We start from the raw sequence: 138730 nt of genomic DNA on the forward strand, positions 1-138730 counted from the left end.
TGACAAGCAGAGCATGCAGAGGTTTGAAATAAAAGAGGACCTCACAGAGGTTTGAGTGTTTGTTTACTCTCTTGCTATCATGATAAACACTGCTAAGATGGCTACTGTTTCATCCGCGTGCAGAGACTTGTCTTTCCACCGCAACTAATGCAGAGTGTGTCAGAGGGCGCACTGGTAGGATAGGTTAAGTTGTCAGACAATAATAAAACGAGAAAATCAAAACATCATGTGACGGCTTGACTGCACCTTTAACGTCAGTGATGACTCCGTGGTTACGGGACCTGGTGAATCTTCTGGTTTTTCCAACATCCGCGTTAACGACACGAAGATTTAGTCCAATTAACGTAAATCGGACTCAATCCTCTAAACACAAAGTTGCTAAGGCTGCTTTGAACCAGCAGCTCTGAGGTGGAGAAAACTTTGAGCCAGAGTTTTTTTTGTGTTCGTGTGTGTGTGTGTGTGTGTGTCGGATCAGAAAGGCTGGGGCTTTCCGGTGAGCAGTACTCCACTGTTCCCATTCACGGCCAGAATGGTGCCCATGTGTATCAGAGGGCCGCCACATCACAGCCAACCTCCTGCCAAAGTCTTTGTGATCTTCGCCGCAGCGTGCGAGCTCGCCTGTGCTTCTGCACGCGCTTTTTCCTTCCTCTGAAACCCCCCCTCCACCAACCCCCTTAACCACATAGATGACAGGAGAAGCGGGAAGAGAGATGATTATTTCATATGGAGCAGGAGGGGAATCCCACATCCTGCAATTTTATCTTCTTGTCTCTCTGAGGGACCTCAGAAAAATATGATAAGACCACTACAAACAAAAAGAAAAGAGAAAAAAAAAAACAAGGGGGGCGGGGGACGACCAAGAAGCCATAAGTGACAACACTGCTTCTTTGACGCTGGGCACATGCGGCTAAATGTGAAGGATGAAAGCGAAAAAGCTGCTAAACTGTTGATCAGACTACGGCACACTTGTGCACACTTCCTTTACTCTAGACTGTATGTCAAAAGTCACTTCCTAGAGTTGAGTCACTCGTTTAGGATGACAGCTGCTGGTAGACCGCTGCGACCGCGTCCACTGCCCTTTCTTTTGCATCGCCAAATCTCTTGCTATCGCTCTTCCTCAGCACTGCAGTTCCTCTGCGCACACTGCTCGGTTAAAGCAGGCGTGACGCACATCATTGACAATTTCAAAAGCTTCTGTGCAAGTAGTAGCTGCACAGCAATCTCTCCACTTAATTCATCCAGGACATTTATGTGTACAGTGAATATGTCTCTTGGAAACAGCCCTGGAGGAGCAGGGCTTTTGTATCCCACATCACTGATGGAAATGATTAAGCATATTGGAGTGTAATTCCACCCCCCTTGGTCTGGCTCTTAAAATAGTGGAATAGAGGGGAGGGCGGCTGGCCTGCACACATGTTTGAATTCCTCTGATTGGAGCAGAGAAGCAATTTCTTATTAGGCTGCTGATGTTGGCTCGTGACTCCAGCAGCAGGCCTTCCTTGTGGGGGAGAGAGAAGCATGGCATCGTTGACTCAAGAGGCCCCTCGGTTTAAAACCCTCTTTGCTACTTGTGCTGCCAGCCTGTGATTTCTCAGCACATGAATGATTTCAAAAGCAGTCCTTGCTCTGAAATTTAAACGTAAACATGTGAAAATGTGCCTGCAAACTCTAAATTCAAGCTAAATTCAAGCTCTATGTTTTGATCGGCTCAGCGTCTCTGAAGTTTACGCTTCGAGTTTATATAAAATATACAACAATGCTGCAACTAGTGTGATTATTTATCACGCTAATAAGCCACACATGTCTGGAACACTGCAGCAGCCCCGGATGTTATCCCTGAAGGCTGGCAGGAAATGATGCATGAACAGGTGAAAAACTTTAAGAGAAGCAGGGGTTACGCACAGAACATATACACCAGCACACTATGACTTCCAGCCCTGTAATTAGGACTTCTGCAGGAAGACGAGGTTAAAGCAAATGACAGAAAAGGCTATAATAAAAACAAATGCTCCTCTGCCATTTTTTGACTGTGGAAGCTGCTAACAAACAGAGATGCAGAGAGCTTTTCAACACGAGAAACTAATCTGTCCCCCTGAGGTTAACCTGACAAGACAAAATTGGCCACAACCACACTGCAAATGTTGAAACTCTTATTTTTTTCACTTCCAAGCAAATAAGAATGAATTGAGAACTGAGTAAAGGTGCAGAAAACCTAAAAAACTATATCTAATACCTTTAAAAATAAATAAATAAATTACACCAGCAGATAAAACTAGATCATCACAGGGCTCTGAGTTTTTGATGCTGCCTCTAATTCTACGTTTCAGCAGATCCACATAACCACAAAAGCTGTTTGTTTCTGAAGTGGCCTGGATCTGCCCTTGAGATCCATGAAGATGAGCAATAATTCTCGCAGCCCTGTTCTTACCAAGACTGTGTCACCGATTTCAAAAGACTCGACCTGTGTTGCAACTATAAAATGACGACAGCTTATATTCTATAACTTCCGATCAGAGGATACAGCTGCTGCTGAAATAAGGCGCATCCTGAATATTTACAAAATCATGTGACAGGGGGATAAATAAACTGCAGAAAGGCTTGTTAACAGATTGCAAAAAAGAAAAAAAAGCACACCGGCTACCATGTCATCTGATTTAAGAGTCCTGTGATGATCTTTGGGGCCTCGCAGCTGTGAAATGTCAAGACTAGCTGCATGTCACAAGTTCAAGACCAGCTATGCTCCATAAACTACTCCGAGAGAGACCAAATCGGCTGCACTGTCATTAGGATTTAATCACATGCTTTAACAGCAAACAAGTGACTGCCTTTGACTGAGGTCACACTCCAAATTGGTAACTCTTAAATTTGCCAGGAAAATAATAGTAAGAACTATCTTTTGCTGCATGCACACACATTAAAAAAAAAAAAACTGAGTCCAACAGATGTGCTCATAGATAAGGAGGAAAATGACTCATTTGCTGAAACTAATAACGCATGAAACAGTGTTATCTGATGTGATTCATATGTTTTGTAACTAATGAAAAATCCTCACAAGTTCATTAGTGCATGGGAGCGCATCTTGTATTGCATCAGTTGAAGTCCTCTTTAGCCAAAACTTTTAACTTTATTAGACTTTCTTTTTTTTAATGAATTTGCTTAACCAAATGAATGTATCTGGACAGAAGGGTTGTGTTAATGCTGGCTGCCATCAGGGATTTCTTTATCCTCGTGCCACGTGCATATTTGAATAACGGGTAAAGTTTTCATCAACTGTGAAAAGAGAAACAGAATGCAAATCCAGATTTGAGCCAAGTCTCTGTAATAAAAGTTAGAGCTGTCAAACACAGTTTCAGAAATGGGTGATGAACTCAATTTGACCAGGTGCACTTTTGGAGGGATGGTCTGATGAGAATGTAACACCAAGTGTGTCTGACCTCTGTGCTGAGCAGAGCAGCACCGCTGCCAAACTTGAATTACAATTAAACTGAGTCCAGAGTTGCCCCCCCCCCCCAAAGTTCAGAATAAGCTCGCCGCTGTGTGACAGATGTTTTTGATAGCTTTCTTTTGCAAACCGCAGCCTTAACGTACCCCAGATGAACACCTCTCCCCCACTCTCTTCTCCAACATATTGCAAATCCCAGTTCCAAAAGTGCTAAATTTAAAAAACGAATGGATTTCGCTCACACTATGTATGTATGTACACTAGGATTTGCTCCCAGCTCTGGATGAGCACCAGTCTGCCTGCAGTCTTCGCCCTGCCAACGGCTGATCCCAGAGAACAGCCGTTAATCTGAGAGGCAACATCGAGAACGTCTCCTTTTAATTATCAGAAAACTCCAGCCGGGTTGGATAATGGATTCCAAATGGTGAGCTAAGGCAGAAGTGGGTGAAGCATTGGAGGAGGTGGCCACGGATGGAGAAGTGGATCAGAAGGAAAGGGGGGTGACTCCTTCTCAGGTTCTGACCTTTGGCTGGCCCCCCTCCTGCTCGTGTGCTCTGCTACAGATTGAGACCAGATTGACTGTGTTAGGCCAGGAGATGACTGAGTGACAGAGCCCAGCACACAGTCCAGTGCAGCTATCTTCCTCCCGGGGGATATCTTTCAGGCCTGCTGATACCTTATACGCTCCAGAGATTTCTAACTCACGCTGATATTATGCAGCGCCATCAAAAGAAAGTGTAGCATGAGTAGCAGCGCTGGAACTAGCAATTCTCTGTGTCCCCTAACTGACAAAAGCTTCCCTCAGGATCCGCACCCCTTCAGCATTTATCTTCATAGAAATAGCTGAATGAATTAGAAGCATAATCTCTTGTGTGCTGTTCCTCCTCGCTATTCCCAGGACACGCTGGGGGGTTTGACAAAGACAGAGAGAGATCTTACGGCCTGAGAGCTTAAAACCAAAGCAAAAAATAACAGAATCACACAAAAACAAAACACAAGCTAATCATCGTGGCTCCAAACACATCGCACATACATTCGCACGCATGGACTACAAGACCACCCCTGAGAGCTGACCTGGCCTTGCCCCCAACCGCTCAGCGCTGGCGTGTGTCCAGAACAAACTGGGCCTCTCCGTAGGGAACAGTGGAGGCCTGAGGCCGCGCTGCTTAGCAGGCGCCGAGGGGGCGGCAGGCTGCCAGTGGTCAGTCCCTGGCGGAGCTTCTGGGAACCGTGTCACAGACGCACCACCTCACGGCGTCGTTGCCGGGTGAGGAGGTCAAGGAAGAACAGCGCTCCTACGACCAAGCAGCTGGAAGCACTGTCATGGATGAGCTCATTTTGGCCGGCGTCCAAACAAGAGGCGAGCCAGACCCCTGAAGTTTGAGCTGTCTCCATGAAGTCACTCTTCAAGAGCACAGAGCGTCAGCAGGACAACCTCTGAAGACATGCTCACAAACACAGAGAATAACTGAGGTTCATTCAAGGCCAGAACGATAACAGGAAGAGGAGTTACATCTGAACTGGAGCGGGGCTGAAACTGCTTGCTTCAAGACCAAGAACCACATGGAAAGTACTGGCAAAGGGAACCCCCAAAACAAAACAAAAAAACCCAGCTTCAACAGATGTGATCAGAATAAAGAGCAGAGACAGGGTTAAGATTTGTGGCAGAGCTTTACCAACTTCCATGTTGCAGGAAGACGATAAGATCTCAACAAGTTAAAGCTCTAGCAGCACATGCAGTATATATAACAACTTCAGTGCCCTACCAGTGCACTTCAGCTTGCGGCCAGGAACAATGACCGACTCTAAACCGCAAGATCAAAGCCCATCCTTGTTAGTGCGTCAATGACCAATGTGCATGTTGGTCTTTGTGATTGTCTGTTTTGCATTGTTTCAGCCCTGTAATTATCCTACTTAAAATGCTGCCTGTAATATGTTTTATGACTATGAAGAAGGCCATAAGCTGAAACTTTTAGGCCAGCCATTAAAACTGTTGTATGCACTAAATGTGTTAATGGGTCTTCAGCTTCAATAAAGAGTGAGAGCTTTTCTTTCAAGGCTAAATTGAGTCTTATCATCATACTCATAACCAAGCAACTATGAATACACAACAAATCTTATCGGACAGAAAAACCTTGACAATTCTAAGTGAAGTTAAGTAAGCAAGCCTGAACTTCTTTCATCAAACAAACAGTGGATGGAGGACATCGCTCAGAAGGCAACAAGAAACTCTCAGCAGTCATTTGATATCATTTTAACCCAAACAACATATGTGACTTACAAGCTCCTGACCTGCACTTTTAGCCAATAAGAGAAGAATAGTAACCGTCCTTCACTGCTCACAGGTCAGATAAGTACAGTTGAACAATAAACACAGTTCTTTGTGAGGATGCAAGTGCACAGAAATGCTGCACACGCACTATGAATAGTGAATGGGGAATCTGGGAGGTGCTGGAGCCGATAACAGCTGTCAGCCTCCTCCAGGTCAGCAGCGATAAGGAAGGAAGGCTAATTGGATGGCGCATGCTCTAACAAGGGCGGTCAGTATTCAGAAGACACGAGCCTAGGGAACTCTTTCACATGCTACTGAATAAGCTGGTCACACTTTTAAAAAAAAACAAGAGTCTATTATACAAGCAAATAAATGAAAATTTTATGGAAAAAATCTATAAGATAATGTTTTCTAACTAACAACTGAGGAAATTAAAAATACCACCTTTCCGTTCCATTAGCCAAATTATCTACAAGCACATGTGAGCATTGTCGATATAAAAACACACCACCCATTAACCTGTGGTCTACAAAAAGGACACAGGCTTAGCAATTAAGCCACATTCCCAAACGTATCCAACTGCCTCCATGTCCAAATGACTATAATTCCAAACAACGTGGTAATTTCCTCGGCAGAGAGCGCATGCCTGGTGTGCTGCTGATTATGGCTTTTTGAAAACGTATAAAGACGGTGGTTTCCTGGAGGGAGACCGCATCAGCTGTCATATTCATAATTATAGCATTTCTGCTATTTCTATCAATCTTATGATTATCGTATATCTGCTATTTCTATCAGTCATATAATTAGGTCTTCTGTCATTTCTACCTAAACTTTACTTCTGCAGTTTCCTAAACCTTTCTTAAAGTTCACGATCCGTGACTTTTATGACATTTGGGACAGCGTTTCTCCTTTTTTTTCCCACAAGCAACACAGAATTTTTCTGATTGTGGAGGACGGCGTGGCTAAGCACACAGTTTGGAGGATATTGCTGAACAGAAAGCAAAAATAAAGGAAGAAAAGCCTTTTTGTTTTTTAGACTACAATTTAGACTTGAGCACATGGGGGGATTGTGGATACACCGGACAAAGGACGTTGACTACGGAGTTGCCAGGCAGGAGGAAAATAAGAAGTCCACAGAGGAGGTTCATGGATGAGGTGAAAGAAGACATGCAGTGGGTTGGGTTGATAGAAAAGGATGTTAGGGATAAGATAATCCAATGTGGCAACCCTTTAAGGAAGCAAGCGAAACAAGAAGAAGCAGCTTAGAAAATAAAAGAACTATCACTTCTAGTTAAGCAAATTCCATCTCAATGTATGCATTTATAATATATTAAAGGTTGTTCTGGAGGCTTGAACTTTAAGGAACACTACTTGTGACAGTGGCTTGATGAGGCCCTTTACAGCCTGTGCTTCACTAATGAAGCTGACTAACAAGCAGGAGGAGGGTTGTTGCTCCCTCACCAGGTGTTAAGGTCATATACACAAGGACCCAGCAGGAAAAACACCTGGGAATAATAAACTTTAGCACCATCTCAGGGCTGGGACACACTGAAAGCACAGTAAAAGCTTTATCCATAGAACATATAATATAATAGATAGTTAAATGCCAAAATTAGAGCCATGAATCTCCAGATTAAATGGCTTCTGCCTCGTGGTGGTTATGTGGTTATTAGGCCACTGATGGCAATAGTATAAATCAACAAGCAGAACTGCTTTATGGGACTACTGGATTTACAATATTTTTTTTAAAACCATTAAATATGACATTTAATATTCTGTGTATTGTACTGCAGTAGTAATATAAAATCAATTACCCGTACTATGACGTCAGGTTCAATCCACGCAAGTGCATGCTTGTACTGAAAGACATTTATATGCCGTGCAGTTCCTTTTACCCCAGAAAAGTACTGAGCAGGTCAAGAAACCAAATGAATAAACAAAAGGTTATCCAGAGGGCAATTAGCGTAACACTCGCCTCTGTGTTCACCACAGTTGAGTCATTGATTGTGAGTGGGGAAGTGAATTTTGATTATACATGCTTCTGTGATGTTGATAGCAATCACTGGATCATGAGGTAAATTAGAAACACACTGTTTTCTTTAAGCCATAACAAGTGTTCAAACAGAGCCTGACATTACTGATGAGAAAGAAAAAAAAAGCGCACAACGCCCTCACACTGTCCTCCTGCAGGGAACAGCGACATGACACACAGAAAAAGAAAAGAAAAAAGGGGGCTGAGGAGCGATCTAAATCTTATCTACGTTAGGAAAATTCTGCAATGATCTGGTGATGTTTATATGTAACCATTTATGAGTAACTCTTTCAGGCAGACTAACAAGCCACGTTACATGCAGACACACCTAAAAATCGCTTCATAATCGTTAATCTAAGCAAACTGCATTGGATAAAATGTCTAATAATAACCTGAACAGGAGCTCTTTCTTAATGTCGCACCAAACTGAATCGACGAGGAAGACGCCTCCCTCCCCTCTTCCACTCCTCTAAAAAAAGGCCACCATTGTATGTGAAGAATTACCATGGATACTGCCGGCGCACTGTAAGCCTTTTAGAATTATTAGCATTCCTCTCTACCCTGAGCACTGTAGCAAAGCCGCTCTCTTTACGGTCAATCCGCCTTGAGAGAAACAACATTTCTTTCATTAGCAACTACAGGAATTTCCATCTGGCTGGGAATTAATTAAAGTCGAATTATGGGCCGTGGCAATATTGGCCTACTCAGACAAACTCAACAACGCCCGTGGAGGGTAAGAATGAATGCGGCCTTGTTAATGAGCAGGATAGGAGGCACGGCCACTTGTCAGAGACACTAATTCAGAAGTTATTACTCACTCGTGATGAGACAAATCATGTCATATTTAATAGACCTATTTATAAATGAGCTGAAGTGACTGAACGGCTTTGGCACCATTATTGCTGATTCAAGAAACATATAAAGCTAATGGAAACAGCTGAAGCATGGCTTTCATATAAAATAACCTCAAACTTCATGTTATATTTCCTGATTTTGTCATGTTGATTTTCGATTACATAAACCACCACGAGGGGATTTTTTTTTCCAGTCATGGTTTTGTGCCGTGGAACTGCTGTTTAGAATATCATAGAGTTCATCTGTGAAAGAATAACTGGAAAAAATATGTCACTAATGATCTGGCAGCACACGTAGCCTTGCTGAAATACACGGAGCCAAGCAAATCATAAAAAAAACTTTTTTCTCTATCCATTTTAAACAGGTCAAAATACAGATCAGTTTCCACGAGAAAGGATAAATCTAGTTACATTAATCATATTATACACAGCACAAAAAAATGTAATGCAATATAGTGATTACCAGCTTAGGGAGTTTCTACACTGTGTGACTCGCAATCAGAACCACGTAATTTGAAAATAACGCAACAATTCTATCTTTGTGAAGGAAGGTGTCGGACACAATGTGGCTACTATCAGCCTCTGATGACAAAGGCTCTGTACCACAGAGCACCAGGGAGTCTCTGCTATCAGGCCCCGAGACTCCTCTAGCCCTTGGCACTTCCACCGATGCAGAAAAAGTAGGTCTGCGTAGGCCTCAGTGAGATTCCACAGTGTGTGCCAACATGGCTAAATGAAAACATCCCCCTGGAGTGTACGCAAACTACAGTATAAGTTTCATCTATCTGTGTCATTCCAGGTGCAGATTACAAGTAAACAGCTCTACTGAAACCAAAGTGACATTAGGCTGTAACCAGAACGCACACAAAGTGATAGAGATATAACCTTTATGCAGGTGTGTCTTAGTAATAACAACACAACAAATCAAGTAATTTCTTTTATACATTTATTGTATTTCGACTGTTTTCATGTGTTTTATTGGCAGATGGAAGAGCTACCTGACACGGGGTGTTCTTCATTTCCTGTGAGTGATCAGGAAACCTGGACAGGGCCCTGCTGATTAAAGACAGCAGTTAGGATCAACTCAATTCAATTTGTTTGCCTTGTGCTCTAAACTCTCAATAATTACGCTAAATGGTTACCTTTGTAACTGGTTGTGGCCTGGGGACTCCTAACCAGTCGCAAAGCTGATTCCTATGTGGCCGAACTGTGGCGAGGTCGCTTTCCCTGGAAAGGAGCATGGCAACGTTTTACATACTGCTTATAGTCAGTTTGTTTAACAGCTGCCTCCAGTATGACTACTTACCAGTTAGTGTCACTTAGCAAAGTCATGGCATCATCCAACACCTCTGGATCAACAACATCATCGTAGGTCAGAAGCATCTCATACATCTGGCTGGCTGTGGTCTTTCTTATCTACAGTTGTGAGAAATACAAATTAGAATGTGTGTGTCCAAAGCCACATGCATATCAATTCATCCATTCATTAAAAGCGAACACGTTATGCTCACATTTATTTTTATTCTTGGACTCTACTTGAGTAGCTTTGCATGATTCACAGTTCAAAAGGATTCATATATCTAATACTGGCTTCAGCGCAGCTCTGTTGATACACTGTCTGGAGAAAAAAAAGCTGTTTTAGCTCCTCTTGCTTTGAGGCCCCTTCCTTCTGATAGGTTGCCTCTCACAAACAAAAGCTTTGATCAGCAGGTGGGCGGGGCTTATGTGCTCACTGCCAGGGCTTTTCAGAGCAGAAGAAACTAGAAACTGTGTTTAGAGAAGTCTGAAAGCCAATTGTGCACTCTGTAACAGCGTAACAAAATAAGGAAAAGCACAATAGGTCCCCTTTAGTCCACTCAAAAATACAACGTGATGGGGCTCTAGTTTTCCTTAGAGCTGGCTATAAATATACAAAAAATATAAACAAAGCTGAATGTACAGTAATTAGGTGTTGAGATCTTTCCACCTGGATGAAACTGTTGATCAAAAAAACCCAACAATCCTGCTTCAAGGATAGCGGTGCACTCTCCAAGTAAACCTACCACAGGAAATGAATGGCAGAGCAGCAGCAGCAGCTGGGACAAAACCTTCTTTCTCACCTCACCTTGGAACTGGATCAGCCCACATAAACTGGGAAACACAAACCGGCATAGTCAACATACATTTAGCTTTAGCGATTTGCATCATGTGTGCATTTATCAGTGAGACAGAGACTTACACTGATATACATGCTCGCAGCTTGGAAATGTCTTTGGACTTCTTGAATTCTTTGCAAAGGGCCAAAAGGTCCACACAGAACGGATGACTAAGAAAACACAGGCAGAAAAAGTTTAGCTCTGACAAACATCCACATTTAGTTTAATACAAAGAAAGAAAAACAAATGACAGCACTCACTTCTCTTGCGTGGTGAATATTTCGAAGCAGCTGTTAGCAAGAATCTGATTGAGCATCTTAAGAAAGGAAACGGACACTCTAAAAGGAAAACAAAAGAGAATATATGCAGCTTTTACAAGTGTAATGTACTGAAAACAGGACAGATAGAAAAAAACCTCACGTCATACGTACCTGTCATTGTGAAGATTGTCTCTGAAGATCCTCAGCAACGTTTCTCCAAATTGTCCCAGAGCAGCACTATCGCTCTGAATCAATTTCAGATGGTCAAACAGAGACTGGGAGGAGAAATGCACCTAAACAGAAACAGAAAAAAATAGTAAATATATATAAAAAATAAATAAAGTGTTATTGTAAAACAGCATGATATCATAGTGAAGATGAAGTCTGAGCTTTTTGTATATAAAACTACATCATTTTAACTGATCATACATAATAACACCTACGTTTTGGCCACTGTAAGGTCCGTGTCTATAGTTTAATGCTTGCTCCAAATGGAAAAAAGTGTCTCACGGTGTTTAAGAGACAATAAATTCAATAAGACAGGACAGATTGACAACCCAAGAGTACGTGTACATGCAGTACAAAAACACTGCCGTGTTACGACTCTTTTACTGTCATTCAAAGGCAAAGGTAGGAAATGTAAATAGAAAAAAAACTGAGAAAAAACAGAAACCTGGACTGTAACATTAAAATTACTGTGAAGTTATTGCTGAGCGAGTACAAACTTGAGGAGCCTGGGAAAGAAAAGCATCAGATATTATCAGACCACAGCGAAGAAAGTGTCAAATCTTGACATTTGCAAGATAGCAACATAATATAGTTGCACAATGCCCTATAAACAGAGTTACTAAGAAACTCTTGGCAGAAAATCTCATCCACATTAATGCACATATATACATATAATAATAACAGTTTTTATGTTTCAGTGGTTAATTTTCTGTTTTACGCCTCCAACTTTTTCTGTTGTGTGGCTGCTCTTTTTCAGGGTCATGTGGGCCATCTACGTCCACACAATTCCTGGAAAGTTGGTAGATGCTTCATGTCTCTCTGGCCTGTGTGAATATGTGCCTGTGGTGTGAGAACAGTATTCTTGGCCCATGGATTGATGCAGTCTTGGCACAGTTTCCTAAATGCAACCCTGTGCAAACATATCACTACTTCTCATCTCTGAGGATGTATCTGCAGTAAAAACCACTGGAAGACCAGGACGAGAGCTTGATTGTCTCTTGGGGAATATATTTAGGCCACCACTGGAAGACAAGTTTGACTTTACTGGCCTCACTGCTGCTATTACAAGCATTAAACTTATTTTCTTTAGTACATCTATAAACACTAAAAGCTAAGAAATAACCTAACTGGCTCCAATTTTTGTGTGCAAGTTCTCCTCCGAGTGATTGGTTTTAACAGGTTAGGTCATAACAGATGAAGGGGGGAAACTTGATCAACCCCAGCTGAGCCTCCCGACTGATGTTGAGTAAAATATTGGGACAGGAAATTAGCTAAACTCCAGATACAACCTATGGGATGTTCCCATTTGGAATCTGTAGGTAAGTCTGACTCACGCTTGGCCATAAAAAAGACAAGATGTAATCAGGTGGAGATGAGTAACACAGCTGGTATCTATGACTCGATGGACTGCCGTAAAGGCAGGTGTTATAAGTCAGACACGAGATCAGAGTGCATCAGACACATAGCTCCCCCTGCTGGTCTAAACTCAACCTGAGTATCAATACACAAATCTTATTGTGTGTTGATCTTATTGTGGGATGTTTAATACTGAAAAGTACATTTCTATAATAAGCCACTGCTTTATTCTACGCACAGATATCATTAAACATCTACTGGACTTCATTAAAAACACAAAAGCCCACAATAAGAGGTGCTAAATTTGTCCCTCTTTTCTGAGACGACTGAGTTCTTTAACATCTACCGGATGATGTCTTTCGAGTCTGTGTTAGCCAGTGCGATCCCCTTTGCTGTGGGAGCAGACTCAGGGTAGTGGACAGCCACAAAAGCAGGAAATCATTCCTACCGGTGATCAAACTTTACAGCTCAATAGGTAAAAAACTCCACAACCCTAAATCACTCACTGCCAACCTTTTAGACGTTTACAGATTAAAGCTATCACCCATCTGCACATAATAATGTAAAGATTTGACAATATTCAACTTCTCCACCTACTGTGGACTCTGTGATTCCTCCCACAGACACGGTGAGCCCCAGCAGAGTGTGGTACTGATACTCCAACAATCCCAGCAGCTGGGCGATATACTTGAAAGCGTGAGATGGAGCATTCCAGTTCAGAGTGGTTGTGGTCTCACTGAAACACAGAGCAAATGGGTCACAGATCAGCATATAAAGCTGTCATCTATGAAACACTGTTAAACTGCATGTGCATGTGCCAAAACCGACCAAACACAAAAGGCTGGTTAAAATTATAGCAATTATTAAAGCTCCTGGTTAACTGCGGTAGTGACTCACATGGGGAAAATGCCCAACAGCTCCTCTCGGTGGGGAATGTGAGGTACTACAGGATCTGTGCTGTGAAGGAGGTGAAGGAAGATGGTGCCAGCGTGGGCTCTGTAGCGATCAATCTTCTCTGCAGATTGCTGGGCCAGGCAGCACATCATACATTTCACCCTACATACATTAGTGTGAAATAAAGACAATGAGCACTATCACTATTCTCTCACAGTTGTGTTTATACAAGTTTTGCTGCCATCAAGATTTAAGAAAAAAGATCTTGAACTACAAAAGCTCAAAGGCAATATTGGATATAATTTATATGACAACAATAAACATTAAAAGTAAAGTTGTGGAGCCTAGAACATACAGAAAAAAACAGAACATATTTAAATAATTAAAGATTCGTACTCACATGTCTGCTGAAAGGATTTCTGGAGCACTGCTAGCCACCAGCATAGTCACATCTTTCAGACTAGTCATTGCCGCCTCTCTGACCCTGAGCAGGTGACACACACAGTATATTTAAATGGCATGGGCTTGAATAAACCCCACCACTTTCTATTAAATCTATCAATCTATTACTTTTTTTTAAGGTAATCTAAATGGACTGGAACTTATATAGTCGTTTTCTACTCAGATCTGGGCACTCAAAGCGCTTTATACTACATGCCTGATTCACTCTTACTCATTCAATCACTTTTTTTCTATGCTTAAGTGCTTTCTATCTAATGTTACACACATTCATCCTCTGATGGATTCATCAGAGAGCAATTTGGGGTTAGTATCTTGTCCAAGGGATCAAACTAGGGGATCAAACCACCAACCTTCCAGTCAGTATTTGAACTGCTCTACCTCCTGAGCTACAGCCACATAAACAACAGAAGACCATTGCAGTTTTACAGGATTCGGCAGTTTTACAGTCAAATCAGTTTCATGGCTAAAGGGCACAATTTGTTTATGTGAAATGCTGATCAGGGTGTTTATTCAAAACTTCTTGATTATATATGATGAAAATAAGGGAAGGACTGTCTTCATTCAGTGTTATTACAAAAGAAAAAAAAAGATTGCAGGTAAACAAGGAAGAAAAGCGATTCAAGAGAAAGAAAGAAGGAAATAACAAGATTACTAGACAGTGTAAAAGCAAGCAGCCCATCCCATGTTGGAGACAAGCGACAAGCCTGGTGACATTCCAGGCGTGTTGGTAACCGTGGCCTGGAGCTACCTGTGAGATGGGCACGTCCCTTTGTGGAGGGACAGAAGAAGACCAAACGTCTCAATGGGGAAGAATTCTCCCTCCCCGAGGCGGTTAAAAGAACATATGTGCCTTTGAGGAGCAATTTCACTCACCAGGCCCCGACATCCCCTCTGCTGTCGGTTGTGTAATCAACCATACTGGAGAGGAGAGTGCCATACACCTCATCTACATTCGCAGAGCACAGGGTAGAGTCCGGAGAGCCTTCAGCGCAAGCGCCTGCTTTCACACTCACTCTGGTGGAGAAAATGAAAAACAGTTTGCAAATCAAAACATCATTTAAAAGGACAACGAGAAATATACATGAACCACAGCAAAGAAATTAAATTTGAATTTTGAGGAAAGATGCTATCAGAGAAATGGCCTGACATGCCCTTCAGGTCCTGCAGGTATAGTCGGCCAATTGTTTATTTTAGCACCACTGTCTACATATCCACGTGTTTAAACTAGCAGGCAAAGAGCCGAGGACAGACAAGCAAACATAACAGTGCACAAATACACACCAAAGAAACAACAGGGTAGAAAAAAATGTAGATAGAAGATGAGAAGTCAATAAGCGTGTGCATATGAATACTCACTGAGCTATTGATGTGATTGCATCTCTCCTCGCCTCAGTAAAAGTCCCTTCCTTCTGGGTTTCAGCGCACATCTGCCGAAGGCCTTCAATGATCTATCACAAACACACAAACCAATTTATACCTAAAATGCAGAGACAGCTAGATGGAAAACAGCTTGAAAATGAAAGTGTGGACACACTTCAAACACACCTGCTTCAATTTGCCATGGATCATAAATTTTGGCAGACAGCCGAGCGCCAGGGCAGATCCGCAACGAGTGAGCATCTGTGGATTGTTAAGCCCTTCAGTGTACTGAGACACCAGAGCATCTAAACATGTAAGGACACGGACATGTTACAGACATTAACCAAATCATACAGATGAAATCCATATTTGGTTATAGAAAAATGAGAAAACAATAGCTAAGCTACCTTGCATTTGTGGGTCAGCCTGGCCTGGACTGGCCTGGTAGTACTCCTCACACGAGGCAGACAAGGCTGATACAAGTGCAGCCTGCAGACACAGGAAAGGGAAGGCCAGAGAGTAGAAAACAGAAAATAGTCCACAAATAAACAAATGGTGACAGTATTTGATTCCACAGCTTTGAAAATGACCAAACTAGTACACACTGTGGTGGAGCAGCCACTTTACCTTATACTACAGATACCTGTGTTTTGCTCTATTGATTGGTTACAATAAACAGATATAACTGACGTATAAAAATGAGCATCCTCATTCTCACTGGTTCCTGAAATGACCTCAACATTAGAGAAGAATGAAAGGCATTAAGCTTACCATAATGCCATCCTTTGCTCCACTAGAAACAAGATGAAGAGTCTTTATGGTGTCGTCTATAATCCACTGCCAGCCAGCTGTAACATAATACATACTGTTAGCTGTGATGCTGGAAAAAAAAAGAAAAGCAAAACCTCAGTGCTGTAAAGAACTGCCTTACTGATGATGGGGTCGTTCTTGAAAGGCATTTTGGACAGGGACAGCTTTTCTATAAGACTACAAACTGTGAAAAAATAATAAAAAAAAAACAATCAGGAATCGTCAGCATGTCATGCAACTATTTTTTTTGAAATTCCAACTTTGCATGTAAACTTACTTGCTGGTCTCATCAGCTCTCCACCAAAGCCCCTATGTAACAAAATAAACATAATTGTAATACGAGTAATATATTACTGATCTGCCATACTGCAATGTTAAACAGATTATTTCAGCATACCTGTACTGTTTTCGGTCGTGTAGCTGAAAGTGGGCCAACAAATTTAAATGAGCAAGAAGAGCAAAGTTTGTTTAATTTGAAGTTAATCTTGAAACTATTTTTAAGTTCATGCACTTACCATTTGGTGAATGTTCTTTAAAGCATCCACACATTCTGGAGAAATCATGTCCACCACAGTCCTATGGGACAAATACAAGCCCGATTTTAATAGTGCCATCATTTAATGTGCCAAAGGCTTACAGGGCACTGTCAAAGCACGCTGCTAAAACAATTACATGGACACTTTGAAAACACATCAAATCGTTATGGTTATCTATATTGATAAGGACTCAGTAATGTGTTAGTAACAAAAAGATGCCACATTCAGGGAGTCCATTTTACTGAAATTTGTATGCCTGACAACATCAGGGCATGCTTCTAATGAGATGATAGATAGAGTCCTGGGGGAATCTGGTCCCTGATTTGAATCAGGGCATCACTGAGATCTTGTACTACCTGGTGGCATCAGATTGACCAAAATATAATGTGCCAAAGGTGCTCTACTGGATTTAGGTCAGGTGATTGTGGGGGCCAGTCAAGGGTATCATCGTGCTCCGGGAACTGCCTGGACACATGAAGTCGGACATTCTTGTCCACCAGGAGAATGCCAGGACCCAAAGCGCCAGTATAGGGTCTGGCAATGAGTCCAAGAATTTCATCCTGATACTTAATGGCAGTCAGTGTGCTGTTGGCTAGCCTGTAGAGGTCTGTGCATCCCTCCATAGATATGTCTCCCCAAACCATCAATGACACACCACCATATGCTGAATGATGTCACAGGAATCAATATTTTCCTTGGCTTCTCCAGAACCATTCACGTTTGTCATGTGTGCTCAGGGTGAACCTGCTCTAATCTGTGAAAAGCACACAGTCCTGCCAAATCTGGTATTTTATAGCAAATGCTAATTGGGCTACGAGCACGGGGTGCTACAGGCTGTAAGGCCCTTAGGCCAGCCTCATGAAGTCTTTATTTGATTGTTTTGTCAGAGATATTCACACTAGTGGCCTGCTGGAGGTCATTTTATAGGGCTCTGGTAGTGCTCATTTTCTTCCTTCTTACACAAGCAGATAGGAGGAGCAGATATCAGTCCTGTTAAGGGGTTAACGACCTTCTACGACCCTGTCCAGCTCTCTTACAGTAACTGTTAACTGTGTAACTGAGACTGTGCTGGGTGATATAGTAAATCCTTCGCCAGTGGCACATATTGATGCGCCATCCTGGAGGACTACCAGTGAAACCTCTGCAAGGTCCAGTGAGATATGGCCTCATGCTAGCAGTAGTGACACTAAAACTAGCAAAATGTAGAAGTGGCCTGTAAAACCTTTCCTGTGTTGGGGGTTGTGTCATTGTTTCCCCTCTAGTGCACCTGTTGTTAATTTAATTAACACCAAAGCATGAGAATCAAACCAACAACCCCCTCTGCTACTTAAACGACCACTTTAATATGCCAGAGGTTTAACTGACTTAATGCTTTACTCTGATTAAAAAGTGTTTTTAACCCGTGTATATTAAGGTTTAAAAAGAAGTTTCAGTTCTAGACCAATCCTAGTTAATGCTACTTTTATTGCATATATAAAGCCTACCTGTTGGTTTGAAGGCCCACTTTGTACAGAGCATGTGTGATCTGCCCACAAGCCAGGATGGCTCCATGCCGGCCATGGAGATCAATACCCACGGCCATTTTCAACAGCTGCGGTAAAACTGAAACCGAGCAGGGAGGGGGAGTATAAAATTTCCACTCTTTATCTTTAATTGAAGGTTTCATTCAGTTTCATAAAGCATTTAGCAGTTGAACTAAAAGAAAAACATTGACTGAGGAACAGGTAGGGTGACATTGTTTACCTGTTGCTGCCATATAATCAGGCACTTGAGGCGTCAAGTTGTGAAGAGCTTTAGTGGCAAGCTCTCGAATCATACTGCAAAATACATACACAAAGATAAATAGATAAATAAATAACTGAAATCAAAACAGTGTCCTTTTCACATTTGGCAGCATTATTAATGCAAGTACTTACCCATCCCAGTGGTTGATCTTCATAGCTACTAAATGATCGATCATTGATTTGGTGTACTCTGGGAAACCTGCTATATAGACACTTTGAGACAAGTAAAAACAAAAATAACAACACACAGTTTTATGCATGTTTTGGTAACCAGTAGAATGCAAACATCAATTTAGCCACACTTAAATCACATCTGCTATCACTGTGCTATGTTCCTTCCTCGTTCTGTATTCATTCATGCCCTGAGGCTAGCATCTTTCTTCGTTTTCACCGCTTAAATGTTTACTATGTTGGTGACACATTCCTGCCAAAGGTGCAGATTCTTGTAAAGGGCAAAGTTTTTCTGCACTGGCTTCAATATACACTTTATCAAATGTGTTTGTGTATATACTGGGTTATAATATTAAGATTTTTGGTGCCATTACAACTCAGTTACCTTAACCCAAGCTCATGTAATGATGTGATGATGGACTGTACACTTTATGTAAAAGGTTAATTTGAAGCGAGTGAAGAGTGGAGCCCATTGACAAAGCAAAGATGAAGTATGCTCGTGTTATGGCAACTTGTCAATCACAAGGTAGCCACTCCCTGAAGCATGCCATGGTTTACTGTCTATTTCACTCTGAATAAGACTGCAGTGCACACAAAGACCAATTTGCTGTATTGAAACTGATTAATCAAGAAATAAGGAAAGTGTTTACTATAGTATAAAATGGAAAAAAGTGTAATTTTCTTATAGACATAATAAAGTGTGACCTTATTTTGTCATCAGTCACAGAAGAATCCAAGATTATGACATTTCTGGACAGGTTTCTCTTTTTAGAGTGGGAGGCAAGGTCTATCCTCTAGAGAGAGAGTACACCACACACTTTTGGCCCGAATGATTTTTTTCTTTCTTGTCACTTATAGTGAGATAAGATATTTTTAATTAGGGACAACACACATAAACAGTAATGTTAGGAAAAACTGAGATTTAATTCTCTGCTGTGCCAGTGTGAAAAGAAAATGTATTACCTGTTTCCACCATTTATTTTTTAGGCTACTGTGATTTGTGCAGTGTTTCTTACCTGATGTTCAGGTAGCAGTTGTTGAGATTACCAACTGCATAGTAGTCTGCTGTTGTTAAGATGTCAATACCATGAGGAAATGTCCCCTATTGAGACACAAGAAACCAAGAAAGTGCTGAGATGTTTCTACTGCATTTCATTAATTAAAGGTTGCTCATATTATTAAACACTGACCTCATGATTATGAGATAGAAAACACACAGTTAGGTTCCAAATTCAAGAAACGATCTCACAGAGTCATTGCTCGAGGTCTACTTGCAAATCAAGCTTTTGCTGGTGCCCTGCAGCCATACTGGGAGGCTATTTCTTTACTTAAAAGGTTCTCACTAACAAGGCAAGTTTGAGCATGAGCTAGATATTTGGCAACAAATAAGCTTCAAATCACAGCGATTCTGTTAGTCACAATGTTCATGTAGTCAATACTGATGTCACAAACCTGTCTGCCGACATTCTCCTGGAAGGCAGCCTGGGACAAAAAGAGACAAAATGAACTCCTGTCCTGTAACTGTATGTCTTAGTTAGGAAAGCATGGGATGTCGAAAAGAGAACTTACAGATGCAGCTCTGCGGCAGTTAACATTTCGATCAAACACAGCTGTGATGAGCAAAGCACTGCAGAAAGACACAAAGTATGTGTTAAATACATTCAACCGCCACCAAATGTGTTGGAGAAGGTAATAACTTTTTCTTGTCACAGGGCGTTAAGTAAAGATGAATCAGCCTTCTTGTACTTTGTTGTTATCATTTTTCTGCTTGACGGATACTTCAATTTTAGAAAATTCTGTAGTTAACGCTTGAATACAGTTTTTATGCATATGGAATTAAATATATACTAATATAAATGTTAGACTGCCCCATTCCTGTGAAATTAACCTCAATCTTCACCAACAGTGTACAGATTCTTATGAGCGCACAGATGAGTCAGATGCTAGGTTTCAATTACATCATTATTGCAAACTGTGATTGTGAACCACAGATTCTCAGCACAGACAGTAAACCATAATATGATTAAGCATGACTGCCTTCTGACCTAAATATCCCCACACCATGTTTAAGTGGGGGCCAACCTGTGACAGGCTGAGACTGACTGCTGTTGTCCTTTTTCCCTTCATGTACCCAGCTTCAGCAAGATCCCAGCATGGAGATTTACCAGCCGCCCAATTTGGCTATGCTAACTGCCCTCACCCTGAGGGTTTAGAAAACAAACTTCCTGGCTGAACTCTTGACATAAAGTTTACACTAAATTACTTTTACCACTGCTACAATTAGTATATAGTTTATTTATTTAAGTTAGTAAGAATACAAGTGCATGAGTGTGCCCCCAAGCCACTGACAAAAGTGAGTTTTCTGTAAATGTCATCAAGCTTTGATGAATAGAGCAGGAACCAGCTTGTCTTAGCATTACTGCCAAACGGCGACCGAAACCTACAACAGCAGGCGAAACCTGGCAGTCCTGTAGGCTAGAGAAAGGGAGGGTGTTGTCGCGACTGCTGATGATAATTTGCAGGGGTTCAAACTGACACTGCAGAGCTGGTCTGCACAGTCACAGGCCACAGGTCCATACATGCACACCAAGAAAAAGAGCTCAAGGATGAGATAAACCGTTACTATTAACAAAGACTGAACGCACGTATCTTGATGTCGTACTTCCCTGCATGGTTGCTCATTAGATGGGAAAATCTCTCGATCTTGGTTTTTATTTTTAGAGCTAGTTCTGATTTTAAAGTGAGGCATATAAAACATTTTACTCAACAATGTTCATGTAAAAACAAACAAACAAACAAACAAAGATTTCAGTACTTCTTGCCATGCCTGTATAAGCATGCTGCATGCAAATGAAGTCTTAACTAAATGCCTGCAGTTTAACATAGCAGCTGCTGAAGCAACATGAGGGGGAAACATGCAGAAAGAAATGCACGTCTAATAGAGTTATTGCAGTCTATGGTAACAGAACATAAAAATCATTTTTATAAATTTGATGAGGACTGTAAGAAAAGACCAGATTTTGGTTCCTTGTTTTTCTAAAATAAAATTCCCTGTTAAAAAACACTGAGATAAACCTTTCTGCACCAAACCTATAAACCTTCTGTTTTTCAGTCAAACACTAAAACAGAGCAAAATGTGCTCTTTAGCAGATATGCTAGATAATACTCCAAATGTCAACGTCCGGCAAACCAGGAATGCAGATCTTTAGGTACTGGATCTCATTTCAAAACCGAAACGTAATATAAAAAGTTCTATGTAAAAAAAAAAAACTATAGCCTTTATTTAGCATATAAAGCCCATGTCAGGGGTCTGCAACCTTTTACACCCAAAGAGCCACTTGGACCCGGTTTCCACGCAAAAGAAAACACTGGGAGCCGCAAATACTTTTTGAAATCTAAAATGAAGATAACACTGTATATATTGTTTTTTTTACCTTTATGCTTTGTGTGAACAACTAAAGTAAAGTTTATTTATTAAGCGCTTTTCACAGACAGGCAGTCACAAAGCGCTGTACACAAATATTAAAATAAACAATACAATCAATAGACATTATACACAATGTAAAAGATCAAATGTAAATAATGTAAAGAATATAAAATACGTAGATCAACAAAAGGCTTGTTTGAACAGAAAAGTTTTTAACTGCTTTTTAAACGAATCCACAGAGCAACTGTGTTGCTTATGAAATCCATGAAGTGCTACAGAGAAAATTACATTTTATTTATGTAATTAACACATGTTGAACTCTTAAAGAAATATAACAAAAGGATAGACACCCAGCTGAACTAAAATGATCCAGCAAACAAAAACTGTTGTGAGCCGCCACCCTTTTATCTCCTTTGGACTTTTGGAGCCTTGACCTGACTTTTAAAAAGTAAATGGAAAAAAAGCACTATGCTGCTAAAAAAAAAAAAAAAAAAAAAAGATATTTTCAAAATTCTGCCTAAATATGTAATTTACCTAGTTAATGTGTGTGGCGGGGCGTGGTCTGCAGCGCCGCTGCAGGGGAGTCGGACGCACCTGAGCGGCACCCGCAATCACGCCTCGCCGCCTTAAAGTCTGTGCCATCTATGCTGTTGTGTTGGTCTGTGTCGGGCTGTGAGCTGAAAAGCTACAGCTGGCTGTATGCGTACAGCAACCGTGTGTGAAAAGTGTATCTTTAAAGAGATGCTGAAAAGCGCGTTCATGGAAACATCGTCGGGTCTGCCGTGATATGTTTACAATAAGACTTCTGGTCCCGAACCTCTGCGCACAGCGTCTGCAAATCGGGGCTTTCATCTTTCGCAGGACTGTAAGCTTTCATCTGTGAGGCGTGAGCGGTGTTTGTTTTTAACATAGTTCACGGTGGAGAACAGCTGCTGACATAATGTGGATCCGAAGATCCATAATTGGCCTACCTGGGGTTGAAAGTCTCGATAAATGCACGCCGTTTCGGCGAGTATACCGGCTTCCGCGAGTGTGACGCTTATTTTGAGCGATGAAAAAATAATAAGATATAATTTTATCTTTATATTTCAATATCACAATAATCTTCCAATTTAGAACTACAAGTTAAAAAAAGAACTAAACACAAATAAAATACACTTCAGCTAAATACTTCTAATTTATTTTCCCAAACCACCCGGAGCCGCAGTATAAGGACAAAAGAGCCGCAGGTTGCCGACCCCTGGCCCATGTTGTGCATTTACTTTAAAAACAACAACAAAAAAAAGTACTTTTCCCACCCACTGCCTCAGACAATTGGAGCTTTACTGAATCTATTTGATTTTTACAACATAAAAACCCAAACTTGTAGCCTATTCTAAATTGAACACATGAAAACATTATCAAATGGGGATGTATGTTGCCTGTGTAGGGACATGCAAGACTGATATGACACAGAAAAACTGGTTTGAGGCAGTAAAAACACCTTGCAGTTTCTATGCAAATTGTAATGATAATGTCACTCCTAACAGCTGCAATCAAATGATATGATTGATTACTTGACATGTCACGTTATGCACCGATCTCTTGATTTCAGCTGGTTCTTTGCAAAATTTCTATCCTCCATTTTCAACTGTATTATATTCATTAGAAAGGTGTTCCTAATTCTTAAATGCATTAACTTTAAACTGATCAGGAGGATAAATGCTGACTTTGCTTGAATATTAAACCGCAGCAAGGTACTGAAGGAATCTAATGAAACTGTAATTAATTATTTCGCATTTTACTAGTGGAAGAATGATAATAGTTTTCCTCTGGGGAAATGAGATTTGTTATACATTTCTATAACAAGTGAAATTTCCCCTTTGGTCCACAGGCTTAAGATTCAGTCCTATGTGCAGTGTTGGGCAAGTTACTTTGAAAAAGTAATTAATTATAGTTACTAGTTACTTCTTCAAAAAAAAGTAACTGAGTTACAATATTCTAAAAGTAATTAATTACTTGAAAAGTAACTATTGTCTTACTTTAAAAAAATAAAAATAAAAATGTAACCCTCTGGGGTACAGGGTATAATTGGCCATTTTTCACTACTTTTGATGTTTCCTCTGCATTTCACCGTTAAAAACTATTTACTTTGTCTTGATTGGTATCATTGTTTTTCAGCACAACCTCACGTGTTTGAATTTACAGTTATGTTTTCATTTTGACATACTGTATTAACGCAATTGATCTAAAATCAGACAAAAAACAAATTTCAAGTAGAAAAAGTCGTTTACTGTAACAACCACAAACATGTTTATTTAATCATATTTCATAACTTTAAATGCAAATATAAATTGCCAATTTTAAAATCATATGCACAAGTTTTACAAACAACAACAAGTTATTTGCAGCCATTTACCTTTTACCCTTTTTTAAATAACCATTTCAAACTATTTACAGAACAATCAGCTGTTTGCATTCAATAAGATGCCACACAAATTATTTGTGCCACTCCAAAAAAAATAATTTCTGTCCACTATAAAGGAGAACATCACAGCCTGATACCTGCAGACAGCAGTCACCTCATTGCTCTAACACACAACACAAAACTATCCACAACACTACACACTAACTACACAAGACAACACATTAACTACACACTCCAAACACGCTAAACATCACACATCTCTCACATCTCAAAACTCGCTCTCTCTCTTTTTCTGCTCTCTCTCGCTTTCTCTCTTGTTATCACTCCTAAAACTTCCCCCTATTCGTAAACAACTAAATGTCAGGTTGCCATATCATTTTTTGATTGGTCGACATGGCGCATTTTTACACCAACTCGAAAGAGGTGTTTTTTGTTTGTTTGCTTTTTTGGTCATAAGCAGAGAGTGCTTGCTAGCGTTGTCCTTAGTAAATGTGATGAAAGTATTCAGGACAAATGCGTATATATTGTTTATCATCACTCTGGTTTTACGTGGCCTATCAACACAATTTAAAAACTGGTATATATCACCTTGTTACTTTGTCATCTTGAAGTGGTTGTGTGATTGGGTTACCACGACTACTTCCTTCTTCCTCAGTCAAACAGCAGCACTCATGCGATTGTTTTGCCCCCTTAGCTCCAGGTGTTGGGCAAAAAAGTGATCGTCGGGCAGAAAGTGATTGCCGCCAGTCGGAGCGCGCGCCGCTGCTTAAAGCTGTAGCGCCCAGATTACTTACAGCTACTTCCGTGCAACTGATTATAGGTGCTGTAAGCTAAACACATCTTCAACCGTCTGTTTGTTAAAAAATAGTAACGCGACCGCTCCGCATTTTCTTGTTAGTAACGGTAACGGCGTTGTAACAATAGGAATAGTAATTAGTTAGATTACTCGTTACTGAAAAAAGTAACACCGTTACTTGTAACGCCATTATTCCCATCATTGCCTATGTGTAGCAGTGTTTCATGTGTATAAGGGAAGGTTACCTGGCAATCTGAGTGACAAAAGGTTTGAGCTCCTTGGGTTCATAAGCCCTCGCGAAAGACCAGCAGACGTAGCAGGCAGCATCACGCACATTGGAACCGACACTGCACGCTCCTCTCTTTTCCTCGTAGATTAGGGACTTGATAATGAGTGGCACAACTGCAAGCAGACAGCGCAGTGAGATGAAAAGTTGTCAGAAATGTCCAAAATATATAATTACATAAACTGCATGCAATGTTTTTGGTAAGCAAAAATCACTACTTTATCTTCACAAAGCTTCACTTTTGCAATTCCAGATTAAAGAAGAGTAATACAACATGAAAATAAGCTAGCACCAGTTCATAAGACTTTTCAAGGTCAGATTATGAACAATATAGTAAGTGCATGTTATTTAGGATGATTATCAAAATAAATCTGTTTCATAATAACAGAACATTTGTTTTAACAGAACATAAAAAGGACTAATAGGAGAATAAATGGCCCGCCTGCTGTTAAACTTTATTTAAAACTTCATATACATTTTTTGTTCAGTTGGAACTAAAAAGAGGAAGAAGGATTGCAAACCCCCCCCCCCCCCCCCCCCCCCCCCCGACATGTAAATCATTGCTTGAGGCTTGACTAATACCAGGTACATCAGTGTTGCCCGAGGGCCTTGCTGTTTAGATTAAAGCTCCACCCACAGGTGAGACAACTCCTCAGAGATAGAAACTCACCACACAACAAATATCAAACACATTCATGATCACACACACGTTCACCCACTCTGAACTCCGAGCACGCACCGACGGAGGTGTCCTGACCAGAAAGTGCCGTGCGGCGTGAAGCGTGGAGCAGCCCACTGGATAAAGAGGATAAGACACTGACCCTTTGGCTAGAGAAGGTAGGGTTTGTTTTGTTTTTTTCTTTTTTTGTCTTTCTTTTATTAACACTAAACTTATTTTCAGCACTCTATCAAAGCATTTCTGTGCCAATGGATAAGACTGACTGTGATTTGTAATGGTGTTTCTAACCATTTTTATTGGCTGCATTTAAGGGTAGGGATAACTGTGCACCTGCTACCTCTTGATCTTAATTAGTCCCTGCTCAGGCTGTAGTAACTGAGCCACAGGTAAATATCTGAGCTCTGCAGACAACCTTTTAATCAGGTCTAAAATACTTATTTAGACAGCAGACAGACGGCCTTCTTTAAAAAATATCGTCTTTAAAAAACTAAACTTACCTGATCTCACTCCATCCAGATTCATTTAAAAAAACAAGTTTAGATCCTTTATTTTATTTTTTGCTTTTGTTTTTTTAAAGCTGTATTATAATGAAAATAAAGACTTGTTATAAGAAGACTTTCGAAAGACTTTTACTTCTTAAGAAGGGAGTGGTTTTGCATGCTACCACAGTTGGACAGAAACTCGAGTGGCAACTTCTTGCAACAGTGCATGACAAGCAGGTTCCTCTGAGTCCGCCCACCAACACTGAACTTACAGCTTTAGGTGATGATTCGTTTCAGAAGCCTGAAGTGCTACAGATGCCATCCTCGTTTGCAGACTTACTAATTGCTGATATTGTTCAGCTAGCGTGAGCGCCGTATCACAAGAAAAACTATTAAACAATTACTTCCAATACTCATGCGTCTCCTGAGCTGGTGAGCTCATCAAGTGATGAATTCATCCCGCAGGTGTAGTCATGGGAAGCAGGTGGCTGGTGGTTCCCACGCCGACAGCGCAGAGTTTAGTCGATTGAGAGAGAGAGAGGGAGCGAGCTTGTCTCTACATGCCCTCGAGGTTTGTGCTAGAAAGTGTGTAGTCTAACTGTCTAGTGGATTAGCGACTCTCTAACATTAGAGGCGTGATGAGCAAAGCAATCGCAAAACCGACTGCCGAGTGAAAGTGCGAAACATGTGGAGGTGTTTGCGGGCTGCCGTCAATCAACCAAAACGAAACTAGGACAGAACTGCATCTATGCAAACGTGTGGCAACATTTTTGCATATGGTAGGCTACTTTACATATTTGGGTATATTTCTGTTTGGTGTCCAAAGCACTGTGAAGTAACAGCTGCAGAAATACATTAGCCCGAGGGCTCGGTGTTTTGTGCAGCTAGAGATTTTCTGGCTGAGCAGCTGAAGAAACACTCACCGAAAAATCAACCACTTTTTACGGTAACCAGTCAAACAACTTGAGCAGACTCATTACTTGACAGCAAGCTTGGGAATCTGGTACAGAGTAGGGTTGGCCATTTGGATGGATTTACTGGCCATCGGCAACTGGCCTAGTCCATTGACAGTTGTGACCTTTTTTGTAAGACGGGTGTGTTTTGGGGTTTTTTTGCCGATTTATTGGCATGTTTACTTTAGAATAGAGGTACTTCAGTAAAATCTAAACCATTACTAAATCCCCAACTATGTCACGCTATACTCTTCTTTCAGAATCAAGATGGAGACTGTTCAAGAACGCAAGCCAAAAAGACCCCACTATATTCCCCGACCACCAGGCAAGCCTTTCAAGTACCAGTGCTTCCAGTGCCCGTTCACCTGCAACGAAAAGTCCCATCTTTTCAACCATATGAAATACAACTTGTGTGAAAACTCCATCTCCCTCGTGTCACAGAAAAGTGGGCAAACAGCTAGACAGATGAAGGCAATGGCAAAAGCAATCCCTCCTAAAACTAGGGATTTAACAAATGCCCAACCAGCAGTTCAGAACAACACTCCGGAGAAGCAGGGAGCTGAAGAGAAGAAAGCTGAGAGCACAGATGACACAGAAACGGTCGATGTAGGGTGTGACAGTCCAGTCATCAAGGACAGTGAGAGTGCAGCAAATCCAAATATGGTTTCAGAGACACAGAGCACGGAAAGCAACGAGGAAAAGGATCAGACGCGCCCATCTGCCTTCTCGCCTGTCACACCCAACCGTGACGGAGCAGAAGCTTTCAAGACACCTGTGAAGCAGACCGAGGATTTGCAAGCTCCTGTTCCCACTTTCAACCACCCACGCTTCCCATGGGGCACGGTTTCATCATCCATTCCCTTAAAATCATTCGCGCCTCTCTTGGTTCCCGAATATTCTCCTTATCTCCAGCCTGATCGGTCCCTATATCCACCTTACTATCTTCCAGGAAATCACCATGTGAATGAGCCAAACTCTCCTTCCTTTCAGGCAGATTTTCTGGATCCCCAGAGGCCTATGGTACAACAACCAGTGACTCCAGCTAACACTTCCCCATTTCCCTCTTTCCCATACAGGTATTGCCATCCTCTTCACCCAGGGCACCCTCTGCCTTACACTCTGTACAGACCCCACGAGCTTTCTATGCCAATTGCAGGACACAGATATATTCCTTTGGATATATATGGCCCAACTTTTGGCCATAAAGACTATGACTTGTACATACATTCACGTGCCAGTCTGAACCACCCACACACTTCTACACAAGCAGAGAGCCACCACGGGCAAAGTGGAGACAAGGCAACAAGGCTGAGTCCCAAAGAGGGCAGCTCAGCTCTGGGATCCCCTGACAGACCCAGCCAAGCTCACATCATCCAGCGAGACTTCGAGGCGCTGCAGTACACCAACATCAGTGAGTCACAGATCGGCCCACAACTAGGAAACACGTCTACAGCGGTGCAACCCATCAAAAATAACTTAAGACCAGAGGAGTGTGCAGAAATGTCAGCTCAGCACGTAGACAGAGGGTAAGCAAAATTCAAAATTTTGGATGTATTAATTTTAAAAAAGTTTCTGTTTCTATTATTGTATTGTTATGTTGTGTACATTATGGTTTTGGCCTTTCCATTTCAGATTAGCTGAGAACAGCAGATTTTCCTTCATGTCTGATTCTGATCCACATCCTGAAACTTCATCAGAGCGTCATGAAGTCGACAGCACAGATGATATGGCTCCCCTCAACCTCTCGACAAGAAACCAAGACAAGGAAAAAATTCAGTCTGTTGACAGACTGAGCTGCTCAGACACAGTGAAATCAACAGAGCATCAGTCGCCCCTGAACCTCAGCCTCAGAACTTCTCAGACCAGCCCTGTATGCAGCTCTCCAACAAGCACTTTAGAAGATCTTCAGCAGAGCTCCATTGAAAAGCTGGATGAAGAGCCTTGTGACCAGAGGCAGACTGCAGCTCTGGCACTCTGTCAGCTAGCCATTGCAAGCTCTGCAGTGTCTTCACGTGACTTCAGTACTATAGACGAGCCCTGGACAGATTCCACAGAAGCTAAAAGTCCTGTTTATCAAGAGAAGAGCAAACAAACGACCAGGGCCAAGGCAACAGCCATGAAAAGACCACACAGTGGAAAGGCTGAAAACAAATGCCACAAACCCAAGAGAGTAAAAGCGCCCGGACGGGTTCTGAGGAGGAGATCTCGTTGCTGCTAACAACTAAACTCTGACTATAATAAGGACCATCTCTGATCTAAAGTCTAAAAGCCTCATTGATAATGGACTTCTTATTGTATTGATTTAGCACTGAAAGATTTGACTGTTTTAGCCAATAGCACTGCTACAAGGTTAAAAATGTAAAATGTTACACTGTTCTTTTTTTAAATCTCAGAAATGACTTGAAAAGGTGATGAGCAAATTTTGCAAGTTTTCTAAAAGTTGAACAATTATGTAAAGCAGACAACTGTAAATGTCATGTCATATGTATAAAAATGCTTAATAAAATAATAAAAGTTGTTTACAGTAGTCTGTGTATCATACATTAAGTTTTGAGATATTAAATCACCTACCATCTGTCAGTCTGGAAGGCAGCAGCAGTCCTCTTCTACCCAGTTCAGCAAGTGCCAGGCAGCCTCCATGCCAAGCGTTGTCTGTTTCCTGGAAGCTTCAGGATCAAAACACATGCAAAGCATATCAAAACGCAGAACACTGCCCCTCTATGAGGGGTAAGTAACAGAGAGAGCCGAAATGCCCCAAGCATGAATGTACCTGAAGCAGTCCAGCACTGATCCAACCACCTCATCTGCCAGCTCCTTGGGAAGCCTCCCAGTCACCCTCCCAATGCTGAGGGGTTAAACAACATAGATTACTGTAACACAACAACTCTTTCTCATGATCTGCTTTTGACATGTCAAAATACCAAAGACAAGCAGCAACATGGATGCGTTTTTATAAACAGTTCAGGTTTTTCAAGTGTCATATGAAAGGTTTGTTACCCCTTTGCTGCAGACCAGCGCACGATTGTTTCCTTATCTTTCAGTCCCAATAGCAGATGTTCTGTAGAATAACATGCAAATCAGATTTTTTTTATTTTAGTATTATTTTTTTAATTTTTGTAAGGACAAACATTTTAAATTAATTGGAGGCAGAAACTTACCAATGACAGTCTCCACTTCCTCGGGAATGTCGTAGTCCTCCTCCTGTTCTTTTGTCTCCACTTCAGAGGTCGCACCAGTACTGTCTGCAGCTGATTGGGACATGGAAAGGTTTGCTGCTAAGGATCGGCTGCCTCTCTGATACCTGAAAATTTTGCATATTACAAAAAAGCACACACAAGAAATGCATTTCTGTGTTTCTGCTTATTTTAAAAACTAGCTGGTACTAAATCTGACCTCCAAGCGGCCAAACGGGGCTTTAAAAAGGTAAGGCCGAGCCTCTGGGTTAATTTCACACCAAGCTTCCTCAGCATGGCCTCGCTGCTCTCTGACAGATGCTTCTTTTCCAGACACTGTAGAACTGCAGGAGCTGAGGAAATTTATTTATTAAATTTATTACATGAGCGAACACACAGGAATATATAAAGTTTGTGGAAATTAATACTTAGATTGAAATATTTCCAGGTAGTGAAGCTATTAAACAATTAGTTAAACAACAATCACATGCCAGTTATACAGGAGACAGCATGTCAGTGATATACTGAGAAGTATTTTCATATATAGGAAGACTTAGCTATCAATGACTATAGAGAGGTAACAGTTAAAATGTAAGTATGTCCTTAATCCCCAAAATGTTGGGATGTTCTATACCAGGGGTGTCAAACTCAAATACACAGTGGGCCAAAATTCAAAACTGGAACAAGGTCGCGGGCTAACGTTAATATTTATTGAAAAAAAAAATCTTCCTCCAGATTTAAGAATGAATCTTTTCTTATGGACTCAAACAAGTTTTGCTGAAAAACTGAATATGGAACAAGCAAAGCTTAATACTAAACAATATATATATTAGCTGTATAATACCAGTAGGCCAGCTCTAATAATAATTTGGTATGGCTTCGCGGGCCAAATGTAACTAGGCTGGGGGCCAAATTTGGTCCGCGGGCCAGAGTTTGACACCTATGTTCTATACAATGCAAATAAGAGAGAATTCAATGATTTATAATTCTCACAAACCCATATTTTATTCACAGCAGAACATAGAAAATTTTAAAATGTTTAAAATGAGATATTTTACCATTTCTAGAAAAATAAAATTACTTAATTTTCAATTTAATGGCAGCGACATGTCTCAAAAAAGTTGATATGGGGTCAAGGGAGCTGGAAAAGTAAGTGGTACTAAAGAAAACAGCTGGAGGAACATTTTACATCTAATTACGTTTGTGAGAAGTAAAGATGGGCCGAGGTTCCCCAGTCTACCGAAGACTTCGTCTGCAAAATGTGGAACAATTTCAGAATAATATTCCTTAACGTAAAATTTCAAAAGCTTTGAATATCTCATCATCTGCAGTCTACATAATATCATCAAAACATTCACAAAATCTCATCCTTTTCTTTTGTCTGACAAAAGAAAAGGATGCTCATGATTTTCAGACCATGAGGTGACACTAACACCAGAATCATGATTAAAAACAGGTGTGATTCAGGCACTGAAATCCCTTCACGGGCTCAGGAAGGCTTCCAAATGATTATCTGAAAACAGCTCATAGAAGAGTCTGGGTGCTGAACTGGCCCGCTTGACCTTTCACCAGTTGAAAACAGTTGGTGGATCATGAAACACAAGATACCACAAAGAAGGCGCAGGACCAGTTGAGCAGCTAGAATCCTATACCAGACAAGGATGGGAAAACATTCCTCTCCTAAAACTTCAGCAACTGGGCTCGTTAATTCCAAGACATTTAAAAGGGGGGATGCCACAGAGTGGTAAACATCATCCTGTTCCAACCTTTTAGAGGAGTGTTGATACCATCAAATTCAAAATTTCTTCGTTGTGAACAAAATACAGGTTTATGAATCATTGAATTCTGTTTTTGTTTACATATTTCACAGTGTTCCACACTTTTGGGAATTGAGGTTGTCAAACTGTGCAAATGCATCACAATAATGAACTACAAATGTAAAAAAAAATAATCTCAAGCTCCAGTGATTCTTTTTATTTATTTATTTTTGTCCCCAAAATGAGACTGTAGAGCAGGGGTAGGCAACTCCAGGCCTCGAGTGCTGATGTCCTGCAGGTTTTAGATGTGTCCTTGATCCAACACAGCTGATTCAAATGGCTAAATTACCTCCTCAACATGTCTTGAAGTTCTCCAGAGGCCTGGCAATGAACTAATGATTTGATTCAGGTGTGTTGACACAGGGTGATGTCTACAACCTGCAGGACACCGGCACTTGAGGCCTGGAGTTGCCTACCCCTGCTGTAAAGCAAAGTCTTGCTTCTTACTTACTTTTGCATGAACAAAGAAAAGGAACCTACCATACTGCAAGAGGTCATCTCGTTTTCCATGCTTGAAGAGCTTTGCCTGTAACATAGTTTGTTTTTTTTAATGCAGCTGGTACATAGCTGCACTTTTAAGCATCTCCCATTAACCACAAAAACATGTAAGCTTGAGTTCTGAAGTCTTGAGACTAAATGCACAGAGCCAGTTTTGAATGCCTTAAGCAACACCTTGGCTCCAGGTTCATTTAGCAAACATTAAGTGCAAAGCGACGCTTTTTAAAAACATGCTATACAAGTTTACGCGCCAATTATACAACATTCATGTGCATGCTTGTGGGATCCATTAGATCACCTTAGATTAGACAAAGTGATCTAAACGTAGCTTATCAATGAAGGTGTAACATGTGAAAAAACGTCTGTTGTCTTAAAAAAAACAAAACAAGAAACGTTTTGCTTAAATCATTAGATGAAATTGAATTAAGTCACTTGAAGCAAGAGATCCCACACACGCAGCAGGTGCATAACACACCTGCTAAAACCACACAGGCTATTGTGTGAAGCATACCAGTCATGTCAGCTCTTGTAAGTCCCCCTCGACAGGTTTTTATACACACAGACTACACTGTCTTCAAACACACATACACACACAGACAAGTATGCACACAACATACAGGCTTGAGTGTGAGTGCGTATGTTTACCAGAGACTGCAGAGCACCATCCAACACCACAATGTTTCTTAATGATTGATCATTGGTCTGGGATATAGTGGTTAGATTCCAGTCCAAAAAGTCTCCGAGGCGCTTCTGTTTCACATCAGGGCGAGTCATAAACCTGCAGAGTCATGTAAAATAAGACAACACCATGAAAGACCAAATCGCTGACACTAAATATAACAAGAGCAATCTTGCCCTCTACTGGATAAAGACCTGATTACAGATCAATAGTTTTAAACTGTTTGTTGGAATTTACTTAGAATCTGAGATATATTTGTAACCAGAGGCAAAATGCTTTAGTAATGATCTTGTATGGTTTTCAGTTAAAAACATATTTTCACAAACATAAAGGTGCAAAATTAAAAACATCGTAACTCTGTTTTTTAGCTTAGCTTTGAAGCAACACACTGTAAAATAATTAAGATTATGGTCATTTGAAAAATACCCTGGTTTCCACTTGACTGAAAGTGACTATGATGTCAGCAGCACCTGAAACACACACCATATCTTAAATCTAATACTGCATGCTACACTCTCCACTCCAACACACAGATGTCTAATGGAACAAATACCAGAAATAATTTATTAAACAGCAGGGGGAAACAGTATTAGATCATAAAAAACTAAGTTTAAAATAAAGTCCATAAGAATTTGAACAATGTAAATCACTAAAAAGATTTTAAGTCGAAGAATCAACATGTGGTTGAACTGCAGACTTTCAGGTTTAACTCAAGGGCTTTGACAGAAATATTGTCTCGACAATATTACTACACTCTGCTCAGATTCAACCAAATGCAGGTGCATATAACCCACCCAATGCTAATGATAAGCTTGCTATGAGCGAAATCCATGCGGCCATTAGCAAACAACAACCTGTACACCCTGAGGCTGCATTTATTGTAGCAGGTGACTTCAACCACTCCAACCTAAAGACAGTATTAGCTAAATTTTATCAACATGTCTCCTGCCACACAAGAGAGGACAACACAGGACCATGTGTATACAATTGCAATTCTTTTTCTGATAACATATTTTATTCTGTTATATATAGTATTTTATTTTATTCTATAGTATATAGTATCTTATTCTTATTATCTTATCCTACTCCAGTGTTTTTCTTAATTTTTGCTACTGTAACTTTAGACTGTTCACTTTCTGCTGTGGTACAACAAATTCCCCATGTGTGGGACTAATAAAGATTATCCTTATCCTATCCGATTGCTGGAGCCTACACGGTAACGCCCCTCCCCCACCTGGGACAGTCTGATCACCTTTCTTTGTTTCTCCCCCGAATATTCACCGCTCATCAACCGTGTGAAACCATTAGTGAAGACAATCAAAGTGTGGCCAATGGGAGTAGGTTATGTACTCCACGACAGATTTAAAAACATGGACTGGAGCATGTTTACCTCTCAGGTATGTTACTAAAACCACTGTTTAACTTTAAGTGTCTGTGTGGTAGTTGTCCACTTACTTTGATACCAATACAGATGCAGCATTTCTTGCACTGTCGCTCACAACTAGATAAGACTGTGGAAGAAAAAAATAGTGCGATTATTCATACTGTTTAAAAATACACAAACACATACTGTATTATGCAAATTTGAAAAAATTGACAAAAATCTTAAATGACAAGATTAAATCTAGTGCCAATATCACACTGCTGGATTTTCTTGTTAAGGAATCTCTGGTGGATCAGTTTGTACAGGAAGGCATATATATCATCAAAAAACAAGCCGCAACCACTACATAGCGACTCCCAAAGTGTGGGCCGGGACCCCCTGGCGGGATGCAAAGGTACTGTAGTAATAGAAATTCACTTTAAAATTACTCACAGGTATGTACAGTTAAATATTTCTATAAATTAGTTTATGTATATAAAAACAACATTAAAACTGGTAATATGAGATGGTTTACTCCTTATTCTGACCTAATTTCACTACTCTTGCACTGAAGTTTGTGTCTCAGTGGAAGGTGGGTCACACATTGGCCTTAGCACTTTACATATGACTGAGTAGCATTAGTTATCTATAACCAACAGCCTTTGTTATGTTTTTTAAATAAGTTTTTCAAGGAAACACATCCCTTTCTTTTTTATTTTGATTTGAGTTAAAATTTAAGACTAAGTGGGCCCCATGCGATTTTCTTTTTTAAGTAGGCCACAGCACTCTTGACTTTGGCAATGGCTGTGCCAAAACATAAAAACATCATATCACATTGGTATAACTAACCTTGGCAATAGCTAGAATGCGATCCATGATAGGCTCTCTAGCCTTACCACCATCTGACTCGAGGTGGCCATCCAGACGAGAAAGATCGAAGGGTATGAGGCAGGTCATAGACAGCCATAACAACAACATGTACCGAGTTTCCCAAGTCTGGAACAAGTAAATAAATAAAGATCAAAACAATATACACTATTGCCTATAGGTATATGTAACTGATGCATCAGTGTGAAGCTATTATTTTTCCCTTTAAACTAAAGCCTCACCTCAGAGTCACTGGGATCCTGTCTGGACATCAGGTCCAGAACTGGCTGGACATCGGCCACCTCATGAGGAAAAAGCTGCATGAAAATTTTATAGCCTCTGACCTAACCAGAAATAAACAAACAACGTGCAGGATTAGTGAATTTGCTGCATAAGACATGTGAGAGTGCAATCACCATTGCGGCTTTTATTCAGTGCAGTCAGGAGGTTTTTAATGAGAAAACTAACCTTGCAGATTACGTAGAGGAACTTGAAACACAAATGAACCAACGAAGGTGGAGACTTTTCACTCCTTATAAAGTCCAGTATCATATTTAACATCCATTCTAAAATTTAAAAAAGGAACAAAATAAGGAAGGAAGTGTTTTTATAAACTGAGTGATTTTACTTGTAAATTTGCTGTTGTAGTGTACCTAGATGAGGGTCCAGCAGATGAGGCTGCTCTTGATATCTGTTCATTATTACTGCAGGAAGAAATTAGCAGACCATCACGTCTCCAAACTAATCACTTAAAATTGCTTATCTTGGGGAAGCTGATTTAATTGTGACCGTCTCACCTAGGAACCTCTCTGTAGTAGACTCCCTTGGCCCCAGGTCTCCGTGGACCTCCGGCAGGCTGGAGATGAGGGCTGTGGTCTCGCCTCTCTCACTGAAGCTGCCCAGCACACAAGTCTGGACAATAGCGTCCGCCTCTCCTCCTCCTTCACCACCGGAAAACCCATTCTCCGTCTCCGATAGAGCCATTCTCGCAGGCCTTTAGCACGAGTATCTGTTGCAAGTTATGACAGGTTAGCTAGCTAATATTAGCATTTGTGCCAACAAATAAAAGTGGAAAAGTGGAAATTATTCCACGAAACTGGTGAATTTAATTAAAACATATACTGATAAGATGCGTAGGAGGTTCAGAGAGTATACGCGCGAAATATGGCAGCTCTCAAAATTACATAAACTTCACTGGACACAACTATTGTTGATGTCTATAAAGATGCAGCTAGCTGTTGAAGTCGTACCCCGCCCCGGTACGGCAAGCGAGATGGCTCACGTGGTTAACAGAGGCGGAAAGAAAAGTCCCAGGTCACGTGTTCTCTAGACCGTATTAATGCAGGGTATGTTTACTAACCTTTTACTAAACAGTTATTTGGGCTGCTGTGAAGTTGACCTAATAATGAAACATTTCTATCCAAATGGGAGTGTTTTTCTTTTCCATGCCTTCATTCACAGGGAATTAAGGTGTGTAAAGGTTTTCACACTAGATAAATAACAAATTCAGCAGGTCTGGAAAAACACAATGGATTCGCTTAGGATTTAATACTGGTTATACCATGCACAACAAGGGCTTGCAATGACTCACTGTTATACAGGGATATTTTGTAGGTGTAGTTAGTATGCCAACCTTTATTCCATTCATAGCCATTCTACTATAATGCAGATAAAATATAAAACATTGCATCCATAGTGAAAGTCAGATTCTGGTTTGTTCTACCTGCTTATAAAGGATTCCTCAATATTAACATAAATAAATAAAAAACAATAATTTTTAAGTTGAGTCATTGGTGTGTAGCACAGACTTCTGATTTGCAAGTTTTGTTTAATTTATGTCTATAAACAAACTACACTTAATTCACTGTAACACCTTGTGCAAAATACAGAATTTATTTGCAGATTCTGTTTTAAATATTAGGAAGCAGGTCAGTGTCAGATGAGCTGGCAGGATGCAACTGTTTTTGCTATGTTAGGTCATTATTTTCTACACAGTACAGAAGACATTAAAGTGTTAGATGTGTTGTTTAGTGTCTTCACACACTGTTTTTGGTCAAATAAGCAAAATCGCATAATACTTCAATTTAAGACTGCAATGCTTTCTAAGAGTGCCTGTGAGTGTGTTCATTTCAGCAGGGTCTTCATAACTCTTATGGAAGAACCTTTGTAACCACCACCAAAGTGGTTCCAGTGATTCAGGTAGTGGAAGAGTTGGTAAAGCTGGTTCCTCTTTGCAAATCCTGGTGCTTGGGGAATCTTGCTGTGGTATGCAGAGTAAAAAGAACTGTTGAAGCCACCAAACATCCCGGCAATACCCAACTCAAACTCAGAGTGGCCATAGAAGGAAGCAGGATCAAAGATGACTGGGCCGTCTGCACACTCTGCCACGTTTCCTCCCCATAAATCTCCATGTAGGAGAGCGGGGACTATCTCCACATCTTTGAAGAACTGAGGGATCTTCAACTGGAAATAAGAGACACAACATGCACATTACAATGCTGTTACAATCATAATGTCTTGTGCAAAATATGTTTAATTTCAAACAGGATCAAAGGGAGGTTGCACCTGTAACTCAGCCCATAGTTCTCTGGTCTCCCTGTCTCCATACGATTTCTCCACCATGTTAAGCTGGTGCTGTAGCCTCTGCTGGGTGTAGAATGGCACCCAATCACTCTGCCATTGATTGTCCTGGAGAGGTAAGAATGAGAAAAAACTGTGATGCTGCTGAAATTCACTTTAACATCTTGAAGATTTGGAGACCAAACATTTGTAACACAACTTAGAGAAATCAATACTGTACACCTTCCACTAGAATTCAGACACAGTATATAGACACGTATACATTGGCTTTACCTGTGGCAGATATCCACAGCATGTAGCTACAACGAAGCCAAATTTTTCAACAGCAGCCACATCTGACTGCCCCGCTCCTTTTCCTGCATATATAGCAGTAATATTAATAAACAGTAATCACAAACGTTTTACCTTAAATATGACACAGTTCATTATTATTCATTGGTGTGTGTGTGTGTGTGTGTGTGTGTGTGTGTGTGTGTGTGTGTGTGTGTGTGTGTGTGTATTATCCACATTGTGGCATCCTAAAATGAAGTTAAACTGAATTACCCACTGTCTGTTGCTCTTTATTTAATTTTTCCAGTTGTTTCTTGTTGTGAAGATGCAGATCTGCCATCTTCTCTCCTAGCTGTTTTGAGTACCTGCTCATTGTGTTTAAAAATAAAGTATGTCATTGAAAAAATATTTTGCTCAGTGTTTCTAAAACTAAATTCATCTGCCCAAATTCTGCTTTAAACTGCACTAAAGAAAAATAATGTAGTCAAGATCTCTCTTACTTGCTAAGACTGTTCATGTCCAGATGTTCCATCACAAATACAGAGCCTCCTGTGTCAAGCTCAATCACCTTTATGGGCTTGGGGACTTTCACAGTTTCTGTCTTTACAATAGCCTCCAGACTGGCCATTTCTCCATCAAACATCAGTTTGGCCTGGATAATTTAAAGACAGGACAACACGGTCTGGTAAACACAAGCTTCAGTAAATGTAAATTTTTGCATTGTTCTCCACTCCACAACATCTACACAAAGTCCACGGACAGTAGTGTGGTGCAGCTGCTGGATCATGTCCTATTCACTTAAGTCCCGAGTTGAACACACGCCGAAAGCCGATCATGAACTGAATGACACAGCAGTTAAAGAAAATGAAAAACTAACAATGACAAATACCTCACTCTTGTGATTTATCTTTACAAACACTTTCCCAGTGTCAGTATGATAACTCTGTCCCTCGCTGATGCATCCACCTCCAGCATGACCAGCTGATTTCAGCATGGTTGTCCCCAACTCCTTTTTTAACTTAGCTTCCATGATTATTTATCATCAGTTCCAGGACAGTTACAGCAGGACTAAAACCACCTACGCATCGCAAATGCGGGTATGAAAGTCTTTCTGACAGTTTCCGTTGCGGCAGCCAACCAGGACTTTGTCCCGAAGCAGGATCTTGTTTTTCTTCCGTTATGTAAATAATGATTGAGTAGTAGCCAATCATAAACAAGTTTGGGTTGATTGATTTCTACTTTGCCCAATAGTTGCGACGTTTGTCCGGTCACGTGAACGTCGCCATGGTGCCAAGTGAGGCTACAGCTATACGCGACGAGTTTAACTATGGTTCTGCGGAAAAACCGGCATGACCAGCAAAGAAATGTGTTTACTCCTCGGAGCGACCGGTGTTGGAAAGACGTTGTTGCTAAAACGTCTACAAAATATCCTTTGTGGCCATGTGAATTTCTTTGGCGTAAAAGGAAATACTACCAAATAGCTTAATTAGCTAACTAATTTAGCCTATGAGCTTGTGTAGTACTTAAGTTGCTAAGTAATGGACGACCAGGGTTTGTATATCGCCTTTCCCAATTGCCAAATGTCGATACCCAGTGTTATTTTATTTTGCATCGGTATGTGTACAAATTCATTTTCATAATAAGATCTGTAAGAGAGATTATTATTACAATATTTAAGCTATGGTAGCCCTTATTAGTCCAATAGTTTGGAAATTCACATTACAGCAGAAATTAGTGCTGGACCGTAATATGAAATTGTCAGTGGTCAGAAAGTGGATAATAACAATAATAATTATAATTATATAAAACAATAGGAAACATGTACAAGATAGAAGAAGTATAATTTAAATGTGTGTACATATATGGCGCAGTGATAAAATAAAATAACATCTTTAGATGCCTAGAAGCAAAAAAAACAGAGCCCTGAATGATGCTAATAGAAGATGGAGTGTTGAAAACAGTTGCACACTGTGATTTATCAGTCCCCAATGTGTGCATGTGTAAGTATACATGTGTTTTACTGCTGTGGCTCTGCTGGATGGAAAGACCTCCAATATTGCTCCTCTACACACCGTGGGTCCAGCAGCCTGACGCTGAAAAAGCTGCTCAGGGCTGTACGTGTGTCCTGCATGGGGTGGGACGTGTTTAGCTACCATGCTACCTGTCACTTACTACCTCCACTGGGTCAAGAGGGCATCATGTTGGCACTCTTGGTCTACCTGTTTCAATTCTTTTTGTCCCCAGTAGAGATACTGCTGCCCCAACAGACCAACACCATTACAGATAGCTGTTGGAACCACAGAGTCTTCAGGAGCTTCTCCTGCACTTCAAAAGTCCTTGGCAAACTTACCAGATACAGCCTGCTCTGTCCTTTTCTGTAAATAGCTTTTTTTTTTTATATATAGTCCACATTCTCCATTTCGTAAGTGGAGAAGGATATTTGTGCCTGTGGACGTTCACCACCAGCCCTTTGGTTTTTCCAGTATTTATCTGGAGGCCGTTCTCGTTCACATAGCTATTTCTGTATTTTTCCAGTTGCTTTATTCTAAAAATTATATTTCAGAGATTGAAAGGAAAGTGATCTGCAACAGCGCAAGTTAAACACTATCCTCCAGTTGCCTAGATTGCATGCATGCGGCCCATCGCATATAAACTTAGCCCAAATTGGTGGATTATTAATAAACTGTCATCTGAACAGATGACATGATCTCATTTGTGAGGTGACAAGTCAACAGTAGTCTCTCAGCTGTGACATCACCAACCTTACTCATAACAAATATTCAAGTTCTACTTTCATAGCTCATAAAATATTGCATAAACATTTCAAAATGTTTTTCTTTAAAGCTGATGGCAATGCTGTCTCCAGTCGATTTTCCTATCAGATTTCATTTACAGTTTATCGTACATGGTTTAGATGAATTAGGGACACCACCTTCAACTCTTCCCACAGTAAGTACTAATGGACAGTTCAAAGTCTCTGACACCTTATCCGTGTAAGTTCTCCATCTCCAGTCTTCATTTTTTGTAGGTAGGAACCAATCTGACAGATCTAACCGTAAAGAAGAAGAAGGTGACTGTGAGAGAGCTGGGAGGCTGCATGGGCCCTATATGGCCCAGTTACTTCAAAGACTGCTCCTCTGTCATTGTATGATCTTTGTATACATGCTGTTTATATTTGTAATATTCAATATGGGTTTACTAAATTGAAGTACTTGAGTAGATTTCTTTTGTTTACATTTCTCCATAGTTCATGGTGGATTCGGCCAACATTGCTCAGATATCCTCCTCCTGTATCCAGTTGCTGTCAGTACTCTCAGCTGAGCCTCTGAGCAAGGCCTCTGTGCTTATTCTCTTCAACAAGAGGTGACACTCGTAGAATACACATCAGTCTCTATTCGTGTTTTACCATATTGTACAGGATCTTTAGCAGGTTGAATGCAATTTGTATGTAATAAGGAAAGCTAATAATGGCACTAGGAAATTTTTGATTTTCTTTTCCAATTTTATATTTTCCCCCAGGGACATGCCTTGCACTATGAGCCTTATAGAGATAAAGTCACTGTTCAGGATGGATGACATTGTTGCATCTGCAACTCAGCCAATCACAACACTGGAAGTCAGTGCCAGATCTGGAGAGGGACTTAAAGAGGTGATGAGCTGGCTGGAGTCCGTCACAGTCAAGTGACATACGCTTACTGATTACTTCATTAGGTACACAATTACTCTTTCATGCAAATATCTAATCAGCTAATAACATGGCAGTAACTGAATTAGTTTAAGCATTGAAACATGGTAAAGATGATCTGCTGAACCGAGTTCTCTGGGTTCTCTGGCCTTGTTGTTGTAGATGGCCAGAGGAAAAGGAGACCAGAGGGGCTAAGAACAGGAAACAGGCTATAGTTTGCACAGGCTAACCAAAGTTAGACATCAAAGAATTGAAAAATGTTGCCTGGTCCAGTGAGTGTCAGTTTCTCCTGGGAATTTGGATGGTATTGTTACAATTTGGCATAAATAAAATGAAAGTATAGATCCACCCTGCCTTATATCAGAGGATCAGGCTGGTAGTGGTGTAATGGTGTGCCGGATATTTTCTTGGTACCCTGCACCCAGCAGGATAACGCAGTATGTCACAAAGCTCCAGTCATGAACTTGACAATCAGTTCACTGTACTCAAACGGCCTCAAGAGTCACCAGATCTCAATCCAGTGGAGCACCTTCAAAGTCTGGTGCAAACTCACACCATGGTTGTGCATATGACAGATCTGCAGCAAATACATAAGACTGTCAAGTCAGTGTGGACCAAAATCCAAGGAATGTTTCTAGCACCTAATAAAGTGGCCAGTGACTGTGTGTGCGTGTGTGTGTGTGTGTGCGTGCATGCGTGACAGTCTCTGTATTTGTATCTTATAATAGTGATACTGTTTATACAAAAAATGTTCTGCCTTTTGGTCTTTATCAGTTTATATGCTACTCTGTTGAGTTTTCATGGTGTGTTTCTCGTGTAAGAGTGTTTATCTTTGGTAGCACAAAGACATAACTGTACATTAGGCAAAGTGAAGAGGACGAAGTGATAGTATAACAGGATCAAATGATTGTCTCATTTGTAAAGGTCTTACTTTCATGCATTTGTTATTCGACGCAGAGTGGAAATCTGGGGTATTCCTGATTGATACTGTCACTTATAAGAGTTCCTGTTTTCTGTTATGGCTGTTTTCCATGGCTGTAAATCACATGAACTCTGTCTGAAATTTAAAAAAGCTCTTTCACTTCAGATTTAATATAAAAAATGAGTAACAACTCTTATAGAACTTTATGAAGATTTTACAGAATATTTTCTTATGTAAGGCATTCAGTATTTACCTTTGTATATGTTTTTTTCTTAATGAAATTTGGATTTTGTGTATGAACTTTGTTTTCAGTGTATGTGGATGTTATGTTGTTATGTTTTAATTGAGAGGAGCAGTTTTTTGTGTTTCTTTTTTGGCTTATTGTCACTTTTTTCTGTTTATTCTGGTAGTGGTGTAATGTAAGAACAGGTAATGTTGCTGACTTCACTACCAGCAGGGGGCGCAAACTGCTTATGAGACAGTGATACTGAGTGTGTTCCTGAGTCGTCATGATTTCATGTGACATGTATTGATACCAAGGGAAATGAGTAAATGCAAGTGAATAAACCCATGTGAAGAACTGAGCAGTGTTGTAAATACACTCCTATATTTGGTGAAGTCAGTGGTTTGCAAGCAATGAATAAACTCATATTCATACATTTTCTAAGGTTACTTCATATGAATTATTTGCTCACAGTCCTCCCAAACTATTACTTCATTCGCCACTTGAATTTCATAATAGCAGACTGGTATACATTGATTTTTCCCCACCAGCTCTGTTCCAGCCATATACCAGTATGATGCAGTACTTCAAGCAGCGAACAGGTAGATGTGCACATACCGAGAATGTGTAATCAGCAGTGACCACCTAAACCTGTAATGCATCTTCCCTCTTACAGCTTAGTTTGTTGACAGCAAAATATTATCAGACCTTTTGTTTCTACGTTGTAGGGTATGACCTTGAAATTGTACTTGACACTTACTAGTTAGATTTCTTTTTTTTCTTTTTTTTAAAAAAAAGGTGTTATCTCTGTTGTAGTCTGTTCATTAAAAGAGGAGCAGGATATGTTGCTGCAGTGAAGAGCAGATTCAGTTTGCGTCTACCTAAAGGTTATTGTGCATTACAAGAATATAAAAACAACTAAGAATAGGTTTTTCATACAAGTCCATTGGGCTGTAGTTTGGTGTGCAGTTAGAGCAATATTTCAAGAGGACAATTTAGTGAATTTCCATTTTTCTAAAATATTTTTTCCGGTTTAGTTTGTCCTCATAAGAAGGGGTTTTGACTGCTCTGTGCGGCCTGTGATCCCTGAGCACTTGCTGAAGAGAAAGGCAACAAGGGCTCAGGGAGCCTCACTGGCAAGTCCAGTCCAGGATGGGGGGGGTGAGTATGTGACGACGGGATGCTGGCACCCGGATGACTCGTAGGCAGGGGCAAGGAGGCACTGTATGGAAGAGAAGTGGCGTGGGGAGCCGTCGAGGCGGAGCCGGTGCCCATTTGATTTAGACTTAGTTTCGGCTGATCTGTTTGGAATGGATTGCTGGGTGAAGGAGCATTCAGGCCTATGTGAAAAGAAATAAAGAAGAGAAAAAGTCTGCTTTTACCACCTATTCAAAGTTTATTTTTTCTAAAACTGAGCCTTGAACCTGATGAGTCAATGACGGCTTTATGTCTCTCATGACGCTACAGTTTCAAGCACACACTGTTCCCAAAACTCATCTGAGATTTAAAAGGCAGGAGCAAAAAACTTTAATTCTCATTCACAAATCAACTGGAGAGTACAAAAAACAGATACCAGCAAGGAAAAATGGAAATATCTAGCACTCTGCACGTGGGGGTTTTACTGCAGTCGTTACATGGCAGCGGATTATCACTCGCCTGCATTTACCAGTACATGGCCCACACTGGTAAATGATTAACATTGCCAGGTGCTAGTTGTGCTCATCTTATGCACAACCAGCACCTGGCTGATTTAAATACAATGTTTCAACTACTCTGTATGTCCAATAAGAAAGTGCAATGACTGCACCTGCAGTCAATAATACAAAACATACCTGATAAAAACGGGTTCTTGTTCTTGGCTGATGGGTTTGCTGGGATCAAGCTGTCCAAGTTCACCAAGGAAGCTGCCGAAGGGTCCAGGAAGGACTCGGGTGTCCGGCATGTTCGAGAGTTGGGGTCATTCAGGCTTTCTCGAAGACGAGAAAGGTCAAAAAGCTCAGGGCTGTCCTCTCGCCCACTAGCCCCGTTCACCTGACCACCATCCATAGCGTCATCAAACAGATCAGTATCTGTCAGCAGAAAAGTAGAAAGACAAGTAAGACTGCAAGTGGAACCAGCGTACAAAAAGTAGAACAAGAATAGCAGATAGTGTATTGTTTACCTGAGGGACTTAGAGTTCGGGGAGCAGGTTCTGTAGGTGCTGATCTTCCTGAAGGCGCTGTGAACAGATCAGCTCCTGAGGAGGATAAAAACATGACAGAAATGCTATTTAATGTTCTGTGGAACATAGGTAGTTTTTAAGATATCCAGGTGGGTGACGTCTTTATTTTAGTTACCCTACTTGTAAGTGAAAACACTCACCTGTATTTGCAGGCAAAGGCCATACAGGACTGAGGCTGGAGACGTTGTCCTGTGGTGGATCCCAGGGGTTGGCTGGAGGTTCCCACGGTGGGGGAGGGCTGTTTGAAGGTGGAGGTACCATCCATGGAGAATCAGCTCTTGGAACGCGGCTGCCTTCTTAATTAACACACAAATTTAAGAGTCTGTTAGCCGGTGAGCAGTTCAAATTATTTTGTAGCTACAAAAAGCAAAGAGTTTCATGTAAAAAGAAAAAAAGATTCTTCATCTTCATACGATTCCATCTAAAATAATATACCATGACCAAGCCAACAAGCCAAGGCTCACCGAAAGAGTCCCAATGGTCTGTACCTCCAGCCCCAGCAGCTGCCTGGTGTGAGGCATTATTCCACCGATGGTCACTGTGGGGCAGATCTGTGGGTACTGCGAAAACATCTACCAGGTCCATAAAGGCCGTCTGACCAAATTCATCAAAGAAAAACAAAACCAGAAAAAGAAGTTTATATTTCAACATATATTTTGATAGTATTATTGAATGTTTTCATAGTCATATACTACTGCTTATGTTTCAAGCTTTCATACCCCGCCTTTTTTCTCCATTTCACGTTTGCTCTCGTCCAGAGCTTTCTGGAGCAGGGACTCATCTCCTTGGCGGCTGAGCTGCTCCTTTCAACAGATGAAAGACACACGTAAGCCTTTATGGGTCACATCACACTATATTTCTCACTCAGTGACGGTGCACAGGAAAAATAGATGGCTTGCATTTTTCCTATGCAACATATGTACACAGTTGGCAGAAACCAGAAAATTCCCTGGCCAAAGAGAGGACAGAAAGCAGAGCATCCCTGTGATCTCTAACAGAGCAGTTCTATTGTGTTACTATATAGGAGTGTAGACAGAGAGGGTAAAAAAGGGGGAGGAAAGAGACAAAGAGAGTGAGACAGGAAGCGGGGGTCCAAAGGTTGCAGAGATAATACAACAAAGTGAACGTTATACAACTTTTTCAAACAAGGCAAAGAAAAGGAAGCATAAGTGTGACAATAAGGGACTGTAAAGGTTGTATGGGGGAAAATATAATAAAAAAAATACAGAGAGAAAGGATGATTTAGGACAAGTGGCACTGATCATATAATGGCTTATGTTGTAACAGAGGACTGAAATTAAACAGGTAATATTCTCCTGAGCTGTTCAGGAAGCAAGTCCGAATTTACATTATAAATACAGTATTGTGCAAAAGTTGACCCACATTTAATTTCCATATATATATTATATATATATATATATATATATATATATATATATATATATATATATATATATATATATATATATATATATATATATATATATATATATATATATATATATATATATATATATATATATATATCTCACTGGGATATAAAGAAATAGGCAAAATAGTGATGTATCAATTTATGATTTATTTATTTACGATGTGGAATAAAATGGCTTGAAATACAGCATATATAGCAGCTTTCTTTCTCTCTTCGTTGGATGTTGGCTGTCTTTACTTCTGTTCTCTGTCAAGATGATCTTACACTGTTACAATAATGTTGAGGTGTGGGCTCTGTAGAGGTTAATTCATGACCAATAGTGTTCCACTGTGTGTTTTCCTTTGCTGGATTTTTCCTGTTTCTTAAGAACATGATAAACCCTGAGACACATTGGTGACCTGCCCAGGGTGCACCCTACCATTCGCCCTATGGCAGTTGGGATACGCTCCAGCCCACCCATGACTCTGAATTGGATAAGTAAAAGAAGATGGATGGATGACTTTCAGATGCTTTCCATTTCCTTTTTTAGTTCTTCCACTTCTTTTGTCCTCCACTTGTGGATTTCCTTAAATTTATAATGAACACACCGCACACCATGCTGAGATATGGCGAGTTTTAGCTAATAGCTTTGTGGGAATCACATTGTTGGTGCAAAATGATTCTTTTTTGCTTGTCAAACCGTGTCATCTTTAGTACTTTTCATAGATTCAACTAAAGAAAATGGAAAAAAAACTTGATTTTTGTGACAGACTGGAAGTGCCAAAATATACCATTTACAATTGCTTCTTTGCTAAGTTGTCTGTGTTTACACAGCACTGATTCATCACTTGAGCAAGCTGCCTTTTTTTTTTTTTTTTTTGCTTAAATGATTGTTTTTCTAAGCCACGTAACACTACCAAAAAAAAAAAAAATCCTTTAATAATGAGTGGAAAAAACAGTCAATGTCCAAGGAAAAGCTTTGAAAGACCTCCAAAAAAATCTGGAGAATTATGGCTTAAGACAACTTCAAAAAATAAAACAGTTACAAGAAGTCTGGTTCAGTAGAAGCCAGAAATGAGGGGGTGGCTCAAGTCTTTTGCACAGCACTGTAATTCACACTGAAGTGACAAGTGTGGTCATCTGCACCTTCATTTTTTATAAATAACTTGTGAAAAATGTCACGACAGTTCTTACTGTCTATTTCAAAAGTGCTTAGGAAATGGTTCAAGTCCTCTCACCCACTCCCCAGGACACTCTACCTGCTGGTGCTCCTCCTTGCTCAAGCTCAGGGCCAACTGGAGCTGAGTTTCCTCGTCCATATCCAGGGCAGCAGCAGGAGCGCGTTGGACTGGCTGTGAAAGTGTAAACCAAGGAGGGATTTACAGTCAGCTTCCATTTTAACAGAAATAAAGTTGGGCATCCTCACAGTACTTCACAAGCAAATTTAACAGGTTTCCCAATCAATGTGAAGGAGCCAGTCCTTTGCCCTTCCCTGACACCACACCAGAAGGTTAGCAGCACCAGGTCAGAGCCTGAGATGTGTGTCTCATAGTGTACTCAGAGGAAACAACTTATGGTTAGTATAAGAAAAAACAAAGGATGAAACTACAATTGGTTAATTTTTAGAGAAAGTTGCATATTTCTTTGCTGTTCAAAAGTGAGTGAGTGAAGGGGGGATAGTTCAGTTGTAGGGAGGAGAGAAAGTGAGTAGGCATGCAGTTGCTTCTGTGAAGGAAAAACACTGGAATGTGATACTGGGTTAAATGTTTAAACCAAGGGACGAAAAAAAATGCAAAGGTAGCTGCATCCCTCCCAGTATACATGTACCTGGTGGGCCTCCTCTTTGCTGAGGCTCATAGCGATCTGGAGCTGGGTCTGCTCATCGATATCCACTCGAGGAGGTGGCTAGAGTTACACATGAGGGAATTGGAGGAAGGCAAATCAAAAAAATGGTAAAAAAGCATGCTTGATTTTGCTGTAATGATAGGCTATGCTGGAAAGAAGAGAAACAGATCAAATGCCTTGGATTTCTTATCAAAAATCGCAGCCGATTTGTCTGATTGCTGAAGTGGAAACTGATATGCACTCTAATATATTCCTACAGGAGCTGAAGCAGGAAGTCTCCGAGGGCAAAGCTGCCCTTGGCATGGAGACCGGGGCAGGCTGTGGAAGCTTGAGAGTGGATCAATGCACACATTCTGTCTGGCTTCTCACTCTTTCGCTCCCTCACTCTGCTCGGTCATTGTTGGCTACATCAGAGGTTGAGCTGATGATATCATTTTCTGACAACAGTTCTGGGAAATACACAGTCAGGAGCAACGCTTCACCACTGGGGCAGCTGTTTAATGTTTTACTACAGCATAAAATGTCAACAGCAAAGCGAAGAAGCCTCTTTCTGTCTGGCGCATGTGCCTGTAAGCGTGAAAGGTTTGTGCTCACTGAAAGAGCGAGTGTGTTGTGTGTTTTTGTACCTTTTCACTTTCTTCTCGGCTCATAGCCAGGGCCAGCTGCAGCTGTAGCTCCTCTTCGCCACTGGTTGCTGGCCGTGCTTGTTCCAGGTCTGGAGCTAGTTGAGGAGAGAAAGAGCAGAGGGGAGTGGGTTTTAGGGAGGAATGGGAAGCCATAGGATGAGAGAAACATGAACAGATGGAGGGAGGAAGGGGACGCAAAGCCAAGAAAGAAACACTTTAGGGTGATTTTTAAGGTCAGAAACGAGCTGGCACTGTTTTTGCATGTTAATTTTCCATTGCCTGTTGTTAAGGGCCTTTGATCACATTGCTTGCCACAGTCTGCCTGCACTGAGAACAATGGTGTGGCTGTGTGGAGAGTTCGGCTGGTGGTGGGGGAGAGGAATGGATGGATTGGAGTGGGGCCCACCTTATTACCCCGAATCCTCTGGGCCAGTTGGAGGATTCAGGTCCAGATTTGAGAGAGGGAATAGGGAAGGGGGTCGGGGGGAGCTGGCAGCTTACCAGTCTGGGTGCCAGGCTGTGGGTCACAGGGCTAAAAGAGGGAAGCAGGCCACACGCTGGAAAAGTCAGGTCTTGGAAACCAATCTTTTCCACCGCACTGCCCCTCAATATCCCCCGTCTGAGCTGGAATACTTTCGAGCAATTAGCTGCTGACAACCTAGTGACCCCCTCCCATGGTACTAATCATCATCATGGAATCTTCTGGAAATCACCAAAATATCCCCCCGTTTTATAGTTAAAATCAGCTAGAGAGAAACAACAGGAGTGTGTGTGTGGGGGGCGGTGTTCTAAATCATCTGGGGTTTCTTTATCCAATTCCTTGCTATGATTTCTGGAATGGATAGGAAAGCCTCCTTCAAATAAACCATGCTATTTTTATAGTATCTTTGAACCACAGAACCAGAGCTAGGAATTGGACACTGGCCATGTGCTTCCGCTGGCACTCATTCTTGCTCAGAAAAGTATGCTAGTAATTTGTATTAGGTGGAAAATCTGTTGGACAAAAAAAAAGAAAGAAAGAAAATACAGTCATATACCGTCTTGCGGGTATACAGTATTTACTTTGCCCTCATGAAGCAAGCCACAGACATGAAGAGATAAAGAGAAACATCTGCCCTTGAGACACCACAAGGGCAAAAGTTACTAACAGCCTTTTTAAACAACATTCCCCACAAAGACCACACATTTGCCAAAGTATAGTACAGACCAGTAACACCACATTTATAAATGATGCATTTAGCTTTCCAGTTAGAGTTGTCACTTGTAGCTGATGAAGTCAGTGATACCATCTCTCCTCAGTCGCACACTGAAAATTTCAGTCTTATATCATCAACCCATCTAATGACCTAAACGCTTAAGTGGCAGATGACAGAGTATCACCTCAAGCAAACATGCTGTAAACCTGTGTTGCAGTGAAACAAGCACACATTGGGCCCCTTCTCTATCATAAATCCAGTTTAGCTGCGAGACAAGAGGAATCAAAGGAATGCAGATTCCCAACAGTGTGAAGAGAGCAAAACTGAAACGAAATCGCAGTCAGTTTATGCATATCAAGGCTCGGAAAGGTGGAGTGTGAGTATTAAAATAGCGTCAATGTAAGTGTTCAATTACAGGTGAGAACTAATAGTGTTTTCGAAACTACCTTGAAAACAGGTTTTGATTTACTTCATCACACATAAGAATTCAGGGAACTTATCAGATGAACTCATGACCATGTTAACTTGTGACTTGCCATGTGAGTGATTCAGAAAAATTACAGCTCCCGTGCAAAAGGAAATATTCAAGTACTCAACACTGTGTGCTTTGAGTAATGTAATATATAGTCTGTAGTTACACAACAGCCCCTGCTACTCACAGCGGAAGGAGGAAGGAGAGCTTCTGCACCTGCCGCCCTCATCACTCGGGTATCCTGGGTAAGGAGGAGGTAAGGGACTCGAACCTAAGCTACTTGTGACCCCTGTCATGCGTGTTTTGGTCTTCAGTGCCTGGGTTCGCTCCTTCTTTAGCTTTTCTTCATCCCTCAACAGAGCCACCAACTGTTTAGCCTTTTCCCTCACATTGAGACCCTGGTCACGTCCATCTCGATCTAAGTACTGGAAGTCTCTCAGTGTCTGAATGCTGTATATGTTGTCCCGGCAATCCCTGGCTACGCGCTCAGACCCCGTTTTGATTAAATAGTCCAGTAGCGTGAGCGCCTTGTAAACATGCCTCCAGTTTTTGCCGTGATCATTGAGCCTCTTCCAGACCATACCCATAACCTCGGCGAAAGCCACAACATTGAAGGTCAGATCTGCAATTTCAGCCATGAGCGAGCTGGAGGGTCCCCAGGGGTCGTTGGAGGTGGCCTCTCTAACTTTTATCTCGGCCTCGGTGTAGTTGTTGACCATGTTTTTCATTTGGCGGCGGATCGATGATGTCTGCATGATGGCAGCGGTGTTTAACAGGTAGAGGAAGAAAATCTAGCAGCAGCAGGCCAGCCCACTGTGTTGCTTCAAAGGAAAACGGGCTTGTTCAGCTTAACAGAAAAATGCGGTTAAAGTGAAGGCCTAAAGGTGACTTCAGCTGTGTCCACAAGTGTGCTCCTTCTGGAAGAACAAAAACATGATTTAAGCATATGCATATGTAAAATAAGAATTTAACATAACTTGTCGGCTTTATAACTCCTTATACATCATCTTCTGTCTGCAATTATCAGCAGCATTAGTGAGCTCGCCTAGCTCTCATGTTTTCCCACCCATTATTAGTGTTTGGAAGGAGAAAAATGACTCCACGCCTCTGAGCAAAGTGAAAAAAAACACCTGATCTCGGTTTTCCCCGAATTTACTTGAAGACATGGGCGATGGCTTAAGGCATGCAGTGCACTGTTCCTAAGCGGGCAGCCACCAGCTTGACAAATATTTGCTATATCTTATTTCATTTGTCACTTTTGCTGCTAATAAAAGCACAGTTTTTGTCATACCAAACTCACTGTATCTGGGACTACTGTTTAATCTGCAGGTGTTGGGCATTATGAGAAAAGGGAGGGGCTCCACCTCCCCTGCTGGTCTGACCTGGTTACATCATCATGACAGCAGTGGTGGGCCTCCCATAATTAACGAAACACCCAGTGTCCTGTACATGTAAGCATATGTCTATCTGCCTGAATCACCAAAATGTTTTTCTGCAGCAGTTACAGAAAATTATGCCTTACAGTACATGTCACTTTGTCCTGAACTTTGGATTGCTTTGTCTTACATAGTCAGGGGAATCATAAGCTAACTGATAAGCTTCCTCTCCCCCACATAAAGGAGTACAAAGATGAGTGACAGCCCAATCACATCAGTAGGACTTACCCAAAAAAAAGTAAAACAGCAAAAATTACGCTTGAAAATCTATTGTGTTACACGAAATATGAGCACACTGCTACTTTTGTCTCTCAAAAGATTTAGCTGTACCTTTGACTGTACCAGGATAAGAGGGAGTGAGTGAGTCTATTTCTGGTTCAAAGAACAGCAGGTTCAGTGATCAATGCAGGCCCGATTCACTGCTTAGGCCCTTCTTGAAACTACATAGCTGTGCCCAGAAAATAAGAGAAAATGCGTCCTTCCTGTAACTTTCTGTCAGTGGAAGTCAGTTTAAAGGAAAAGGTGGTTTTATGAGGGCTAGCAGAGGAGAAATGTTTAACAGAAGTCAGTTCAAGTCTCTCTGGACATATTTCTGCCTCTGTTAATGTGGCAAAATGAAGACGATAAATTCTTTTTAAGTCAAATTTTGGCACCTTGATTTCGTTAATTATGACAAAGCTCAAACTACAGCCAGGAAGAGAGGCAGGCCCAAAACATTAACACACACAAAAACACAACTGATTTTCCATTTCTGACCTTGACTTGACCATTTTCAAATTTGGAGGATTTAAACAATTTTAAAAAAAGAAAGAAAAAAAAAGTCCTGCTTAAATTAAAAGAACGCGATCTATCTGCACTTATAGGACGCAACCCCCGCCCCAAATAAAACTGCTCCCAGATCGGGCCTACATACCCGCCCAGGTATTCTTCACTGCGGGCTACAACCGTGAGAAAAATCACTGACCCGCTGGGGGAAAGCGCGGCTCTTTTCCTGACATGCTCTTTCTGTCCCAAACTAGGAAGACCGGGGCCATTATTGCGTCAAACGCGATGATCGGGTAGGTGAAGTATGTGACCGTGACTCAGCCTTGTTTCCGAGTTTAAAAGTTAAAACCCCGATAAAACGAAAAGAAACCACGAAAAACATAAAGATCATCTCCACCGCGTCCACTTTCCCTCTTACCTTCATGTCATAGCGCGTCAGTGTGGTCCCAACTTGGGGAAGCTTTGGGTAGAATAAGAAACGCCTCCGCCTCTCGGCATATCCCGTAGCTGTCGCACAGAGAAGAACTAGTGGAGAAAGATATTTAAAGCCCAAAGCAAAGCAGTCAGCGAGAAGCGCACGGACTGTGTAAGAATCCCAAACTACGGCGCGGAGGCGGAAGCTGCTGTTTAGTTTGTTATCAAACTAAGTTGTGTGTGCTTATCACAAATCCAGGCACTGAGCCTGCAGATGGCACAGCCCCCTATAAACACGCGAACACACACAGTAAAAATGGATGGATGGAGAGAAGGGGAGGGAGGGAGGCCTGCTCGGTGCATGCAGAGTCAGACTTAACTCTTTCACTGCCTGATGGAAAATCATCTGTCGTAACTGAAGCAGGTGATCACAGCACATGCTGAGGAATCTCTCTTTTTCTCTGCCACAAACATTCACAAGCTTAAAACAACTAGAACTGTGTGTTATTTGCGAGTGGTGCAAACACACAGCTAGACCGATGTACAATTTTGTACTGTGAGATAAGAACAAATAATCTAAGCCAGGCACAGATCTTTTCACAGAAAGTCGGCGCTGCAACACTTTTTGAGTGAACATACTCTCCCAGGGGGAGTGTACAAAGAACTACACTTCCTTCCCACCAGCTTCTTCCATGCATTTCTGCTCTTTACTTATTTATTACCACTAATGGGTTCTTGTCTGAACTCCCATCCTTGTGCATTAAGACCTCAATCTGCTCTGTATTCACTCTGGCTTGGACTCAGACAAATGCACAGTGTAATCTGAGGGTGTCTGTATGAACATACAGTGAGTGCAAAATGATTATCTAACTAAAGGGAGAAGCTGCTGGAGAGAGAGCAGCGGGTCTTGTGGTTGACTGAGCAGGATATACAGGAAATACCAGCTCAACCTTGTAACAACAAAACCACTCCTGAAGACAACTGAAGGGCAAAGTGCACAGGAATTAAAATGTCATCAAGCGATATGACGTATGATTTGGGGGTTAAAAATAATATATATATATCTGAAATAAGTGTGTACTGCCCGGCCCTGTGTGTAGGAATGTACTATGGCTTGCTGCAGCCGCCCTGTTCACTTTCACTGATCCAGTCAGTCAAGCTCATTTCATATACCTCTTTCAGCCCTCCTCCTCTCTGTCTTTATTTCTCCTCAAAACAGATGCCTGAACATTCTTTGTTCCCCAACAAAGGCGTGATGAGGTCAGGACAGGGGGGACATGCAGGCGAGGGCTGGGAAAACAGAGGGGGAGGAGAGAGGACGGCCAATGATGACGTCATGCAAGAAAGGCAATCAGACTTCAAGTGTGTGTGCACATGTGTTACTTCTGGAGACATTAATCTATTAACACAGTCTTATACCTCCTGGGGACACCTCCATTACAGTGAGTGTGTATAATGTAAATTACTACACTGAAAGGAAGAGTTAGATTATGGTGGTTATAGCCATAGTAAGTCTCAGGGATATTAACATGACATCCTAATTCATCAAAAAAAGCTGGATTTTTAAAAACCGTATAGTGTAATAATGCAAAGAATTTAAATATAATTTAACCATAAAGTTTATTAAAACTGTTACAGACATGATTAAAACGAAGAATTTGGCACACAAGCCTAATTCCCAAAAGTTACCAGACTCTGTAAAACGTAAATAAATACAGAATAAACACATATTTTATTCACAGTAGAACATAGAACACATATCAAATGTACAATTATAAGAACAATATTAGCTCCACTTTGAATTTCATGGCAGTCTTTTGGGAGAGGAATGTTGTTCCATTCTTGTCCGACAGCCCAGTCTTGTTTCTGTATTTTATGTTACAAAGACGGCAGTGTGTCCCAGTGATGTTCACATATGGCTTCTTCTTTGCATGTCAGAGCTTGTTGCAGATTGGTGAACCTCTGCCCATCTTCAGCTCTGAGAAACTGCCTCTATCCAATCATGTTACTGATCTGCTGCCAGTTAATCTCATTAGTTGAAAAATGTTCCTCAAACTGTTTCTTTTTAATATCACTTACTTTTCCAGCCTTTTTGTTGCACTGATCACAACTTTTTGAGAGATGTTGCTGCTATTAAACTCTAAATGAGCTCAAAGTTTCACAAAAAAAGTCAAATGTCTTTATAGTTTAAACATTTATATGTGTTCTATTATATTGTGAATAAAATGTGGGTTTATGAGATTTGCGAATCATTGTATTCTGTTTTTATTGACAGCATATTTAAAAGTATTTGAAAAAAATATATGCTTAATTTAATTCAGTACCAGCAACATATTTTTTTAAAAAAGCTGGGTGCTGTGACATCAGAGCTAAAGAAGAGAGCCTTGTTTTCAGTGCACAGTTCTAAGGTTACATCTGTGATCATGTGCGTTGCTGCAAACAGCATGGGTAACTTGCTCATTTGTGAAAGGTCCATTAAACGATAATAATAAACAATTTGAATAGGTTTTGGAGCAACATATGCTGTCTCTCAAGGAATGTTGTTTTTTCAGGGAAAGCCTTGCTTATTTGAGCATGACAGCACCAAACTACATTTAGCATGTAGTAAAAGAGTCAGCAATTTGTGGCATCCAGACCAGACCAATCACAAAAGGAACACACCAGGGAGGATAAGACACTCTGACTAAGAACTCTGACAAAGGAGGGCTCAGACTGTTGTTTAGGTAAACTGCTACATCAAGCAAAGAATGCTAAAAACAACAGCTAAAATAAGAGGTCATGCAAGACAAAGGAGCAGGGTTTAAAATGGGTGTAATGTCCTGTAATGTGTATGAATGGGAATAATAATTTGCTTTTAGTTAATTGCTGCTGCAACAAAAGCATGTGCATAATCATAATCAATTCATTTCCACTGGTTAATCAACTAACTTCATCTGTTTGTCTCTGGTGCCCTCTAGGGGCAGTGTTTTTGTCTCCTTCTTATGTCCTGAAAACAAAAAAAAAATCTGCAAATTTTGCACAATGCGAATCTCAAGTATATGCTCTGATCAAAACCAAAGATGCACTAAAATACGTGGATTTGTGTTTCTGCTCGCTTTATTAAGCTCACTGTTATTGTTAATGGAAAATTTTACAACATAATTTCGAAAAACGCAAACTAGCTCAAATATTCACGAGCTCTCTCAGGCTTTTGCACCCCATTAGTATTTCTAAAAGTATATCAGTGTTCCATTATGTACTGCTGATAGCACCTATTTAGAAACCAACCATCTACTCGTACATTATTAGCTACTATGGCTGCTTATATTACATTATTCATCACAACATGGTTTTCAGCTGTAGCACTAAAGTGCACCTATTAGAGTGAGACTGCAATCTCCATGGCGATCAGCTAGTCTTGTATATATAACAGCATGTTTTTCAGGTTCAAGAAAGAAACCATTATGTGGGCTGTCCATTCAAAGTGTCCTTGGATTTTGAGAATAGTTTGATGGAGGGGAAAAAAGGCTTTGTATCATGTTCTGACTTCTGCACTGAGCTCACAAATGATTTGGTGTGCTCCAGTGATACACCTTCTCTCTAAAACATCAGCATATCTCGCCTCCAGAAATACAAATTTGATTTATATGTTAGTGTACCGTGGAAGAATAACATCAGCTTTCTGACGCGAGGTTCTGCAGAGGACTCATCGCCAGGTCATCTATGATTCATAAAGCAAAGAGTTGCTCTGTTTCAAGCTTCAACACTCGAAAAAGTCGTGAGCAACTCAGAAAATAAAGGGGTTTCCAGAGTATGCAATCACAGTTCAGGAATAATAAAATCCGTCATGCACAGATTTATGTCGGGCGGTGCAGGGATGTGTTGTTAAGTGGGATTTGTTATGAAAACACTGTGGAAATGTTAAATAACAGATATAAATACATATACGGCAAATGGCTAATGTCTCCGTGACAGCGTTTCAGGAAAAGAGGATAAACAAAATTAATTTGCGCTCGCACGTCACACCTCCAATGTCCATGATATGGGCAATTATCTGTACTCTGTCTACCAAACATTTACCCAGAATTAGATAGGAAGCACCTGCAGGTCAAGTGCTAAAAATAGAAGCGTGCCAGAACAGATCAGAGTGTTTCGTGCCCCCCCACCAGAACAAAGTAAGATCGTAATTTAAAACAATCCGGATAACTTTCAGAAAGCTGCAATGCACCAACTGAAAAAGTCTATTTCTAGACCAATCTAGCACGTTTGTCTTCCTCCAAATGGATATTTTTCACAAGCGGGGGCCGCGGGGGGCTCCGTGCTTCTATAAAAGGAATGTATTTTGAATGAGCCTGCTGACGCAGAAACTGTGGGTGTATAAGAGATGACACTCGGCTCTGTTTCGCTGGACACATGGGAAAGCAACTGGGTTGGTGAGGTTGTGATTGCCTCTCGGTGACTGGAGACTCTTGAAAGAGCACAAGAGATGAACGCAACTGAGAAGTTTTATCTTCCCGTTGATGGCATTCTCGAAATGTTGAACTCTCTCACCGGGCATCTACAATCAAGCATTACGCATCCAGATCTTCAGAGCACCTCACTCGGTCCAGTGCTCCAGCACCCCAAAGTCTCAAACATAGCGACAGGCATGGGGCTCGTCAAAAAGGTTAAGGGGTGCTGGAGACAGCAGGATACGAGGATAGTTGAGAGTAGATCCTCAAGTTCTGGCAATCGGCAAGTGTCGGCTGATCGACTCCCGAAGAGGTCCGTGGACCTGCTGGAGTTGCGTTTGAGCAAGCCCAGAAATTGTCATAGAATAGTTGTGCTTGGTGCGCCCAGAGTGGGTAAAACAAACATTCTCAGGCGGTTCATGGGGAAAGACTTTGAGGAGAGCTATGAGCCCACGATCGAAGACTTCCACAGAAAGCTGTTCCACATAGGAGGAGAGGCATACCAGGTCGATCTTCTGGATGCGGCAAGTGAGAGGGACTTCCCTGCCAAACGCAGACTATCCATCCTGACAGGTTAGGAATCAGTGCTGTATTAAATCTGTTTTTAAGGGATGTTGTTTTTTTATATTTTGAAAATGAATGCTACCTTAATTTACATCTGATGTTCTTTGTCTCTCCAGGTGACATTTTTCTGCTCGTCTTCAGTTTGGATGACAGAGAATCTCTGAGTGAAGCCTGTGAGCTGCTCAGCGAAATCAAAGCTGCTAAGGCAAAGCTGCTGAAATTAAAACAGCCAATGAGAGTGCCGGTCATTGTATGCGGCAATAAAGGGGACTTAGACTCAGAGAGAGTCGTGAGACGGCCAGACGTGGGGAAAATCCTCGGCGAAGATATCCCATTCTTCGAAACCTCTGCTAAAACCGGCACCGGGCTGGACGCGATGTTCAGAGCCCTTGCCTCTCTTGGTGGACTACCTCACGAGACCAGTCCATCGCGACATCAGGTCATACCCATCCTCACCTATCGGTCGCTGTACGTCGGCCAGCGAGGCAGGAGGGGTAGCCGTACGCGGGTACTCTCTGCGCCCTGTGCCGCAGTGGACCCTCTGGCGCGCCGCCCGAGCTTCAACAGCGACCTGCAACTCGTGCTTGGATCAAGCACCAAACACAACAAACCCGAGAAGTGTCAGATTCAATGAATTGTGAGACTTCTCGACAAACAAATTGTAGTAGTACGCTGCAATATGGTATACGTAAAGAGTTATACTCTGTAGCACCTGGCTGGACCAGTGCATTCTTATCGTGTTTTTTGTATATACCTGTTCTATAACCCTGTAATAAAAGCTGAATATTTCCAACTATCTTGAGTGTTTTGTGTCCTTGCTTTCCATCATTCCGTTTGTTACAAAACATTTAAGAATCTCTTCACAAAGAGACGGGCACGGCCAGATTACGCACACTGACGTAAGCAGTCAATTCTCTTCGAGTGATGATGTAAAAACCTCGCGTGTGGGAGGGAGTTCAGAGCCATGGGTGGATGATTCAAACGCAGACCTTCAACATCTTCCAGTATCTGTTGTCAGTCTCGAGAGTTTTTGCACGGTTTGTTTAGAACGCCCACGGCTTAGTGAATGGCTTAAAGTACAGAGGTGCTACAATGCCTATTAATCAGCCGCGGTGGTGTACGCGCTTGTGTGTCACCATGGCAGTTGGAGGAAACAATGAGTGATAGCGCATGATTTATTAAAGAGGGGAAGGTGGGCGAAAGGAGAGAGACGGAGTGAGATCAGCACCATGGAGAGAGCACAATGATTATTCAACTCGGCATTTAATATTACTGACACTGACAAGAAGTTCAGTATATTTGCTTAAAATAAACCTATCTAAATAATAAAACTGAAGTGGATCAATAAAACCCACTTTAGAAAACTAAACTAAAAATTACGATGAAATAAAAATACAAGCTCCTGACAAATTTGTCTGGTACATTTACAAATGAGCATCAGAATGGGAAAGAAAGGGGATTTAAGTAACTCTGACCACAGTGAACCCATCTTCTAATGGCTGCTAAGGCTTAAATCACCTGAAACTGGTGCTCAACATGCCTCCATGGTCACCAGATTTCAATCTACAAACAAGGTTTAAAAGGTGCAGATGTACCCGCGTGTACTTTTTAAGTGACAGGGCACTACCTGGGTTTTCAATACACAGTTGAATCATAAAGATCTGTATTTCCAGACCTAGTTCATGGAAAAATAATAATGTCTGAATATGTCTCATGACAGTAAAGTTCCTTGAGATAAGACTCAATCCTTTTAAATGGACTAAATATTTATTATTTATTCTCTCATGAGGGGGAGTTTTATTGTATGCACAACACAAATGTCTCACTTCTCTCCAGGAGTACCACATTTCAAAGCTCTTTTTAGGCAAACTCGACAGTGATTACGAAATTTAGAGACTTAGAAGTGAGCTGGGATCAGTTTAAAGCTATAGATATCTAGATATCCCTTTACTCACCAGGAAATTAATGTTCATCCATCTGGTATGATTTCCAGAGATTTGAAAAGACATGCAGCACCTGCAGTGATATCAATAAAGTCAGAGAACAAAATGATTGCTTACTCGGAGGCTTTTCTTGGTATAATATAATTTGTTCACCCTCTAAAACTTCCCGCTCACCGTGTACATTTGCTGAAAAGACCATGACATCAATCCAAAACAATTTCCTGTTTATTGTCAGAGGTATAATTATGATTAAACGACAGCAACAGCAGCAATTAAAGCTTTAGTGCAAAGTGTATCCGTTGTAGTAATGACTGCATGAAAGCATCTGGAGACTTAAATCCAAGACTCGTTCTAACCGGTGGGAGAGGCAACACGGACATAACACAATATGCTCGATCGCTGCTGGGCCGCAGTCATTAAAGATAAAGTCACGTTTGCAATGGTCTGGAAAATGATGAAGAGCCTTCACTAACACGTTTAAAAGGTGTACCAAACAAAACTGTTGGTTTTTGTATGTTTTGACAGCCACGAGCTTATCTGCTTTATAAACATTTGTGTCATTGAAGGTTGGAGGTGTTCTTTGTTTGTCTGCCAGCAGACTCAGAGTGGTCCCCGTGAGGCTTTGGGGGAAATTTGTCTTTCCAGCTCCACCAGGAGAGCTGGAAGGATGCTGTCCAGTAAGGCCAGTCCTTCCCAGGAGCACCTCAGACCCCTGACAAGGAAAGACACAAATGATTTAACCTTCAAGCTGTAGAGACATTTTAAATACCGTGTGCTGGGGAAATCAGAACAGACTATTCCCCTTATTTTCTGTCACCTCATGCACCAAACCATTATATAATAAGGGAAATATTATCAAATAATAAAACCAATTGTTAGGTTGGCTTCCGCACAGGTAAGGAAATTTAAAGAGAAAATTAAACATCATAAGTCACCTGTCATCGAGAATCAGCTGTCCGCTCTGTAGCAACTCTTGGACGACAATGGATTCACCAAAAACTTCATCAAGGCCAGTTTGTGGGCTGAACATCTCCCAGTGCTGTTAACATAATTAAAAAAAAAAAGTCTCTGCGAACTGAACATTATCTGCCGTGACCGAAAATACAATGAAAGATTGATTTTGTGTGCTTTACCTTATGATTAATGCCCTCAGTCATTCTCATTCCCATCACCAACACCTCCTCCAATCTGCCAAGCAAATATCTTTCATAACTTAAACTGAATACAGAATAGCAAGGACAGAACAGAAAGAGTAAAAGGCCTGAATACAAGTCTCATAATAGCATCTCACGAGGACAGAATGTTTGAGAGAACAAGCACATGTGCCACGGCCTCAACGCTCAGTGTGATAAATTACACTGTGGACTGTCTCAGACTTCACTGCTACATTTCACATGTTCAGAGCATTTCTGGGCATCTGTCTCTGCCTGGAAGTGCAACAGCGTACAATTCAAGATGGCCAAGCTGAAGCCGCCTCCGCGTCCCGTGTCCCCTCTGCCGCACTTCACGGATCCACACGTCAGGCTCCAGAGTCTGGGTCCGGGCCTCTCGAACAACACCTCCCTCCCCCAGAGGAACAAACCGCCCGTGTGCTCCTGTGTCAGAGACAACAATATAAAAAGCACCGTTTCCAACAGGAGCATAACCGGAGTGATTTAGTGCTTTAGATCAAAGTATTACCTGGGCCGACACCAATGTATTGGTTTCCTTTCCAGTAGCTGATATTGTGATGACTCACTGAGTTCTACATTACACAGAGAAAAACATTCACTGAGTGTTTATGAGGGAGAATAGTAAAACTGTCATATTATGGAGATTTAATGAAGACAGAAAACCAAACACGAAGTTAAAAAGAAGCTTAAAAATACAACTTAGTAGACTCTGCTGGGGAAAAACAATATAAATCTTTGGTTTTCGATAGAACTGGACATTTAAATCTCGCTCAATAACCTCGAAAACATCTGATGACTCTAAATTATACGAGAAAAATATGGATGCCTATAAAACAGAGGACTGAACATGTAGTTTGTTGTACGTATTTTGTTTTTTTACAATTAAGAGTGAAGGAAGACTTTTTTTTTTTTGCATGAACTGTAAACAGTGAAGCCACTATCAGTCAGATTGAGATGACTTGAGCTTTGTGATATGGCATGTTATTCTGAAAGCAGCCATCAGAAGATGACGACACTGGTCGTAAAGCGATGGACATAATCAGTGACAACACTCACATAGACTGTGGCGTTTAAACAATCCTCAGTCGATACAAACATCCTCTTACACCATTATAAAACCACCAACAACCTGAACTGTTGCTACAAGGCAGGATGGATCCATGCTTTCATGTTTATGTCAATTTCTGACCCTACCATCCGAAAGTTGCAGCAGAAATTGAGAATCATCAGATCTGGCAACATATTTCAATCTTCTATTATCCAATTGTGGTGAGACCGTGTGAATTGTAGCTTCAGTTTCCAGTTGTTAGCTAACAGTATGGTATCTGGCATGCTTCTTTAAGATTTGGTGTGGTGTGCAGTCAGAGATGCTCTTCTGCAAACCTTGGCTGTAACGAGTGGTTATCTGAGTTACTGTTGCCTTCAAGTCAACCTGGTCATTCTCTTCTGACCTCTTAACATTAACAAGCCATTTTCTACCAAGGAAGTGTTGCAGAGTGGTACTTTCACTTTTTCAGGCCATTCTCAGTAAATCCTAGAGATGGTTGTGTGGGAAACTCGCAGCAGATCGGCAGTTTCTGAAATACTCAGACCAGCCTGTCTGGCACAAATAACAATGCCACATTGTGAGTCACTGAAATCAGCGCTCTTCTCGTAATTCTGACGCTCAGTTTGAATTTCAGCAGGTCGTCTTGACCGTGTCTACATGCCTAAATGCAATGAGTTGCTGCCACTTGATTGGCTGGCTAGGTATTTGTGTTAATAAGCATTTAAACAAGTGTACCAAGGAAGTGTTTTTCTTTTATTTATTTTCTCTTTTTATTCTCCGAACCTTCCTTCGATGTAACATATAATTTTTGCGTATAAAACGGATGCATCATAAGTTGAAGCGTTAAAGTACAGAAAGGAGAACGTTCTTGTTACAGCAAAGACTTACATGTCTTGCAAAATTCGACACCTCGTACTGTTGAAAGCCATGCTGGTGCAGAGTCTTCCTGGCGCGCTGGTACATGTCTGCTGTCACATCCTCGGAGGGCATCGTCACTGCACCGCACTCAACCTGTTTAAAAAGCTGAGTGCCTCGCTCCAGGGTCAGCTGGTACAGAGACACGTGATCGTCACACACCCTCAGCAGCTCAGACAACTCTATTTCCCAGGATTCAACAGTTTGTTTGGGACGTCCGAACATGACATCCACCGACACCCGACCAGGGCACAGCCTCCTGGCCTCTTCGATAGTCTGCAAAGCCTCGTGGGAGTCGTGGTCTCTTCCCAGACTTTTCAAGTCCTCATTCTGCAAAGACTGAAGATAAAAACGTTTGATCAGTGTTGTTCCATAAAATGAAAAAAAGCTCTCACCTTACCCCTTCAGAATCAAATTATTAATGCAATTTTCAGAGTTACATCACCTCATAGTACATATAAGTGGGTCAACATTTTTGAATTGTGTTATTTTTCCAATATTATCGAGTCAGGAGATAAACAGATGGAAAGATTAACCTCTGAAAACACATTTAAGCTCTGTTCCAACTGAAATCTACAATATAAAATCCAAATTGCAATTTTCATTGCATGCAATTTAATGTCTATGATGCAGAGCAAAAGAAACAAGCACTGGTACCTTAGATGTGTGATTTGGACCTGACAAAACTAAACTTCAAAAAGTGTGTTTTGAGTAAATGTCATCACACAGAAGAGGGGATTTTCAAAAAAAACATGAACACAATGATTGGCCTGGAGTGTAAAGTTGTAACCAACCACTAAATGCTTTGAGTAAAACAGCTGGAAGGCCCTGCTTTTCCATGGGCTTTCATGAGCACCCGAGGATTACGCTCACCTGGACCCCGATGGAAAATCGGTTCACCCCGGCACGGCAGTAGTCCTCTAACCTGGACTTTCCCGCAGGAGTGGGGTTGACTTCGAGGGTGACCTCGGCCTCATCTGAGAGATTCACCTGCCTGGAAACAGTCTCGAGGATCGCAGCAAAGATGGAGGGGTGGGCCAGGCTTGGAGTCCCACCACCAAAGAACACGGAGGTGATGCTACAAATGAAAACCAGAGTGTGATCTCAGCTGCAGGTTACAGTTACTGATTGTCAGGTTTAATAAATGCACATACCAGGATACTTGACTGAGTCGCAGCAGTGTCTCAATCTCCCTCTGAAGGCACTTAGTCATGACGTGGGAATTGTTCTCTTTGGATATGTACTTATTGAAATTGCAGTAGGAGCACCTCCTGAGACAGTAAGGCCACTGGGGGAGGAAGAACCTTATAGTCATGACACAGCCCACTTATGTTTAAATCAGGTGAGTCAACATGCAGTTACGGATACATGTGCGCGTGATGTTCTCAGAAAAAGAAAAAAAGAAGCTATAGCTCACGTGCACATAAAGAGACGCGCGCTCTGTGATTTGTGGAGATGCCGCACATTCAGACACATCTTCGGTTACTTCTCCGCCCGAGAAGTGCCTCAGTCGGGGAGGGAGGACACGACTGACCGCATTTAAAGTGCGTCTCATCATTTTAGAGACAGCGTTTGTTTCTCCACGGGAGATTACATTCTCCGACCCGAACCAGAGGTTACCTCACTACCCGGCTTCATCACTCAAACGGTACGCGTTTCTGTGACAACAAAGTAGTTACAAAATAGCGTAAAGTCACTTTGTATTTACGCTATTTGAAGGTGCCGTCAAGTCGCTCCAACCGGAAATACATGGAGCGATTTCCTCTTCATGTTCCCAGTTTGGCCACAGCGGGGCGCTGTTTTACCACAGTAAGAAATACCCAAAGCACAAGAGGGTCAGCCAGGTTTTTAGGTTTGCAACATTTGCTTTTGGTGAAAAATATGTATTTTCACACAACATCGTCTCCAGTTTTACCCAAAACATGAAAACGTTGCAGCGGTAAGGATTTAAATATATTCTAACGCTAAGGTAGAAATGGAAAGAAACTCCTTGAACTATTGGGATTTATTATATAACCATGTATGACCTTTACAACCATTAAACACTACGATCAATGTTATGTCATAACAAATCTCTGTAAGTACCATCTGCAGTTATCATTATTATCGCAACATTAATGAAATCCTTGCTTGTGTGGGACTTGCACATGTGTTATGTAACTATGAGACTATCAAAATGAATTATTTCTTTGTTTTTCTTTTATTATTATTTTTTGACATTTCAGGTCTAACTGTAATACACTCATATTTATACAGCATTTTTCCACTCTTACTAACCACTCAAAGTGCCTTTAAACTCCATACTGAATGGTCCTAGCTGGGATTGAACCAGGAACCCTCTCTCTGTGAAGTGAAATTGGTAATCATTGGCATCAAGGCACTCTTTGACCTCTGCTTGTCATGTAGGGTTATATATTATAACTCCTATTCTGTCTTTGCACTAACCTGGTCAAATGTGGCCCTTGAACTCTGTCACCACTATCCCATAACAGACAAGGCACACACAGTTTTGCAGTTTCAAGATTCCCTAAAATGTACAGTTTTCCTTGATTTTACTAATGGTAGTGAATCTGAAATACATTTGGATAGATACAGGTCAAATTTGACCCCGAATAGCCTCACTATATATACAATTTGCAAAAGAATCAAACAGTATTAAATATTTATAACACGTAGGGTATTTTTGCTGTTGTCAAAGTTTAAAATGGTTCAAATTTGACAACATGCTGGAAGGTGAATAGTATTGTTAGTATTCTATGATTTAGAGGTTGAGTTTAAGCTTTTTCTGATTAAAATCTGATTTATATGGGCCTTATATTGAAAATGACACAGCTTATTTAGGAGCCTATGAATCACAAGTAATTTTTGTTGGGTGCACCTGTTCAACTGCTTGTTATTACTTCTAGGCTGAACTACTGTCATTCAGCATTATCAAGATGTCCTAAAACTCTCTGAAAAGGCTTCAGCTGATCCAAAATGCTGTAGCAAGAGTACTGACAGGGTCCAGAAAGAGACAGCTTGTCTTCATTGGCTCTCTGCTAAATCCAGAATTGAATTTACAATTCTGATCCTAACATACAAGGTCTTGAATACTCAGCCCCCACTTTATCTTAAAAACCTCACAGTACTCTATCTCCTCTACAGGCACTCTGCTCTGAGACATTGGGAGACAGGCACACTCTCTACTTTTAAGATTAGGCTTAAAACTTTTTTTAAGGCTTAAAGTTTATAGTTAGGGCTGGATCAGATAACCCTCAGTCCTAATGTAAACCCTCCCTTTGTGGGAAGGCTGCTTGGGGATTCCCACAATGCACTTTCAGTGTTTCTTCTTAATTTACCTTTTTAAGTGTTTATACATCACTCAGCATTTAATCATGAGTCATTATTAATATCTGGTTCTCTTCCACAGCGTGTCTTTATGCTGTCTTCCTACCCTCACTCCCAACTGGTTGCGACAGATAGCTGTACCTCCCTGAGCCTGGTTCTGCTGGAGGTTTATTCTTCCTAAAATGAAGTTTTTCCTCTCCTGTCACCAAAGCCATTGCTCATGGGTTCATATGATTGCTGGGGTTTTCCTCTGTTTTCTCTGTATTATTGTGTGGTCTTTACCTTACAATATAAAGCGCTTTAAAGCTAGAGTTGTTGTGATTTGGCAATGTATATAATTGAATTGAATAATACAAATATCTGGCACCAACTCAGTGGACTAACACATGTAACCATAGTCAAGACAACCTAGAGACTTTCAAGGGTATGGTTGGGCTGATCCACTGGTAGATTATGTGGGAATTCTTATGAGCATAGCTGATACATTAAATAAAGACACAAGTCTATATTTGGAAAGTAAATGTGTGTCCCACTAACACACGATGAAACTAACTAATGAGATATTGATTTTTCCGAAGCCTAGCACACAGACAGTAACACAGCCTAGAACAGCTGCTTTAAAAACGGATTATTTTTTAACTAAAGATTAAAAATATAAATCAGGATTATAGGCAGTAAATGTCTTCATCATTCTGACATAACTGCAATCATGGATCCATGTCGGTGCTACTCATCATCAGATGAGTCTGATCCTCACTCAATAATTCAAATCAAAACAAAGAAAGCATGCATGTATACCTGCTCTCATTTACTGCAATATAATTTCCAAAATAAGACAGTGTTCATACATGCAATCAGTAATAAATCTAAAGCTTTAAATACACATAGATTGATATTAATGTCAATGAATGTGAATATGTTCACTGCTAGCTTCCAGCCCTGAGGTCATTTTCCACTTAATGTAAAATCTAGTGACCAGTTATCTAATCAGCAGATACAGTGAGGCAGACAGAGGGAGAGATGAGAAACACACAGGAATATGTTTTCACCGAACTCAAATGTGTGAAGTCGGTTCAAGGAAAGGTTTTAATCATTTCCAAATTAAAAAAAACAAACAAACTACTGAATCTGTGATGTGAAGCTGCCAAATGGATACAAGGAAGAAAGGTAGGCTTTCCAATAACCATGCAAACATGACAAAGAAAGGATTTGATGTGGTTTCTCTTTGCTCTAGGCACAAAGGCACAAAGGGGAATATTCTCAAGTTGCATGTCAGGCAGGGACTGTGGGAAAATAACTATAGGTGGAGAAGGAGGAGTTGAACCTTGGGTTTAACTTTAACAATAAAAATCAAACTACCCTACTTACTGTTAGATTTTACTGCACACATGTACCATAAGTTATGTTCAGAAAGTAGGATGAACCAGACGCATGCACACACACAGCCCTTTTCAAACATGCTTTGCATTGCATTGATATCAGAAAAAGTATAAAATAAGCCAAACACAAACAATATGGTGTTAATGATGTTAATTGCTGATATTTTAGCTTCTTTTGACATTTTTTATTGTTTTCTGAGTTTGTTACACACTTAAAAAAAAAATCTTTATCAATCTGATCCCAATTGAATTTCTGTTTTTTAAAATTTTTAAAGGTGGTGCCATAGAATTAAGGCTCATGGTGGTTGGTAGCAGTGGACCTTCTCAGTTCCTACTAACCAATTCCATACTTGGGAGACAGGTGTTTTCTAAGGATGTCACCAGCCTTTCTGGCAGCATAAAGAACAACGGTGAGCTGGCTGGTAGACGAGTGGCAGTGATCAATGGACCAAACATCTATGATAAGGATATATCTAAAGCTAAGAGGAAGATGGAGATAAGGAAGTCCAAGTGCTTATGTATACCTGGTCCCCATGCCTTTCTTGTTGCCTTTGACATGGAGAAAATCTCCCCCAATGATGTGAGAACCTCCAGACTGATGAGGGAACGCTTTGGAAGACACTGTCTGAGACACGCCATGGTCCTCCTGGCCTATGAAGGAAATCAGAATAGAGCTGCCTTGGAAGATAGGGTGGAGAAGACAGATTGGCATCTGCGAGAACTCATCGAGAAGTACAGTGGACGCTTTCACCTTTTCAACAAGAACTGGAGAGATCGAAGTCAGGACAGAGAGCTGTTGAAGAAGATAGAGCTGATGGTTGCCTCGTTAGGAGGAGGCTACTTCTCCAGCAGAACTTTCCAGAAGGCAGAGGACTGTGTAAAGAAGGAGGAGAATAAGCTTAGGAAGCAGCGAGCAGCAGAGATAGAGAAGGCATGGGCTGAGATGGAAAAGCAATACATGGAAGAGGAGCTGTACTTCCAGAAGGATGCTTACACGGCTAATATTGGCGCAGAGATTAGAGCTCAAGCGGAGATCGACAACAGCTGGCTCAGGACGTCCCTAGCCAGAGGCCTGGGGACGGGTTTTGTTGTGGGGGCTGTGATGGGTGCGCTGGCCGGGTCTATAGAGGGCCCAGGAGGGATGGTTCTCTATGGGATCATAGGTGGTGCAGTGGGTGGATCAGCAGGGGGAACAGCACAGGTGGCAATAAAGCATATGGACAACAGAATGGCCCCGACTGCCAGACTGAACTTCAACTCAATCTTTATTAACCGCTTCTTTGCAGCTCCTCGTACATGACATAGGGAACTGACTGATGACCCGATGAAAATAAAAAACTTACTCTTTGTATCCAACTTCTGGTTAGGTAGCTTTTCACTTACTTGATAACAAACTAGATAGCCGTCTTAAGCCCTCTTTCATCTCAAGAACATACGTGTAGTACGAGACTATTTCGACAGAAAACTTGAAAGGTTTCTAGTGGCATCAATTCAAACTGTGACAGCTAGTTTAAACTATAAATAGGCCTATTATAAATAAATGAAGCTGTGATTTTAGCACATTTATAGCAGATTTGTGTGAACACTTTATATTTTATTCAACCTCCACCTCTTCCTGGTGCCTTGCTGTGGATTAGTTAAAGTGCAGCTCAAATAACATGTAGGGCGGAGTCTTAGCTGAGCACGCCATTGTCTAAAGCGCTGCCCCTTTCCTAGACAATCCACATACCTCAGTACACCTGTTCAGTGTGAACCAGTGAAGTTTCTGTGTATTATTAACTAAATTAACAAGTACAAGCCCTACAGACACCGCTCCTACCCAGAAAAGATCAACTAAGTAAAGGTAAGATCACATTTCCTTTAATACTTTTTAACAAATGTGTCTGTTTTCACAAAGTTACCTGTGTGCTGATTTCCTGTTAGTCCTCTCAATCTTTTATGGCCATGTTGCATAATCGTAAACTGTTTCCTACGTGAGTACAAGGGAGTCCGAACTGAGGATTGCACATTACATTAAAACAATCTTGAGAATTTAGTGGGTTTATTTTTGTTTTGAGTCATAGCTTCCTCATGACACAAGAAAACTATTTGGCAAACACCAGTTTGACTGCATATTTTGCTGCCTCTGTTTGTTATCTATCTGCTGTTGCTCACACTGGCTGTGACGGTGGCAATCAAAACACGCAGAGATAGAAAGAGATAGCGGGGTAAAGTTCAACGGCAGGGCATTAAAGTATAATCATGTCCAGTTGTTTCTGCCTCTTTAGTCTGTGTAGAATGAGAGTAATCCATTCTTTATGAGAACACAATGTTAAAACATGACGCCCTGAATTCCAGTGAAAATATTTCTGCCATGAGTAAATCTGCCGTCTCTCACGCGAAATGTGAGCTGAATCCTGAATTTTTACTGTTGTTTAATAAGCATGGATTTTAAAGTCAAACCTTAAGTATCTGTGTCTAAAATCTTGGGCAGTGGTGGTACTAAGGTGTCTGAAGTGTGATTAGAAAATATCCCACAGGTCATTGCACCAACACCACCAACCTGAACTGTTGATGCAAGGAAGTGTGGATCCATGCTTTTGTTTACTCCCAATTCTGATTCTAACATCTGAACATGGCAGCAAAATGAAACTGAGAGTCATTTGGCGATCGTGGCTCAAGAGTTGGGAGTTCGCCTTGTAATCAGAAGGTTGCCGGTTTGAGCCCTGGCTCGGACAGTCTTGGTCGTTGTGTCCTTGGGCAAGACACTTCACCTAGTGCCTACTGGTGTTGGCCAGAAGGGCCGATGGTGCGATATAGCAGCCTCACTTCTGTCAGTCTGCCCCAGGGCAGCTGTGGCTACAACTGTAGCTGCCTCCACCAGTGTGTGAATGGGTGGATGACTGGGTGTGTAAGGCGCTTTGGGGTCCCTAGGGGGGACTAGTAAAAGCGCTATACAAATACAGGCCATTTACCATTTGTCCAGTCTTTTATTGTCTAATGTTGGTGATCCTGTGCAAACTGTAGCCTCTGTTTCCTGTTCATGGTTTACAGAAGTGGCACCTGGTGTGGTCTTCTGCTACTGAAGCCCATCTACTTCAAGGAGATGCTCTTTTGCATACTTTGGCTGTAACAAGTAGTTATTTGAGTTATTGTTGCCTTCCTTGAAGCAGTCTGGTCATTCTCGTCTGACCTCTCACTGGATACAATCTCTTTTTCAAACCATTCTCCATAAAGCCTAGAGATGGTTGTGCAGGAAAACCCCAGTAGCCCAGGGTGATTTTCTGCCAAGTACTATGCTACATTGAATGTCATTTAAATTACGTTCTTCCCCATTCTTATGCTCAGTTTCAACTTCACGTCATTCTGACTATTTCTACATGCCTAAATGCATGAGTTGCTGCTATGTGATTGGCAGATTAGATATTTATGTTAACGAGCAATTAAACGGACTCACCTAACAAAGTGGCCAATCAATGTATGACTAATACACTTGAAAATTCATAAAACATATGATAAGCATCTTGTAATATGAGTAACAGTGACTAGTACTTTTGATACTTGTGTACTGTCATAGTGCGTAAGTAAAATCCTGGATGCAGGATTGAGCATTTACACAATTATGTGTTAAAAACACAAATCTACTTTATAGTACTTTATAGTACTTTATAGTATTTTCAAGTTACTATGGCTGTTTACAAGATGATTTCATTGCATTTGTTTATCAAACGACTTCTGTTAGCACTTCTCACTTACTCTTAGGTATCACTTTTGGTTTATTCTTTGCTTTACTATTCAAACACAACACTCCCTTAAAAGACTTCGATATGCACAGCAGAAAAAGCTCTGTTTCTTACTTTTTCTGACATAATTTCTTTTTCAGATCATGGCCTCTACTATCTGCTTGCTCCCTGAGAAGCACTTCTTGTGCTTTCTGTGTAGGGACATTTTCACCAGTCCCGTAACCATACCATGTGGACACAGCTTTTGCTTGTCCTGCCTGTCCAAATACTGGACACGACATCAGTTGAAATACTGCCCTCACTGCAGGAGACTGTTCACAGACAAGCCTGACCTCAGTGTTAACCACATACTGGCAGACATATCTGAAAACTACAGGAAGTCTCGACCACAGAAACCACCAGATGAGGAAACGGTACTCTTTTGTCTGTTATCTAATAACAGGTGATCTAATCTAATAAATCTAGTGTATTTTTGTGTGCTGATGCAAAGTGTTCGCACATTCACAGGTTATAGATGTTAACCAAATGATTCAGGAAAGGGTGCAGAAGATAGAAAGACTGAAATACTCTCTCGGGCTACAAAAGGTGAGTGGAAATATCTATAAAACTTAAACATGTATAACATAATTTATATTTTTTCTTTATTTTACTTTGATCTGTACATCATTAAATGATGTTGCTGTCCAATCAGAACTCTTACCTCAGAGAGGTGCGAGAAAGTCAGAAGATCTTCTCTGCCCTTGTAAATGCTATGGAGAAGAGCCATAAAGCTGTTGTTGCTGCAATTGAAGAGAGGCAGAGAGAAGAGGAGAGCAGGGTAGAAACACTGGTCAAAGAGATCGAACAGGAGATTGAGGAGCTGAGGAAGGAGACCAAAGAACCGGACCCTCAGATCTATGGTGATCAGAGTGACGACTTGAAGCGACCTGCCAAGGTAAGTTATCTCCATCTACTGACAAATGCATGATGATGATGATGATGTGATTTGAAGCATAATTGTAAAATCTTTCCAACACTGCGAATGCTATTTAGCCCTGTGAGATGAAGGACTGGTCCAAGGTTACCATAGAAACTGATCCTTGTATTGGAGTCACCAGAAGAGCACTGTCAGACGTGTTGGAACAAATAAAGTTAGAAGTCAACAGACTCTCCAAAGCTGGTGAGTGGTGCTGTTTTAATCTTGCGTGCATCATATCAATCTTAAAAGATAAATTCATTGACATTCTTTTCTCCCCCCCTGTTGTTCGTTTTTAGAACTTAAGAGAATCGAGAAATACTCAGGTAAGGTTCTCGCTGTGCAGAAATACATTTTATCAACTTTACAAAAATTATTAGGGATTGACGATTATTTTTGTGGATAATATCAAAAATATACCATAATTCAGCTTCATTTTGAGTTCAAAATTAAACTGCATGAATTTTCAGCTGTTGTGAATAGCTGAAAATGAACACGCACTGTTTGACTAATTCTTGACTTTTTGCTCTTTTTCTCCTTTCTTCGCTCTTTTTTCTTTTTAGTGGATGTTAACCTAAGTGCTAAAACAGCCCACCCTTTCCTTTGGGTCTCAGATGACAGAAAGCAGGTGAGGCACACGGATAAGCTTCAGGAAGTACCGGAGAACCCCAAGAGGTTTGATAGAGTGGGAAATGTTCTGGCCAAAGAAAGCTTCGTTGGCGGGAGGTGCTACTGGGAAGTGGAGGTTGGGGAGAAGATAGAATGGACCCTAGGTGTTGCCAGACAGTCCGTAAACAGGAAAGGCAAGTTCACAGTGTGCCCTGCAAATGGTTTCTGGACCTTAAGCCTGAAAGCTGGAGGCCAGTACATTGCAAACACCTCTCCTGTCACCCAGTTGGCTCTAGACCAACGACCCAAGAAGTTTGGAGTGTTTCTGGATTACAACGAAGGTCGTGTGTCCTTCTACTGCGCAGACTCTGGAGTCCACATTCAGACCTTCACGGATAAGTTCACAGATCGGCTCCATCCATTCTTCAGTCCTGGTCGCATGCATGGAGGCAGAAATGCAGCTTCTCTAGTCATCTGCTCAAGTTTTTGCAGCATCTAAACCTCATTCCAGTTTAAAAAGAGTTACTTGTTGGTTCTTGTTATCTCCTTAATATTTATCTAGCGTGATTAATGTGTTTATTTATTTACAAAGCTATTGAACAATGAGCCACATTTTCCCTGTCAGAGCAGGCTACTGAACAAGATGGTGCAAAAGGACTACGTCAGTACACTTGAAAACTTCAATGAAACGCATAAACAGACTGAAAAAAGAAAAAAGTGTGGCAGTAAATAATAGATGGCTGTCATAAATGAACAAGTGAGTGAAAGTAGAAAAAAGAGGATTGCTGAGTTGGATGGATGCGCGGGGCTGCAGGGTTGGGACAGAGGTTGACGAGAAGCAGGGAAAGCGGGGGGGGGAGGGCACAGTAAAACAGCAGGGCATTGTGCCCGTACACCAGGCACTGGGAGACACACTCAAACACATTCACGCATTCACACACCGACACAGTCGTGCACAGAAGCGCGTGCTTCAGCCCACCGCCACACAGACACACTGGCATCTCGCAGGGCAGCCCCATCTCCAGTCCTGTCCTGGGTGTTGGAGCTGAGAGACAGAGAGCCTCCCCTGCTCTCTGGCCTTCCTGTTGACTGAACTAAATTCTCAGGGCTGTCATTCACAACTTCAGGCATTCACAGCTGAACTACAAAACCTACGGAGCTTCAGGCAAACCGTAAACTGTGGATCAGGAGCCGTGAAAGTTCAGCGACCTCTATTTCAGGTAAATATTCCTCATAATAACCATTTCATTAATATTGTTTGGACATTTAAACATTTTCCAAATGTCAGAAATGTCTTCACTATGACTTAAGAGCAAATTTATGCAATGTGCTTTGTTAGTTTGTTAGTTTTCAACACATGTATGTACTGGAAGTGGCTTTTCTTCCATTGTGTTATCTGCAAAACTTCCTAGGAATGAAATGGACATTTTAGTAATGAGATCTGGGAATATTCCGGGGCCCTCTGTTATTTTAATATGGTTTATCCACTGTCATCTGCACCAAACATCACAATAATCTTTCAGAATTATACTTACTGGAGTCAAAACTCAAACTAAATAACTGAACTAAATAGTAAAATGCATCCCATTGGTCCTCAATGTCCTGCTGCATATGTATCGATCTTGTTATGAATGGATCGTATAAACAGTATTAGTAAAATTGTAGCTGTAACAAACAGAAGACACAGGTTCTCCTGGCCCACTCTACAGGCTTTCATGAAAGCTGCTTGTGTTCCGAGACTCCTCATGTTTTTCTGAGATAATCCACCACCCGGCAAGGCGTAGCTCGACACCCACAGTCGTGTCAAAGAAAGCTATTCTCTGCGGTTCTCACTGGAATCCAACAGGCCTCCCAGCCTGATTCCAAATATTTATGATAACTATATGCTCCAATAGTCTTTTCATACTTTACTAATGTTATGCTAGTGGTTGTTGTGGTAAATAACAACAGCATGTGATGTAATATCCAGTGTGTCTCTGAGAGTTTTCTTGCACTGCTTGTTTGATTACTAAGAGAATAACCCGGCTGGTGTGACTATTTTATGTTTTGTTAATTTTAGGATATCAATCCACGTCAAACCCAAGCTGACCTCATCGACGTCATCATCCACAGACGGCGGAGTGGACCACGGCATTTCTAGCAACATAGACTGTCACATTTCTTTGTGGGACTATAAGGTTGGCCTGTGCAGAGACTAATATATCAGAGACAAGTCCATCTGTCTTTTGCCATGGCTACCACGGGCATGCAGTTGCTGGGTCTGATCCTTTCCCTCGTGGGCTGGGTGGGTGGGTTAATAGTTTGTGCCATCCCCCTGTGGCGGGTCACCGCCTTCATCGGTAACAACATAGTGACAGCTCAGATCATTTGGGAAGGCCTTTGGATGAATTGCATAGTGCAGAGCACAGGTGAGATCCAGTGTAAGGTGTACGATAGCTTGCTGGCTCTGCCCAGTGACATGCAGGCTGCCCGCGGCCTCACTGTGTTGTCCATCCTGCTCTGTGGCCTGGCTCTGGCTCTGGGGGTCCTAGGAGTCAAGTGCACTAAATGCATCGGCGTAAACAGCCTTAAAGCCCGCATTGCTCGCATTTCTGGCTCCCTTTTTGCCATCGCGGGGTTCCTTTACCTTGTGCCCGTCTGCTGGACTGCCCACTCCATCATCAGGGATTTCTATGATCCACATGTGGCAGCTCCACACAAGCGTGAGCTCGGCCCTGCCCTTTACATCGGTTGGGGGGCGTCAGCCTTGCTTCTAATTGGGGGGTCACTGCTCTATGCGGGATCAAGTCCTCCCGGAATCCCAGGCTCTCCCACTTTCAGCAGTGGAGAGAGCAGTCCACGCAGGGCACCTGCCACACAAGTCAAAGGTTATGTCTAAAATGTCTGAAGGCCTTCCACAAATCCACCCCAAATGATGTCAAACCTGTCTTTTCTCCTCTTGACATTGATTCATGTAATTCTTTTTTATTAAGTGTCACTTTTCTTTTGTTGTCTTGAGAAACGTCACAGGAGGCTGAAAACTGAACTTGTTTTATTATGTCATACCTGATACCCTTCAATAACATTCTTTCTCTGTCTGCCCGTTAAATACAATAAACGTTGTATCCTCTGTGGAGGAAAAATGGTGTGTGTTTACATTTGTACCATTACATATATTAAAGCTCCTCAAAATACTTGTTTTACAAGGAAAACCCTTTGAGTCATTTATGTAAACACTACGAGGGGTTCTGCTGAATGGAGAAGAACAATAGAACAATGGAGATGTGTGTGCATTAGCATGTGGTGCCATATTTTTCAGTGTGTGTGTGTTGTCCTGTCTTCCATCTCATTTTCCTTATCTGAGTTACTCTATACGGCAGGAACAAAGAAAAATACATGATCCTTTTTTCACTTCATAAAGATCCTGCTATTTCTTCTAATAAAATCACACATTGCTCCAGCAGATAACTGTATGATAACAAGCAAAAACCAGATTGAGCCTGAATCACTATCTGTCTTTGCATGTGTTCATGTAGTACAATTCCAAGCACCATCTTTATTCATGAGATATTATCCTTGTTCTTAAACCTGATTGATTGCACTGTAGGTGACTGTAAATATAATCGTAGTTGTGCGGGCATGCATTAATCTATCAGTTCCTTTGCTTTCTGTCTGTGACAGCAGAAGACAGAGCAACACAATGCCACTCTATAGAGCATTACAGCACCACAATAACAATAGCCACTAGTGTTCCAAGTGCCAGGTAGTGACTCACACATGACCTAAGTAGGCCTTTACCAGTGCTGGTAGAGTAATGATGTGAATACTGTAAGTCTGTGGTATTTTACTGTACGCTTACAAAGAGGACGACAGAGGGAGACGAGTGCACTAGTTACATTGTAAATAATGAATGGAGTGCTTCAAAGTGGCTTCGAGGTATGGTGTCAATGCAGTTCTTAACAATGACAGTAACAAAGAGTTAACACAGAAGTTGATTACATGAAAGTGAACTAATGAGTGTATCATTTACAAGGAGGCGATAACTGCACACGTCACTGATGCATTTGAGACTTTGGGCATCACTGATGTGTGTCCAGATCATCTCAGATCTGCTTTCTAGAGCTCTGGAGTTTCCTGAGTAAATACAAACACTGATAATTGTCTGTGAAGTCTTTTGGTGTGAATGCTGTAGTATGTGTGAAGTGGGGTATATTTCTTTTCTCTTTCCTTAGGCTGTAAAAATCAAGGGTACATGTGCAGAAAATGTGAAATAAAGACAAACAAACCAAAATGATATTGGGATTTAGTTGTTTCCAAAGTCAACATAACCTTAAAATAAATGTAGCCTAATGAATTGAAGAAAAAAGAAACGTTTTTCCTAAAGATATTTTCATAATCACATAAGTATGTTCAAGTTTTAACATAATTAAAAAACACTTTCTTAAAGTCAGATTCGATTCATTGTTCCTCCATTTATCCGATTCAAGTTCTGGCTGGCTGGAGCCCATCTGTCTTAGGTGCAGTCTGGACAGGTCACCAGTTCCACATAGGAAGGCCCCAGTTGGCCTGTGGATTTGAACCCAAGATGTTGCTGCTGTGATCATCACATCAGCAACATCACATCATCATCATCACCCTGCTGCCAAAGTCAGATTCCTACATGCAAACTTTTACTCAGATAAAAGGTATCAAGAAATAACTCACTGTTTGTCTGTGTTAGACAGTTACATGAAACTGGAGGATTTTGATCATGCTTTTAAGTGATTTGCTGCGTGTCAAAATGTCCTGGAGTGCAGAAAGATAATCATGAAAATCAAAACTGCCATGGGTGTTTAAATTTTTGGATGTTATTGTGCCTTGAGCACCAACTAATACACATCACTTTACACTTATGAAAGTTCAATTTGCTTTATCAAAGAGCCTAATTCTTCTTGTTCTTTTGGCTGCTTTCTTTAGCGAAGAATCTTCTCTTTTCCTTCTGCCTAGCATCTCCATATTCAGTATCCTTTGTCTTATATAGCCACTATCGGTCCTCTGCACATGTCTAAATCATGTCAGCCTTGTCTATAAACTGCTCAACATGAGCTGCCCTGTCAGTATTGCCTCAGAACCAGTACTGTAATTCCACCCTCACCTTAAACCAATCTGTCACTCCTACCACACATCTCATCAATGACTTGCTGATAACGCATATTTTTATTTAGATTTCTAAAGCGGCAATCATCGTGTCAAGGTTTCGCTTAACAATAAATCAATCAATCAATCAATCAATCAATAAATTCAATAAATTAAAAAAAAAATTAAAATGCACCTGTCATTGCGCATACCCGCCGCGAGAGGAAGACATTTCATGCGTGTCGCTGTTTCTGCGACGGAAGTGGGAAGTCAGAGGAGGCTGTACCTGATGTACAGCTGTGCTCCGTGGCTAACAGCTAACCTCCGTTGTGAAAGTATCGGGATCCGCTAATTAAATAAGTCATCTCGACAGCCACTCTGAGACTCTGAGTTTAACATGGGAAAAGGTGGAGGCACATTTGAGAGGCTTCTCGGTAAGTTAACAGCACATGCGTAAGTTGAGAGTAAAATAAGCAACTATAAGGCAGAGTGCGATGTTTTCCAGCGTATTGTTTTGACAGTCGATCGGGCTGTGGCTCCCAGGCCAGCTAGCTTTTTTTTTCCTAGCCTGCTAACAAATTCGCTGCTATTGTTCGAAGGCCAAGAAATGCTAAGAAGTTAGCTGAAGCGAGCAGTTTTAACTCAAAGTCTGGTCCAGTGTTATCGCCTTGCTTTTAGTTAAGCTAACCAAGGCTGTTGTTGTGTTCCTGTGCGTTTCATACACGGTAATATATGATTAGCTATTACTTCACACATTAACTACCCCATATCCAAGGAAACCAGGCGGACAAACACAACGCTGGTATTCGTGAGGCACTCTGTTGTCCTGAGTTTTGTTTTTAAAGACCACAACAGGTTGATTAGTTCGCTGACACCTGTCTATAATTAGCGACTGAGATACTTTGTGATCCACGTATCGACCTACGCTAACGTCAGATGGCTAATAGTTGTTTTTACTCCATGACTAATCATAGAAAACAAGGCGTCTCTGTCGTAGCATGTTTCAACAGTTACCTTGGTTTAAAACGAGTCCCAAGTGAATTTCCAGTTATGCAACAACAAGTTTCTTGGGCTACGAAAATGAGCAGGTTAACTAGCGAACCTGGATGAAAAATGTATACACCCAATAAATATCAAATCATTTTGTGAAGTGTCAAATGAATACGCAGCTGTGCATATTGATTACTATTAAACAATTTTTAGACATTTTAGGTCTCTTTAGTTCAGCTGGAGAGTTTTGCCTACTCTGCCAATGTAACCAGTAATAATTTGATATTTGAGGCCTAAATATCAAAGTGTTTGTATTAAAACCATCAAATAGGTTATAAATCGTGTGTTTGATTCTTCTCACCAGTGATGGAAATGGTTTCAGAATTTGAATCCATTAAATATAATTCCTGCCGAACCTATCGTTGCAGTCCCAACTTGTTTTTCTCAAGGATTCAAGGATTTTTATTCCATTTCAAACGTGTGTATTCACATGAGGTGAAACTAAATTTAGCACTCAGGTCCCCGTTTAACGCCAGCAACAATGAGAACATACAAGAGAACAATATACAGAAACAATGAAAAGAAAACATATTTATAGTGTCATAGAGAATGAATAATCATTTTTTAAGGGTATGGAGGATATTGCAAATACACAATTGGTGTCTTTGTTACGATTGGCTAGGAGAAGTAGACACAGAAGCAGTCTAAAAGCATGGTGGTTTTGCTCTTGATACTCTGTGGCCTCCTGCCTGAGGGGAGGGGAACAAACACTGCATGTGCTTGGTGAGTGGGATCTTTCAAGATAGAGGAGGCCCTTTTCCTGTATCTGCTGGCGTAAATGTCTGTAGTGATGGGGAGGCCCTCAGCAGAGGCGTTTTCTCTGCCGTCCTCAGGACACTTTCCCCCACAAATCTGCAGAATAAGTTTAAGACTGAACTAACAAGTTCCCTGTACTGCAACCTCCTGAAAAAGTGGAAGCGTTGGTGTCTGTGTCTTAACCAGGACGGAAATGTTGTGACACCAGATAGGGTTTTCAGTGAGATGTACACTAAAGCTGGAGACCACTTCCACAGTTGTTCTACTGATTTGCAGGGGCGGAAGCTAGTCTTTGTCCCTTCTAAAAAGCACACTCATCTCCTTTTTTTTCTTGAACTTGATGCAGAGATACTACACCTGCACCACCTCTGCAGTTGTTTACCCCCCTGCCTGTAGTCAGAATCGTTGTTGTTGAAGCATAAATTTTACCTGACTTTCAAAGTATAGAAGCAGAAAAAAAAAGTCTGAACTTATGATTTGCGAACAGGTCGTTTGTTGTGCTGAAAGTTGGATTAGGTTCCACTTGTATTTAGAAATGCAAATCAAGACCAGGTTTCATCTACTAAATGCATCGCAATCATATGCCAAACAGGATTATCGCTTCGTGCTATCAGTGCTTTCCTGTTTTCCCCACAGTTCCACAGGGCATAACAAATGTCAGACCCAGGACTGCTGCGCTTTGGCACACCTGAATCACATGCAAGGCTATTTTTTTTCTGACAGCTGAACTCACGGAAGCATCTGTAGCAATAAAATATTTTTAGTTATCCCTGCTGATAATGATATAATAAATAAGTAGATCTCTATGATATTAAGATTTGACACCTCAAACCTTTTGTGTAGTAATAGTTTGATATCATACAAAGATCGATCTGGAGTCCTACGTTAATAGCAGGAGTACAGATGTTTCTATAAAGCTTAAAGCATGTGGAAGAAGCATTTGTTCATGTGTAACTGCTGGTGCAGTTTTGTGGAGCAGCTGTTGTAGATGTCATTTGACAGACATGCATGTTAAAGCTTTCTGTACTCATGCAGATAAAGCCACCAGTCAACTGCTTCTGGAGACTGACTGGGAATCCATCCTGCAGATCTGTGATCTCATTCGACAGGGAGACACACAGTGAGCGATTCTGTCTTCTTCCCCTCTACAGTCACATCCTCCAGCAGCTGAAGATTTAATACAGCTTCGACTATTGTCTTCAATGTTTTTGAAATAAACATACTTGAGAGTTTGCTTATTGAATTTATGCCAATGATTCTCCATTAAGCAATATCTGTGTTTTTTGTCCTTGCAGAGCTAAATATGCCATTGGGGCCATTAAAAAGAAGCTGAATGACAAAAATCCACATGTGGCGATTTATGCACTTGAGGTAAGACGTTAGGAAAGTATACAATCAAAAATACAAAATATCTGTTGCCTGTAAACATAGTTTGATTTTTGCTTTGGTTGGTGTGTTCTCTTGCTTTGTCACCTAACTGTGGGCAAAAGTAGACTTGGCATCTTTTGCGTTGGGTTGTTGAGAATAATGCAGCCTCACCCTTCAGGTCTTGGAGTCAGTGGTGAAGAACTGTGGCCAGACGGTGCACGATGAGGTGGCGAGTAAGCAAACCATGGAGGAACTGAAGGAGCTACTTAAGGTGACATTCATTTTATCTACTCCCTGTCTGCTCAGTTCCCACCACACTCTTCTCAGTGTCATTCAGAGATTGTCTTCTTACTGTGAAGCTTAATTTGGTGGCAGAGGTCAGGCGGAGCAGTTGCTTTGGCTTAATCAATGAAGAGTTTAGTCTTTATTCAAACCGTAGTGAAAAACACCGGCTCCAGATTCCCAAAGGTGTACATGTTAGAGTGATGTTAAAGTGAGCAGCCACACAGTGGTCTGATATTAAAGTAGTTGATACTAAATGAACTTTTTAAATAACAGGTTTAGAGTCTTTACAGTGCTTCAATGATATATTTTGGCTGGAGGCTTTATAAGCTTTCCCCCTCTCCTATGACTGCTCACTCTTTCAGCTGACTGGATTACAGCATGAGCTAGCAATATTTGATTGGATCCTAACTGTATCATGTGACACAGGCTGTATACCTCATGCTGGTTTCAACTTCCTGGTGATGTCATTGCCTTGTGACAGGAGTCTTTTTTTTTTTTTTCAGATGAAAACAAGGGACTTCCCACCTCACAGTGTTGATGAATTCAGTGTGTTTTTTGACAGTAGAATACAGAAACAGGGAAAGTAGGCCTTTTTCTTTTTTGCTTTAATTGTGTGTAAATTCCTTGACTTCCAGAAACAGACGGAACCAAATGTCAGAAACAAGATCCTTTACCTGATCCAGGCCTGGGCTCACGCCTTCCGCAACGAACCCAAATATAAAGTGGTTCAAGACACCTATCAGATCATGAAAGTGGAAGGTAAGTTTGAACGAGCCGAGTGCTCTCATCTGAAATGAAACCAAAGGATCTCTGAAAGCTTACTGACCCAGAAAATGTTTTCTAACAGGCCACTTAAAACTGGGTGATACCAGTTCAGATGATTTGTAATGATAAAAACTGATTTTATTGATTCAAATTTCATTGTCAAAAGGTACATCAGCAGCTAGTAGTTATTGCCTCTTTGTGATTTTTTTTGTTTTTTTGTAGTTGTTGAAAAAAGATTTTCTGCTTTTGTTTGTCTGCAGGTCACGTTTTCCCCGAGTTCAAGGAGAGTGACGCCATGTTTGCTGCTGAGAGAGTAAGATGTTTTGTGTTTCTACTTTTACTGGTGTGTGAAGAGAGTTATGTTTTTGTGGCATGTGCCCCTTACATTGAGAAGTAGTTGAGTAATGTGATGTCTGCCTTGTTTATCCAGGCCCCTGACTGGGTTGACGCTGAGGAGTGCCACCGGTGCAGAGTCCAGTTTGGCGTTATGACAAGAAAGGTAGGCCGGGCCTGCTTGTAACTAGGCCACTTGGAGGTTTTATGGTTTCCTTCATTCATTTGATGCTGTGAGTGTGTGTCTGCGTGTATGCGGTACGTTCTCACGGCGCATGTGTGGAAATCAACCTCATTTTGCGTTCTGTGCTTTCCCAGCACCACTGTCGAGCCTGTGGTCAGATTTTCTGCGGCAAGTGTTCGTCTAAGTACTCCACCATTCCGAAGTTTGGGATCGAGAAGGAAGTGCGTGTGTGCGAGCCCTGCTTCGAGCTGCTTAACAAGTGAGTCCACAGATGTGGTGGTTAAAATGTTAGAATTAGTGTGAAAAACAGGCTGTGTGTAACATGGTGGCCCTGGATAGTACAAGTGTTTATGTCTCACAATTATCTAGGGTGCAACAGATTAAACACAATGAACACGTGACTGATTTTATTCAAGGTAAAAATGATATGTAGCTGTGATATGACTTGGAAAAAAGGATAGGTTAAATATGTGCAGCTGTGGTGCTGAGGTAAAATGCAGAGAATGTGTTAGGAGGGAAGCAAAAGAAAAGTGGGATAGTAGGGGAGATGAGTAAAGTAGACAAGAGTACTAGGAGGTTAGGGGTACAGCAGAGGTGGAAAAGGCTTAGAGTGAGCTGTATGTGAGGCTGGACGCTAAGGAACGAGAAAAGAATTTTTATCGACTTCCTAGGCAAAAAGATAAAGCTGGAAAGGATGTGCAGCACATTAAGTTGATTAAGGGTAGTGATGAAAATGTACTAATGAGTGAGAGTGTGTTTTGAGAAGTTGGAACAAATACCCTTAAAGAAAGACACGGAAAGACTTATGATGAAAAAATGGTATGTAGATATTTGAAGATAATGCCGGTTTTAAAAATAAACTATGTAAATGTATGCAAATTATGTCTGCAACTGTGTAACGCGTTCTGAGGCATGTTTGCACATGTTTGACAGCTGATATTGAAAGACTGCTGGTAACACTGGGTGAAACATGCTGTGTAGTCAACTGCTCCAAGCAGTCATTAAATTGTCTCACTCACAGCTGGTAAGTCACAGGACAATGCAGAAAGATTTTAGCTGGATGTGTCAAGCTAAAATCAGGAAGTACTTAGGATGCTGCAACATGAGTAGTTAAGTTTTTTTCTAAAAAGAAAAGAAATAGATGGATTGTGAAAACATGCAGACTATTTTGTGGGCCTGTCTAGTAAGTAAGTAAAGTTTATAAGGCTTTTCACAAGACACGTTGTCACAAAGTGCTGTGCAAACAGAATAATTATAATGAAATATGATAGAAATTAAAATAGTTAATAGCAATACAAAACCAGGCTCAAAATAAAATTGAGATGATTAATAAACAGTGTCAACAAGAATCTCAGCCGAAGGTCTTGTTTAATATGTTTTTAACTGATATCTATCAGAATGAACAGCTCAGAAAGCAGTTCAGTTTCCTTCTTTTGGCATCAGAAGAGAGTAAGAAAAGCGCTGGCTTTTAAAATGGACTGAAGCAAAGTGGAAAAGTGTTCTGTTGTCAGATGAATTGACATTTGAAATTCTTTTTGGAAAACATGAATATTATATCTTCTGGACTGAAGAGGAGGTGGTTTGCTATCAGCGGTTAGTTGCATTCTTGATGGTACTGGGGACATGGCAGCCTGCACATCTGGAAAGGCATTATCGGCACTGAAAGTTTTTAGAACAACATACGCTCCTATCCAAATGACGTCTTTTTCAGGGAAGACTTTGCAAGACAGTAGTTGAAGAATATGCCTGCACACTCCATACCTTTCACTGATTGAAAGCAGCAAAGAACACCTAGAATCCCACATCACACAGGAATTGGACAGCATTCCTTAAGAAAAATGTTTACGTCCAAAAGAAAATAATAAATAACTGTATTATAAAATAAGTTAACAAGCAAACAACATAAAACACCTTGTTTTATGTTGTAAATAACATTTTAATTTATGCCTTATAAATTAAAATGTTATTTACTTATTAGAAAACTTTCTTACATTAGTAGCAATAAAACAAGTTCTGACAGTATTATATTTCTTGTTTGAGGTAGTGCTAATGTGTATGTGTGTACACACACATGTGCTAGTGAATGAGTGAGTATGTGTGTGGGATCCTTTAAAAGAGCATGTGGCGGCTGCAATGAAGCAAAGTGAGCATATCAACAGTTGTGCTTTGAGGCCATTTTTCCTGCAGCAGAAAACAGACATTCTGATGATGATGATGATAATATTATTATAATGATGATAGTATATGTATGTGTATGTATATCTGTATTTTCACTATCTCCTCCATAATTTGGGGGGGGGGGGCAATCTGGACAAAATTTGTATGAACATCGTCGCACATACAACAATAAATAATGCTGAAGTAATTAGAGATGGCACCATACCACTTTTTTATGTCCGATACCGATATCATAAATTTGGATATCTGCCGATACCGGCAGATATAAAAGTCTTTTTTTTATATCTTGCTGCATTTTGTATAAGTTCATACTCAAGTTTTAAAAAACAAAACACTAAAGCTATTCTGTTATACCTGTATGCAAAAAATACACTGCACCCAAAATATTTCATAGTTCAGCAACACTTATCAGTCTAATAAACTTGAACCTACACGATCCTCCCTATTCTGGTATTTTAAAGAGTTCTTAGCAGAAATATTAAAGAACCTAACTAATAGGGTTGTCAGCTCCCAGCAAAAAAAAAAAAAATAGGGAACCACCCCCACCCTCCGCCTCGTGATGCTGGACAACTAGATCAACTAGAAGTAATAAATCAGACATTGGGATATTTCAGCTTCGACTTCAAGAAATCGTGATATACGTTTTTACTGTTCCCTGTTATTTATACACAGAACAAAGAGCTGATGAGCCAGATGTATTGATGATAAGGGTTGTTAACTGGGGAAAAATACTTAAACACAAATATAACAGAACTTTAGTGAATAAGAACGACAAACTAAAACAAAGGTGTGTACCATACTTGGAAGCATTGTTTGTCAGTATGTGTGTTTGGATGGAGATCCGAGTAACTTTAAAGTGTTTCCCATGATGTTTTGTTGTATTGTTCTCTCTTTGGAGTGCTACTGTTGTTTCAAGCAGCATGCTTGAAACACTGATTTACAAGGTTATTTGTCCTCCCTGATCCCTCTTCCTTAGCAGCCACCCCTCCCTCTCTCCTCCACTTAGGAAAGCTGAAGGAAAAGCCCCTTCCTCAGGCTCTGCTGAACTGCCACCTGAGTACCTGACCAGCCCACTGTCCCAGCAGTCACAGGTAATAATTTGTATATCTTTATATCTTTATATCAATCACTGTCTTTCTAGATTTTTTTGTTTTTGTTTTGTTACCTGTTAAATATAGGACTTAAATGATTTTCGAGTTATTATATTGGTGTTGTTTTTTTACATTTTAGACAGCTTTCTAGCCTTTTTGGAAAAAAGTTGCCAAAATTGTCACACTGGAAATAAATAGTCATGTACACCCCATCATTCATTAGCTTAAAGAACCAACTTTACCAGCAATCACTTGAAATCAGTGTTTTCTAGCTGACTTTAATTCCCATATTGCTGTGGAGGAAATTTGTCCCAATCTTTCCTACAGTGTTGCTTTGGTTCACTGAGATTTGCAGGCAGAGCTCTCTTAATGTAGTTCTACAGCATTTCAATCAAGCTGAATGTCTGGACTTTATTTGTGGTCATTATGAAACCTTTTAGTGTTTTCTTTTTCAGCTATTCTGTTGTAGATTTGTTGTAGTTTAGATGATCCAGTTGCAGCCAAGCTTTCGCTGTTGGACTCTCCTGCTATATATTTCTCCTGCTCTTCTTTCTCACCAGATGCCCCCCAAGAGAGATGAGGCTGCCCTGCAGGAGGAGGAGGAGCTGCAGCTGGCCATAGCCCTTTCTCAAAGTGAGGCTGAGGAGAAGGAGCGAATGGTGGGTTGCTAAGCTGAAATGCTCATTTTTGGGTATGGATGTGTTTGTTTTCAGCTAGTATATAGAATAAAAGCTGACACAGAGCTGAATGCTCAATTGCAGAGACATAAGAACTCGTACTCGATGTATCCCAAAACCGATCCCACCCCAGTGACTTCCTCAGCTCCTCCAGTCAGTACCCTCTACACTTCCCCTGTGGTAAGGCTGTTTCCAGCAAAATCACTTATACTCTACAAAAATGTTTTCATGATTTTAAAAGCATGTTTGAAAGATTTTTATTATTGTTAAACAAATTTTAAAATGCATTTTTTTTTTGATATATGAAACGCATTGCAGAACTCCTCTGCTCCATCAGCTGAAGATGTAGATCCTGAGGTACATGTGGTATATTGCTCTTCTCAAATGTTAACAGTATTGCTGATTAATGGAAATGCTACACCATGCTTTTAAAGCTAATAAGGAAATATGACATCATTCCAGCTGGCCCGTTACCTGAACAGAACATATTGGGAGAAAAAACAGGAAGAGGCTCGCAAGAGTCCCACCCCCTCAGCCCCTGCCCCTGTGACATTGGCTGAGCCACTTCCGGCAATCAGTCAGCCCGTGGAAAGTCACGTCCCTGTCCAGCCTGTCAACATAGTGGAGGTATGCTGAAGTTGTGAGCTCTAAAAAAACAAAATCAAACTAAACACAAATGAGCCCCTGCTCATGGTTTGCCCTGTTCATCCCCTCTTTCAGCAGCAGTACCAGAATGGCGAATCAGAGGAGAACCATGAGCAGTTTCTGAAGGCTCTGCAGAATGCTGTCACCACCTTCCTGAACCGCATGAAGAGCAACCACATGCGTGGGCGAAGCATCACTAACGACAGCGCCGTGCTCTCACTCTTCCAGTCCATCAACAACATGCACCCACAGCTTTTGGACATCCTCAACCAGCTAGATGAGAAGCGATGTAAGCGTTGGCCTTGTGTAGTTGTGTCCATGTTTATAGATTTCTCTCTCCCCGTGTCCAGGCTCTGAACTGTGATGATCTGTGTCTTGTCAGTGTATTATGAAGGGCTGCAGGACAAGCTAGCTCAGGTTCGTGATGCTCGGGCCGCTCTCAACGCACTCCGGGACGAACACAGAGAGAAACTGCGTCGCGCTGCAGAGGAAGCGGAAAGACAGAGGCAGATCCAGCTGGCACAAAAACTGGAGATCATGAGGCAGAAGAAACAGGTACTGAACTGAATCTGTTCAATGAGAGTTCAGATATAATAGGCCATTACCATGCTCACGGGTATTTCTTTGGACCGCAGGAGTACCTGGAGATGCAAAGACAGTTGGCCATTCAGCGCCTCCAGGAGCAGGAGAAAGAGAGACAGATGCGTTTGGAGCAGCAGAAGCACACCATCCAGATGAGGGCCCAGATGCCTGCTTTCTCTCTTCCCTATGCCCAGGTACACATTTTATACTCCATCTGGCCTCAGACTGAACTCAACCCAAGGATAATCTAGTCAGTAAATTCACTTGATATTGCAGAAACCAAATGTCTCAATAATAGCAGAAATATATGAACCTAAAGAATAAATTTCAGCTAATGAAACATTTTTTAGATTTCAGCGGGAGACTTTTTATGTTTTTGAACTTTTTTAAGTTCATTGTAATCTTTTGGTGAAATTTTAATGCTGTCTTTATTTGCTGTTATGTAGATGCAGTCTTTGCCCCCCAATGTCGCGGGAGGGGTGGTATACCAACCCGGTGCTCCGCCCAGCTACCCAGGCACTTTCAGCCCCGCTGGTTCTGTGGAGGGTTCACCTATGCACAACATCTATATGAATCAGCCAGGGCAGACTGCACCAGCACAGTACCAGGCTATGCCTGGTCCTACCACAGGTGAGGAGGTTCATAAGAAAAAGGATCAGCTGAAAAGACAAGAAATCTACCAACTTTGGTCATCTGGTGTTACAATTAGCGATATGATCTAAAATCTTAATCGTTCACTACAATGTTTTGTGTTTTTCCCCCCTTTCTTTCAGATCCCAATATGGTTAATGCATACATGTACCCGCCTCCAGGAACTAATGGGCAGCCCGCTCCTCCGCCTGGTCAGGCTCCACCCACAACTAGTCCACCCTACTCCACCTATCAGCCCACACCTACGCAGGGTTACCAGGTCTGACAAAGCTCCACTTAAATTTTCTGATTAATACATGAAATGCCACAAAAACGTTTAAAGATGAATGCATCTCACTGTTCTCTGTTTTGTGCAGAATGTGGCCTCTCAGGCGCAGAGTATGCCCCCCATGTCCCAGGCACCCCCCACTAACGGTATGGGTTATATGGGTTACCAGCCGTACAATATGCAGAACATGATTTCAGCATTGCCGGGACAGGACCCCAATATGCCCCCCCAACAGCAGTACATGCCAGGCCAGCAGCCCATGTATCAGCAGGTCAGTCGTGTATTTATATATTTGAAGACAGACTAAAAGTTCATTGGTTCAACTTTCATTCACCGTTAACGCATAAAAGCTTTCTTTATTTTTATCTTTGGTATTTTTATTTAGGTTATTTCAATGTCAATCCTGGCTAATCTTCCTATTTTTACTTGTGCATTCATGCTGCTAGGTTGCTCCCCCTGGTGGCCCCCCACAGCAGCAGCAACAGCCTCAGCAGCCGCAGCAGCAGGCTCCTCAAGCCGTGCCGGGCAGCGCAGAGGCACAGCTCATCTCCTTCGACTGAAGGGGCTCACGCTGCTGGGTCTAACACACTACAGCTCCTCTCCCTGTTTGGTCTCTTTCTTCCCTCTCTGGACTCTGAGGATACCCTCTGGAAACACACACATAATTCCCACTTTCCACCTCGCTGTGATTTTTGTGGCAACGTGAAATATTGTGATGATGTTGCAGAACTGTTGCTCTCCTTGCCTCTCCCCCGCTGAAGTATAAAAATCAGGAGGGGTAAAGCTGCAATGGGAAGCGCCATAACCAACAACCTTCACCCTCTTCCTCCTCCTTTCCAGCTGATATGTATGTAGTATCTCCTTATTAAATGAATAACTGAAGAGCAGAAATAGTCAGTGGTATTAAAGTTACAGAAAATATGACCATTTAGGAGATTTAAAAAAAAAAAGAGAGAGAGAAGAAGATGCAACCATCCTTTGTCTTACATTTTTCTAAATCCAAATTTGCATGTTGAAATTTCAGTTATTTTCTGGAATGGAAGCAAATTATTTCAACGTGTTTTAACAGTTTAAGAAGTGACTGAGAAACATCTGTATTCACTGATTAAGATGTTGTTGGTATGTCTGAAGAGTGACAGCACAGTCAGACACCTGGAAAAAATCTCACTAACGCATAAGCAGTAGTTTTCATATCATCCCTTCTCATAATTACAAATTAGACTAATTTTTTTAATTGGGGAGGGGGGGGGCATTTATTTGTTGTGTGCTGCTTCAACTGTGTGTTAATATAGTTTCAGAGACGATGCAGGGATTAGCACGTTATGGGAGAACTGTTTAGAAAATTAGCTGGGTGGTTGTTTCGTCTTCATCAATTATACTTAATTAACTAAATCATTAAAAATCCACAATTAGTAACAATAAAATATTCATACTAAAAGCAGTCCAGCAGTTCTAATAGCATTTTGCATCCCTTCTGTTAAAGCGACTGGTGTTGCCGAACATCAAGTGCCATCACAAAACAGAAGCATATGAACTTAACCTGTAATAAAGTGCAAGTTTCCTCCAGGAGTCCCAGCCTACATTCTGTTAGTTGTAATTTTCACATATACAGATGCCTGCATCGGGAGTACATGTGGGCACTCTTTCGAAAGTCTACTTGAGTATCCAGAAGTGAAGAAAAGCTTGCAGAGCAAACATGATGTGCTGCATGTATGTATCACACACCCGATCAATGGTTTCTGTAACTCTTCAGTTGGCGTCTGTGAACTTCTTTATTCCAACATACTGATCTGACTTTGAAGTAATTTTAAAATTATATTTAATAAATATCTGGTTCTTACTGTCCACGTGCCTCGACTTGTATTTTGTAACCACACACAGATGAGGGTTTTTTAAAAGCTTTTATTCAACTATATCCATTATCAGATTGCAGAATTGTCTTACAAATATAAAGACTAAAGACTTACACTCATAACTGATGTGAACTAATAATTTAATGTCCTTTTGGTATTTTGGCTTCTTTAGAGTTTTCTGAAGATGAGGCATTTGTAGTATTCTTCCATCTCAATCTAAAAGAAGGAAACATTACAAGTGTAAAAGGCATGCTGCTAGGAGGTGGAATTGCCTCTAAGCCGAGATACATGACTTACTATCCGCTCCATACGCATCCCGTTCCCATAGGCCAGCTGTCTGAGCACGTCGATATCTGGAAGACCCCAGTCTGGATTCCTGTATGCAACAGAACCAAACATGGTTCATATCGTATCCTAACAGCCAACCACATACACATATTACCAAATAGCTGCTACTCACATTTTTCGTAGCTCCTCATCCAGCTTTTCATTACAACTTGGTGTGATGATGCCATTAACAGCATACACCTGAGAAATGTTTCAGTTAGTAGGTTCAGATTTATTTGTAGTGTAATTAACTATCATTACGTACCCCATATGTTATCAAAAGGCCGTTTTGTTTGAGGATCTGTCCTGCTCCACTGAACACTCCCTGAGAAAATAAGTAAATAAAATACTGTGGGGATTTATCTCAATCTCTTCCGTTGATTTAGAAGCAACCAGGCCTACCTGGGCTGTTTTGAAGGAACTGTATTGCAGTAAATTAATGGAAATAATAACGTCACAGGAGTTGTGACTCAGTCCTGCCCATTTCTCCCACGGATCACTGGCATCCAGGTGAACAGGTGGTAGCACCGTCTTTGCTTGGGTTGCAGCAATATATGCCTTGATACTGCCAACAAGGTGTGTGCGAGCTTCATTTTAGATTTAATGTCAAATCCGTAGACTTCAACAAATCACTTGTTTAAATAGATCATTGATTTAACTGGAATATGTTCGTAAATCTTTCTGTCACACATAACTATACTGACACGTCAACATGGCAAGCACTTTCTGAAAGGCACAAACCTCTCTAGAGAATCCTCTTTGATGTCTGATGGCTGCCAAATGACAAAGGGCATCTTCTGAGCAAACCGTATGATATGCTGGCCAGTTCCAGAACCAAGCTCTAAAGCAAATAACTGCCTGTGTGACTGGCTCTCCAACACATCTTCGAGCACTGAACAAACACTCTCCCAGTTCCTTTCAGCCTGAGGAGACAGCAGCATGGCCTGAAGGAAAAAGAAAAGATGTGTGCCTCTTTTATCTAGCATTGCACTCCCATGCATTGCATTGTTCTCTCAGCGGATGCTTCTTACCTTTTATTTGCACTGGCGATAAAGGCCAGTGGAGGGAATGGCATGTTGGTGGAAGACAGTAGCAGCAGATGGGTGGAGAGATTACCTGGTTAAGAGGATTTCCTTCATGCTCCTTCCCAGTGTCCAAGTGCCCAGCATTGGTACGCTACAGGTAGGACATACGCACGTGCACATGCACAGCAAATAGTAGGACAGCTATAGTCTTGAGTCACCTCTTATTTCTTTCTACTTTGCTTGCAAGGAGCCAGTCCACTTTACATTTTTTAAAGTTGTCTTGACCAATAATTCTCCAATTCTGACTTTTCACTCATTTACTATTTTTTTTCTTTTCTTTTGTTAAGCCTTGTTAAGAAAGTCCAAACACAGGACCTCGGATCTGGATCTGACATGGTTTCGGGCTGAATCTGAACCAGTGGTGTTGTGGATAATGTCAAAGATGATGAATTCTGAACACAGCAAAATCCCTTCAGATGTTGATCCACTATGCAATTCCACCTGGAAAGCATGTGACAGTAACAGCTTAATTTTTGAGCATTAGAATGATCCCAACCACACTGCCAAAGCAGTAAAGACACCTGGATGGAAAAACAGATAATGGAGCACTATGAGTCACTGCATGGCATTGAAGTGATAATGCTAGAGATGGGAAGATGAGACTGGACATCATCATCATTATTATTATTATTATTTTTATTATTATTATTATTATTATTATTATTATTTCAAACTTACTTTCTTTCTGTCGCTCTCTCACGCACATTCATTGTCCCTTGTGGGCTCCCGTAGCAGTTGAATTGAGGTTTTTTAACAGTTCACGCAATGCATTGTGGGTAGGTCAGGAGTAGAGGGGACGCCATGTGCTTTTGAGGCAGAAGATCCGCTGGAAGGAGACGTGTGTGATAAATTTGTCTGTTTTCTCAGAGAGAGGACCACCGGCTCCATTTACCGTCGGCATGTTCTGCACCAGCCGCTGCCTCCGCACCGCGCTGCGAGCCGCAGCCAGCACGCATCGGTACGTAACAGGCGGAGTACACCTGTATCCGAGTGTCTGCGGCTTCAAGGGCAGAGAGCCGGCCACTGCTGCCGCTTAATTTGGACGGAGAACATGATGTTGTCTTTTTAATTCGTCTAAAGACAGACGATGCGCCTTGTGTGAGCACAGAAATGAGTTTAGTGGTTTGCGGCTGTGTGCTAAGTAGGTTAGCCGGCGTTAAGGGTTCTCTCGCAGGCTTCAACTTGAACAACGTGACCAAGTGAGCCCTGCTGTCCGACTAATGACACAAAACGTAGTATACCTTTATGGCTTCGTCTTAAAAAAAATCTAAGAGAAGCATGGCTTAGATTTTTTTTTCTTACCTACACTAGTCAAATGGGACTTTTCTGGTATTTGACAGTAGTAAAAATACCCTGGATGATTTTTAAAATTTTTTTTTATAGCTTGATAGGCTACATTACCCTGTTAAAACTGACTATAGAGCCACCACTGGGGTTTTTCGGGAATCTTGAGACTTTCAATGCCATGTGTGTAAAAGAGACAGTTGTGTCTTAAAACAGACATGTCCAGACTGTCAGCTGGAGATTTTATGTCAGCTTGTCCTGGAGCGCTTCTGTCTCTTCATCCTTATCAGGACCTCTCAGCCAAAGCTGTAGTTTCCTCCAGTGTCGCCCTGGTTACAGGGAGGCTGACTGCCCTTTGCAATTTTTTTTTTTATATAATTTTTTTTTTGCCTGCAAGTACCCAGGGGTTTGTTTGGGGGTAAAGGGACTTAAATTTTGTAATCACAAGTAGAATGGGAAGCTTTGGGGGTGGGTTGTCCACATGCCTGACAATTTGTTGTAACCATCAGACGCTATAAGTGCATCGTCTGTACGTCCCTCATCCAACTGGTCTCCATGCAATCAGTGAAGAGCAACTGCTCAGCTGAGCTGTCCACGTCTGTCATTGTGAAATTTCAAGTCTGAGATGTTTGAGAAGGCATGAAGAACCACCATGCTGTCAGTTTTACTAACAGGACTGAGCTTCCTGCCCCCCCCCCCCCCCCCCCCCCTTGTAATAAACCTACAATATTCCTGAAATCTGCCCTTAATGCCAGAATATAATGGTTGATTTCTTAGCTCACAGGTACTTGCCGTAATGTCAACCAGTCCTGCCCGCCCTAAGCGACTGCTCTGCGTTCTTGTGCCATCTCGCATATAACATACAACAAATCTCTTCTTACTATTCTTACCAGGGATGCGTGACTCTCCAACCAAAGCTAACCAGTACCTGCAGAATCCTGCCAAATCCTTTGTGGTGTGGTGTTTTTGTACAGTATTATTTGCTGATGCAAAACTGGAATTTCAAGGTTTTTTGTTTGCCAAATTACCATAATTTGTTTGAGCTGTTAAACCGCAAAGCAATAAGCATAAAAGTATCCTCCAGGTGAAATAAGAAAGCAAACCCATCTCATAGTAATAGCTACTGTCTTTACACAGTGAGAAGCTTGAGGGGTTATTTGGTGGTTTGCAAATTGAGACCATTAATTATGCATAAGTTAGGCAGTCTGCACTCTAAATGTAAGAAGGATTGTTTTGTAAAGCAGTAGACAAAGTCAAAATATGGCAGTGGATGATGCCAGGTGTGATCCACACCATACTGAATATGTGGATACAGTCTGCCGTTTAGCTAATCGGTTTTTCACTTTCCCAGGCAACAGCTTCAGCGGCAGACACCAGCCTTATGTGCTCTCAGACTTCTGAAAACCAGTCCAGCCTCGTCTTCAGATGCCATCGCCACCCCTCCTCTAGATGGAGCCCCCAAACAGTATTCCCCCAAAATCCAGCAGCTTGTCAGTGACATAGCCAGCCTCACCTTGTTAGAGGTGTCCGATCTCAACGAACTCCTCAAGGTTTGTGGGAAATTTAAAACCACAGTGCACTTTGTCTGAGCTGTCCGTTTGTGTTAAATGTTGAGTGATAACTTGTTTGTCTTTACCACAGAAAACTCTGAACATTGAGAGTGTCGGAATGATGCCGATGGGGGCGATGGCGACATTAACTGCTCCTGCAGCTCAGGTATTGATGATTGTTTTTAAAGGGAAGTTCTGAAGACTGCCTTATAAATCATTAATGGCTTAAGTAGCAACATACATCATTATTGTTCTTTTTCAGATGTCTAGCTTAGGAATTTAAAGTCACTCATAGTTGATGTGGCCAACGAGGCTCTGTGCGCACAGTTAAATGACCTCGTTTGTGTTCCTTTTGCAACTAGGCTGCAGAGGAGGAGGCGGCACCAGCAAAGAAGGAGAAGACTCACTTTACAGTAAAATTGACAGAATTGAAAGCTGCTGAAAAAGTAAAGCTTATAAAGGAAGTGAAAAACTGCATCCAGGGCTTGAATCTGGTGCAGGTAAGTCTCACTGTTGGAGCTATTTAAGCAGGCTCATTGTAGCTTTTGGCAAAAAGCAGTGTTAACGGGCCAGTGTTAGAATGTGAGATATAAAATGTTTATGAGATGACGCTTTGGAGGTAATAATATGCATATATTATTACGTAATATTCTGCAAAATCAGTCCAATTTATTTTGTGAATCAGTTTCAGCTGCTTTGGTGCAAATTAAAATCTCACTGCTGGGAACATCCATTCGTGCTCTCATGAGAAGGTTTGCTATGTCTCCCAGCATGTTCTCAAGAGTGGTGAGGTGATGCAGGTGGGCTGTTACACAAGAAAGGCTGAACAGGGCTGTCGAAGGATATCAAGGGCATCAGTGTCTGCTCCTCTGAGCAAAGAATTTCCAGTCCTACTACATGACCTCCAGCAAGCTCGTCATGTGCATTCCTCTGACCAAACTGTCAGAGGGCATGAGGGTAGCATGGGTCCTTTGCTCACAGAGGTTGTCTGTGGTGTTGGCTTTGCAGTGAACCTGTTGTCACTTTATTTGCACCAAAGTGGGTGAAATGCATTCCCAACAGTTTCTAAATTGACAGATTGATATGAATTTGTTGTATTGTGGTGATCAAGTGTTCCTAATTTCTTTCTTTTTATTGTGAGCAGTAACTACAAGCAAGCATTGTGTATCGTGTAATTTGCTTTGTCTGCAGTGTTAAAGCTTCTCAAAGCACACATTTGTTAACTTCACTAATTGTTTTTTTTCCTCCACCCTCTTTATTTGAAACAGGCTAAGAAACTAGTGGAGGCTCTTCCACAGGAAATCCGGGCCAACGTATCCAAAGAAGAGGCAGAGAAATTAAAAGCAGCCCTGGAGGCAGCAGGTGGCACCGTGGAGTTGGAGTAGATCTCGTCTGCCCTTATGCCCACTGTTCGCCATCATTTTGCTACTCGTGCACTTCATTTATTTCTTTTATTTCTTTCCTCCCTTTTTTTTTTTTTTTTTTTTTGTACGACAAAGACGTGGATCGTAAGAGAAATGGAAACAAATGCCTTCTGACATTAACGCCGTCCCCTTACAACGTCAGGTCAGGACGGCACAGCTGAGACTGAACTCTCCGGCACGCAGCCTTCGCAGATGTACCGCCGCACTGTTTGGTGGTTCGCTTGTCTGATACACGTGTCACAAACAAGCTAAGGAGATTGGTTGGATGCAGAGTAACGCCTTTTTCAGACATGGGATGAATAACATTGCAGTAATGGCATTGTGTCAATCGGTCATTGATCACATTAATGTTCCTCTGGTTTCTATCTGACCTTCCTACGACAGACTGAGAGAACCCCCACAGTAGTAGTGTTGGTACTAACTGTAGGCAAGTGTAACCACACTTTTAGACGTCTCTCTCGGTCATTGTTACAAAGAGCTGCATGTGCTGCGTGGTGTTGCAGAGAGAGCTGTACCCTTGCACCCCCCACCCCCCCACATGCATGCTCTAAAAAGCTATCTTCTGTATTAGGAAGAATGCTTGAATCATATTCCAAATTAGAAACGATGTAAACGTTTCTGCTTTTAATTGCATTCTCTTGTGAGCTGAGTAACTCGCCAAAGATGCATGCACAGTTGGTCTGCTACTGTTGAAACGTACTGCGTCCTACCTCCAGAGGCGTGATCAGGGTACTGATGGACACGAAACCATTACCACACCAAGATGCTGTCAGATCAATGGGAAGGAGCGCATGTCTGAAAGAGGCTGAAGTCAGTTTGTAATTCTTTGTGTTTAATCTTCTCACAAGGTTAAATCTTGTGGTTTCCAGGTTGATACAGATGAGTGATGTTGAGGAGCACCAGATACTGTGTGTAGTTCAGAGAATGGCAGGGCTGAGTCCAGATAAATCTCATTGAAATGTTAATAATGTGATTAAAGTTTAAATAATTATTTTGCTCTTATGTGTTATTGGTCGTGTGGCTGAATTTATGGAAAACTTGATGAGATGTAATCAAGATTTTATGTGTGCTGTGTTGACTGAACATTTATAGTGGAACAGTGAATTTCACTAGATTATGCTTTACTGTGGTTGTCCACCAGAGGTCATAATAACGCTGGATAACAGCACTTGCATGTCATTTTGTTTCTGAGTAAACCTTAGTGTTGAAATGAACAGAAATGAGAAGGTTTTCCTAAAAGAGAGGAAAAAAGCTTCAGTATCTGTGATGATGTATGATTTGGAGAGAAAGTAATTTACGCCATTTACACTAACTGGACACTCAATTAGGTATACCTTCCTCTGAACCCCTTTTGCCTTCGGAACAAATAACGGTTTTCATGAATCTGTGCAAACTCTACTTTTAGTTTCCTGCTCTTAGCTAGCATAAGTGGCAACCAGCGTGGTCTTGTGCTGCTGTAACCCATGTGCATCAAGGTCTGATTTGTTCACAGATGCTCTTCTGCATACCTTGGTTGTAACAAGTTATTGTTGCTGTCCTATCAGATGAAAGGAGACACTCATTCTCTTCTGACATCTCAGTGTGAGATGTCAGAAGAGACCTTAGAGATGGTCGTGTGAGAAAACGCCAGCAGATCAGCAGTTAAGTACTCGGTCCAGCCCAGCTGTCATTACGAACTATGTCACTTTCAAAGTCCTTTAAATCTGCTTTTCATTCTGCCCATTTTATGTCTACATGCCTAAAAGCATTTAGTTGCTGTAAGAAGACAATCTTATTTTGTCTGCAACTACATGGAAAAACAGATTTTTTTTAAAAAGAAAAAAAAGTCAGCATGTAAAGAAGAAAAATTATACAGTTATTTTAAAACTAGTGTTGGATTGCTTTTCCTCTTGGAGAATCTGTCTCTTCAATGGGGTTCAAATAAGGAACATAAACTGCTAACCCTGCACAAAATCACCTGCTGACTGTAAAAAGAAAAACCTGAAGAATATAAAAATATCTGATTAATTATAATTATAGGAGAAGGTGAGGAGTCAGGTGCTTTGTACTTATGGACACTAGAGGTTGCAAGGACATATATGTCAAGAAGTATGTAGAGAACATTAAAGGGGCTCAATTTCATACCTGCTATCATGGCAGTATAATGTTAATATAATTTTTATAGTGCTTTTTCACAGTAGATATGTTGGCTAGTTGTTTTAATCAAGTAGTCTCAGTCATTTTTTGTGACTGAAGCATCAGGAAGGATTCAGGACCTGGGAACTGACGTGTTTTAGCACAAAGAGTGCTGAGGATAAACAGTGGAGTATTTCACTCCTGTTGGATTGGTGAATATTCTGGGCTTATTGATCCTTTTGGGCTCCTGTATCTGTCCAGGTGTTGAAGATTGCTCTTATATCTTTTCACTGGTGGAATATTCCACTTTGATCCTGGGTGGAAGCTTATCATTGGGGGAATACCATTAATGGGAAATCGTTAATGGTGAAACACCACTGGAAAGTAGAAGGATCGAGTGATTTCATTAACTCTGTTTCATTCCCTGATGAAGTTGTGTGTGCCAAATCATGATGGAGTTTTGCTTTTAGTTTTTTTAAGGCTAAACCTGACTGTAAATTTTAGTGCTTTGATAATTTAACATGTTTAGTTTTTATGTCACATCTAAATCTTAGAGAGAATACAGTCTGTTTTTACATCTGTCACAAGAACAAATGCAAAGCACAGATGTGTACAGATGAAACATGAGAAAGAGCAACGCAACATAAGTGATTAAAAACTCTGTGAAGAACATGTAAAAGAAATGGCTTGTCATCCAGTTTTCCTACAGTGAGGGGGGAAACCCCTTTAGTCCTGATGAGAGTCGTAGAAAATTGTCCTGGAGAATGAAAATGATACTTTGATGTGTTAGTGATGATGGCTTCTGGCTGGGTCATAGCATTGCAAGCCTGGCCTGGACTGCTGAAGGAAGTCACCACATTAAATCAGTCACAGGTTTCATTTTAACTCACTTTATGATAAAAGCAAAATCCAGCTGTATGCAATTTAATGCAGCAATTTGGCATAAAGCAGAGGGCAGCAGCATATCACTCTCCTACACTTCAAGTGACTGATGTCAGCCTACGGTCCACCAACTGCAAACATCCAGCATCAGTGCAATATAACATCCATATAGACCTAACTCCTAGTTGGTTCTTGTTATTTAATCTCAGTGTAACCTTAAAGATTTGGATTCATGTGCAGTAGATTAATGTCTGCAGTCTGACTTGATTGCAATCTCAACCGGTGTAGCTACAGCCAGCAGAAAATAATGGAGCAGTCCTGCAATAAATCCTATCAACATGAAGGTTAAGCCTGTTGTTCATTCAACTTCATTTTTATTCTGGACCTTGCATATATCGTTTTGCCCATCTCATTTATTTCACAGACAGTAGGCCAAATTGCAACCACCCCCAATCTGATCAAACAGCTCCCTGAAAGAGGCCCAGCAACAACAACTCATGTTAAAGCATTAGACAGAAACCTAAATCTCAGTTCTGACTATTGCTAGCTGTCATTACCCATGCCTGCCTGTGTCTGCTAACATCTTACCTTTGCTCCAACTTGGAGTGGGTATCCAGTTGCTGTTTGTATCATCTGTCATGAGTGCCCTCCCTCTGAGTCAGCTCAAGTGCTGCTGTGCCAGGCTGGTCATTCATAGCACTCATTTAAAATCATGTCATGTTCAACAACCCAGACAGTTGCATTAGCTGTAGAAACTTTCAGAAAAGTTTAAAAATAATAATGTTGCTTTGCATCACTGACCCATTGTTCAAAATGTTGTAACCTTGTAACCTTTTGTGCGTATGACCTGAAGTCTGAATGCTATAATTAGACAAATCTATCCTTGACAAATATTTGTTTAAACTTCAAGACCTTTGCTCCATGTCGGTGTGTCGGCCACAATTTCAAAACTACAGCAGCGGTCAAGCCCGCTTACTATTTTTATATTGGTCACGTACACTTTCTCCCATGAACCAGCTGCACCCCTCTTCTTCTTGGCACACAAACATGGAGTAAATACGGAGGCACACTCATTATATTTGTATGTCCACTGCTTCAAAAGAAACAAAAATACAGATTTACATTGAGATGACTCCCGTTGACTTTTAAGATGAATTGTGGCCACGCATCACCAGAAGTGCTGAGGGGAAAAACGATGAAAGGAGCACCCTCGGGCAAAGTTGTCCTTTGAGCCTCTGAGAAGTCGACCCTTTGGCTTTTTCCCCCTCTGGAGTTTGCCTCACGGACAGCATGCAGGAGAACCGTGTCTCTCGTTGGTATTTTGGTGGGGTCTCGTCCAGTGCAGCAGCCTGTGTAACCCATCCACTGGATTTGATAAAGGTAAATTATAGAGCTTATCGAATTTGAATTAACACCAGAGCACAATCCTTCCATTCGGCAGAGACAAAATAGATCCAGGTAGGCCTCACTGATGTGTCTATTTTGGCTATTTTGATTTTCTATTTACCTGCTGATGATAAAATTTGGAATAATGTGTTGTGGCAGTATTCATTTTAGCAGTTTCTTAGAATTTCACTAGGCTGATGAGACTATTATGCAGCCAAATTGCCTTTATATTGGCAATCATTAGGCTTGCTTTGATTCCTTAAGGTGCTTTAAATGATAGTAACATTTGTAGTGTATGTTTAGTGGCACAGTTTTTTTTTATTTCTTGCAGCTATTATCCACTTATTGTATTGGTTTTCTTTAATTTAGGATGCGGACTGAATGGTGCTGGTAATATTAGAGCGTGAGATATATTTTCAGACTAGATATTAACGGTTTTAAAGACAGGAACTTTACATATCTCTCACTAAATTCTCACTAAAAGTGCCACTGACTCTTAGTGCTGCTTCCTTATGGTTGCTTCCAGGTCCACTTGCAAACACAGCAGGAAGTGAGGATGAGGATGATTGGGATGACTCTTAACGTAGTGAGAAGAGAGGGTTTTTTGGCTCTCTACAGCGGGCTCACTGCTTCCCTCTGCCGGCAGGTCAAAAACAACACTCATTTCCATAAAACCTTTATCAGCCGTACACTCTTCCTCTCTTTGACATAGCTGTTTTTATTTATTCATTCGTCCAGATGACATATTCTTTGTCACGATTTGCCATTTACGAGACCGTCAGGGATAAGATGAAGAGAAAAAATAAAGGTCCTATGCCTTTCCACCAGAAAGTCCTCCTGGGTGCCTTTGGAGGTAAATGGTGCAAATAGCTTACATTTTATTTAAAGATGTTGTTTCGTTTTATACTTAAAATTGTATTTAAAGATGTTGTTTTTCCTTCATCAGGTTTTACAGGTGGTTTCATTGGGACCCCAACTGACCTGGTGAATGTAAGGTGAGATACAGTGTTTATGTCTTTGTATCTGTTTGCACTTCACATGTAGAATCAAATGTATTTTTGTGGTTCACCACATAAAAGTCATAGTTTGTATTTTATAGTTCAGTGCATCCACTACATTGCTGTTTAAGGTCTAAATTTGCTGTCATTCCAGCCGTGAGATAAAAGTGATTAATTTTGTTGTCAAAATGCTTTAATAGTTATAATAGTTCTATGAATATTTAATATACATTTAAATGGAGATTAAATTGAAACAGAATCATGAAACATATTACTAATAAAAGCCTACATTTATTTTTTGTTTGTTCTGGTCCATTTAAGTGGCCGTTTTATTATCTTGAGCATTTTAAAAATGTTGTTTATAACTTTTGGGGTTTTGCGGTTTCTGTCCACCGTACATTTGTGCGAGTGCTTGATGACCAAAAAACAAACAATAATAGAAAAAGAAAAATACCAAAAAGTAACAAAGGATACACGAACACGGATCACTTCATTAGGTACACCTGTCCAACTGCTCATCACAAATATCTCAACAGCCAATTACATGAGAGGAACTCAGTGCATTTAGACATGTAGACGTGATCACGATGACCTGCTGAAGTTCAAAGAGAACATCAAAATGGGGAAGAAAGGTGACAGAAGCGACTCTGAAGGTGGTATGGTTGTTGCTGCCAGATAGGCTGGTCGGAGTATTTCAGGGACTGTTGATCTTCAAGTAATTCATTGTATTGGATAGTCGCTACATAGGCCTTTACCAGAATTGCCTCAGTTGTGCCGACTGGGAGCTTGGGCTGTTTTACCCTGTGCTTCTTAGGTTATTCTTTGCCTTTGGAGGAGCCACACTAAACCAGAGTTCATAGAATGGTTAAAGACACTGCTTCCTGTGAATCACTGATGGTAAGGAATAATAACTGTCAAGGAAAGTTTCAGCAAGAGTGGATTGAGGTTGCAGAGAAAACAAAGGACAGAACCTAACGGATAGTTGCCCTTTCTCTTTTGTGCGTCTGCTAAGTTTTACACAACCCCTTATTTGTTTTGTTCTTAGTACTTGGGTACTTTTCTGTTTTTGTATTTCTCCTTACTGATTGCACAGATGTAACCATGTCCAGTGTATGCTATTTTGTGTTTTGATTGTTATGAAAATTTAAAATAAATAAAAGAAAAAAATGGGCAACAGAAGGTTGGAAAAATGTCTGGTCTGATGACTTTTTCCGCTTTGACATTTGGATAGTAGGGTCAGAATTAGTCATAAACAACAGGAAAAGATTGATTCATCCTGGTATCATCATGCTGCTGCTTGCGGTGCAAACGTTGGGATCCTTATTACCAGCTGAGCATCATTTAAATGCCACAGGCAGCCTGAATATTGTTGCTGAACATGTCCAGCACGCACTGTATCAAAAAGGCCTCCAGGGCTCATTTGGGATGTGGTGGAACAGGAGATGCAGATCATAGATGTGCAGCTGACAAATCTGCAGCAACTGACACGATGCTATCTTGTCAATGCCATGAAGGCAGTTCTGAATGCAAAAGGGGTCAAACGTGGTACTATCTAACAAAGTGTGTATGAGTGTATATACATTTCTAAACACAAGTTAAGGGGTTTCTAACATAACATCTAAAGTAGGTACCTGTAGAAATGTTGTGAAGTGAAAGAAAGATAGCTGGGAAAAGTACAAACTACACAAGAAAAAAAGTTGTGGTGGCACAAAAGCCTTCCAATTTTAGATGGTCAATTTTCCCAGAGTACAAAAGCAAGACAATCAGTGTTAAGGTTGGACGTGCTGACAGACAACCGGCTTTGAAATCTCTCATCTTTACAGAATGCAGAATGACGTCAAGATGGCAGCAGAGTTCAGAAGAAAGTAAGTGCACGAAAAATGGGGATACATCCCGAATCATAATTACAGACAATTATAGTTCTTTCCAAATAACCATATTGTAAGATAGTTTTTTCCCTTTTTACAGTTATGCTCATGTGTTTGATGGGCTCTTACGTGTCTGTAAGGAAGGTAAAGTCCATAAAAGCTTCTATAGATCACGTACCATTAAAGCTTTATTTTTATTTCCTTTGTATGTTCTGTCACAAGTTTAAAATCCACAATCCTTAAACTCAAGAGAACAAATACTGACTAAAGATTTCTTTACAATGTTCATCCTTCTGAAATGTGCTTTTTAGAGGGGCTGAGGAAACTGTTTTCTGGTGCTTCAATGGCTTCTTCGAGAGGTGCACTGGTGTCTGTTGGACAGGTAAAGTCATAAACTGCCCTACAAGACAACAGTGACTGCAAATATAGTGAAACTGTGAATTTTTGAGCAGTAACAGCAAACTGTAAGACAGAACCATAATGGCCTTAATGTTATAATTTTTTATGCCCAACAATTATTGCCATAAATAAATCTGTAATGGCTAAATATGCAGATAGTCAGCTGATTAAACTGTGTTTATTCAGTTTTTCTTAGCTTGTTATGTATGGAAATATATTTTAGAGGCTACGCATAAAGTTCAATTCAAAAAATCTATACATTTAAATGTTGGTATTTTTTAAATTTTAAAATCAGTCAGCATAATCCTAAAAATTATACTGCATGTAATTATCATGCAAAATGCCAAAATTCTGAATACTGCTCAGTCCAATAAGTGCTGTCAAAGAAATTCCTTTTTCTCTGGCAAAGAGAAACTACCAGTTGGAGACAATCATGATCACTAAATGGTAAATGGCCTGTATTTGTATAGCGCTTTACACATCCAGTCATGCACCCATTCACACACTGGTGATGGCAAGCTACATTGTAGCCACAGCCACCCTGGGGCGCACTGACAGAGGCGAGGCTGCCGGACACTGGCGCCACAGGGCCCTCTGACCACCAGTAGGCAACAGGTGAAGTGTCTTGCCCAAGGACACAATGACCGAGACTGTCCGAGCCGGCAACCTTCCGATTACAAGGCGAACGCCCAACTCTTGAGCCACGATCACCCCGATCATTAATAAACGAGATGTTAACAGGCCTTGGTGTTGTTAAGTTAGTAAAAACATTGTAGGGCCTTCAGCGTCACTTATTAAGATTTAAGTCAGCGTGTGTAGATGTTTGAGCCTGTGTGTATACTTTTGGATTGGAGGAAATCCTAATAAATTAAAACTTGTGCATCCAATTCTTGTTTTTTAACGTCTTTAAAGATCTATGCACAATCATTCCACCCTGGAGAAAGAAAACTTCAAAGAAATCATTAAAGGCCCTAAATCACCATGACATTTATGCCCATGTTGAGTACCCACGAACTTCTGACCACAACTGTATATCCACTGTGTAGTTTGCTATTATTCTGCGGCAGGAAGGACACAGATTAGCCTGCAGCATTTAAACCAAAACTACATTTTGGGTTTTAGGTCTATTTCACTGATATTTTCTTGGAAATTATACAGTTCTTTAAAAAATAAAGAAACAAAACAGAAAGCCATAAATGCGAGCCAACTAACGCAGTGCATGTGTGTTTTGCTGCAGCTCGCCTGCTACGACCAGTCCAAAGAGTTGGTTCTGGCTACTGGTTACTTGACTGACAACATCTTCACTCACTTCCTGGCGAGTGTGTTTGCAGTAAGTGACTCACGTCTGTCATAGCATAGCAAGACAAACATCACATGATTTTCTGAAATAAGCCCTCTGTTCTTGCGCAGGGTGGCTCTGCTACAATCCTCTGTCAACCACTGGATGTTGTTAAAACAAGATTAATGAATTCAGAAGTTCAGTATGTGGTGAGTGTCTTTAAAATGACTTTTCCTGTTATCTGGTTTTGCAGGAGAGTTTGGCTTATTTAGGTCTCTGAGTTCTCCCGCCCTCATCACTCTGATGTTATGTATGTTTTATTCATTGGTTATGGGGAAAATGACACAGCTTGGCATGTCTCTTGTGTGTTTTGTCTCCTTGTTGCAGAGTGTGTCTCACTGCTTAACAGAAACAGCAAAGCTGGGGCCGAATGCGTTCTACAAGGTGGATGTCACATTCACGCAGACATGATGTTTTATACAGCTCTTTCTAATTATGTGCTGTAGTAACCTACAGAGTATTAAGACACTGAAACAGTGCTTTGATTTGTGTCCAGGGTCTTGTTCCTGCAGCTATCCGCCTCATCCCTCACACAGTCTTAACCTTCATATTCCTCGAGCAGCTGAAGCAGCATTTTGGTGAGATGGTCATTACCTGAGGGTGCCATAAGAAAGTTAACCTACGGCCACGGCTATTCCTTCAGGATTTCAATGGCTCTCCATGCTGCACAGGTTGATCTCGACAAACTGAGCTGGGGTCGAGCGGAACCCTCAAAAGTCCGAGACGGAAAGAAAATCTTCATGCTACGTTGTGTAATAACTTGTGTAATAACATCCAAAGCTCCAGACAAAAACGTGGTGACGAAACGTAGTGTTTCTTAAAAACGGAGATGGTTTAAATTATTTACATTCACCACTGTGCTACTTCACTTGTCATGAACTGTGCAACTATAAATATCACCTAAGGTTATATAAGGCTAATAAAGTAATAAATGGATTTCCATTAAATTCAAAACTGTCTCTTGAATGAATATCCTGAACCTGACAAATGAATCTTCATGCTACAAAACCTCCAGTGCCCTCTGGGGGACAGTGTTACACTGAAAAACAGCCTGACAATATATTAATATAAAGTGTATTTGTAATTATGCAGATTGTCAACGGATTTGGTTCAAGACAAGACTGTTTATTTTCATATTATGGAAGGAATGTGAGGGCGGGACAGCGGTGCAGTGGTTAGCACTTTCTCCACTGCCTGTGCAGAGTTTCCATGTTTTTCCCTATTCTGCCACTGATTTCCTGCCACAGTGCAAAAACAGGCATGCTAGGTTAATTGGTGATTCTACATTGTGAGCGCCTGTGATGGACTGGACCCTGCCTCTTGTGCTATGTCAGCTGATGGAAGAGGCCCCTTGGATCCATAGTTTTGCTGGAGAAAATGATTAGAAAGAAAATCTGTGGCAGAAGCGTTACTTTTTCTCATTTTCATTAGTCAAGATTGAGAATATAGTGAGAAAATAAATGATGGGCTTTACGGAAAAGAAAACAAGGCTGATTCAATTGCGAAAACAAGCTTGTGAGACACTCCCTTGTCAGTAATTTGTATCTTTATTTACTTCTCTCACTGCATGAGTGCAGTTATTGCTGGACACATCAGACATCCCGTCAGGCCTCTTTTAAAAAGGAATACTTAACCTGGCTGCTTCAGCTGGTACTAGACTCTTAGACAATTAGATTCACTTGAATTCATTATGACCGTGCTTTCATTAGACACTCAGCAGCTTTTTAAAACAGGAGGCCGGCGGATTTGTGTGAAGACAAAATTTTTGATTAAAAAAAAAGACAGAGAGAGAAAAAAAGTTGTGTGGCAATGGTTCAGCAGCTGTATGTGGGTTTGTGGGTTCATGTTATTTAATATCGTTCCAGGTATTATTTTCCTGAGCATTATATTGTACAGCGATGCACAATCCATCACGCTCAGCTTTACAAGACAAAGTGATATCTTTTCCATGTCCCATGGTTTACTCACTGCCTGTATCAGTGTCAGAATTTGAGTGATGATTCTTGTCTTCGGGATCCAACAGCTTCATGCTTGATGCCTTTTCCATGATGTATAGTCAAACAAAAATCAGATAAACTTTCCTTAAGAAGTCACTGATATCACCAAGAGATTAATGCGTAAGTGAAATCAGCTCTTTTTGATGAAACTTTTATGTATTTATTTTTTGTGGTTAAAGGTTGAGTTTCAACTTGCTTATTCCTAACTGCTGCACAGGTTACACGACCCCGTTAAACCTGTGCAAAAAGTCATCTAATGGTGAGCCGGTTATTATGTGCGGTTGTCATGGTGCTTGACGAAAGAGCAGCTTGATGACATAGGTCAGTAATGATAGATAATGCACTGCATAAGAAGAGTACATCTGCTTCCTTTTTTAGTGTATATCCAGATTTACTTTGCTGTGTATGAAAGAGTCAGAGAGTTAAAATAAAATAAAAAATTATTAAAAAGAAGTGTAGGTGTTAATTTATAAAACTTTTTTCTTTTATAATATTAATGTATGAATGTATTTCAGTATTAATTTATTTGCTTGCAAACAGTACTGAGCAGTTGTATAAGTTTTAGATAGATAGCTTAGCCAGCTGCCTCAGGTCTCTAAAAGCAAGCATTTCTCTTGGATGTTGAGGCTCCTGATTGATTTGCATTAAGAAAAATGCTAAATATAAAATTCAGAGATTAATAAAGACAATCAATCGATTATCCATTCATCCATCTGTCTTCTTCCTCTTCTCTCAACTGTTATGGGGCAAAAAAATGGAAAATTAAATATAAATAAATAAATAGGGAAGCATATTAATAAAAAATGATCTATTTCTGTCACATTTTTAATTAAATTGAATGCTCTGATTTATTACACTTGTATTATTTTTATAAACTGATTCATTTAGAAATTTTTTGTGGAATTTTCTGCCCTTCATCACCTTGAAGCCTCAGACGGCGGTTCGTGCTTGACGTTTTCTCTTTATCAGGCACTCTATCGCTGGTAGAGACTGACCGCTGCGCCCGAAGACATCCACCGGGGATGCAGCTAATGATGGCGATGATGATGCACATGCACACATGGACAGAAACACGTATCGCTTTCTCGTCTTTCTCCGTTTGCCTTTGATTCTGGATGTGGACGAGGAAGAGATGTCAAAGTCTGGTTTGAAGCTGAGAACTGACAGATTGAATGTTTTGGAACCGTCCTGACATCAGAAACAGAATTTGAGATTTTACATTGAGGTGAATTGTTATACCAGATGTTGCGGGTTCATATCTGAACACGGGGAGAAGTCATTTTCATCTTTGATTTTTACCCAGCAGGATGCTCACTGTATATATGAACAAACAGGCTTTTTAAAAATATACATTTTTATATTTTATTATTTCTCATTGGCCAGTTTGTTGAAATAATAATCTCTTCTTCACACTGAGAAACTGGGCTTGTGCAAATATAAGTAAAGTAAGGGCACAGACAAGGGTTTAAGTCTTTTCCAAAACAGCATTAAGGTTTCAGTTAATGTTCAGTTAGCATCCACGCAAAAACCCCCAAATCAAACTATAAAACCTTGATAGTTATATTTCATGTTTAATTTCACCTTTTCCCCCAGATGTCAGTCTCAGAAGTTGTAACCTGTGAATCAAAGTTTCAGGCTGTTATGTCTTTAAGATGCTGACAAATTGCAAAACTCTTCTGTAGCCTTTAAAGGAAAACACTGACCCTGACCTCATTCTCTGTAATTGTTTATTATTATTATCATACTAAAAAGTAACTCGAGATTATTCGTGTTTAAAACGTTTCTGGATCACAACATTTGTTGAAGACAAGCATGTTAAAACTGGGCATGATTTCATGTCTCTCATGTCAGCTCTGGTTGAATATATCCATACACCACAGTGCTGGCATGTAGCTGTTAACAATTTAATGCAATAAAGATTAATTTAATTGCATTACATTTTTGTGTGTGACAAGAGCCAGAGGGATAGCAAACATCCAAGTAATTCATATGTGGCCTTGATTAAATTTGAAGTGGACATTTGCATGGAATAATGTGCAAAGCGCCTTGAGGCAACTGTTGTTGTGAATTGGTGCTATATAAATAAAACTGAATTGAATTAAAGTGTCTGGCTGCACTCTTTAAACAGCATGAAATTTAAATTAAATGCACTGGGTATGGCCAAGTAGGCTGGTTGGTCCGAAGCGTATGAGCTTTGCAGTTTGTTATACCTCCACTGTTAAGCCTCGACCAGCTGCACTATCACAGTTCAACAGTCTTTTAACATCTAAGAAACCAAAAAAAGCGCTTTTACATTTCATCTCACTGCCAGCTGTGGAAATCCCTTCTTTTCTAGTTTCTTCCCTCCTTTTATCTTACTGATCCATCAGAGTTTTCCTCAGCTTTCCTAGACTCTTACAAGGTAGTTGACAGTCCTCTGTTCTTCTTCTCTGCACTCAGCTGCCAGCTGCTTCAAATGTCAGATTATTCCTCTCATGGGCGATCTCTGTTTTTCCACAGGCTGGTCAGCTCAGTCAGTGCAAGCAACAGTGTTAGACTTCAGTGAGGGTGAAGGTGGGAAGACCTGCCAATTACCAAAGTGATCATCCAAACAGCTTAGCAACTGAACAGCACCAAGCCTGTGAAACTTTTCGCAGCATGTTTTTTAAGCAGTGTGACCGCAGACATAAGAGAAAAGCAAACCTTACTAAGCTTGTTAATAATAAAGCACAAATCTTGCTATTAAAATTAAGAGGTAAAGAGGAATGAGTCAGATTGACTATAATTTTGTCTTTACCATTCTTTAGACATTATTATCTAAATTCATCTTTTTTTTCAACACACAGCCATCAAATGGACCTATTTAATACTTGTTTGAGCAATGACCATTTAAAATCGGCAGTAAAAATGATGGTTAGCATGTTTTCAACTTTTAGAGTTACAATTGATTCTTTATTAGAAGATTTAAAGCTGATGAAAAGTTGTCACTTCGCCTGGCAAAATTGATCGTCACCAGCCAGAAATTGTAACACTGCTTTTGTCTACCTCTGTCTGAAATCATGGATTTAGTTTTTGGAAAATTTTAAGGTCACTTTCAAGTGGCTAATCTGTTACTATTATCACTATAATTTAAATATGAGACCAGAACTTAGATCCCTTCTCACTGCCACTCCCAGAGTCAAAGTTTGGTGCGTTTCCTTAATGAATCCTTCTCTTATCAACCCTGCGTTCTTGGCTAGAGATGATTTTTCCTACACTGTCTACGTCTGAGGGATTTCTGCCAGCTTGCGTTGGACTGGGTCACGGCACCACCTGTGCCACGCCTGGCTGGCCACAGCAGGCAGTGCTGTAAGCTGAAGGTGCTTCAAAACCACTCTCAACTGGGCTTCATGACACTCAATGTGGGCAACAGAGGGGCCATAAATCTGCAAAATTATATTTAAATGGAAAAATAACCAAAATTACACTTCCCTGGTTTTCATTCGACAATAGCGATCTCCCTTTCTTCCTTTCTTAAAGCTCATTTGCTGCCAGTATCATACTGGGTGGTAACAGCGCTGATCTCCTCGGTTTGGAATGACGACAGAGTTGAGAGAATGAGCGATGGTTTCACATTATGGAAAAGTTTGTGGGATGGAGTGTGGGAGCCAGGCTTTTCTCTTGAGGTCTGACTGTGGATCTAAGCCTGCATGCCTCCCCTCTCTGCTCCGGCCGGCAGCCCTTTGCAGCCAGAAGAGAGATATTCACATAAACAGGAGCGAAAGCCAGGGTGGAGAAAATCACCAAAAACCTTATATAAGGAGCAAAGTGACTGGCAGGCCAGAGAATCAGTCAATTGTAAAAGAAGGTGGCAAGCAAGCAAAACATTACACAGAATTGTTTACTTGGCAATTATGTATGTAAAGCCAGATTTCATCACACGTAAAAGCAAACGTTTTTGTAAGCTATGTACCCCAGCTTAATTTCTGTATGTCTACTTGTGAAGATGATTTTTTTTTTTACAGTTAATGGCAGAAAAAAAGACGCCAAAAAAGAGGCAGTGACATGTAATAAAGATAATGATGAAAAGCAGCAGGTTGTGTTCTCACTGAAACAGCTCAAATCGGAGCAGAAAAAGCAGCCCATTAGTCTGAGGCAGCAGAGATAAACAGCTATGCAGAATTTCTTGTTTTTGTTTTCAGAAAACTTTTATGTTAATAAGGCGCGTCAGCCTTTTTACTTGAGGGGGTCCCGTTTTTAAATAGACTCCCCACATCCAAAGTGGAATAACAGACATGTTCTTCAGCATTAAAGGTTGATATTCCCAGTCAGACCAATATAGCGTTTGCTTTATTTTTTGAGAAATCCATTTTCATATGTACAGTATGAAGTTATGCAGTCCAAATGACTGACTGCAGCTTTTCATTTATCACGGTGGTTAATGACATCAGTGGACGTGCACAAGCTATTACTGGACCACGGTAATCTTATTGCTTATTAGCCCGATATAACTGAGCAGTACGTGAAAATGAACCCTGTTACCTTTAGCTTTCAGATAGATAGCTACAGCTAGCACTGTTCAACCATTTAGATCTGCAGTTTCTCCACAGGAGGTCTATCTCACACTTTTTCTTTTGTTTTTCCTTTAGCGTAAGAATCTTCATTTCTAGATATATTGAAATTGAAATATGCCCGATATTTACCCAAAACCCCAAACACACTGTTACAATCAATTAAGTTCCCACTTGTTTTACTTTTGGGAGGAAATTAAAGCAGCTCCTGCTCCTTAACACAATTAAGCTTTTAAACTTAATCAAAGTCAACTGATTAATGATGCAGACAACGTTGCAGTCATGTTTTTAAACCAGTTGCAGATGTCATATACTGGTATCCATCTGTGATCGTTTCAGTGCAGCTGATGTAAGAGCAAATATAAACCAGTGACGTTTAATTTTATCACATAATCACTACTTATTGAAGCAATGTTAAGAAACAAATTGGCGTTCACGTGGAAGCTTTTTTGATGGTAAACGAAGCATGATCCTAAATCTCATGTGTTGATTCTGAAAGGTGGCATCAATGGCTACTTACTTCATAGTGAGCTGATTACTGTATGCTCTTAGAGCCCTCTTTTCCTGCGGTGGCAGCAGGAACAAAGCATTTCCCTCCTAAGCAAGCTTATTTTCACCACCTGTCCATTATCCAGTTAGCTTAACTTAAGGTCATAGCCTTCCAACCTCTGGTTGCTAGGGAAACATATATTCCCTGACCAGTTGGCAAGTGGCTGCTGGTTGATAGTCATCATTTCTAGTTTGTATTATACTATTTTCACAATTTCACTGGATCACTGCTTAATGAGCAGTTAGTGAGTGTCTGTAGCCATGTTGACATTTTCCATAGAAATTATTGGACCAACCACAGCAACCTGCTAGTGAGCAAAGCAGTTGCAAGGACGGTTTCAGTATAACACCATGTAGCCCTTTGTAGTCAATTTCACCTGGCAACAACAAGTGACCTCTTACAACCAGTCAAAACACATTTTTCCTTAGTTAGCAGATGTTGTTGACCTGTGTGACTGAATTCTAACATGTGTTTAATTTTAGCCTGACTCTGTCCTACGTTGATATTTTTCATACTGCAGTGGGCCTTATCTGTCATTGACATGCAGTGTAAAAAAAAATGGCTTAAATTGTGAAATTCAATAAATTGGAAAGAGAGTTAGAATCTTAATTTTTAAATTTGGTTACTTTAAAATCTGCATTCTCTTTTTGTGTAAGCATATTTTATTCAGACTATTACATCCAGTTGCAAGTCTCTCTAAATGCAAAAACATACAAAAGATTGCTTTACAGATAAAAGTCAGTCAAATAATTTATTTCTTTTTTAAAATAGTTAAACTGGAGGGGTATAGGGCTCACACAAACACACTCTTTATTAAGTCGCAAGCTATAAAATTCCAGGATCTGGTGAAGTTTAAAACAGTGCAAATAATATATAAGGCAAGGAAAGGGATGCTCCCAATCGAAATAAGTAAATGGTTCTTCGAAAGAGAAGGGAGGTATAATTTTAGAGGGAAGTGGAATTTAAAATTACAAAGAGTAAGAACAACATTGAAAAGGATGTCTATTTCAATTCTGGAATGAGTTAAAAGACGAAATAAAGGTCAGTAGTGATATTAACCAGTTTAAAATAAAACTCAAAAAAGAAATTTTAAATAAGTATAAGAATGAAGAAAATGCAATTAACCCAAGACAGCAGTTAAACTGATGTTTATTTTTAAATATAGTTTTAGTTGAACATGAGAAAAAATTTTTTTTTGTGATGTTATGTTCTAAGTTGAAGGCATTGTATATGTTTTTTGTTGTTCAAATTTAGATGATGAGGATGTAAACCTGAGGGGGTAGGGCTAAATAAGTATATACTTCTGCCTACTCCTTTTCAAACAACTGCATGGAAAGATTTTATGAAATGTTGGTGAATGTATATGTTTGAAATAAAAAAAAAAATGAAATGAAATATTCTAAATTTTATAGCACATCTGCCCATAATATGTAAAACACTCTGCTTTATTGCTTGTCTGCAGAAGGAATTTGCACTTCTAACCAAACACAATTGATATTTTGTAGTGTAGATGAGACAATTCCCAAATTTTCCTTTTGAGCAATCATTCCCCTTTTACTGGAGCATGGCACATCATCCAAAACCCTATAATTCAGTAACATCCCCTACATATATAATTCAAAATGTGTTAAACACAAGCAGCTTATTTATTTTTAGCTTCCTGCTTCTATTTCTCTAAAAAAGACTAATGTATCTCTGTGAGACATGCTACGGGTTAAATGAAAATAAGCACAGCAGTTTTGCCTTCACTTGAGCCCTGTTCACGCTAAACTGGTCCGACTTTTATTCAAATTGATTTCTAAAACAAGTCACTCTCCCCAGTGTCTTCCTGTTTCTGACAAAGTTCAATGTTTTGCATGAATTTGCCGGAGGACAGTTATTAGCACATAAGAACAGTCAGATATTGTTTTGTCACCATGTTATGAAACAGTTGCTTTCATTTCCTTTCCGTCTATGTTTTTCCCTGTGGTCAAATCAACTTGATTTAAAATTCACCTATAAGTGCATATTCCAGATGATAGAAATAACACCTGGCATTATAGCCAAAATGTTCTTTTGGGTGCAAACTACATTACAAACCTAATATTGGTCCTCTATTAAACAGCGGAAGACCAGAGTTAGTGGAATATTGTTTTGCTCACACTTTGGCCTCTGATAAAGAAGCAATCCTGAGGGAGGCGGATGCTAGTCATTAGCAGATCCAGCTGTCATCATTTTTTTCTGCCCAAAGAGTGACAGGTCAGAAGGTTGCAGACAAAGCGAGCTCCAACAAGCCATGCACAGGTGACAGATAATTCAAGTGTGGCATTATTTTGCATCCATTAGTGACTAAAGCATTGTTTCTGTGGTAACCCATTAGCTCTGTAGTCAGCATTCAAGTTAAATCTCACTTTAACTTTTTAGGGCAGAAATAACACAGAGAATCAGTTCCTTTGTATATTGCAATGGTCTATTTGAGAAATTTTAGTCAGGATTTAGGGCAGGTCATAAGCCAGAACTTGCACTAAATAGAGTTTTAAATTATATTTTTCCTATCTTGTTCTCTTTGTGTGTCTCTCTACACCTCCTGGATTGTCCTCAGTTTAAATTAAAACGACTGCTTAAAAAATGGGCTGTCAGTTGAAGTCTGATGTGAGCTTGGTTTTATTCTCATCATTTTAGGATTTCATTCAAAGGGGACTTTATCAGTCATTTATTCATTTTCTTATCCCCTTATCCAATTCAGGTATGCATTGGGCCGGTCGGGGTGTACAATGCACAAAAGGGAGAGTACACCTTGGGTGAATCACCAGTCTATCACAACACAGGCAGAAAGACGTCCTTACCCTATCACATTCACACCTGCAGCCAATTTAGAGTCATGAGTTAACATGCATGAATTTAGATGGTGGTAGGAAGTTGGACTACTTGGAGAGGCACTGGGCCAACATGCAAATTCAACTCTGAGAGTGCAGGTTTGAACCCAGGATATTCTTTTACTCCACAGTGTGCCAAAGTCATCAATCAACTCTGCTAAAATAGGATCAGTTCTTAGGTCCTTACTATTTTACATTTAAATATTAAAACGTGGGCATAATAAACAAAACCAAACAAATAAAATATAGTGCTTATAGTGCTTAACAAATTTATTAGATGATCATTCAGTGATCATCTAATAGGGTGTATGGCATAGCTGCCCATAATTAACAGTATTGGTAATTACAGAAATATTTTTTTTGTTTCTGTCATGGTTCTGGGTGTAACCCAGTGTTTTGTGTTTAATTTATATTTCTTGATTGTTGTTTTTCATGGTTTTAGCTCTTTTGAGGTTATTTGTTATATGTTATATGTTCTAGCTTCTAGTTTCATTATCTTCCCTGTGTTCCACGTGTCATATTAGTTCAGTCTGTTCCCTCAGTGTCGTGTCACGAAAAACAAAATGATTTTAAGCCTTAAACAAGTTGTATGTATGTATATATGTATGTATACATATATACATACATACATACATACATACATACATATATATAAACTAAAAAACTATTTAAGTAAAAATGAACAGAAAAGAACATGACATATATCCTCTGTGACTGCATATATATATATATGCAGTCACAGAGGTTATATTAAAAAAAATCATGCTGTTATGGATTATTTTTGATGTGGCAGGCATTCTACTCTTTTATAAAACAATAATCTACAAGAACTTGTGTGCACATATATCTATTTTATGCAGTTAAATATTGTAATTAGATTGATTTATGGCTCTGTTTAGTTTAAAATTCAGCACTGTAGTTAAACTAATGAGGTGCCCCTTGTTTTGTGTTGGACACAGATGTAGCCAAAAAAGGTGAAGGAATGTGATGTACTCTGTGGGTGCGTTTCCCACTGTGGACTCTTGATGACAGTCATTCAGATACAGGAGTGGCTGGAATGGAGGATATGTATGATTGTGTTACTGCTGAACATCAGCCTCTCTTATCACTCGGGTTACTTATATTTTATGGTACTCATTTGAAAATTTCCCAGGGGAAGGAATGGAACCGGTGAATGATCCCAAAATAACACTTGTGAAATATGACAGGGCCTGAATTGAAATATTGCTGGTGCTTATCAGCTGCAGCCAGCAGAGCATGATTACTACAGACTCACAGTCTAACAAGGTGATTTCTGTCTGGATCTAGGCTATCTACTGCTGCTCCAGAGCCCCTGATGAAAACCTGGACTCGCCATCACATAAATGATCCCATTAATCCCAGGCGCTGGAGGACAACAGGCCACTTAGACCTGTAATTGTTTAATTATCCCTGCTGAGAGTCGCTATGAGAAAGGACATTAAAACCTGCTGTGTGGAAATGATGAAAACATAAACACAATGCGCATGTAAGTAAGTGTGTGTGGTCTAATCCCTCAGGTGGATTCTAATAATTGCGAATCAGATTGTTCACTTCCTAATATCTTATAAGAAAGAGAGGTTTTGAAATCCTCCTGATCCAGTTTCAAACTGAGCTCTTGTTTTAATCTGAGTGACAAGAAATTGAGACACACAAAACAAACAAAATTAAAGATAGTATGTGCACAAATTTGTCATCAATCCCACAATGCTTTGACTGACCAGTGACCAAGGTGTGCTGGATGCTTGCGTGTGTGTTCGAGTTATTATTGCAGACTTGCATGTCAGAGAGAAAACCATCTCTGATCTGTTCTTGGTGGATATCTGACTGGACAGAAAAGCTTCAACCTGTACTCGACCCAGTTTTGCAGCATTGCCTTCTTCCTGCCCTGTAATTTTTCCAGCAGGACAATGCCCAGGCTCACACTCTGCCTGAGTAGTACAGGCCTTTCTGGAACATAGGCCAGCATTTCGTGGCAATATGTTTTGAATGTGCCTGGGACATCCTGGCTAAAAGAATTTGATCAGAGGTTGCCACAACCAGTGACCATTCCACAGCTGCAGGCTGCACACATCCAGAAATGGAGAGCAATTTCTCAACAGCAGATGGACATTTGCTTTGCCTTTCCTATTGCCCTGTTTCCCATGGCGATGGATAAAGCGCTGTTGTAATCCAGCAGGTGCTAGGCACCTGTTTCAAATATTATCTGCTCACTGAATATATTAGTGTTAGAAAATGTCACTGTTTTTGTTTAAATAAACATTTTCATAATTTTACAAAGCTCAGTTTATTTCTTACCACTGGAGATTTAGCATGCACGTCTTTGATAGATCTCTGCTGCATAATGTTTGTTTTTCTCTGTTTACCACTCATTGCAATGGACTGCCAGCTAGATGTTAAAGGGAAATGTATGTGACTGATAATAACTCGTAACAGTTATTCAATCAGGCTGATAACATCTGCAGTTATTATTGCTGTATTATATAAACAACTGAGACTCTGCCTGCTGCTGGCACCAACACATTCGTGCCGAGTGTTTGTGAATATGTGAAAGTGACACGCCTTTAAAGGTGTCAGCGTATCTCCTCTTCAAAAACACTGTTTTACAAATGCGTTATTGTGGATGCAGCCTGAGAGTGTGCCTGGCAATCGCTTTCCAGCTTCCATCACCGAGTAATGATTCCCAGCAGGCACCACAAAAATTCCACAATTTATGTGGTTAAAGTCAGCAGCGGCACAGGCAGGAGCGCTCACCTTTCACTGCATGAACACTGCATGTGTGGGCAGTGGAAATATGTTTGCTCATACATTCACTTACATGCAGATGGATCATGCCAATAGACCATAAATGTGCTGTTTTATTTGTAATCCGAGCCATTGTTTGTTTTCCATTTCTCACATGATGAAATGGACCTGAAACCTTTAATCAAATTGTGTTTTAAGAGAAAAACAGACACAAGCTTAAAAAAAAAGAGCCGGACCTTTTGAGAAATACCAGTATATTTATTTATGCAGCCGTCCCTTCATTTTCTAACTGCTTATTCAGTTCAGGGTTGACTTTTTGAAAGACAGGGTGCACCCTGGACAGTTTATTTATTTATGAGAGTTATAGAAAAGTGAGAGTACTCTAATGTCTGAAGTAAGTAGGACGCTACCACCAATAGTTGGCTAGTTTGATGACAAGAAACAGTTGACCTTTCTCTCCCTGAGTGTTTTGACCTGTACAGATCTGGCAGTTGTTCCTGGATGTTGTTGGCTTTTACTGGGTGAAGGTAGTGCACCAAAAACCACCTACTGATTGCTTTGGTTGGTAGCAGATTGCCTGTAATTTTCCATGCTTGTCGGCGAATGCCAACTAATAGCTGAACGGTATTAAAACTAGAAAAAGTGCAAGGCTACAAGTGGAGAAGATTTGCCTTCAAGGTAAAAGTTGTCTTCAGCTCACAGAGTAGCAAGAGAGTATTTGTAGACAAATCTGTCGCCTTTTATCCGTCACTAACTATGCCCACAGCAATATACTAGATATCCAAGTCAACTCAAACTCACTAAACTCAAAATGCACTAAAACAGACTCATCAGTTAAAACAAAGCCATCACAAGACTGCTTGAACTAGCATATGGATGCTGTCCACCACGTGTAATGATACAAATGATACAACAACTCTCATTAAACACAACTTAGCAGGTCTTAGAAAAAACTAATGAATTTAAAAAATCCTCCATCTTTTAAGGCGAGCACTATAAATCCTGCTAACACGCCATAGTTGCTTCATGTTTGCCATAGCTACATTTTACAGGGGTTTTGATCTATTTGTCTACTCGGTAAGAAGACACTTCTCTCAGTGAATTACTATAAGCTTTTAATTCATATACATGGTGAAGATGTTGAATTTGAATGATGCATCTAAGGCTACCCTTTTATTTTATATATCAAAGTGTGTAATTATACAGTCTGCACAAAAATGTACTTTTGTCCATTATAGACTATCAAGTGCACTTTCATATGTTATTGCAAATAATTAAAAGCTTGGGTGAAAGCTACTTTACAGTCATACTATTTGCTATTTGGAGCAACAGGAAGAAGCCCAGCAACTCTCTACTAATCATTCTCCTCTCACTCTTCTGCTGCTGCTTTTATTACTGTCCAGGTCCCTATTGAGTTTAATGGGCACCGCACACAGCCCCTTACACCCACAACCACAGCAAGGCAAAAAGATCAATTACATCGTAGCAGAACCCTTTTCACCTTCACATACCCCCAATTCCAGATCTGCATGCATGGAGCTGAATAAAAACAGAGTACAAACTTGCAATAGGGGAGAGCTGTTAGCTAGCAGGGCAATCATCTTGTCAGGGATAATGCTGGTGCCATGGCACGACCAGTACTGTTAGCACAGGCTCACATAAGGGAAAACAGACTAGAGAAAATAGTGCTTGAGCGTGCTTTGAACTCTTAAAGTAGGAAGCGGGTTCTCGAAGGTCTATAGCAGAGGATTGGAGAAAGCACAGGAGTTTGACCTTTTTATAATGAAATGCAGATGAGCAATCCTGAGTAGCTTTACAGATATTCATGGAAAACATAAAAGGTCATAACAGGGCTCTTTTGATGTGGGCAAATGTAGCATTTCAGAAGTTGGAGATGGTAATTTACAAACATCTGCCTTTATAAGTGTAAGTGTGCTGTATATGACATGCACATAATTCATGTGTGCATACAGCAAATGATTTTAATATCAAGAATCAATGTGGAAACTTCATGTTAGCTACATGAGATGGTGATATATATTACCATCGGGCGACCGTGGCTCAGGGGGTTGGGAAGCGTATCTGTAACCGATCCCTGGGCTCTCTGTCCTGGTCGTTGTGTCCTTGGGCAAGACACTTTACCCTACCGCCTACTGGTGTTGGCCAGAGGGGCCGATGCCGCGATATGGCAGCCTCGCTTCTGTCAGTCTGCCCCAGGGCAGCTGTGGCTACAACCGTAGCTTGCCTCCACCAGTGTGTGAATGCGAGAGTGAATGAATAGTGGCATTGTAAAGTGCTTTGGGTGCCTTGAAAAGCGCTATATAAATCCAATCCATTATTATTATTATTAATATTAGTAAAAAACTATTAGTAAAAAATAAATAGATGTTTCATTTTCTGCAAATAACTGGCAAACCTATTTCTAGTAACTCAGCTATCAAATCTTATGTATAAGTAAGATGAGCTGCATGATCTTCTGATTATCTTCTCATATTAATTTGGTGTTTTAGTAGGAAACCTGGATGCCGCTTTGGTGGGTGAGACCCCCATACACATTTCTGCAGATTGCAGGGATTGCAATGACACTCCCCAAAGCAGCAGCCATCCCTTGCAAAACAATGCGCCCAATCATAGTACAGATCAGAAAACACTTGGAAGCCCAAATTTTAATATGACTACCATCCATGATCTACTCACAAACAAGTTATGTCTTCAACAAACTGTCAGTAAAAATAATTTGTCGGTTATAATGATGAGGGTATTTATGCTTATTTATTTATATTGTCATGTGTATACATTCCCTTATTGAAAAAGTCTTTCATGCGGGAGCTCGGTTCAGTCCTGACGTAATGGCAGCAACTAATCCAGCAATACATACAAATATTAACAATGGTTCAATTAGAGAGAAACACAGTTTAAATAACACTTCTCTTATTACTGAATGACTGAAAACTGAATGAAAACTGAATGTTTTGGTCAGAGTAACGTATAGGCACTTCTTCATGTTCTTCAGTTTGCTGTGCTGTCTGCAAGACAGTACAGTCCCAATCTCCACTAATTCATAACTATGTGACTATCTAAAGAAGGTATGCCTTATTTAGATTATACTTGGCATTTGAAAACACTCAGTGTCATGATCGTGGGTCATTTTGACCCAGCATTTTGTGTTTCCTTTTGGTATCACCTTGTGTTTTGTGTTGATTCTGATTTTGGTATTAGTTCTTAGGGTTTGGTTCTTGTGTTTAGCGCTTTAGTGTTTTATCAGCTCTACCTGTGTCTGTCCTCTGTGTTCTGTTCGTGTCCCTGAGTTTGTGTTGTTAAATAGTCTGTGAGTTTCCTGTTTTACTTTGTAGGTTTGTGTCTCGTTATGCCCATTAGTTCCAGCACCCTCCTGTGTGCTATTTCCTGATTACCTGGTGTGTGTATTTATAGTGTGTGTCTGCCTGTGCTCCTCGTCTGTGTTACTCCATGTCAATCTGCATTACTCTGTGTAACCCGGTGTTCATTCTGCGTCTCTCTGTCATCTCTTTCTGTGCATTTTGCTCCTCATCCCGTGTCCTTATGTTTCAAGTTAGTTTTTAGTTTTCCCCAGTTTAGGTTTGTTTACTCCCCGCTCTGCTCTTCCTGTTTTGCCACTTTGTCACGTCTGTAAATAAACATTCACTCGCACCCCAGCCAGTACCTGCATTTTGGATCCTTTTCTCTCTACACCACACGACTGCTGCCCCAGCCGTGACACTCAGGAGAATGATTTTTGTGATTCAGTCACAGTTTGCTTGAGAAACTTGTTAGTTGAAAGTATCTGCTAAACCAACCCATCAGTGAAGGACAGCAGAAACATACAGACAGTGTTAGGGCCTTTCTCTCTTTTCACACACACACACGCGCGCCTGGTTTGCTATCCTTGTGGGGACATCTCATTGACATAATGCTCTCCCTAGCTGCTTACCCTAACCCTTTCCATAACCCAATTGTAATCCTCACAATAAAACCACATTTTGAGTGTGAAAAATGCCTCCAACCCCGTGGGCACCTGGATTTTGGTCCCCACGAGGGCTGTTGGTCCCCACCAAGATAGTAAATTTCAGATTTTCGTCCCCACCAAGATAGTAAGAACCCGTACACACACACTGCTCAGGCAGTGGCTGAAGAAAAAAACTTGGGTGAGGGTGGAGTTTGGAGAGGCATGGAAAAAGACCTTTGAACTGTCTGGAAGAGATCCTCTCAAACCGTTAGGCAATTTGCCAGAATCAGGAATGCAGTGCTCTATCTGCACTGTGCATAGTGTGGGTGGAGCAATACTGTCTTCAACTGAAGATATTTTCTGGTGGCGGAAGTAGTAGTTCAAGGACCTAATTCTACTGACACATCTTCTGTAGAAGAAGCAGAGAATGAGGGGACAACTCGTCCATCACTGGGGGTGAGGTCACAGAGACAGTAAAACAAGTCCTTGGTGACAGTACCTCTGGATTGGCAGACTGGAGTTGTGGTTCCCAGAGGGTGTGCGCCAACTGTAGCCGTGGAAAAGTCTGTGTCAAGGTGCTGGAAAGGAGAGTCTGTCCATTAGTCGAACCTCGGATACAGTAGAAACCACGTGGTTTTTATCCGAGTTGCGGAACACTGGACCACTTACCCCCTTGAGGATACTTGATGGTGCATAGGGGTTTGCCTAACAAGTCTTTTTGGACTTGGAAAAGGCACTCCACTGTATTCTGTGAGAGGTGCTTTGGGAATATGGAGTGTCTGGCCTGTCGCTATGAGCCGTTTGATCCTTACGCAACCATTGCAAGAACTAATTTGGACTTGTTCTTGGTGGGTGTCAGACTCCACCAGGGCTGCCCCCTGTCACTGCTTCTGTTAATAATTCTTTATGTACAGATTTTCTAGGCGTAGCCAAGTGGCAGAAGACTTCCACTCGGGCAGTCTCAGAATCTTGTCTCTGCTTTTTGCAGATGATGTAGTTGTGTTGGCTTCATTAGGTGGTTACCTCCAGCTTGCATTGGAGCAGTTCACAGCCAAGTGTGAAGTGGGGAGTCTAAGTCTGAGGTCATGGTCCTCGGGTGGAAAAGGGTGAATTCTTAGAGTCTTGTTCACAAATGAGGTGAGAGGAGAAAGAAGAATGACAGACAGAGTAGTACTGCAGCTGCAGTGATGTGAAGGCTGTACAGCTCCAACATAGTGAAGAGATAGCTGAGCGTAGAAGCTCTCGATTTACCAGTTGATCTATGTTTCTACCCTCACCTATGTTCACAAGCTTTGGATAGAGACTGAAAGAACAAGATCACGGATACAAGCAGTGGAAATGAGCTTTCTCTAAAGGGTGGCCAGCTGCTCCCTTAGAGATAGGGTGAGGAGTTTGGCCATCCGGGAGGGGCTCAGCATAGAGCCGCTACTCTTCCACGTTGAAGGAGCCAGCTGAGGGGATTCAGGGATCTGATAAGGATGCCCCCTGAGAACCTCCTGGGTAAGGTTCTGGACGTGCCCCACTGGGAAGAGGCCCCGGAGCAGACCCAGGACATGCTGGAGAGATTATATCTCTCGGTTGGCCTGGGAATGCCTTGGTGTTTACCTGGTCAAGCTGGAGGAGGTGGCCAGGGAGAGGGAGGTCTGGTGTCCTCTGCTTGGGCTCCTGCTCAGGTGACCTGGCACCAGATAAGTGGAAGAAAATGGATGGATGGAAGATGGATGTTGTAATCAAGCTTCTCAAAATGAGAATAATATTGAACAAATTAGTTCTGACAAATTGGCATTCACTCACACTCATGGCCAAATCACAGTTTACTCTGAAGCTGATTAGCAGGCAATGCCTGCTTAAACTTTCAACATGCACCCAAAGGTTTTTATTTTCTTTGAAACCCAATATGCTTCAGCTAAAGCCTATGCTTGCAAACAATACTTCTAAAATTATTTCTAAACCAGCAAGGATGTTCCCTGGATTAGATTTTATGTCCTGCTTTCATAAAATGAAACCAATCATTAACATATGTCAGTGATCTGCTCTAGATAACTTTTTGGGACTCCTACTGGTTGGTTCATTGCTAAGTCGGTTGTTATCGATGTTAAGTGGCTTAACTAACAAAAAATCGTTCCTTCCAAAAAAGGTCAGGGCTATAGGCTTTGACCTGGATTGAAAATGAGTTCAAGAGCAGCCAGTGTCTAAAGGAAAACTTTGAAAGACCTTCAGAAAGCCTAGAGAGCTATTGCTCAAGACTACTTTAAAATGTTGCAAAAAAAATCCAGCTCCTTGGAAGCAAAATATAAAGACATGAGGAGTGGTTTATGACACTCATAGTACACAGTGCTGTAAATCAGAAGCTGAACGTCGTTTAATGTAATTTAAAGAAAATGCTTGAACAGCTTTGTGACTGGTACAATGTAGAATATGCTTAGGATGTTTCTGCTACACTTTGATACTGCATCAAGACAGCTTTGTGAAAAAAATGCAACTTCATGACCCCGGTGTCACTGATATCATTGGTAGAAGCTGTGGCACAGTGTGAGAAATATGCATGCTATCCTTTGTGTGCATTTGGTTTCCAGGCACCCATACAGCAACTGAGAAGTGAATGTTTCATGTATTCATCAGAGATACAACCACACTCAGGAGCAATTATTCGGAGTAGCTCCTGGAGCACTTACACTTACAGGTGCACTACTAGCAGTTATAGTTCTTGTTGGTTCAAGAAAGCTGCCAAACCACATTTACAGACCAAATGAGGCAAAAGTGTGAAGTTTGCTCAAGCCCGAGGAACTTAAGTAGTCAAGATGGCAACAGAGAAGTCTGGGAGCATTTTTCTGTTCTACTTTAAAAAAAAAAAAATAGTAACAAAACATAAATCTAGGTGTCCTTCTGAACCCTGCTCCACCCTTAGTGTATTTAGCAGGTATTTTTGTGTGTTTTGTTTGTTGTATGTGTGTGTGTGTTTTATTTAGCACTACATTATGTTCAGTTATGTTAGATGTGTTTGTGAGTTTTGACATACTGTGAGAAACATGTGGTTAGTCTAATCAGGATTTAAAAAGAGCAATTTGAAAACTGAGTGTAGTCATTTGAGACACAATTGTAAACATCCTTTCTTCATTAAAAGTCTCCCGCTGGTGAACGGCACAGCCAAAAAGCTTTGACTGAGGCTGTAACTCTTTAATGATGTTTGGATTTCATGTATTCATAGTTTTGATTATAACAATGATGATGGTGGTGTGAGTCATTTTATTCAGTCCATTTATATGTGATATTAATGACACGGAAATAAAGACTAATATATTGATCTGATTACCTGGATGGTATTGTGTTTGGATGCCTGTGCTTGTCTATGTATGTGTAATTACAACAAGTTGCTTTTGTGGTCTCATCGGCTCATCATCTCATCAGATAAAAAAAATTTATCCAGGAAGGAGAATTTGTCATATGCACAAGGATAACCATTCAATCTTTGAAAATGGGTGTGGTTGGAGTGCTTTTGGCTGCTGTCATCTGAATAAGCAACAGGTGAGCTCAAGCAGATGCTTAATAATGAGGGCAGGCAAAGAACAAAGGAGCTAGGTGAAAACAGAGAAGCCCACATGATTAGCTGACCTTCAAAATAAAATTGGAAGTAAACTGAAATGGAGGAGGCATATGAAAGAGGACAAAAAGGATAATAACAAACAATGGATAATACAAAGAACACAACAGAGGTGATCCATCTGATGCCTTATCCTCTTAAATTTGGTATGGTATGCTTGATCTCTGGATGGACTCTAAATTCTGGATGGAGTATAAATTAAAATAAAGTTTCAATAAAAAATGTATTTTATAGTAAAGCTATTTCAAAGTAAGCCCAAACATGAAAGGTAAAAGCTGCCACACTTTGAAACCACATTATATAGTAAGACTCAACTATACAAATAAAGTTTACTAGATAGTTCCAGCTTATAGACTACACACACATGTTATTCCAGTGCAAGGGGCCCAGATGGTGAGTCGACAGCATATGTTGAAGAGCAAGATTGGCAGAGTCACCCCTGAGCATGACAGAAACTGATTACACCCCACCCTCTTCTCCTCTTGTTGGACATGTTTGATCAGCTGCCAGACATTATCCCACGCTCCTGTTTTCACTCCACACTACTTGGACAGCTCACCTGATACCACTCAGTCTGCAGTGAGGTGTGAACTGCACCATTTCCTTTCGCCAGGACTGAATTATCGCTACCTGCTTTCCAAAGATAACTCCCTGCCTTCTTTCTCCCCTGGTGTCTAGTTCTCATCACAACAATACTCCCACATGCCTCACAGTGTCCAAGCCGAAGAGTCAAACTGTCGCAGCTGTGAACTATTTCGACGTCAGATTTAGGTGAAATATAGAAATAGAGAAACCACAAGGAAGTTCAGGGAAATGGGTGGTTTGTCAAGAAGAGGATTCCTGGGAACTGAAACTGTCAAGCAGAAAGGGCAAGAAAAGTTGCAGGAGCTCAAACAGAGATGGTATACAGAGTGCAACCATTACACAGCTACAGCCTTGATCTTATAAAAGTGGCAAAATATATGTAAAAAATTTAAATAAATAAAAAGTAACCAACCTTCCATAACTGATAATAATAAAAATGGAAGGTCTTTTCTACCACTTACAGTACTTTTCCTTTTAGTTGAAGTTTCAGGTCTTATCTACATCTCTTGAACTTGATTCCTAAGACATTTAAGTTCTGTTTGGTTATTTTTTAAATTGCTTTGTATGCATAACTTTTTCTTTTTACACAGTGACATATTTTTGTGCTTTCTTGCTCATACAAATAAAAATAAACCGAACTTGTTCTTCTTAAAGATTGTCTGTCACTTTGAAAAATGAAGCTTTATTTACCAGCCCATCTGCACAATCTTTGAGTCTTTGCTTGAGCTATTCTGCTGATCAGGGAAGATACAGATTGCAGATTGCAAAAGTACTATGAGCAGTGTAGCAGAACAAAAGGAAGAAGGCATCCTGAGCCCTGCTGTGACTGAGAAAATAACAGGGAGGACTCAAGTCGAGACACAACAGCAGAGAAGTAAAAAGAATGTTTGGGGAATTATTGTTAAATGAAACCTATCAGGATTTTCCTTGTAATCCATAATATACACATACTGTGCAAGTCAACTGCACATACGCCCTAATAAATGCATGACACAACATGGGAGAGCCACCTCAACAGGACAAGACTCAACTATCCATCTGCACAACACAATGAATTATATTCTACTTCAAATACTTTTAAATAGATTTAAACCTGAAAATTAATATTTTATCATATAAAAAAATGCTCTGGATAGGAATTTTCTGAAACTGATTAAAACAGGAAGTTATGCTGATTACGCAATGCCAACTGGAGGGAAAAGGAACGTATTTGAAGAAAATGATTTTTCAGACATAAGGCATATAATTTCTTTGTTCCATTTCACAAAGGATCAGTTTATTATCGAGGGAAAAGATAAATGATGATGATGATAATGAGGAAAATAATGCTGATGATCCTGAGAATATCTTCTTGCAATGCTCCCTGTCTCCAGCTCCCCACAAACACAGACGCAAACAAACACATGCATGCAGCCGTTCATTGTTTCTAAGTGCTCATTTGCTTATAATCAAATAACTTTCTTTTATTGCAATTAAGGTTCTCAAAGCTTAAGTATTTCCTGCAATTTAAAAATGCAATAACTATTATTCAGATAATGAAAACTGCAATGGTTAACCATTAATAACTGTGAGCATCGCTGACACCCACTGACTCTTAATGGCAATAGACTGCGTTAATGGCAGATTTGGGATCATTGAGCATATTCAACATCGAGACTCCCTAAGGCCATTTTGAAGAGTTGCTAATTAGCATTAATCTGTCAGACTTTAACAGAGCAGAACTTTAACTTATCTGAATGTGCTTCGTCAGTAATACGCTCTGTGATACAGCTCCACACCTCCACTCACATTCACTGTTCATAGTTTCTCAATGCTATAGTTTTTATGTGGACGCTTAGAGTACATGTCTGCTCTGAATACTATAAATCCTGTAATTTCTAGTAATTACAGTAATTACACTTTCTCTGAATCAGCTAATTCTTCCCTTAGTTTCTTTGACGTACTACCAGTCAAAAGTCTGGATAAAGTTCCTCATGTTTTTTCTTTGTTTTCATGATTACTTACATTGTAGATTCTCACTGAAGGCATTAAAACTCCCTAACAGTGTCAACAGCAAAGCACCCCTACGCCATCACACTTCCTCCTCCATGCTTCACAGTAGGAGCCATGCATGTAGGGACCATCCATTCACCTTTTCTGCATTGCACAAAGACACGGCAGGAAGACCCAAAGATTTCAAGTTTGCGATCATCAGACCAAATCACGGATTTCGCAGCACAGATGTAATGCCCATTCCTTGTTTCTTGGCCCAAACAAATCTCTTCTGCTTGTTGCTTTTAGTAGTGGTTTCTTAGCGGCTGTTTGACCATAAAGGCCTGATTCACCTGGTCTCCTCTGAACAGTTGATGTACAGATGTGTCTGCTAATGGAACTCTGTGTGGAATTTATCTGGACTCTAATCTGAAGTGCTGTTAACTTGTGATGTCTGAGGCTGGTGACTTAGATGAATTTATCCTCAGCAGTCAAAGTCTCTTTGTTAGTCTCCCTTGGGAGAAATTTGCTTTGGACAAAGGGGTTACACTGCACAGACCCAATGCACTCTTCCATACCATCACAAAAATGATAAATACAAACAGATAAATAAAAAATTTTAAGCAGAGGTGACTCTTGGTCTTCCTTTCCTGGGGCGGTCCTCATGTGAGCCAGTTTCGTTATAGCACTTGGTGGTTTCTGGACTTGGGGACACATCCCAACTTTTAGCAATTTTCCAGACTGACTGACCTTCAGTTCTTAAAGTAATGACTGACTATCGTTTCTCTGACTGGTTCTTGCCATAATATGAATTCTAACAGTTGTCAAATAGGACTGTCAGCTGTGTACCAACCTGACTTCTGCACAACACAACTGATGGTCCAAACCCCATTAAGAAGGCAAGAAATGCCATAAGTGAACCCTGACAAGGCACACCTATGAAATGAAAACCATTTCAGGTGATTACATCATGGAGCTCACTGGGAGAAGGACAAGGGTTTGCAGCGCTGACAACACAGCAAAGGGTGACTACTTTGAGGAATCTAAAAAATAAGACATATTTAGGGTTATTTATCCATTTTTTCTTTGCTACATAATTCCATATGTGTTCATTCATTGTTATGATGCCTTCATTGAGAATCTACATTGTGAATAGTCATGAAAATTAAGAACATCAATTAAATGAGGTCTGTCCAAACTCTTGACTGGTATGTATATATATATTTCAGTCTAGCTTACAACTTTTTGTGCCATTTTCTCATGCTATCCTAGGGTTCATTGCTTACTTGGTTCCTGTTTGTTAGACTTTCTTGTCAGCGGACTCAACCTGGACTTGTTTGTCTACATTACCACATGTGCATGACCTTGGTCAGTTTTGGATTCGTTTATTACATGACAGTATTTTGCTGTCTACAGTAAACTTGTTCACATCTTCAAATAATAAGATTTCATCATTAAAAATGTTGAGGCTTTATAGATGACAATGACATGATGTGTTTGGCAGATGTAGCTAACACAGAATCTCAGCTAAGGATGCCTGTGGGTGCTGTGTGAAGTTTCCCAAACCCAGCACAGAGCAGCCAACATTATCTAAAACTCAATAGCGGCTACAGTACTTTAACCTGATAAAATCCTTCATATAGCACTTTATGTTGTTAGGATAAATAAGTCCAAAACGTGCAGTAATTGCTGTTGGCTATAACTCTTTTTTTCTTTTGCTGTATTTTTTTTCTTGTGAGGGTGTGCCTTAAATAACATTTCCAAGGAATTGAGCATTTATAATGAGGCTTTCAGATGTATTTGAGTTCCTTCTGGGAAGGAGTTAGGTTTAATTCTCCTTAGCCAGCTGATATTTAAAGTGATGCGCCGTATATGCTGCATTTGGGCAAAACTGTGCATGTGTAAAGAGGAAGGAGAAGAGTCGAGGATTATCCCTGAAACTCTTCAGTGGCTCCATCACCACAAAACACTGTAGCTTGGAAAGACTTAACCTCAGGCCAGAACATTAATGCCATCCACACAAGGATGGAGGTACCCAGATATAGCCGAGAGAGAGAGAGAGAGGGGCATAAATAATGGGTTTTTGTCTGCAATGAAATGGTCTGACTGCACTGACTATGAGCAATTCCATTACAGTAGTCTGGTTCCCATGGCCCTGTAAACAACCCAGCCCAGTTACAGTGGTGATCTCTTTAGTCGGTGAGCACTTAATCAAATTCTACTCTTCTAGTAGGCAATTGTGCAGCCTTCTAAGATTTATCTGTATGCAATTTAAATGTGATTAGACTTGCACATTATTTGTTAGATATAATGGAGGAAAATGAATTAGTGCACTGAACTCTTAAGTGAGATGAAGTGCTTTGTTTTTGCAAGCAGTCTGAGCAGCTGGTATATTTTTAGCCCAATAGATGAACATACCCTAATGAAATGTGACTGAGTGAGAAAATAGTGAAAATGTAGCATGACATGTTCTTACCTGTTGTAAGAGTGTGTGTGTGTGTGTGTGTGTGTGTGGGGGGGGGGGGGGGGGGGGGGGTATATGAATATATAAAGGACCTCTATAGTTATATATTTTTTTCATGACTTTATTTTATGAAAGGTTTGCTCTTAGTGACACACCCTGAAAAGGACCGGCCAGGTTTGCAGTTCTCCGAATCTTTGCCGAGTTCTGAGTCTTTTTACGTGTAGCCATCTCAGAGTTCTCTCAAACAGACAAAGCAAATAGTTAGTGTAGTTAGTTAGTTAGTGTCATACCATTGCGTGATTGATTTCCTGTGTGGCCCAGCACAGTCTCAAGGGTGTGGAAAACATACCAGGGTTTGAAAGATCCATAAAAGAGCATCAACTCCCTACAAAGTGATTTCCAGCAGGCAAACATATTATTTATATGTTTCTGACCAAGCTGATAAATAAACCTACTCCACGTCGGTAGCAGATCCCAACATCCATCAGTGGGATTTCTGCTCACTGACCCAGAACAGTGCACCTAAACTGGTGTCTGCTGACTGATTATACAAATTCCCTGCTATACAAATCCAATGTAAGTTTTCACACACAGAAAATAATGTTGTTCATGTTCTTTGTTAACATAAAAACAAAACATGAACCTATACAATACATTATCTGGTATACAATAACAAGCATCACTGCTCTCCCTGAATATCTGGGGCCATGAAGCCCTTGAACATAACAGTGCGCCTGATGCTGTCAGAAGAGGGACAAGTGAGACAGGAACTAAGGACAGAAAAGTGCCCTAGCTGATGTCAGGGATGTACTGCATGCAGGATGTAGGAAAAACAATTATCAGTTATCAGCCCAAACACTTATCATCCCATGATCTCAACCTTTGTGGCGTTGTGCTCTAACCAACGGAGCCAATTGAACATTTATTGGAAATTAAACACAGAACAGGCTTTTGTTTGGAGGACAGAAGGACAATTGTTACAAATGATGACCCGATGACCACAGTCCCGTGTCCCATTAGAGAACACGTTGGCCATCGGGTCCCGTTGGCTTTCAGAGGGCCCACGGTGCATGTGATTGGTCTGAGCACAGCAGAAAAAACAAAAAGAGCTCCGCATGTAAGTAGCATTTGTTTTATTCGTGAGTCCAGCAAGAAAAATGTAATTCATTGCTGAAATGAGGAGACATGATGTCTGTACTGAAAAGTTCTTAAAAAACCTGAGGCTTGCTGTTGTGCTTCATGTTTCAGTAAATGTTGTGTTTGCTGATGTGTTGTGGTATAAATGGTATGGTGTGAAAAACAAATGAGAAACTGTCAGTAGAGATGTAGTGCGTCTTGCTTTTTCATTGCCGAGGTGCCTGCCCATTGCATGTTGACGGCAGGATGAATTGCTTCTAAAATCATTACATCTTCTCTGTAAATCCACAGGCTCTGTGAGATCCATGCCAAGGGAAGAAAATGGATGTGCGGTAAGAGCGGCTGCTGTAATAAACCAGGTCCTTATGTAAGTGGAGACGTGATGTCCTTTTTACTCACAGGGTGAAAACCGCTGCTTCCCTTCAGCAGATGCTATCCAGCTTTTTCTCCCCTGGATGGACATGCTTTGGCTGCTTGGCTGTAAGTGAGCTGATTTTGCTTCACACTGGGATCCTGTTTGCATTGTTTATTTCTCTTTGACACATGCAGAGATGAAGAAGATGATGTGGGGAGGAATGCTTGATTCAGGCCATTATCAAGAGAACTGGTGCTTTGAATAAGCAGTAGGAGATCTGCTTTCTTAATGAAGGTTCCCTGACTGAGCCTCCGAAGTGCGGTTACTTTTAATTGATCTTAAATAAAGGTTCTTTCCATTAAAGGCTCCCATGGTGATACAAAGCATTTTTTAGCTTTCTCTAAATACCCTTGAATCATTATAATCATTATATATTTAAATTCTTACAGAGGCCTAAGGAGCTTAGACTACGATGACCTGGATGACTGAGAACCTTCACAGACAATTCTTACAGAGATATAAAAGCATCACGGTGTGTGTTTTGTCACCTGACAGGAAAAAACCCAATAACTTTACTGATCCTGTCACTCTCCATAGTGCCATCATGAGGTTCACATTACATGACGTTTCTAAATGTTACATTATGATATTATACTACACCCAGACACACCCACCTTTTAATAAAATGTAATAGCCAAATGTCACCATTAGGTTAACATTTGTCCCATATTTTTGCTCTACAGTGTATCACCTAGAAAAAAGAGGCATTCATTATCTTCAGCTAGATCTTTTTGTGTTTAGTGTTAATCAGCCACAATTTACTCAATGTTACCATCGATATTGTTCTTCAGCTCTAATTGCCACTTGCCTTAAATACTTCTGTCAGCTCTGTTGTAGATTCTTACTCCTGTTTGCAAATGTGGCTGAGATAGCAAAATTCATTAGATCTAACAGGGGGAAAAAACCCACACTCACACAGCAGTAAATGGATGTACACATCTAATTCTCCTAGTTTTTCTAGAATTGGCCACAACAGTAAATCCTCCCCCAATTTGAAGACCTAAAACCACAGCAGTGACTCATGTAGTCATTTCTGGCCTGGTTCTAGTTCATCCATCTTTCTCAAGGTTGTGTGGTTTAGTAAATCCGCCTGTTAAGTCTGACTTAATCCTGGGTCTGGCCTTCAGTTTCCAAATACAAATAAATACTGAGGCACACCTGAAGGTTAAAACTGGAACTGCAATAGAGTGATCAGTGCAGCTGTCTTAGGGCTTACAAACGATTCGGGCAACCATGAAAACAAGGCTTTAAGAGGGCAGCATGATTATAAATACCTCGCTGGATGAGAATGATGTATTTTCCTGAATGAAATATTCCTAAATCACACACATGCACGTAAAAGATAACTCTGGGTAAAATGATGAAAAGCTAGCCAGGTTTTTGACTATCAGGAGGTAACAGAGATAGAAAAGAGATAATGATTTGCTATGAAGTTGCTTGCTGACCCTCAGCAGCACTGAAGGTCAGCCATTGAGGTGCAGCACAACAAAGACACATAAATGAGGTAAAAAATGACTCTGAGATGAGATGACACGGCACAAGGTTGTGCGTTCTGTGTGTTCTATGCTTTTAATCATATACCAACAAAAAGGAAAAATGAAAAAGAAATGGCCAAACTTTTCTGAAACATTCAAGTTCTGGTGTCTGGTATATAATGAGCTTGGGAGCTATATGACTTTTTTCAGGCTTAGAAACACCAGGGAAAAAAGCATCACATATATTAAGGTACTAAGCTGTATACAGTAGTTTATTTTTTCACTAAGGGCAGATGGCAGGCACATTATCACCACAGTAATGGCATAATGTACATCACTGCAGTGGAGCAATCCTTGGCACACAAGTGCTCATACTGGTGGATGACACCAGGCAGGTAGGGTTGATAGCCTGGAGAGTGAAGTGCCCATGTATTCAGCTGCATCTGCAGGTGCGATGTTGGATAAACCAGCGGATGTTTCAGGTGAGCAGCCTAATCTTTCTTGCTCCGATTAAGAGGCAGGCCTGCAGCTGCTGCCAACCAGAGAGAGGTTGTGCACCGAGACAGGAGTCTGTGGTTGGGGGATGTGGTTTTGTGGCAAGGGGGAAATGGCTTGTTTTGTAATCAGGGGGTCTTTTATTTGATGGGCTTCACGGAGATAATGAATGGCTTAGAGATAAATTGTTTTTCCATTTTCACAGAAGAAGACCTCGTGGCTCTTTTTGCAGGATTTGAACACGTCTGGCCCAAGAAGAATGTAGTTTTTTATTCTTTTTTTTAAAAAAGCAAGCGTTATGACATGTAAATGCTAAATACACATCCATCCTCTGAAAGGCAACTACAGCATGAGATGCCAAATATATTTATATATTTCAGACAAATTAAAAGGAGTCTAGACAGTTTGGACTTTTGGAGTGTCGTGGTGTGTTGATTTTTTCTTTTTCTTTTTAACCATGAAATTGTTTGCAGTTTTCTTTTCTTTTTTTTTATTCTCCAGTGTTTCTGGTTTAGTCCTTCCCTTACTGTTTGTGCATCAATTCAACTGACAGAGCTGTGCATAAATCCTGTTTGGTTAATGAAACAAAGCGAATGACCTCTCTGTAGAGCATAACAGTCAGGTTATCACTCTGCAGAACTCTGGTGGAGTCACTGGTGGTGGGGATTTAGTGCACTCGTGGGTCCTGGCACACGCGGTGAGGATTAATGAGCAGACATGAATTCACTGCAGGCGCTTTACCAACTGATTTGCGGATAAGCAGACAGTTCATCTCCATTGGATAATCATTAATTTGTTTGCATGTTTGTTTACATCTCCTGCCTCGGCAGGGGCTGGGGGGGTTGGGGGTGGTTACATTGTGCATCAGTGTTCACTCAACAGGCTGCTGAGCACAAGAATGTGCAGAGAGTTGGAAAAACAGCTTTAATCTCTTGGCAGCTTCAGTTCACTGGACCTGTTTCTTCAATGTAGAGCGGCAGCAGGTAGCAGAGGAGTGTGCTGCTGATGTAGAACCTCACTCAGCAGTCTCACAAAGTACAACGAGGCCAGACTAAAGTGACATGCCCTTGCTAACTTTTTAATGCGGCCATCAAAGTGGTCATGAACCCTTGAGCAGGACGTTACGCCTCGTCCGTCAAGTGACGGTCAGAATAAAAAGCATATAGTCCAGTCAGAGACCCCCATTAAGAAGGTCACATCGATGTCAAGCTGTCTGCTTCTGGCTGCAAAGCTTATTGATTTCAGAAGTCAGAACAATTGATTTGAGCCAGGGACAGGCTGCTTAGTCATCACCGTCACACAAACATGACTGCATGCCATATTACAGGAACTCAGCTAAGTGTCATTATTATTAAGAGCTGCTTGTGTCAGGGGAGATGTGCCCTAAGAGAGTGTGGTATTTTTAAAAGTAAAGTGTTAATTAGAGCTTGAAGGGAGGTGAACACCATTTATGAAAAACACTGAACTGCCAGTGAGGTACAGCAGTTGCACTGGCTTTCCCTGAGGTGAGGCATTACATGCTTCTCTAGGAAACTCTGTTCAGTTGCCCAGTCTGTAATGATTGCTGTCATCTCCCAGTAAAAGCATGAAATACAACAGCATTAGTGTGGTTTCGGTTTGCCACACACCATAATTACCAATGTCCTTGCAGCAGGTTTTGTAATTCAAATTTAAGCATGCATTACTAAATTCCCCCGAAATCCCCGTTATTGAAATGTGAGGAAAGACTGGGCCATGTTTGTTCCTCTTTACTAGTGTTTTATGGATTTCTCTATGCTCATATGAAACACACAAAAATAGCAAGAATACCTAAAAATAATAATAATAGTAATATTAATAATTAAGCCCCAAGGCTGATTGCTTGAAAAAAAAATCATTTGATTTAGGTGTAGAGTGAAATCACCACAAAACATTCTCCTTTTATGATCCTCGTGCCAACTTACTTCCTGACCTCACCTTACAGACTCAAATCAGTCTCCTCGTTGCTGACTGAGCTTCAGCTTTGACTCAGATAAAACACAGGGGACGTGAAGTGGAATGACTGAGAAACTAGAACAAATTCATTTGGAGCAGAGCTATGTAAAGTGACTGTGTACCACTGTCAGTATTCCCTTGCAGCTTCAGGAAGCTTCATTACTTCCAGCAAGTAGGTTGTGTTTTCCTTGTCAGCAGGATTATGTAAAAATTACCAGGCTTTTTTTGTTTTTTAAATAAAACTTTCTGGGGAGAAGGAGGATGGGCAAATGATGAATGCACTGAATTTTGGTGCTGATCCAAATCATGAATAGTTTCAAGTAAACTTTTTGTTTATTATTATTATTTTTCACGCCAATGTTGAAAGATAGGGCACTGACGGCGGTTGGCACTCCCTGCTTGCTCTTCCAGTTGTCAGTTTGAATTGCGGACAAACTTTTGAGCAGCAAGTAAAAGCAACACATTCTATTCTTAGGCAATTCAAGATTTTCCAGCTGTCTGCACACGTCTTCCACATTGTCTTTACAGTGGTCAGAAAAAAGGCTTAGGGTGTTTATCTAATTTCCACTCAGCGATACAGGTCGGCCCCTGCCAAAAGGAGATGTTTTATCCAAAGCTTCTTGGGCTAATGGAAATTAACCCTCTGGTTCTGCATCTCAGTATAGTTCCCCCTTAGTATGTAGTCCATCAGTTTCAATCAATCCACGTGTCTGAAAAAACAGAGACCTCTGCTGTAACATCTGCATGCGTGATAATAACAAGCTGTTATTCAAAGTTATCAACTTATTTATCACTTGCAGGTTAAAAAAAGTCAATTTGATGTGGATTTCAAACTATATTAAAGTGAATTAGTGTCTTTTATAAAGGCAGGATGAAAGTAATTGAAGGAACCATTTATAGCTCATAAAACTGTTTTCCTGTCAATGCAGGCTTTATTTGAGGCTATTAATTTAGCTGTTACATCCTGATTTGAGCAAATTACTATAAGTACTCCGGGAGTCTTTTTCTATTCTAATCTCCTTCTTCTATTATGAAAAACTAGACGAGCTGAAGAACAAAGTGTCTCCCACTATTAAGCTGACCTGACATCTTAAATTAAGAAAGAACTTTTTGTTATCTGGACTGTTGTGCAGCTTTGAGGGGCTCATTTAGTCTGTTGGAAATATGCATATTACTTAACATAGACAGAGGATGGCATAAAAACTGCAAACAAACACGGCACACTGTATGCTTTTTTGGTTAATCTTCCGCATCATAGCTTCTAGCAGCATTACTCTTTTTTCTTTTTTCCATTTGACAGAAGCTTGTAGTTATTAGACTTCCATCCAGGCAAGTAAATTTACCCAAAGCCATGTCACTCTGTTTC

The 138730-nt window shown here is 40.7% G+C and overlaps 14 protein-coding genes and 1 long non-coding RNA gene across 26 annotated transcripts; 10 read left to right on the forward strand and 5 right to left on the reverse strand.

The window, feature by feature from the left end:
- Positions 1-9532: 9532 nt before the first annotated feature.
- On the reverse strand, positions 9533-37467 carry tbcd (tubulin folding cofactor D). 2 transcript variants are annotated; one of them, XM_006791351.3, is made up of 39 exons: positions 36820-37467; positions 36676-36726; positions 36491-36588; positions 36265-36366; positions 36005-36151; positions 35248-35303; positions 33759-33891; positions 33096-33141; positions 31019-31151; positions 30784-30926; positions 30623-30683; positions 30396-30470; positions 30197-30291; positions 25471-25627; positions 20165-20222; positions 20048-20077; positions 19612-19697; positions 18557-18637; positions 18384-18457; positions 18125-18242; positions 16620-16680; positions 16502-16524; positions 16382-16413; positions 16226-16288; positions 16066-16142; positions 15702-15783; positions 15481-15599; positions 15292-15383; positions 14809-14949; positions 13874-13957; positions 13477-13635; positions 13177-13315; positions 11167-11288; positions 10996-11073; positions 10819-10905; positions 10643-10730; positions 9907-10016; positions 9743-9827; positions 9533-9653 (listed from the first exon to the last, which is right to left on the reverse strand). In XM_006791351.3, the coding sequence occupies exons 1-39, from the start codon at positions 37004-37006 to the stop codon at positions 9633-9635; spliced, it is 3594 nt and encodes a 1197-aa protein (XP_006791414.1). In that variant the 5' UTR covers positions 37007-37467; the 3' UTR covers positions 9533-9632. The 2 variants fall into 2 exon arrangements, with proteins under 2 accessions (XP_006791414.1, XP_006791413.1); XM_006791350.3 differs by having other exon boundaries at positions 9533-9656.
- On the forward strand, positions 26154-30143 carry znf750 (zinc finger protein 750). Its single transcript, XM_006791349.3, has 3 exons — positions 26154-26348; positions 27886-29151; positions 29258-30143. Exons 2-3 carry the CDS (start codon positions 27893-27895, stop codon positions 29841-29843), a joined length of 1845 nt encoding a protein of 614 aa, XP_006791412.1. The 5' UTR covers positions 26154-26348; positions 27886-27892; the 3' UTR covers positions 29844-30143.
- Positions 37468-37892: 425 nt separating the features above from the next.
- Positions 37893-40146, reverse strand: fn3krp (fructosamine 3 kinase related protein). Its single transcript, XM_006791348.3, has 6 exons — positions 39762-40146; positions 39373-39524; positions 39146-39237; positions 38876-38958; positions 38588-38710; positions 37893-38485 (listed from the first exon to the last, which is right to left on the reverse strand). Exons 1-6 carry the CDS (start codon positions 39900-39902, stop codon positions 38147-38149), a joined length of 930 nt encoding a protein of 309 aa, XP_006791411.1. The 5' UTR covers positions 39903-40146; the 3' UTR covers positions 37893-38146.
- Position 40147: 1 nt separating this feature from the next.
- On the forward strand, positions 40148-44132 carry arl16 (ARF like GTPase 16). 2 transcript variants are annotated; one of them, XM_006791347.3, is made up of 6 exons: positions 40148-40297; positions 41766-41821; positions 41901-42017; positions 42120-42235; positions 42392-42583; positions 42720-44132. In XM_006791347.3, exons 1-5 carry the CDS (start codon positions 40222-40224, stop codon positions 42555-42557), a joined length of 531 nt encoding a protein of 176 aa, XP_006791410.3. In that variant the 5' UTR covers positions 40148-40221; the 3' UTR covers positions 42558-42583; positions 42720-44132. The 2 variants fall into 2 exon arrangements, with proteins under 2 accessions (XP_006791410.3, XP_006791409.3); XM_006791346.3 differs by having other exon boundaries at positions 42392-44132.
- On the reverse strand, positions 43631-54385 carry epn3a (epsin 3a). 4 transcript variants are annotated; one of them, XM_006791343.2, is made up of 11 exons: positions 54093-54385; positions 51661-52390; positions 49806-49900; positions 49162-49239; positions 48594-48686; positions 46643-46726; positions 46412-46517; positions 46064-46219; positions 45864-45938; positions 45535-45771; positions 43631-45042 (listed from the first exon to the last, which is right to left on the reverse strand). In XM_006791343.2, exons 2-11 carry the CDS (start codon positions 52226-52228, stop codon positions 44747-44749), a joined length of 1788 nt encoding a protein of 595 aa, XP_006791406.1. In that variant the 5' UTR covers positions 52229-52390; positions 54093-54385; the 3' UTR covers positions 43631-44746. The 4 variants fall into 4 exon arrangements, with proteins under 4 accessions (XP_006791406.1, XP_006791405.1, XP_006791404.1 ...); XM_006791342.2 differs by having other exon boundaries at positions 46064-46216; positions 46388-46517; XM_006791341.2 differs by having other exon boundaries at positions 46388-46517.
- LOC148102971 (uncharacterized) lies at positions 46082-48770 on the forward strand. The gene is made up of 3 exons (XR_015718994.1): positions 46082-46255; positions 46682-46749; positions 48584-48770. It is a non-coding gene; the product is annotated as an uncharacterized LOC148102971 (long non-coding RNA).
- Positions 54386-58479: 4094 nt separating the features above from the next.
- Positions 58480-59869, forward strand: rasd2a (RASD family member 2a). The gene is made up of 2 exons (XM_035908028.2): positions 58480-59091; positions 59199-59869. Exons 1-2 carry the CDS (start codon positions 58554-58556, stop codon positions 59714-59716), a joined length of 1056 nt encoding a protein of 351 aa, XP_035763921.2. The 5' UTR covers positions 58480-58553; the 3' UTR covers positions 59717-59869.
- Positions 59870-61155: 1286 nt separating this feature from the next.
- Positions 61156-65918, reverse strand: rsad1 (radical S-adenosyl methionine domain containing 1). Its single transcript, XM_006791340.3, has 9 exons — positions 65578-65918; positions 65315-65448; positions 65034-65238; positions 64134-64499; positions 62706-62769; positions 62473-62620; positions 62159-62213; positions 61961-62064; positions 61156-61737 (listed from the first exon to the last, which is right to left on the reverse strand). Exons 1-9 carry the CDS (start codon positions 65716-65718, stop codon positions 61626-61628), a joined length of 1329 nt encoding a protein of 442 aa, XP_006791403.1. The 5' UTR covers positions 65719-65918; the 3' UTR covers positions 61156-61625.
- Positions 65919-68535: 2617 nt separating this feature from the next.
- LOC118454191 (GTPase IMAP family member 4) lies at positions 68536-70166 on the forward strand. The gene is made up of 2 exons (XM_035907934.1): positions 68536-68654; positions 69142-70166. The coding sequence occupies exons 1-2, from the start codon at positions 68636-68638 to the stop codon at positions 70164-70166; spliced, it is 1044 nt and encodes a 347-aa protein (XP_035763827.1). The 5' UTR covers positions 68536-68635.
- A 369-nt stretch (positions 70167-70535) lies between these two features.
- On the forward strand, positions 70536-74663 carry btr02 (bloodthirsty-related gene family, member 2). 2 transcript variants are annotated; one of them, XM_035907943.2, is made up of 7 exons: positions 70536-70709; positions 72729-73001; positions 73096-73173; positions 73280-73522; positions 73621-73747; positions 73843-73869; positions 74107-74663. In XM_035907943.2, the coding sequence occupies exons 2-7, from the start codon at positions 72732-72734 to the stop codon at positions 74649-74651; spliced, it is 1290 nt and encodes a 429-aa protein (XP_035763836.2). In that variant the 5' UTR covers positions 70536-70709; positions 72729-72731; the 3' UTR covers positions 74652-74663. The 2 variants fall into 2 exon arrangements, with proteins under 2 accessions (XP_035763836.2, XP_006791402.2); XM_006791339.3 differs by lacking the exon at positions 70536-70709 and having other exon boundaries at positions 72491-73001.
- Positions 74664-76368: 1705 nt separating this feature from the next.
- Positions 76369-77274, forward strand: cldnk (claudin k). The gene has a single exon (XM_035907945.2). The coding sequence runs from the start codon at positions 76383-76385 to the stop codon at positions 77028-77030; it is 648 nt and encodes a 215-aa protein (XP_035763838.1). The 5' UTR covers positions 76369-76382; the 3' UTR covers positions 77031-77274.
- Positions 77275-79505: 2231 nt separating this feature from the next.
- Positions 79506-91924, forward strand: hgs (hepatocyte growth factor-regulated tyrosine kinase substrate). Of its 6 annotated transcripts, none has more exons than XM_035907936.2 (20): positions 79506-79680; positions 82088-82172; positions 82348-82423; positions 82599-82691; positions 83341-83464; positions 83731-83783; positions 83901-83969; positions 84122-84246; positions 87142-87256; positions 87817-87915; positions 88018-88113; positions 88252-88290; positions 88396-88560; positions 88654-88867; positions 88961-89133; positions 89214-89354; positions 89607-89790; positions 89934-90070; positions 90168-90350; positions 90526-91924. In XM_035907936.2, exons 1-20 carry the CDS (start codon positions 79644-79646, stop codon positions 90637-90639), a joined length of 2322 nt encoding a protein of 773 aa, XP_035763829.1. In that variant the 5' UTR covers positions 79506-79643; the 3' UTR covers positions 90640-91924. The 6 variants fall into 6 exon arrangements, with proteins under 6 accessions (XP_035763829.1, XP_035763830.1, XP_035763831.1 ...); XM_035907937.2 differs by having other exon boundaries at positions 88657-88867; XM_035907938.2 differs by having other exon boundaries at positions 87145-87256.
- A 153-nt stretch (positions 91925-92077) lies between these two features.
- Positions 92078-93355, reverse strand: zgc:103625 (methyltransferase-like 26 B). The gene is made up of 7 exons (XM_006791336.2): positions 93291-93355; positions 93001-93203; positions 92662-92824; positions 92525-92584; positions 92393-92460; positions 92230-92308; positions 92078-92148 (listed from the first exon to the last, which is right to left on the reverse strand). The coding sequence occupies exons 2-7, from the start codon at positions 93198-93200 to the stop codon at positions 92101-92103; spliced, it is 618 nt and encodes a 205-aa protein (XP_006791399.1). The 5' UTR covers positions 93201-93203; positions 93291-93355; the 3' UTR covers positions 92078-92100.
- Positions 93356-94121: 766 nt separating this feature from the next.
- mrpl12 (mitochondrial ribosomal protein L12) lies at positions 94122-98604 on the forward strand. The gene is made up of 5 exons (XM_006791335.3): positions 94122-94302; positions 95980-96178; positions 96270-96344; positions 96541-96678; positions 97447-98604. The coding sequence occupies exons 1-5, from the start codon at positions 94244-94246 to the stop codon at positions 97561-97563; spliced, it is 588 nt and encodes a 195-aa protein (XP_006791398.2). The 5' UTR covers positions 94122-94243; the 3' UTR covers positions 97564-98604.
- Positions 98605-101614: 3010 nt separating this feature from the next.
- On the forward strand, positions 101615-107543 carry slc25a10a (solute carrier family 25 member 10a). The gene is made up of 11 exons (XM_087840337.1): positions 101615-101979; positions 102512-102631; positions 102724-102838; positions 102932-102980; positions 104807-104848; positions 104952-104995; positions 105163-105233; positions 106488-106580; positions 106661-106738; positions 106917-106973; positions 107086-107543. Exons 1-11 carry the CDS (start codon positions 101890-101892, stop codon positions 107185-107187), a joined length of 861 nt encoding a protein of 286 aa, XP_087696463.1. The 5' UTR covers positions 101615-101889; the 3' UTR covers positions 107188-107543.
- The last annotated feature ends 31187 nt before the right edge of the window (positions 107544-138730 follow it).

Source organism: Neolamprologus brichardi, chromosome 4 (assembly GCF_056152115.1).
Source record: "Neolamprologus brichardi isolate AB-2024 chromosome 4, ASM5615211v1, whole genome shotgun sequence".
Lineage (NCBI taxonomy): Eukaryota > Metazoa > Chordata > Actinopteri > Cichliformes > Cichlidae > Neolamprologus > Neolamprologus brichardi.

What these genes read in the sequence shown, in the direction of transcription:
- tbcd (XM_006791350.3), bottom strand. Translation starts at nt 37,006, where the DNA reads ATGGCTCTATCGGAGACGGAGAATGGGTTTTCCGGTGGTGAAGGAGGA. An exon ending in AGGAGAATGTCGGCAGACAG is followed by an intron (nt 19,698 to 20,047) that starts GTTTGTGACATC and finishes GTGTCTCAATAG; the next exon opens with GGGACATTTCCTCATGGTAT. An exon ending in AGAGCTGATGAGACCAGCAA is followed by an intron (nt 16,289 to 16,381) that starts GTAAGTTTACAT and finishes ATTTTTTCACAG; the next exon opens with TTTGTAGTCTTATAGAAAAG.
- fn3krp (XM_006791348.3), bottom strand. Translation starts at nt 39,902, where the DNA reads ATGGAAGCTAAGTTAAAAAAGGAGTTGGGGACAACCATGCTGAAATCA. An exon ending in GCTGTGGATATCTGCCACAG is followed by an intron (nt 38,711 to 38,875) that starts GTAAAGCCAATG and finishes TTACCTCTCCAG; the next exon opens with GACAATCAATGGCAGAGTGA. An exon ending in AACTATGGGCTGAGTTACAG is followed by an intron (nt 38,486 to 38,587) that starts GTGCAACCTCCC and finishes TCTTATTTCCAG; the next exon opens with TTGAAGATCCCTCAGTTCTT.
- epn3a (XM_006791341.2), bottom strand. Translation starts at nt 52,228, where the DNA reads ATGCAGACATCATCGATCCGCCGCCAAATGAAAAACATGGTCAACAAC. An exon ending in GCAAAGAGGAGGCCCACCAG is followed by an intron (nt 48,687 to 49,161) that starts GTACATGTATAC and finishes ACACTTTCACAG; the next exon opens with CCAGTCCAACGCGCTCCTGC. An exon ending in GCCTTTGCCTGCAAATACAG is followed by an intron (nt 45,939 to 46,063) that starts GTGAGTGTTTTC and finishes TATCCTCCTCAG; the next exon opens with GAGCTGATCTGTTCACAGCG.
- zgc:103625 (XM_006791336.2), bottom strand. Translation starts at nt 93,200, where the DNA reads ATGCTGCTGTCTCCTCAGGCTGAAAGGAACTGGGAGAGTGTTTGTTCA. An exon ending in GATGAGGAGCTACGAAAAAT is followed by an intron (nt 92,309 to 92,392) that starts GTGAGTAGCAGC and finishes TGTTGCATACAG; the next exon opens with GAATCCAGACTGGGGTCTTC. An exon ending in GGATGCGTATGGAGCGGATA is followed by an intron (nt 92,149 to 92,229) that starts GTAAGTCATGTA and finishes TCCTTCTTTTAG; the next exon opens with ATTGAGATGGAAGAATACTA.
- arl16 (XM_006791346.3), top strand. Translation starts at nt 40,222, where the DNA reads ATGACCAGCAAAGAAATGTGTTTACTCCTCGGAGCGACCGGTGTTGGA. An exon ending in AAGACTGCTCCTCTGTCATT is followed by an intron (nt 42,018 to 42,119) that starts GTATGATCTTTG and finishes ATTTCTCCATAG; the next exon opens with TTCATGGTGGATTCGGCCAA. An exon ending in CTTATTCTCTTCAACAAGAG is followed by an intron (nt 42,236 to 42,391) that starts GTGACACTCGTA and finishes ATTTTCCCCCAG; the next exon opens with GGACATGCCTTGCACTATGA.
- cldnk (XM_035907945.2), top strand. Translation starts at nt 76,383, where the DNA reads ATGGCTACCACGGGCATGCAGTTGCTGGGTCTGATCCTTTCCCTCGTG.
- rasd2a (XM_035908028.2), top strand. Translation starts at nt 58,554, where the DNA reads ATGAACGCAACTGAGAAGTTTTATCTTCCCGTTGATGGCATTCTCGAA. An exon ending in CAGACTATCCATCCTGACAG is followed by an intron (nt 59,092 to 59,198) that starts GTTAGGAATCAG and finishes TTGTCTCTCCAG; the next exon opens with GTGACATTTTTCTGCTCGTC.
- hgs (XM_035907936.2), top strand. Translation starts at nt 79,644, where the DNA reads ATGGGAAAAGGTGGAGGCACATTTGAGAGGCTTCTCG. An exon ending in TTGGCGTTATGACAAGAAAG is followed by an intron (nt 83,970 to 84,121) that starts GTAGGCCGGGCC and finishes GTGCTTTCCCAG; the next exon opens with CACCACTGTCGAGCCTGTGG. An exon ending in CACCTACGCAGGGTTACCAG is followed by an intron (nt 90,071 to 90,167) that starts GTCTGACAAAGC and finishes TGTTTTGTGCAG; the next exon opens with AATGTGGCCTCTCAGGCGCA.
- slc25a10a (XM_087840337.1), top strand. Translation starts at nt 101,890, where the DNA reads ATGCAGGAGAACCGTGTCTCTCGTTGGTATTTTGGTGGGGTCTCGTCC. An exon ending in GCAGCAGAGTTCAGAAGAAA is followed by an intron (nt 104,849 to 104,951) that starts GTAAGTGCACGA and finishes CCCTTTTTACAG; the next exon opens with TTATGCTCATGTGTTTGATG. An exon ending in TCCTGGCGAGTGTGTTTGCA is followed by an intron (nt 106,581 to 106,660) that starts GTAAGTGACTCA and finishes GTTCTTGCGCAG; the next exon opens with GGTGGCTCTGCTACAATCCT.
- rsad1 (XM_006791340.3), bottom strand. Translation starts at nt 65,718, where the DNA reads ATGATGAGACGCACTTTAAATGCGGTCAGTCGTGTCCTCCCTCCCCGA. An exon ending in GCGCGTCTCTTTATGTGCAC is followed by an intron (nt 65,449 to 65,577) that starts GTGAGCTATAGC and finishes TTCCTCCCCCAG; the next exon opens with TGGCCTTACTGTCTCAGGAG. An exon ending in GATTTTCCATCGGGGTCCAG is followed by an intron (nt 64,500 to 65,033) that starts GTGAGCGTAATC and finishes TTTTATCTTCAG; the next exon opens with TCTTTGCAGAATGAGGACTT.
- znf750 (XM_006791349.3), top strand. Translation starts at nt 27,893, where the DNA reads ATGGAGACTGTTCAAGAACGCAAGCCAAAAAGACCCCACTATATTCCC. An exon ending in GCTCAGCACGTAGACAGAGG is followed by an intron (nt 29,152 to 29,257) that starts GTAAGCAAAATT and finishes TTTCCATTTCAG; the next exon opens with ATTAGCTGAGAACAGCAGAT.
- mrpl12 (XM_006791335.3), top strand. Translation starts at nt 94,244, where the DNA reads ATGTTCTGCACCAGCCGCTGCCTCCGCACCGCGCTGCGAGCCGCAGCC. An exon ending in ATCTCAACGAACTCCTCAAG is followed by an intron (nt 96,179 to 96,269) that starts GTTTGTGGGAAA and finishes TCTTTACCACAG; the next exon opens with AAAACTCTGAACATTGAGAG. An exon ending in AGGGCTTGAATCTGGTGCAG is followed by an intron (nt 96,679 to 97,446) that starts GTAAGTCTCACT and finishes TATTTGAAACAG; the next exon opens with GCTAAGAAACTAGTGGAGGC.
- btr02 (XM_035907943.2), top strand. Translation starts at nt 72,732, where the DNA reads ATGGCCTCTACTATCTGCTTGCTCCCTGAGAAGCACTTCTTGTGCTTT. An exon ending in ACTCTCTCGGGCTACAAAAG is followed by an intron (nt 73,174 to 73,279) that starts GTGAGTGGAAAT and finishes CTGTCCAATCAG; the next exon opens with AACTCTTACCTCAGAGAGGT. An exon ending in CAACAGACTCTCCAAAGCTG is followed by an intron (nt 73,748 to 73,842) that starts GTGAGTGGTGCT and finishes GTTCGTTTTTAG; the next exon opens with AACTTAAGAGAATCGAGAAA.